A 144179-nucleotide genomic window follows, 5' to 3' on the forward strand; every position below is an offset into this window, starting at 1 on the left:
AATGCAGTTTTTAAGTGGAAAGCCCATGTTTCTCACTCTCCCAGCACTCAGAATGAGCATTTAAGAAAACTGACTCTGATCCTTTGCTAAAAGCACTTTTTTAATATGCACACAGCCAGTTTTACACATAATGCAGTTTTTAAGTGGAGAGCCCATGTTTCTCACTCTCCTAGCACTCAGAATGAGCATTTAAGAAAACTGACTCTGATCCTTTATTTAACACACTTTTTTAATATGCACACAGCCAGTTTGACACAACATGCAGTTTTCAGTTTAAAGCCCTTTTGTTTCTCACTCTCCCAGCACTCAGAATGAACATTCAAGAAAACTGACTCTGATCCTTTGCTAAAAGAGCTTTTTCATTATGCACACAGCCAGTTTTTCACAAAATGCAGTTTTCCGTTGAGAGCCCATCTTTCTCACTCTCCCACCACTCAGAATGAGCGTTTAAGAAAACTGACTCTGATCCTTTGCTAAAAGCAATTTTTCATTATAAACATTGCCAGTTTTACACAAAATGCAGTTTTCAGTTCAAAGCCCTTGTCTCTCACTCTCCCAGCACTCAGGATGAGTGTTTAAGAAAACTGTCTCTGATCCTTTGCTAAACACACTTTTTCATTATGTCCCCATCCTGTTTTAAGCAGAATGCAGTTTTTAAGTGGAGAGCCCATGTTTCTCACTCTCCCAGCACTCAGAATGAGCGTTTAAGAAAACAAACTCTGATCCATTGCTGAGCACACTTTTTCATTATGTACACAACCAGTTTTACACAAAATGCAGTTTTTAAGTGGAGAGCCCATATTTCTCACTCTCCCAGCACTCAGAATGAGCGTTTAAGAAAACTGACTCTGAACCTTTGCTAAACAAACTTTTTCATTATGTCCCCATCCTGTTTTAAGCAGAATGCAGTTTTTAAGTGGAGTGCCCATATTTCTCACTCTCCCAGCACTCAGAATGAGCGTTTAAGAAAACTGACTCTGATCCTTTTCTAAAAGCACTTTTTCATTAGGCACACAGCCAGTTTTACACAAAATGCAGTTTTTAAGTGGAAAGCCCATGTTTCTCACTCTCCCAGCACTCAGAATGAGCATATAAGAAAACTGACACTGATCCTTTGCTAAAAGCACTTTTTCATTATGCACACAGCCAGTTTTTCACAAAATGCAGTTTTCAGTTCAAAGCCCTTTTGTTTCTCACTCTCCCAGCACTCAGAATGAGCGTTTAAGAAAACTGACTCTTATCCTTTGCTAAAAGCACTTTTTCATTATGCACACAGCCAGTTTTACACAACATGCAGTTTTCAGTTCAAAGCCCTTGTTTCCCACTCTCCCAGCACTCAGAATGAGCGTTTAAAGAAACAAACTCTGATCCATTGCTGAGCACACTTTTTCTTTATGCACACAGCCAGTTTTACACAAAATGCAGTTTTTAAGTGGAGAGCCCATGTTTCTCACTCTCCCAGCACTCAGAATGAGCATTCAAGAAAACTGACTCTGATCCTTTGCTAAAATAACTTTTTCATTATGCACACAGCCAGTTTTTCACGAAATGCATTTTTAAGATTAGAGCCCATGTTTCTCACTCTCCCAGCACTTCGAATGAGCATTTAAGAAAACTGACTCTGATCCTTTGCTAAAAGCACTTTTTCATTATGCACACAGCCAGTTTTACACATAATGCAGTTTTTAAGTGGAGAGCCCATGTTTCTCTCTCTCCCAGCACTCAGAATGAGCATTTAAGAAAACTGACTCTGATCCTTTGCTAAAAGCACTTTTTCATTATGCACACAGCCAGTTTTACACATAATGCAGTTTTTAAGTGGAGAGCCCATGTTTCTCACTCTCCCAGCACTCAGAATGAGCATTTGAGAAAACTGACTCTGATCCTTTATTTAACACACTTTTTTAATATGCACACAGCCAGTTTGACACATCATGCAGTTTTCAGTTCAAAGCCCTTTTGTTTCTCATTCTCCCAGCACTCAGAATGAACATTCAAGAAAACTGACTCTAATCCTTTGCTAAAAGAGCTTTTTCATTATGCACACAGCCAGTTTTTCACAAAATGCGGTTTTCCGTTGAGAGCCCATCTTTGTCACTCTCCCACCACTCAGAATGAGCGTTGAAGAAAAGTGACTCTGATCCTTTATTTAACACACTTTTTTAATATGCACACAGCCAGTTTTACACAGAATGCAGTTTTCAGTTTAAAGCCCTTGTTTCTTACTCTCCCAGCACTCAGGATGAGCGTTTAAGAAAACTGTCTCTGATCCTTTGCCAAACACACTTTTTCATTATGTCCCCATCTTGTTTAAAGCAGAATGCAGTTTTTAAGTGGAGAGCCCCTGTTTCTCACTCTCCCAGCACTCAGAATGAGCGTTTAAGAAAACTGACTCTGATCCTTTGCTAAAAGCACTTTTTCATTATGCACACAGCCAGTTTAACACAAAATGCAGTTTTTAAGTGGAGAGCCCATATTTCTCACTCTCCCAGCACTCAGAATGAGCGTTTAAGAAAACTGACTCTGATCCTTTGCTAAAAGCACTTTTTCATTATAAACATTGCCAGTTTTACACAAAATGCAGTTTTCAGTTCAAAGCCCTTGTTTCTCACTCTACCAGCACTCAGAATGAGCATTTAAGAAAACTGACTCTGATCCTTTGCTAAAAGCACTTTTTTAATATGCACACAGCCAGTTTTACACAACATGCAGTTTTCAGTTCAAAGCCCTTTTGTTTCTCACTCTCCCAGCACTCAGAATGAACATTCAAGAAAACTGACTCTGATCCTTTGCTAAACACACTTTTTCAGTATGTCCCCATCCTGTTTTAAGCAGAATGCAGTTTTTAAGTGGAGAGCCCATATTTCTCACTCTCCCAGCACTCAGAATGAGCGTTTAAGAAAACTGACTCTGATCCTTTTCTAAAAGCACTTTTTCATTAGGCACACAGCAAGTTTTACAAAAAATGCAGTTTTTAAGTGGAAAGCCCATGTTGCTCACTCTCCCAGCACTCAGAATGAGCATTTAAGAAAACTGACTCTGATCCTTTGCTAAAAGCACTTTTTTAATATGCACACAGCCAGTTTTACACAACATGCAGTTTTCAGTTCAAAGCCCTTTTGTTTCTCACTCTCCCAGCACTCAGAATGAACATTCAAGAAAACTGACTCTGATCCTTTGCTAAAAGAGCTTTTTCATTATGCACACAGCCAGTTTTTCACAAAATGCAGTTTTCCGTTGAGAGCCCATCTTTCTCACTCTCCCACCACTCAGAATGAGCGTTTAAGAAAAGTGACTCTGATCCTTTTCTAAAAGCACATTTTCATTATGCACACAGCCAGTTTTACACATAATGCAGTTTTCAGTCCAAAGCCCTTGTTTCTCACTCTCCCAGCTCTCAGAATGAGCATTAAAGAAAACTGACTCTGATCCTTTGCTAAAAGCACTTTTTCATTATACACAGACAGTTTTACACATAATGCAGTTTTCAGTTCAAAGCCTTTGTTTCTCACTCTCCCAGCACTCACAATGAACATTTAAGAAAACTGACTCTGATCCTTTATTTAACGCACTTTTTTAATATGCACACAGCCAGTTTTACACAGAATGCAGTTTTCAGTTTAAAGCCCTTGTTTCTTACACTCCCAGCACTTAGGATGAGCGTTTAAGAAAACTGTCTCTGATCCTTTGCTAAACACACTTTTTCATTATGTCCCCATCCTGTTTTAAGCAGAATGCAGTTTTTAAGAGGAGAGCCCATGCTTCTCACTCTCCCAGCACTCAGAATGAGCGTTTAAGAAAACAAACTCTGATCCATTGCTGAGCACACTTTTTCATTATGCACACAGCCAGTTTAACACAAAATGCAGTTTTTAAGTGGAGAGCCCATATTTCTCACTCTCCCAGGACTCAGAATGAGCGTTTAAGAAAACTGACTCTGATCCTTTGCTAAAAGCACTTTTTCATTATAAACATTGCCAGTTTTACACAAAATGCAGTTTTCAGTTCAAAGCCCTTGTTTCTCACTCTACCAGCACTCAGAATGAGCATTTAGAAAAACTGGCTCTGATCCTTTGCTAAACACACTTTTTCATTATGTCCCCATCCTGTTTTAAGCAGAATGCAGTTTTTAAGTGGAGAGCCCATATTTCTCACTCTCCCAGCACTCAGAATGAGCGTTTAAGAAAACTGACTCTGATCCTTTTCTAAAAGCACTTTTTCATTAGGCACACGGCAAGTTTTACACAAAATGCAGTTTTTAAGTGGAAAGCCCATGTTTCTCACTCTCCCAGCACTCAGAATGAACATTCAAGAAAACTGACTCTGATCCTTTGCTAAAAGAGCTTTTTCATTATGCACACAGCCAGTTTTTCACAAAATGCAGTTTTCCGTTGAGAGCCCATCTTTCTCACTCTCCCACCACTCAGAATGAGCGTTTAAGAAAAGTGACTCTGATCCTTTGCTAAAAGCACTTTTTCATTATACACAGACAGTTTTACACATAATGCAGTTTTCAGTCCAAAGCCCTTGTTTCTCACTCTCCCAGCTCTCAGAATGAGCATTTAAGAAAACTGACTCTGATCCTTTGCTAAAAGCACTTTTTCATTATACACAGACAGTTTTACACATAATGCAGTTTTTAAGTGGAGAGCCCATGTTTCTCACTCTCCCAGCTCTCAGAATGAGCATTTAAGAAAACTGACTCTGATCCTTTGCTAAAAGCACTTTTTCATTATAAACATTGCCAGTTCAACACAAAATGCAGTTTTCAGTTCAAAGCCTTTGTTTCTCACTCTCCCAGCACTCACAATGAACATTTAAGAAAACTGACTCTGATCCTTTGCTAAACACACTTTTTCATTATGTCCCCATCCTGTTTTAAGCAGAATGCAGTTTTTAAGTGGAGAGCCCATATTTCTCACTCTCCCAGCACTCAGAATGAGCGTTTAAGAAAACTGACTCTGATCCTTTTCTAAAAGCACTTTTTCATTAGGCACACAGCAAGTTTTACACAAAATGCAGTTTTTAAGTGGAAAGCCCATGTTTCTCACTCTCCCAGCACTCAGAATGAGCATTTAAGAAAACTGACTCTGATCCTTTGCTAAAAGCACTTTTTCATTATGCACACAGACAGTTTTTCACAAAATGCAGTTTTATGTTGAGAGCCCATGTTCCTCACTCTCCCAGCACTCAGAATGAGCATTTAAGAAAACTGACTCTGATCCTTTGCTAAAAGCACTTTTTTAATATGCACACAGCCAGTTCTACACATAATGCAGTTTTTAAGTGGAGAGCCCATGTTTCTCACTCTCCTAGCACTCAGAATGAGCATTTAAGAAAACTGACTCTGATCCTTTATTTAACACACTTTTTTAATATGCACACAGCCAGTTTGACACAACATGCAGTTTTCAGTTCAAAGCCCTTTTGTTTCTCACTCTCCCAGCACTCAGAATGAACATTCAAGAAAACTGACTCTGATCCTTTGCTAAAAGAGCTTTTTCATTATGCACACAGCCAGTTTTTCACAAAATGCAGTTTTCCGTTGAGAGCCCATCTTTCTCACTCTCCCACCACTCAGAATGAGCGTTTAAGAAAAGTGACTCTGATCCTTTTCTAAAAGCACATTTTCATTATGCACACAGCCAGTTTTACACATAATGCAGTTTTCAGTCCAAAGCCCTTGTTTCTCACTCTCCCAGCTCTCAGAATGAGCATTTAAGAAAACTGACTCTGATCCTTTGCTAAAAGCACTTTTTCATTATACACAGACAGTTTTACACATAATGCAGTTTTTAAGTGGAGAGCCCATGTTTCTCACTCTCCCAGCTCTCAGAATGAGCATTTAAGAAAACTGACTCTGATCCTTTGCTAAAAGCACTTTTTCATTATAAACATTGCCAGTTCAACACAAAATGCAGTTTTCAGTTCAAAGCCTTTGTCTCTCACTCTCCCAGCACTCACAATGAACATTTAAGAAAACTGACTCTGATCCTTTATTTAACACACTTTTTTAATATGCACACAGCCAGTTTTACACAGAATGCAGTTTTCAGTTTAAAGCCCTTGTTTCTTACTCTCCCAGCACTTAGGATGAGCGTTTAAGAAAACTGTCTCTGATCCTTTGCTAAACACACTTTTTCATTATGTCCCCATCCTGTTTTAAGCAGAATGCAGTTTTTAAGTGGAGAGCCCATGTTTCTCACTCTCCCAGCACTCAGAATGAGCGTTTAAGAAAACAAACTCTTATCCATTGCTGAGCACACTTTTTCATTATGCACACAGGCCAGTTTTACACAAAATGCAGTTTTTCAGTGGAGAGCCCATATTTCTCACTCTCCCAGCACTCAGAATGAGCGTTTAAGAAAACTGACTCTGATTGATCCTTTTGCTAAAAGCAATTTTTCATTATAAACATTGCCAGTTTTACACAAAATGCAGTTTTCAGTTCAAAGCCCTTGTTTCTCACTCTACCAGCACTCAGAATGAGCATTTAGAAAAACTGGCTCTGATCCTTTGCTAAACACACTTTTTCATTATGTCCCCATCCTGTTTTAAGCAGAATGCAGTTTTTAAGTGGAGAGCCCATATTTCTCACTCTCCCAGCACTCAGAATGAGCGTTTAAGAAAACTGACTCTGATCCTTTTCTAAAAGCACTTTTTCATTAGGCACACAGCCAGTTTTACACAAAATGCAGTTTTTAAGTGGAAAGCCCATGTTTCTCACTCTCCCAGCACTCAGAATGAGCATTTAAGAAAACTGACTCTGATCCTTTGCTAAAAGCACTTTTTCATTATGCACACAGCCAGTTTTACACATAATGCAGTTTTTAAGTGGAGAGCCCATGTTTCTCACTCTCCTAGCACTCAGAATGAGCATTTAAGAAAACTGACTCTGATCCTTTATTTAACACACTTTTTTAATATGCACACAGCCAGTTTGACACAACATGCAGTTTTCAGTTCAAAGCCTTTTTGTTTCTCACTCTCCCAGCACTCAGAATGAGCGTTTAAAGAAACAAACTCTGATCCATTGCTGAGCACACTTTTTCATTATGTCCCCACACTGTAAGCCCGGATAAGTTGAGTTTACTCAAAAAAATGAAGGAAACCTGTTGCCCTAAAAAATTTGAGTAATGATTACTTAAAAACTTGAGTGAAGTCTACTTAAAATAGTCATTAGAACAGCTTATATGTTTAAGACAAATCTACTCAATGTTTTAATTTCTTCTAATTTCTCCGTTCAATTGTTCCACTTATCTTTTTAATTGCATTAAATTATATACAAAAGCAATCAAACAACAAAAATATGTTTCTTTTTCTTTTATTGAAAATTGCCCTCAAGTTTTAAACGTGTAACCTTGAGCCTTAATAAAATGCTTAAAATGTGTGTAAAATGTGTAGACTATTCCCTTAATAACACGAAAGCTTGGTCTAACATTTTCACTTAAGCACATGACATACAATATTTTCTATAGAAATATAACATATGTATAGCATGTTTTCTTGCCATTGTGTGGCTTAGTTATGTTATTACCATCAGGCAACTACACTGTTATGTTCTCAGCTTATGAGAAAGAACAATAGATCTATTGATCACAATAGAAATGAAAATTTGGATAACTAAACTTGGTAAGAACAATACCAGCATTAACATTAAACAGCATTGTTTACATTAAACAAAGAAAGTGAAAATTTTCCCTGAATAAAATCTAGTGTGCCGTGCAGTATTTAAATCGCTAGGTTTTGGGTCCTGCTTTTAGTCTCCACAAAAAAAATGCATGGCACCAAATATTTACTAGTAAAAAAAGATTTTATCTATTGAACAAAATCGGACCATGGCCTTTTTGCCAAAAGTACAGTAAGAAATAAGAGGGAAAAAATGCATAAAAAAAAGAATATAAATGTCATTCAGATGGTTTGTGGAGAAAAACCTTTTAACCGGTAAGCTGATTTTTCAGGGATTGAATTTTGGGTGCAAGCTCAACCTTGCCAAGGTTAAGAAATACCTGCTGGATGAAACAAAAAGTGTTTTTCATAGTCTTTGGATAGTCCAAGTGTAGGGCATAAATGAGTCCAAATAGAAGACCGAAGGCCTGAGGCAAGTTGTCCGGTTCCATCACTGAATTCCCTTCCAAGATGATACACACTCTGGAAGGGTTTAGCTGTGGACTTTCTGCATCAACGCAGAGGATTCCTACTGGAATTTGGTGGTACGAGTCCTCATCATTGATGTCCTAAAAAGATAGAAACAGATTCACAAGGTCATCCCAGTTAAATAATTTTCAGTACCAAGTCATGCATTAAAAAAAGGACAAATGTTCTCCTTAGCTGCCAAGCCATGTTTATGGCAGTTTTGCAACCAGTACTTGTAATGTATAAATACAATTTTGGTGTCACTGTCCTTCAAACTCAAACTACATATGCATTATTAAAGTAATGTACCTGCAACATTTAAAAACTTACAGAGCAGGTCTTAAAGAAAGCAGAAGGGTCATCCCCTAAAATGACTGGCAGTCCACGAAGGCAAAGGGACCGAACATCTGTTGGATCAGTAGTCTGGAAGATATGGCAGATCTTTTACACAACAGTTTGGCTATGATACAGACCAAAATATTAAATTAAGAGATTTAAGCATGGAGAAGAGAAAATTAAAAAAAGAAGTAAGGAGAAGGAGTGCACAGACAAGTTACCAATACAAAGAAGAAATGAGAAGAAACGGGTGAAATGACAACAGGAAAGAGAAGTGGTAGATTGATGTAGACAAATAAACCGTCTGCCAAATGACTAAATTTAAACCCACCTTTGTTTGACGTAGAAGCTCAGCCAAAAGCTGACTGGCAAGGCCTTTCTTCTTCCTGAAGATGTCCATTAGACTTGGACAGAAACGGTCAAGAGCATCAAAGAAGCTCTCTCTGAGATTTTTCCCAACAACTCTGTACAACCACAGCACACGTGTCTAATTCGAAGGGGTTAAACAGGACAGTGTCAGTCGCAAGCCAGTGACATACGTTTACCCACGAACTTACATCTGAAAAGACATAGATCTGTTTAAAGTATGTTTGCTACGCTCGCAAACAACCTCTCGATGAAACAGCTAGAAAATAGACGCACTAAAAAGCGTCGTCTCACGGGAGTTCAGACTTTCCGTGTCGAACTCGCAGGGTTAAACGAGACCGTAAAAATATTTGCATGTGAAAATATCACAACTTGTCTGACGCCTGTTTTCAGTGCTTTGAAAACGGCTCTTATCAAAATCAGAGAACAATAAACGTAGCACAAAATAAAGGCAACGGAAACGCCAAACATATCACGTTAAACACGTGTGATCGTGTCCACCCCACCGCACGAGAGGCAACGTTAATCTTGCAAGATGACAAGCGAATAACTCTTAATTTGTTAAAATAATGTGTTTTTATTTCTCAAAATCACCACTTTGATAAGATTTAAGAGGTAAATACAGATGAACAGACTATGCCTGTCATTTCATGTGTTCAAGCGGGACCGGTGCACGAGTAACGTGCTAAAAACGAGACATACTCAATATATGATGTTTTTAAACACGCATAACAACCTCTTGGTAGAAATATATATGAAAAAATGTATTTCTTACCAACAACTCGCATTTACTGCGACCACAAGAAAATGGCGCCGTCGAAACCTTTGCAACTGCTATCAGCGAGGGGGTGGGGTAGGGGGCGTCGTTAGTCGAAAACTTTTATTATTGAACCCATTACACTTAAAGTTTTCAACACATTCGACACTGTCTGCAGAGGTAGTAGAATATACTTACATTTTTACAGTACTACACTAAATCTTAAATAATTTAAGTGTGTTGCAATTAAACTGTTTAACTAGAAGTTATATCAGGGCTTACAGTGCAGCCTATTTAAGTATAATGCAGTTTTTCGTTGAGACCCCATCTTTCTCACTCTCCCAGCACTCAGAATGAGCATTTAAGAAAACTGACTCTGATCCTTTATTTAACGCACTTTTTTAATGTGCACACAGCCAGTTTTACACATAATGCAGTTTTCAGTCCAAAGCCCTTGTTTCTCACTCTCCCAGCTCTCAGAATGAGCATTTAAGAAAACTGACTCTGATCCTTTGCTAAAAGCACTTTTTCATTATGCACACAGCCAGTTGTACACATAATGCAGTTTTTAAGTGGAGAGCCCATGTTTCTCACTCTCCCAGCACTCAGAATGAGCATTTAAGAAAACTGACTCTGATCCTTTATTTAACGCACTTTTTTAATGTGCACATAGCCAGTTTTACACAAAATGCAGTTTTCAGTTCAAAGCCCTTGTTTCCCACTCTCCCAGCACTCAGAATGAGCGTTTAAAGAAACAAACTCTGATCCTTTGCTAAAAGCACTTTTTCATTATGCACACAGCCAGTTTTACACATAATGCAGTTTTTAAGTGGAGAGCCCATGTTTCTCACTCTCCCAGCACTCAGAATGAGCATTTAAGAAAACTGACTCTGATCCTTTATTTAACGCACTTTTTTAATGTGCACATAGCCAGTTTTACACAAAATGCAGTTTTCAGTTCAAAGCCCTTGTTTCCCACTCTCCCAGCACTCAGAATGAGCGTTTAAAGAAACAAACTCTGATCCATTGCAGAGCACACTTTTTCTTTATGCACACAGCCAGTTTTACACAAAATGTAGATTTTAAGTGGAGAGCCCATGTTTCTCACTCTCCCAGCACTCAGAATGAGCATTCAAGAAAACTGACTCTGATCCTTTGCTAAAATAACTTTTTCATTATGCACACAGCCAGTTTTTCACAAAATCCATTTTTAAGATTAGAGCCCATGTTTCTCACTCTCCCAGCACTTCGAATGAGCATTTAAGAAAACTGACTCTGATCCTGTGCTAAAAGCACTTTTTCATTATGCACACAGCCAGTTTTACACATAATGCAGTTTTTAAGTGGAGAGCCCATGTTTCTCACTCTCTCAGCACTCAGAATGAGCATTTAAGAAAACTGACTCTGATCCTTTGCTAAAAGCACTTTTTCATTATGCACACAGCCAGTTTTACACATAATGCAGTATTTAAGTGGAGAGCCCATGTTTCTCACTCTCCCAGCACTCAGACTGAGCATTTAAGAAAACTGACTCTGATCCTTTATTTAACACACTTTTTTAATATCCACACAGCCAGTTTGACACATCATGCAGTTTTCAGTTCAAAGCCCTTTTGTTTCTCACTCTCCCAGCACTCAGAAAGAACATTCAAGAAAACTGACTCTAATCCTTTGCTAAAAGAGCTTTTTCATTATGCACACAGCCAGTTTTTCACAAAATGCAGTTTTCCGTTGAGAGCCCATCTTTGTCACTCTCCCACCACTCAGAATGAGCGTTGAAGAAAAGTGACTCTGATCCTTTGCTAAAAGCACTTTTTCATTATAAACATTGCCAGTTTTACACAAAATGCAGTTTTCAGTTCAAAGCCCTTGTTTCTCACTCTCCCAGCACTCAGAATGAGCGTTTCAGAAAACTGACTCTTATCCTTTATTTAACACACTTTTTTAATATGCACACAGCCATTTTTACACAGAATGCAGTTTTCAGTTTAAAGCCCTTGTTTCTTACTCTCCCAGCACTCAGGATGAGCGTTTAAGAAAACTGTCTCTGATCCTTTGCTAAACACTTTTTCATTATGCACACAGCCAGTTTAACACAAAATGCAGTTTTTAAGTGGAGAGCCCATATTTCTCACTCTCCCAGGACTCAGAATGAGCGTTTAAGAAAACTGACTCTGATCCTTTGCTAAAAGCACTTTTTCATTATAAACATTGCCAGTTTTACACATAATGCAGTTTTCAGTCCAAAGCCCTTGTTTCTCACTCTCCCAGCTCTCAGAATGAGCATTTAAGAAAACTGACTCTGATCCTTTGCTAAAAGCACTTTTTCATTATACACAGACAGTTTTACACATAATGCAGTTTTTAAGTGGAGAGCCCATGTTTCTCACTCTCCCAGCACTCAGAATGAGCATTTCAGAAAACTCACTCTGATCCTTTATTTAACGCACTTTTTTAATATGCACACAGCCAGTTTGACACAACATGCAGTTTTCAGTTCAAAGCCCATGTTTCTCACCCTCCCAGCACTCAGAATGAGCATTTAAGAAAACTGACTCTGATCCTTTGCTAAAAGCACTTTTTCATTATAAACATTGCCAGTTTTACACAAAATGCAGTTTTCAGTTCAAAGCGCTTGTTTCCCACTCTCCCAGCACTCAGAATGAGCGCTTAAGAAAACTAACTCTGATCATTTGCTGAGCACACTTTTTCATTATGCACACAGCCAATTTTTCACAAAATGCAGTTTTCAGTTCAAAGCCCTATTGTTTCTCACTCTCCCAGCACTCACAATGAGCATTCAAGAAAACTGACTCTTATCCTTTATTTAACGCACATTTTTAATATGCACACAGCCAGTTTTTCACAAAATGCAGTTTTCCGTTGAGAGCCCATCTTTCTCACTCTCCCAGCTCTCAGAATGAGCATTTAAGAAAACTGAATCTGATCCTTTGCTAAAAGCACTTTTTCATTATGCACACAGCCAGTTTTACACATAATGCAGTTTTTAAGTGGAGAGCCCATGTTTCTCACTCTCCCAGCACTCAGAATGAGCATTTAAGAAAACTGACTCTGATCCTTTATTTAACGCACTTTTTTAATGTGCACATAGCCAGTTTTACACAAAATGCAGTTTTCAGTTCAAAGCCCTTGTTTCTCACTCTCCCAGCACTCAGAATGAGCGTTTAAGAAAAGTGACTCTGATCCATTGCTAAAAGCACATTTTCATTATTCACACAGCCAGTTTTACACATAATGCAGTTTTCAGTCCAAAGCCCTTGTTTCTCACTCTCCCAGCACTCAGAATGAACATTCAAGAAAACTGACTCTGATCCTTTACTAAAAGCACTTTTTCATTATAAACATTGCCAGTCTTACACAAAATGCAGTTTTCAGTTCAAAGCCCTTGTTTCTCACTCTCCCAGCACTCAGAATGAGCATTTAGAAAAACTGGCTCTGATCCTTTGCTAAACACACTTTTTCATTATGTCCCCATCCTGTTTTAAGCAGAATGCAGTTTTTAAGTGGAGAGCCCATATTTCTCACTCTCCCAGCACTCAGAATGAGCATTTAAGAAAACTGACTCTGATCCTTTTCTAAAAGCACTTTTTCATTAGGCACACAGCAAGTTTTACAGAAAATGCAGTTTTTAAGTGGAAAGCCCATGTTTCTCACTCTCCCAGCACTCAGAATGAGCATTTAAGAAAACTGACTCTGATCCTTTGCTAAAAGCACTTTTTTAATATGCACACAGCCAGTTTTACACATAATGCAGTTTTTAAGTGGAGAGCCCATGTTTCTCACTCTCCTAGCACTCAGAATGAGCATTTAAGAAAACTGACTCTGATCCTTTATTTAACACACTTTTTTAATATGCACACAGCCAGTTTGACACAACATGCAGTTTTCAGTTTAAAGCCCTTTTGTTTCTCACTCTCCCAGCACTCAGAATGAACATTCAAGAAAACTGACTCTGACCCTTTGCTAAAAGAGCTTTTTCACTATGCACACAGCCAGTTTTTCACAAAATGCAGTTTTCCGTTGAGAGCCCATCTTTCTCACTCTCCCACCACTCAGAATGAGCGTTTAAAAAAACTGACTCTGATCCTTTGCTAAACACACTTTTTCATTATGTCCCCATCCTGTTTTAAGCAGAATGCAGTTTTTAAGTGGAGAGCCCATGTTTCTCACTCTCCCAGCACTCAGAATGAGCGTTTAAGAAAACAAACTCTGATCCATTGCTGAGCACACTTTTTCATTATGCACACAACCAGTTTTACACAAAATGCAGTTTTTAAGTGGAGAGCCCATATTTCTCACTCTCCCAGCACTCAGAATGAGCGTTTAAGAAAACTGACTCTGAACCTTTGCTAAACAAACTTTTTCATTATGTCCCCATCCTGTTTTAAGCAGAATGCAGTTTTTAAGTGGAGTGCCCATATTTCTCACTCTCCCAGCACTCAGAATGAGCGTTTAAGAAAACTGACTCTGATCCTTTTCTAAAAGCACTTTTTCATTAGGCACACAGCCAGTTTTACACAAAATGCAGTTTTTAAGTGGAAAGCCCATGTTTCTCACTCTCCCAGCACTCAGAATGAGCGTTTAAGAAAACTGACTCTTATCCTTTGCTGAGCACACTTTTTCATTATGCACACAACCAGTTTTACACAAAATGCAGTTTTTAAGTGGAGAGCCCATATTTCTCACTCTCCCAGCACTCAGAATGAGCGTTTAAGAAAACTGACTCTGAACCTTTGCTAAACAAACTTTTTCATTATGTCCCCATCCTGTTTTAAGCAGAATGCAGTTTTTAAGTGGAGTGCCCATATTTCTCACTCTCCCAGCACTCAGAATGAGCGTTTAAGAAAACTGACTCTGATCCTTTTCTAAAAGCACTTTTTCATTAGGCACACAGCCAGTTTTACACAAAATGCAGTTTTTAAGTGGAAAGCCCATGTTTCTCACTCTCCCAGCACTCAGAATGAGCGTTTAAGAAAACTGACTCTTATCCTTTGCTAAAAGCACTTTTTCATTATGCACACAGCCAGTTTTACACAACATGCAGTTTTCAGTTCAAAGCCCTTGTTTCCCACTCTCCCAGCACTCAGAATGAGCGTTTAAAGAAACAAACTCTGATCCATTGCTGAGCACACTTTTTCTTTATGCACACAGCCAGTTTTACACAAAATGCAGTTTTTAAGTGGAGAGCCCATGTTTCTCACTCTCCCAGCACTCAGAATGAGCATTCAAGAAAACTGACTCTGATCCTTTGCTAAAATAACTTTTTCATTATGCACACAGCCAGTTTTTCACGAAATGCATTTTTAAGATTAGAGCCCATGTTTCTCACTCTCCCAGCACTTCGAATGAGCATTTAAGAAAACTGACTCTGATCCTTTGCTAAAAGCACTTTTTCATTATGCACACAGCCAGTTTTACACATAATGCAGTTTTTAAGTGGAGAGCCCATGTTTCTCACTCTCCCAGCACTCAGAATGAGCATTTAAGAAAACTGACTCTGATCCTTTGCTAAAAGCACTTTTTCATTATGCACACAGCCAGTTTTACACATAATGCAGTTTTTAAGTGGAGAGCCCATGTTTCTCACTCTCCCAGCACTCAGAATGAGCATTTAAGAAAACTGACTCTGATCCTTTATTTAACACACTTTTTTAATATGCACACAGCCAGTTTGACACATCATGCAGTTTTCAGTTCAAAGCCCTTTTGTTTCTCATTCTCCCAGCACTCAGAATGAACATTCAAGAAAACTGACTCTAATCCTTTGCTAAAAGAGCTTTTTCATTATGCACACAGCCAGTTTTTCACAAAATGCGGTTTTCCGTTGAGAGCCCATCTTTGTCACTCTCCCACCACTCAGAATGAGCGTTGAAGAAAAGTGACTCTGATCCTTTGCTAAAAGCACTTTTTCATTATAAACATTGCCAGTTTTACACAAAATGCAGTTTTCAGTTCAAAGCCCTTGTTTCTCACTCTCCCAGCACTCAGAATGAGCGTTTCAGAAAACTGACTCTTATCCTTTATTTAACACACTTTTTTAATATGCACACAGCCAGTTTTACACAGAATGCAGTTTTCAGTTTAAAGCCCTTGTTTCTTACTCTCCCAGCACTCAGGATGAGCGTTTAAGAAAACTGTCTCTGATCCTTTGCCAAACACACTTTTTCATTATGTCCCCATCTTGTTTTAAGCAGAATGCAGTTTTTAAGTGGAGAGCCCCTGTTTCTCACTCTCCCAGCACTCAGAATGAGCGTTTAAGAAAACTGACTCTGATCCTTTGCTAAAAGCACTTTTTCATTATGCACACAGCCAGTTTAACACAAAATGCAGTTTTCAGTTCAAAGCCCTTGTTTCTCACTCTACCAGCACTCAGAATGAGCATTTAAGAAAACTGACTCTGATCCTTTGCTAAAAGCACTTTTTTAATATGCACACAGCCAGTTTTACACAACATGCAGTTTTCAGTTCAAAGCCCTTTTGTTTCTCACTCTCCCAGCACTCAGAATGAACATTCAAGAAAACTGACTCTGATCCTTTGCTAAACACACTTTTTCATTATGTCCCCATCCTGTTTTAAGCAGAATGCAGTTTTTAAGTGGAGAGCCCATATTTCTCACTCTCCCAGCACTCAGAATGAGCGTTTAAGAAAACTGACTCTGATCCTTTTCTAAAAGCACTTTTTCATTAGGCACACAGCAAGTTTTACAAAAAATGCAGTTTTTAAGTGGAAAGCCCATGTTGCTCACTCTCCCAGCACTCAGAATGAGCATTTAAGAAAACTGACTCTGATCCTTTGCTAAAAGCACTTTTTTAATATGCACACAGCCAGTTTTACACAACATGCAGTTTTCAGTTCAAAGCCCTTTTGTTTCTCACTCTCCCAGCACTCAGAATGAACATTCAAGAAAACTGACTCTGATCCTTTGCTAAAAGAGCTTTTTCATTATGCACACAGCCAGTTTTTCACAAAATGCAGTTTTCCGTTGAGAGCCCATCTTTCTCACTCTCCCACCACTCAGAATGAGCGTTTAAGAAAAGTGACTCTGATCCTTTTCTAAAAGCACATTTTCATTATGCACACAGCCAGTTTTACACATAATGCAGTTTTCAGTCCAAAGCCCTTGTTTCTCACTCTCCCAGCTCTCAGAATGAGCATTTAAGAAAACTGACTCTGATCCTTTGCTAAAAGCACTTTTTCATTATACACAGACAGTTTTACACATAATGCAGTTTTCAGTTCAAAGCCTTTGTTTCTCACTCTCCCAGCACTCACAATGAACATTTAAGAAAACTGACTCTGATCCTTTATTTAACGCACTTTTTTAATATGCACACAGCCAGTTTTACACAGAATGCAGTTTTCAGTTTAAAGCCCTTGTTTCTTACACTCCCAGCACTTAGGATGAGCGTTTAAGAAAACTGTCTCTGATCCTTTGCTAAACACACTTTTTCATTATGTCCCCATCCTGTTTTAAGCAGAATGCAGTTTTTAAGAGGAGAGCCCATGCTTCTCACTCTCCCAGCACTCAGACTGAGCGTTTAAGAAAACAAACTCTGATCCATTGCTGAGCACACTTTTTCATTATGCACACAGCCAGTTTAACACAAAATGCAGTTTTTAAGTGGAGAGCCCATATTTCTCACTCTCCCAGGACTCAGAATGAGCGTTTAAGAAAACTGACTCTGATCCTTTGCTAAAAGCACTTTTTCATTATAAACATTGCCAGTTTTACACAAAATGCAGTTTTCAGTTCAAAGCCCTTGTTTCTCACTCTACCAGCACTCAGAATGAGCATTTAGAAAAACTGGCTCTGATCCTTTGCTAAACACACTTTTTCATTATGTCCCCATCCTGTTTTAAGCAGAATGCAGTTTTTAAGTGGAGAGACCATATTTCTCACTCTCCCAGCACTCAGAATGAGCGTTTAAGAAAACTGACTCTGATCCTTTTCTAAAAGCACTTTTTCATTAGGCACACAGCAAGTTTTACACAAAATGCAGTTTTTAAGTGGAAAGCCTTTGTTTCTCACTCTCCCAGCACTCACAATGAACATTTAAGAAAACTGACTCTGATCCTTTGCTAAACACACTTTTTCATTATGTCCCCATCCTGTTTTAAGCAGAATGCAGTTTTTAAGTGGAGAGCCCATATTTCTCACTCTCCCAGCACTCAGAATGAGCGTTTAAGAAAACTGACTCTGATCCTTTTCTAAAAGCACTTTTTCATTAGGCACACAGCAAGTTTTACACAAAATGCAGTTTTTAAGTGGAAAGCCCATGTTTCTCACTCTCCCAGCACTCAGAATGAGCATTTAAGAAAACTGACTCTGATCCTTTGCTAAAAGCACTTTTTCATTATGCACACAGACAGTTTTTCACAAAATGCAGTTTTATGTTGAGAGCCCATGTTCATCACTCTCCCAGCACTCAGAATGAGCATTTAAGAAAACTGACTCTGATCCTTTGCTAAAAGCACTTTTTTAATATGCACACAGCCAGTTCTACACATAATGCAGTTTTTAAGTGGAGAGCCCATGTTTCTCACTCTCCTAGCACTCAGAATGAGCATTTAAGAAAACTGACTCTGATCCTTTATTTAACACACTTTTTTAATATGCACACAGCCAGTTTGACACAACATGCAGTTTTCAGTTCAAAGCCCTTTTGTTTCTCACTCTCCCAGCACTCAGAATGAACATTCAAGAAAACTGACTCTGATCCTTTGCTAAAAGAGCTTTTTCATTATGCACACAGCCAGTTTTTCACAAAATGCAGTTTTCCGTTGAGAGCCCATCTTTCTCACTCTCCCAGCTCTCAGAATGAGCATTTAAGAAAACTGACTCTGATCCTTTGCTAAAAGCACTTTTTCATTATAAACATTGCCAGTTCAACACAAAATGCAGTTTTCAGTTCAAAGCCTTTGTCTCTCACTCTCCCAGCACTCACAATGAACATTTAAGAAAACTGACTCTGATCCTTTATTTAACGCACTTTTTTAATATGCACACAGCCAGTTTTACACAGAATGCAGTTTTCAGTTTAAAGCCCTTGTTTCTTACTCTCCCAGCACTTAGGATGAGCGTTTAAGAAAACTGTCTCTGATCCTTTGCTAAACACACTTTTTCATTATGTCCCCATCCTGTTTTAAGCAGAATGCAGTTTTTAAGTGGAGAGCCCATGTTTCTCACTCTCCCAGCACTCAGAATGAGCGTTTAAGAAAACAAACTCTTATCCATTGCTGAGCACACTTTTTCATTATGCACACAGGCCAGTTTTACACAAAATGCAGTTTTTCAGTGGAGAGCCCATATTTCTCACTCTCCCAGCACTCAGAATGAGCGTTTAAGAAAACTGACTCTGATTGATCCTTTTGCTAAAAGCAATTTTTCATTATAAACATTGCCAGTTTTACACAAAATGCAGTTTTCAGTTCAAAGCCCTTGTTTCTCACTCTACCAGCACTCAGAATGAGCATTTAGAAAAACTGGCTCTGATCCTTTGCTAAACACACTTTTTCATTATGTCCCCATCCTGTTTTAAGCAGAATGCAGTTTTTAAGTGGAGAGCCCATATTTCTCACTCTCCCAGCACTCAGAATGAGCGTTTAAGAAAACTGACTCTGATCCTTTTCTAAAAGCACTTTTTCATTAGGCACACAGCCAGTTTTACACAAAATGCAGTTTTTAAGTGGAAAGCCCATGTTTCTCACTCTCCCAGCACTCAGAATGAGCATTTAAGAAAACTGACTCTGATCCTTTGCTAAAAGCACTTTTTCATTATGCACACAGCCAGTTTTACACATAATGCAGTTTTTAAGTGGAGAGCCCATGTTTCTCACTCTCCTAGCACTCAGAATGAGCATTTAAGAAAACTGACTCTGATCCTTTATTTAACACACTTTTTTAATATGCACACAGCCAGTTTGACACAACATGCAGTTTTCAGTTCAAAGCCTTTTTGTTTCTCACTCTCCCAGCACTCTGAATGAACATTCAAGAAAACTGACTCTGATCCTTTGCTAAAAGAGCTTTTTCATTATGCACACAGCCAGTTTTTCACAAAATGCAGTTTTCCGTTGAGAGCCCATCTTTCTCACTCTCCCAGCTCTCAGAATGAGCATTTAAGAAAACTGACTCTGATCCTTTGCTAAAAGCACTTTTTCATTATAAACATTGCCAGTTCAACACAAAATGCAGTTTTCAGTTCAAAGCCTTTGTCTCTCACTCTCCCAGCACTCACAATGAACATTTAAGAAAACTGACTCTGATCCTTTATTTAACGCACTTTTTTAATATGCACACAGCCAGTTTTACACAGAATGCAGTTTTCAGTTTAAAGCCCTTGTTTCTTACTCTCCCAGCACTTAGGATGAGCGTTTAAGAAAACTGTCTCTGATCCTTTGCTAAACACACTTTTTCATTATGTCCCCATCCTGTTTTAAGCAGAATGCAGTTTTTAAGTGGAGAGCCCATGTTTCTCACTCTCCCAGCACTCAGAATGAGCGTTTAAGAAAACAAACTCTTATCCATTGCTGAGCACACTTTTTCATTATGCACACAGGCCAGTTTTACACAAAATGCAGTTTTTCAGTGGAGAGCCCATATTTCTCACTCTCCCAGCACTCAGAATGAGCGTTTAAGAAAACTGACTCTGATTGATCCTTTTGCTAAAAGCAATTTTTCATTATAAACATTGCCAGTTTTACACAAAATGCAGTTTTCAGTTCAAAGCCCTTGTTTCTCACTCTACCAGCACTCAGAATGAGCATTTAGAAAAACTGGCTCTGATCCTTTGCTAAACACACTTTTTCATTATGTCCCCATCCTGTTTTAAGCAGAATGCAGTTTTTAAGTGGAGAGCCCATATTTCTCACTCTCCCAGCACTCAGAATGAGCGTTTAAGAAAACTGACTCTGATCCTTTTCTAAAAGCACTTTTTCATTAGGCACACAGCCAGTTTTACACAAAATGCAGTTTTTAAGTGGAAAGCCCATGTTTCTCACTCTCCCAGCACTCAGAATGAGCATTTAAGAAAACTGACTCTGATCCTTTGCTAAAAGCACTTTTTCATTATGCACACAGCCAGTTTTACACATAATGCAGTTTTTAAGTGGAGAGCCCATGTTTCTCACTCTCCTAGCACTCAGAATGAGCATTTAAGAAAACTGACTCTGATCCTTTATTTAACACACTTTTTTAATATGCACACAGCCAGTTTGACACAACATGCAGTTTTCAGTTCAAAGCCTTTTTGTTTCTCACTCTCCCAGCACTCTGAATGAACATTCAAGAAAACTGACTCTGATCCTTTGCTAAAAGAGCTTTTTCATTATGCACACAGCCAGTTTTTCACAAAATGCAGTTTTCCGTTGAGAGCCCATCTTTGTCACTCTCCCACCACTCAGAATGAGCGTTTAAGAAAAGTGACTCTGATCCTTTGCTAAAAGCACATTTTCATTATGCACACAGCCAGTTTTACAAATAATGCAGTTTTCTGTCCAAAGCCCTTGTTTCTCACTCTCCCAGCTCTCAGAATGAGCGTTTAAGAAAACTGACTCTGATCCTTTGCTAAAAGCACTTTTTCATTATAAACATTGCCAGTTTTACACAAAATGCAGTTTTCAGTTCAAAGCCCTTGTTTCTCACTCTACCAGCACTCAGAATGAGCATTTAGAAAAACTGGCTCTGATCCTTTGCTAAACACACTTTTTCATTATGTCCCCATCCTGTTTTAAGCAGAATGCAGTTTTTAAGTGGAGAGCCCATATTTCTCACTCTCCCAGCACTCAGACTGAGCGTTTAAGAAAACAAACTCTGATCCATTGCTGAGCACACTTTTTCATTATGCACACAGCCAGTTTAACACAAAATGCAGTTTTTAAGTGGAGAGCCCATATTTCTCACTCTCCCAGGACTCAGAATGAGCGTTTAAGAAAACTGACTCTGATCCTTTGCTAAAAGCACTTTTTCATTATAAACATTGCCAGTTTTACACAAAATGCAGTTTTCAGTTCAAAGCCCTTGTTTCTCACTCTCCCAGCACTCAGAATGAACATTCAAGAAAACTGACTCTGATCCTTTGCTAAAAGAGCTTTTTCATTATGCACACAGCCAGTTTTTCACAAAATGCAGTTTTCCGTTGAGAGCCCATCTTTCTCACTCTCCCACCACTCAGAATGAGCGTTTAAGAAAAGTGACTCTGATCCTTTTCTAAAAGCACATTTTCATTATGCACACAGCCAGTTTTACACATAATGCAGTTTTCAGTCCAAAGCCCTTGTTTCTCACTCTCCCAGCTCTCAGAATGAGCTTTTAAGAAAACTGACTCTGATCCTTTGCTAAAAGCACTTTTTCATTATACACAGACAGTTTTACACATAATGCAGTTTTTAAGTGGAGAGCCCATGTTTCTCACTCTCCCAGCTCTCAGAATGAGCATTTAAGAAAACTGACTCTGATCCTTTGCTAAAAGCACTTTTTCATTATAAACATTGCCAGTTCAACACAAAATGCAGTTTTCAGTTCAAAGCCTTTGTTTCTCACTCTCCCAGCACTCACAATGAACATTTAAGAAAACTGACTCTGATCCTTTGCTAAACACACTTTTTCATTATGTCCCCATCCTGTTTTAAGCAGAATGCAGTTTTTAAGTGGAGAGCCCATATTTCTCACTCTCCCAGCACTCAGAATGAGCGTTTAAGAAAACTGACTCTGATCCTTTGCTAAAAGCACTTTTTCATTATAAACATTGCCAGTTCAACACAAAATGCAGTTTTCAGTTCAAAGCCTTTGTTTCTCACTCTCCCAGCACTCACAATGAACATTTAAGAAAACTGACTCTGATCCTTTGCTAAACACACTTTTTCATTATGTCCCCATCCTGTTTTAAGCAGAATGCAGTTTTTAAGTGGAGAGCCCATATTTCTCACTCTCCCAGCACTCAGAATGAGCGTTTAAGAAAACTGACTCTGATCCTTTTCTAAAAGCACTTTTTCATTAGGCACACAGCAAGTTTTACACAAAATGCAGTTTTTAAGTGGAAAGCCCATGTTTCTCACTCTCCCAGCACTCAGAATGAGCATTTAAGAAAACTGACTCTGATCCTTTGCTAAAAGCACTTTTTCATTATGCACACAGACAGTTTTTCACAAAATGCAGTTTTATGTTGAGAGCCCATGTTCATCACTCTCCCAGCACTCAGAATGAGCATTTAAGAAAACTGACTCTGATCCTTTGCTAAAAGCACTTTTTTAATATGCACACAGCCAGTTCTACACATAATGCAGTTTTTAAGTGGAGAGCCCATGTTTCTCACTCTCCTAGCACTCAGAATGAGCATTTAAGAAAACTGACTCTGATCCTTTATTTAACACACTTTTTTAATATGCACACAGCCAGTTTGACACAACATGCAGTTTTCAGTTCAAAGCCCTTTTGTTTCTCACTCTCCCAGCACTCAGAATGAACATTCAAGAAAACTGACTCTGATCCTTTGCTAAAAGAGCTTTTTCATTATGCACACAGCCAGTTTTTCACAAAATGCAGTTTTCCGTTGAGAGCCCATCTTTCTCACTCTCCCAGCTCTCAGAATGAGCATTTAAGAAAACTGACTCTGATCCTTTGCTAAAAGCACTTTTTCATTATAAACATTGCCAGTTCAACACAAAATGCAGTTTTCAGTTCAAAGCCTTTGTCTCTCACTCTCCCAGCACTCACAATGAACATTTAAGAAAACTGACTCTGATCCTTTATTTAACGCACTTTTTTAATATGCACACAGCCAGTTTTACACAGAATGCAGTTTTCAGTTTAAAGCCCTTGTTTCTTACTCTCCCAGCACTTAGGATGAGCGTTTAAGAAAACTGTCTCTGATCCTTTGCTAAACACACTTTTTCATTATGTCCCCATCCTGTTTTAAGCAGAATGCAGTTTTTAAGTGGAGAGCCCATGTTTCTCACTCTCCCAGCACTCAGAATGAGCGTTTAAGAAAACAAACTCTTATCCATTGCTGAGCACACTTTTTCATTATGCACACAGGCCAGTTTTACACAAAATGCAGTTTTTCAGTGGAGAGCCCATATTTCTCACTCTCCCAGCACTCAGAATGAGCGTTTAAGAAAACTGACTCTGATTGATCCTTTTGCTAAAAGCAATTTTTCATTATAAACATTGCCAGTTTTACACAAAATGCAGTTTTCAGTTCAAAGCCCTTGTTTCTCACTCTACCAGCACTCAGAATGAGCATTTAGAAAAACTGGCTCTGATCCTTTGCTAAACACACTTTTTCATTATGTCCCCATCCTGTTTTAAGCAGAATGCAGTTTTTAAGTGGAGAGCCCATATTTCTCACTCTCCCAGCACTCAGAATGAGCGTTTAAGAAAACTGACTCTGATCCTTTTCTAAAAGCACTTTTTCATTAGGCACACAGCCAGTTTTACACAAAATGCAGTTTTTAAGTGGAAAGCCCATGTTTCTCACTCTCCCAGCACTCAGAATGAGCATTTAAGAAAACTGACTCTGATCCTTTGCTAAAAGCACTTTTTCATTATGCACACAGCCAGTTTTACACATAATGCAGTTTTTAAGTGGAGAGCCCATGTTTCTCACTCTCCTAGCACTCAGAATGAGCATTTAAGAAAACTGACTCTGATCCTTTATTTAACACACTTTTTTAATATGCACACAGCCAGTTTGACACAACATGCAGTTTTCAGTTCAAAGCCTTTTTGTTTCTCACTCTCCCAGCACTCTGAATGAACATTCAAGAAAACTGACTCTGATCCTTTGCTAAAAGAGCTTTTTCATTATGCACACAGCCAGTTTTTCACAAAATGCAGTTTTCCGTTGAGAGCCCATCTTTGTCACTCTCCCACCACTCAGAATGAGCGTTTAAGAAAAGTGACTCTGATCCTTTGCTAAAAGCACATTTTCATTATGCACACAGCCAGTTTTACAAATAATGCAGTTTTCTGTCCAAAGCCCTTGTTTCTCACTCTCCCAGCTCTCAGAATGAGCGTTTAAGAAAACTGACTCTGATCCTTTGCTAAAAGCACTTTTTCATTATAAACATTGCCAGTTTTACACAAAATGCAGTTTTCAGTTCAAAGCCCTTGTTTCTCACTCTACCAGCACTCAGAATGAGCATTTAGAAAAACTGGCTCTGATCCTTTGCTAAACACACTTTTTCATTATGTCCCCATCCTGTTTTAAGCAGAATGCAGTTTTTAAGTGGAGAGCCCATATTTCTCACTCTCCCAGCACTCAGACTGAGCGTTTAAGAAAACAAACTCTGATCCATTGCTGAGCACACTTTTTCATTATGCACACAGCCAGTTTAACACAAAATGCAGTTTTTAAGTGGAGAGCCCATATTTCTCACTCTCCCAGGACTCAGAATGAGCGTTTAAGAAAACTGACTCTGATCCTTTGCTAAAAGCACTTTTTCATTATAAACATTGCCAGTTTTACACAAAATGCAGTTTTCAGTTCAAAGCCCTTGTTTCTCACTCTACCAGCACTCAGAATGAGCATTTAGAAAAACTGGCTCTGATCCTTTGCTAAACACACTTTTTCATTATGTCCCCATCCTGTTTTAAGCAGAATGCAGTTTTTAAGTGGAGAGACCATATTTCTCACTCTCCCAGCACTCAGAATGAGCGTTTAAGAAAACTGACTCTGATCCTTTTCTAAAAGCACTTTTTCATTAGGCACACAGCAAGTTTTACACAAAATGCAGTTTTTAAGTGGAAAGCCCATGTTTCTCACTCTCCCAGCACTCAGAATGAGCATTTAAGAAAACTGACTCTGATCCTTTGCTAAAAGCACTTTTTCATTATGCACACAGACAGTTTTCACAAAATGCAGTTTTATGTTGAGAGCCCATGTTCCTCACTCTCCCAGCACTCAGAATGAGCATTTAAGAAAACTGACTCTGATCCTTTGCTAAAAGCACTTTTTTAATATGCACACAGCCAGTTCTACACATAATGCAGTTTTTAAGTGGAGAGCCCATGTTTCTCACTCTCCTAGCACTCAGAATGAGCATTTAAGAAAACTGACTCTGATCCTTTATTTAACACACTTTTTTAATATGCACACAGCCAGTTTGACACAACATGCAGTTTTCAGTTCAAAGCCCTTTTGTTTCTCACTCTCCCAGCACTCAGAATGAACATTCAAGAAAACTGACTCTGATCCTTTGCTAAAAGAGCTTTTTCATTATGCACACAGCCAGTTTTTCACAAAATGCAGTTTTCCGTTGAGAGCCCATCTTTCTCACTCTCCCACCACTCAGAATGAGCGTTTAAGAAAAGTGACTCTGATCCTTTTCTAAAAGCACATTTTCATTATGCACACAGCCAGTTTTACACATAATGCAGTTTTCAGTCCAAAGCCCTTGTTTCTCACTCTCCCAGCTCTCAGAATGAGCTTTTAAGAAAACTGACTCTGATCCTTTGCTAAAAGCACTTTTTCATTATACACAGACAGTTTTACACATAATGCAGTTTTTAAGTGGAGAGCCCATGTTTCTCACTCTCCCAGCTCTCAGAATGAGCATTTAAGAAAACTGACTCTGATCCTTTGCTAAAAGCACTTTTTCATTATAAACATTGCCAGTTCAACACAAAATGCAGTTTTCAGTTCAAAGCCTTTGTTTCTCACTCTCCCAGCACTCACAATGAACATTTAAGAAAACTGACTCTGATCCTTTGCTAAACACACTTTTTCATTATGTCCCCATCCTGTTTTAAGCAGAATGCAGTTTTTAAGTGGAGAGCCCATATTTCTCACTCTCCCAGCACTCAGAATGAGCGTTTAAGAAAACTGACTCTGATCCTTTGCTAAAAGCACTTTTTCATTATAAACATTGCCAGTTCAACACAAAATGCAGTTTTCAGTTCAAAGCCTTTGTTTCTCACTCTCCCAGCACTCACAATGAACATTTAAGAAAACTGACTCTGATCCTTTGCTAAACACACTTTTTCATTATGTCCCCATCCTGTTTTAAGCAGAATGCAGTTTTTAAGTGGAGAGCCCATATTTCTCACTCTCCCAGCACTCAGAATGAGCGTTTAAGAAAACTGACTCTGATCCTTTTCTAAAAGCACTTTTTCATTAGGCACACAGCAAGTTTTACACAAAATGCAGTTTTTAAGTGGAAAGCCCATGTTTCTCACTCTCCCAGCACTCAGAATGAGCATTTAAGAAAACTGACTCTGATCCTTTGCTAAAAGCACTTTTTCATTATGCACACAGACAGTTTTTCACAAAATGCAGTTTTATGTTGAGAGCCCATGTTCATCACTCTCCCAGCACTCAGAATGAGCATTTAAGAAAACTGACTCTGATCCTTTGCTAAAAGCACTTTTTTAATATGCACACAGCCAGTTCTACACATAATGCAGTTTTTAAGTGGAGAGCCCATGTTTCTCACTCTCCTAGCACTCAGAATGAGCATTTAAGAAAACTGACTCTGATCCTTTATTTAACACACTTTTTTAATATGCACACAGCCAGTTTGACACAACATGCAGTTTTCAGTTCAAAGCCCTTTTGTTTCTCACTCTCCCAGCACTCAGAATGAACATTCAAGAAAACTGACTCTGATCCTTTGCTAAAAGAGCTTTTTCATTATGCACACAGCCAGTTTTTCACAAAATGCAGTTTTCCGTTGAGAGCCCATCTTTCTCACTCTCCCAGCTCTCAGAATGAGCATTTAAGAAAACTGACTCTGATCCTTTGCTAAAAGCACTTTTTCATTATAAACATTGCCAGTTCAACACAAAATGCAGTTTTCAGTTCAAAGCCTTTGTCTCTCACTCTCCCAGCACTCACAATGAACATTTAAGAAAACTGACTCTGATCCTTTATTTAACGCACTTTTTTAATATGCACACAGCCAGTTTTACACAGAATGCAGTTTTCAGTTTAAAGCCCTTGTTTCTTACTCTCCCAGCACTTAGGATGAGCGTTTAAGAAAACTGTCTCTGATCCTTTGCTAAACACACTTTTTCATTATGTCCCCATCCTGTTTTAAGCAGAATGCAGTTTTTAAGTGGAGAGCCCATGTTTCTCACTCTCCCAGCACTCAGAATGAGCGTTTAAGAAAACAAACTCTTATCCATTGCTGAGCACACTTTTTCATTATGCACACAGGCCAGTTTTACACAAAATGCAGTTTTTCAGTGGAGAGCCCATATTTCTCACTCTCCCAGCACTCAGAATGAGCGTTTAAGAAAACTGACTCTGATTGATCCTTTTGCTAAAAGCAATTTTTCATTATAAACATTGCCAGTTTTACACAAAATGCAGTTTTCAGTTCAAAGCCCTTGTTTCTCACTCTACCAGCACTCAGAATGAGCATTTAGAAAAACTGGCTCTGATCCTTTGCTAAACACACTTTTTCATTATGTCCCCATCCTGTTTTAAGCAGAATGCAGTTTTTAAGTGGAGAGCCCATATTTCTCACTCTCCCAGCACTCAGAATGAGCGTTTAAGAAAACTGACTCTGATCCTTTTCTAAAAGCACTTTTTCATTAGGCACACAGCCAGTTTTACACAAAATGCAGTTTTTAAGTGGAAAGCCCATGTTTCTCACTCTCCCATTACTCAGAATGAGCATTTAAGAAAACTGACTCTGATCCTTTGCTAAAAGCACTTTTTCATTATGCACACAGCCAGTTTTACACATAATGCAGTTTTTAAGTGGAGAGCCCATGTTTCTCACTCTCCTAGCACTCAGAATGAGCATTTAAGAAAACTGACTCTGATCCTTTATTTAACACACTTTTTTAATATGCACACAGCCAGTTTGACACAACATGCAGTTTTCAGTTCAAAGCCTTTTTGTTTCTCACTCTCCCAGCACTCTGAATGAACATTCAAGAAAACTGACTCTGATCCTTTGCTAAAAGAGCTTTTTCATTATGCACACAGCCAGTTTTTCACAAAATGCAGTTTTCCGTTGAGAGCCCATCTTTGTCACTCTCCCACCACTCAGAATGAGCGTTTAAGAAAAGTGACTCTGATCCTTTGCTAAAAGCACATTTTCATTATGCACACAGCCAGTTTTACAAATAATGCAGTTTTCTGTCCAAAGCCCTTGTTTCTCACTCTCCCAGCTCTCAGAATGAGCGTTTAAGAAAACTGACTCTGATCCTTTGCTAAAAGCACTTTTTCATTATAAACATTGCCAGTTTTACACAAAATGCAGTTTTCAGTTCAAAGCCCTTGTTTCTCACTCTACCAGCACTCAGAATGAGCATTTAGAAAAACTGGCTCTGATCCTTTGCTAAACACACTTTTTCATTATGTCCCCATCCTGTTTTAAGCAGAATGCAGTTTTTAAGTGGAGAGCCCATATTTCTCACTCTCCCAGCACTCAGAATGAGCGTTTAAGAAAACTGACTCTGATCCTTTTCTAAAAGCACTTTTTCATTAGGCACACAGCAAGTTTTACAGAAAATGCAGTTTTTAAGTGGAAAGCCCATGTTTCTCACTCTCCCAGCACTCAGAATGAGCATTTAAGAAAACTGACTCTGATCCTTTGCTAAAAGCACTTTTTTAATATGCACACAGCCAGTTTTACACATAATGCAGTTTTTAAGTGGAGAGCCCATGTTTCTCACTCTCCTAGCACTCAGAATGAGCATTTAAGAAAACTGACTCTGATCCTTTATTTAACACACTTTTTTAATATGCACACAGCCAGTTTGACACAACAAGCAGTTTTCAGTTTAAAGCCCTTTTGTTTCTCACTCTCCCAGCACTCAGAATGAACATTCAAGAAAACTGACTCTGATCCTTTGCTAAAAGAGCTTTTTCATTATGCACACAGCCAGTTTTTCACAAAATGCAGTTTTCCGTTGAGAGCCCATCTTTCTCACTCTCCCACCACTCAGAATGAGCGTTTAAGAAAACTGACTCTGATCCTTTGCTAAAAGCAATTTTTCATTATAAACATTGCCAGTTTTACACAAAATGCAGTTTTCAGTTCAAAGCCCTTGTCTCTCACTCTCCCAGCACTCAGGATGAGCGTTTAAGAAAACTGTCTCTGATCCTTTGCTAAACACACTTTTTCATTATGTCCCCATCCTGTTTTAAGCAGAATGCAGTTTTTAAGTGGAGAGCCCATGTTTCTCACTCTCCCAGCACTCAGAATGAGCGTTTAAGAAAACAAACTCTGATCCATTGCTGAGCACACTTTTTCATTATGCACACAACCAGTTTTACACAAAATGCAGTTTTTAAGTGGAGAGCCCATATTTCTCACTCTCCCAGCACTCAGAATGAGCGTTTAAGAAAACTGAATCTGAACCTTTGCTAAACAAACTTTTTCATTATGTCCCCATCCTGTTTTAAGCAGAATGCAGTTTTTAAGTGGAGTGCCCATATTTCTCACTCTCCCAGCACTCAGAATGAGCGTTTAAGAAAACTGACTCTGATCCTTTTCTAAAAGCACTTTTTCATTAGGCACACAGCCAGTTTTACACAAAATGCAGTTTTTAAGTGGAAAGCCCATGTTTCTCACTCTCCCAGCACTCAGAATGAGCGTTTAAGAAAACTGACTCTTATCCTTTGCTGAGCACACTTTTTCATTATGCACACAACCAGTTTTACACAAAATGCAGTTTTTAAGTGGAGAGCCCATATTTCTCACTCTCCCAGCACTCAGAATGAGCGTTTAAGAAAACTGACTCTGAACCTTTGCTAAACAAACTTTTTCATTATGTCCCCATCCTGTTTTAAGCAGAATGCAGTTTTTAAGTGGAGTGCCCATATTTCTCACTCTCCCAGCACTCAGAATGAGCGTTTAAGAAAACTGACTCTGATCCTTTTCTAAAAGCACTTTTTCATTAGGCACACAGCCAGTTTTACACAAAATGCAGTTTTTAAGTGGAAAGCCCATGTTTCTCACTCTCCCAGCACTCAGAATGAGCGTTTAAGAAAACTGACTCTTATCCTTTGCTAAAAGCACTTTTTCATTATGCACACAGCCAGTTTTACACAACATGCAGTTTTCAGTTCAAAGCCCTTGTTTCCCACTCTCCCAGCACTCAGAATGAGCGTTTAAAGAAACAAACTCTGATCCATTGCTGAGCACACTTTTTCTTTATGCACACAGCCAGTTTTACACAAAATGCAGTTTTTAAGTGGAGAGCCCATGTTTCTCACTCTCCCAGCACTCAGAATGAGCATTCAAGAAAACTGACTCTGATCCTTTGCTAAAATAACTTTTTCATTATGCACACAGCCAGTTTTTCACGAAATGCATTTTTAAGATTAGAGCCCATGTTTCTCACTCTCCCAGCACTTCGAATGAGCATTTAAGAAAACTGACTCTGATCCTTTGCTAAAAGCACTTTTTCATTATGCACACAGCCAGTTTTACACATAATGCAGTTTTTAAGTGGAGAGCCCATGTTTCTCACTCTCCCAGCACTCAGAATGAGCATTTAAGAAAACTGACTCTGATCCTTTGCTAAAAGCACTTTTTCATTATGCACACAGCCAGTTTTACACATAATGCAGTTTTTAAGTGGAGAGCCCATGTTTCTCACTCTCCCAGCACTCAGAATGAGCATTTAAGAAAACTGACTCTGATCCTTTATTTAACACACTTTTTTAATATGCACACAGCCAGTTTGACACATCATGCAGTTTTCAGTTCAAAGCCCTTTTGTTTCTCATTCTCCCAGCACTCAGAATGAACATTCAAGAAAACTGACTCTAATCCTTTGCTAAAAGAGCTTTTTCATTATGCACACAGCCAGTTTTTCACAAAATGCGGTTTTCCGTTGAGAGCCCATCTTTGTCACTCTCCCACCACTCAGAATGAGCGTTGAAGAAAAGTGACTCTGATCCTTTGCTAAAAGCACTTTTTCATTATAAACATTGCCAGTTTTACACAAAATGCAGTTTTCAGTTCAAAGCCCTTGTTTCTCACTCTCCCAGCACTCAGGATGAGCGTTTCAGAAAACTGACTCTTATCCTTTATTTAACACACTTTTTTAATATGCACACAGCCAGTTTTACACAGAATGCAGTTTTCAGTTTAAAGCCCTTGTTTCTTACTCTCCCAGCACTCAGGATGAGCGTTTAAGAAAACTGTCTCTGATCCTTTGCCAAACACACTTTTTCATTATGTCCCCATCTTGTTTTAAGCAGAATGCAGTTTTTAAGTGGAGAGCCCCTGTTTCTCACTCTCCCAGCACTCAGAATGAGCGTTTAAGAAAACTGACTCTGATCCTTTGCTAAAAGCACTTTTTCATTATGCACACAGCCAGTTTAACACAAAATGCAGTTTTCAGTTCAAAGCCCTTGTTTCTCACTCTACCAGCACTCAGAATGAGCATTTAAGAAAACTGACTCTGATCCTTTGCTAAAAGCACTTTTTTAATATGCACACAGCCAGTTTTACACAACATGCAGTTTTCAGTTCAAAGCCCTTTTGTTTCTCACTCTCCCAGCACTCAGAATGAACATTCAAGAAAACTGACTCTGATCCTTTGCTAAACACACTTTTTCATTATGTCCCCATCCTGTTTTAAGCAGAATGCAGTTTTTAAGTGGAGAGCCCATATTTCTCACTCTCCCAGCACTCAGAATGAGCGTTTAAGAAAACTGACTCTGATCCTTTTCTAAAAGCACTTTTTCATTAGGCACACAGCAAGTTTTACAAAAAATGCAGTTTTTAAGTGGAAAGCCCATGTTGCTCACTCTCCCAGCACTCAGAATGAGCATTTAAGAAAACTGACTCTGATCCTTTGCTAAAAGCACTTTTTTAATATGCACACAGCCAGTTTTACACAACATGCAGTTTTCAGTTCAAAGCCCTTTTGTTTCTCACTCTCCCAGCACTCAGAATGAACATTCAAGAAAACTGACTCTGATCCTTTGCTAAAAGAGCTTTTTCATTATGCACACAGCCAGTTTTTCACAAAATGCAGTTTTCCGTTGAGAGCCCATCTTTCTCACTCTCCCACCACTCAGAATGAGCGTTTAAGAAAAGTGACTCTGATCCTTTTCTAAAAGCACATTTTCATTATGCACACAGCCAGTTTTACACATAATGCAGTTTTCAGTCCAAAGCCCTTGTTTCTCACTCTCCCAGCTCTCAGAATGAGCATTTAAGAAAACTGACTCTGATCCTTTGCTAAAAGCACTTTTTCATTATACACAGACAGTTTTACACATAATGCAGTTTTCAGTTCAAAGCCTTTGTTTCTCACTCTCCCAGCACTCACAATGAACATTTAAGAAAACTGACTCTGATCCTTTATTTAACGCACTTTTTTAATATGCACACAGCCAGTTTTACACAGAATGCAGTTTTCAGTTTAAAGCCCTTGTTTCTTACACTCCCAGCACTTAGGATGAGCGTTTAAGAAAACTGTCTCTGATCCTTTGCTAAACACACTTTTTCATTATGTCCCCATCCTGTTTTAAGCAGAATGCAGTTTTTAAGAGGAGAGCCCATGCTTCTCACTCTCCCAGCACTCAGACTGAGCGTTTAAGAAAACAAACTCTGATCCATTGCTGAGCACACTTTTTCATTATGCACACAGCCAGTTTAACACAAAATGCAGTTTTTAAGTGGAGAGCCCATATTTCTCACTCTCCCAGGACTCAGAATGAGCGTTTAAGAAAACTGACTCTGATCCTTTGCTAAAAGCACTTTTTCATTATAAACATTGCCAGTTTTACACAAAATGCAGTTTTCAGTTCAAAGCCCTTGTTTCTCACTCTACCAGCACTCAGAATGAGCATTTAGAAAAACTGGCTCTGATCCTTTGCTAAACACACTTTTTCATTATGTCCCCATCCTGTTTTAAGCAGAATGCAGTTTTTAAGTGGAGAGACCATATTTCTCACTCTCCCAGCACTCAGAATGAGCGTTTAAGAAAACTGACTCTGATCCTTTTCTAAAAGCACTTTTTCATTAGGCACACAGCAAGTTTTACACAAAATGCAGTTTTTAAGTGGAAAGCCCATGTTTCTCACTCTCCCAGCACTCAGAATGAGCATTTAAGAAAACTGACTCTGATCCTTTGCTAAAAGCACTTTTTCATTATGCACACAGACAGTTTTTCACAAAATGCAGTTTTATGTTGAGAGCCCATGTTCCTCACTCTCCCAGCACTCAGAATGAGCATTTAAGAAAACTGACTCTGATCCTTTGCTAAAAGCACTTTTTTAATATGCACACAGCCAGTTCTACACATAATGCAGTTTTTAAGTGGAGAGCCCATGTTTCTCACTCTCCTAGCACTCAGAATGAGCATTTAAGAAAACTGACTCTGATCCTTTATTTAACACACTTTTTTAATATGCACACAGCCAGTTTGACACAACATGCAGTTTTCAGTTCAAAGCCCTTTTGTTTCTCACTCTCCCAGCACTCAGAATGAACATTCAAGAAAACTGACTCTGATCCTTTGCTAAAAGAGCTTTTTCATTATGCACACAGCCAGTTTTTCACAAAATGCAGTTTTCCGTTGAGAGCCCATCTTTCTCACTCTCCCACCACTCAGAATGAGCGTTTAAGAAAAGTGACTCTGATCCTTTTCTAAAAGCACATTTTCATTATGCACACAGCCAGTTTTACACATAATGCAGTTTTCAGTCCAAAGCCCTTGTTTCTCACTCTCCCAGCTCTCAGAATGAGCTTTTAAGAAAACTGACTCTGATCCTTTGCTAAAAGCACTTTTTCATTATACACAGACAGTTTTACACATAATGCAGTTTTTAAGTGGAGAGCCCATGTTTCTCACTCTCCCAGCTCTCAGAATGAGCATTTAAGAAAACTGACTCTGATCCTTTGCTAAAAGCACTTTTTCATTATAAACATTGCCAGTTCAACACAAAATGCAGTTTTCAGTTCAAAGCCTTTGTTTCTCACTCTCCCAGCACTCACAATGAACATTTAAGAAAACTGACTCTGATCCTTTGCTAAACACACTTTTTCATTATGTCCCCATCCTGTTTTAAGCAGAATGCAGTTTTTAAGTGGAGAGCCCATATTTCTCACTCTCCCAGCACTCAGAATGAGCGTTTAAGAAAACTGACTCTGATCCTTTGCTAAAAGCACTTTTTCATTATAAACATTGCCAGTTCAACACAAAATGCAGTTTTCAGTTCAAAGCCTTTGTTTCTCACTCTCCCAGCACTCACAATGAACATTTAAGAAAACTGACTCTGATCCTTTGCTAAACACACTTTTTCATTATGTCCCCATCCTGTTTTAAGCAGAATGCAGTTTTTAAGTGGAGAGCCCATATTTCTCACTCTCCCAGCACTCAGAATGAGCGTTTAAGAAAACTGACTCTGATCCTTTTCTAAAAGCACTTTTTCATTAGGCACACAGCAAGTTTTACACAAAATGCAGTTTTTAAGTGGAAAGCCCATGTTTCTCACTCTCCCAGCACTCAGAATGAGCATTTAAGAAAACTGACTCTGATCCTTTGCTAAAAGCACTTTTTCATTATGCACACAGACAGTTTTTCACAAAATGCAGTTTTATGTTGAGAGCCCATGTTCCTCACTCTCCCAGCACTCAGAATGAGCATTTAAGAAAACTGACTCTGATCCTTTGCTAAAAGCACTTTTTTAATATGCACACAGCCAGTTCTACACATAATGCAGTTTTTAAGTGGAGAGCCCATGTTTCTCACTCTCCTAGCACTCAGAATGAGCATTTAAGAAAACTGACTCTGATCCTTTATTTAACACACTTTTTTAATATGCACACAGCCAGTTTGACACAACATGCAGTTTTCAGTTCAAAGCCCTTTTGTTTCTCACTCTCCCAGCACTCAGAATGAACATTCAAGAAAACTGACTCTGATCCTTTGCTAAAAGAGCTTTTTCATTATGCACACAGCCAGTTTTTCACAAAATGCAGTTTTCCGTTGAGAGCCCATCTTTCTCACTCTCCCAGCTCTCAGAATGAGCATTTAAGAAAACTGACTCTGATCCTTTGCTAAAAGCACTTTTTCATTATAAACATTGCCAGTTCAACACAAAATGCAGTTTTCAGTTCAAAGCCTTTGTCTCTCACTCTCCCAGCACTCACAATGAACATTTAAGAAAACTGACTCTGATCCTTTATTTAACGCACTTTTTTAATATGCACACAGCCAGTTTTACACAGAATGCAGTTTTCAGTTTAAAGCCCTTGTTTCTTACTCTCCCAGCACTTAGGATGAGCGTTTAAGAAAACTGTCTCTGATCCTTTGCTAAACACACTTTTTCATTATGTCCCCATCCTGTTTTAAGCAGAATGCAGTTTTTAAGTGGAGAGCCCATGTTTCTCACTCTCCCAGCACTCAGAATGAGCGTTTAAGAAAACAAACTCTTATCCATTGCTGAGCACACTTTTTCATTATGCACACAGGCCAGTTTTACACAAAATGCAGTTTTTCAGTGGAGAGCCCATATTTCTCACTCTCCCAGCACTCAGAATGAGCGTTTAAGAAAACTGACTCTGATTGATCCTTTTGCTAAAAGCAATTTTTCATTATAAACATTGCCAGTTTTACACAAAATGCAGTTTTCAGTTCAAAGCCCTTGTTTCTCACTCTACCAGCACTCAGAATGAGCATTTAGAAAAACTGGCTCTGATCCTTTGCTAAACACACTTTTTCATTATGTCCCCATCCTGTTTTAAGCAGAATGCAGTTTTTAAGTGGAGAGCCCATATTTCTCACTCTCCCAGCACTCAGAATGAGCGTTTAAGAAAACTGACTCTGATCCTTTTCTAAAAGCACTTTTTCATTAGGCACACAGCCAGTTTTACACAAAATGCAGTTTTTAAGTGGAAAGCCCATGTTTCTCACTCTCCCAGCACTCAGAATGAGCATTTAAGAAAACTGACTCTGATCCTTTGCTAAAAGCACTTTTTCATTATGCACACAGCCAGTTTTACACATAATGCAGTTTTTAAGTGGAGAGCCCATGTTTCTCACTCTCCTAGCACTCAGAATGAGCATTTAAGAAAACTGACTCTGATCCTTTATTTAACACACTTTTTTAATATGCACACAGCCAGTTTGACACAACATGCAGTTTTCAGTTCAAAGCCTTTTTGTTTCTCACTCTCCCAGCACTCTGAATGAACATTCAAGAAAACTGACTCTGATCCTTTGCTAAAAGAGCTTTTTCATTATGCACACAGCCAGTTTTTCACAAAATGCAGTTTTCCGTTGAGAGCCCATCTTTGTCACTCTCCCACCACTCAGAATGAGCGTTTAAGAAAAGTGACTCTGATCCTTTGCTAAAAGCACATTTTCATTATGCACACAGCCAGTTTTACAAATAATGCAGTTTTCTGTCCAAAGCCCTTGTTTCTCACTCTCCCAGCTCTCAGAATGAGCGTTTAAGAAAACTGACTCTGATCCTTTGCTAAAAGCACTTTTTCATTATAAACATTGCCAGTTTTACACAAAATGCAGTTTTCAGTTCAAAGCCCTTGTTTCTCACTCTACCAGCACTCAGAATGAGCATTTAGAAAAACTGGCTCTGATCCTTTGCTAAACACACTTTTTCATTATGTCCCCATCCTGTTTTAAGCAGAATGCAGTTTTTAAGTGGAGAGCCCATATTTCTCACTCTCCCAGCACTCAGAATGAGCGTTTAAGAAAACTGACTCTGATCCTTTTCTAAAAGCACTTTTTCATTAGGCACACAGCAAGTTTTACAGAAAATGCAGTTTTTAAGTGGAAAGCCCATGTTTCTCACTCTCCCAGCACTCAGAATGAGCATTTAAGAAAACTGACTCTGATCCTTTGCTAAAAGCACTTTTTTAATATGCACACAGCCAGTTTTACACATAATGCAGTTTTTAAGTGGAGAGCCCATGTTTCTCACTCTCCTAGCACTCAGAATGAGCATTTAAGAAAACTGACTCTGATCCTTTATTTAACACACTTTTTTAATATGCACACAGCCAGTTTGACACAACAAGCAGTTTTCAGTTTAAAGCCCTTTTGTTTCTCACTCTCCCAGCACTCAGAATGAACATTCAAGAAAACTGACTCTGATCCTTTGCTAAAAGAGCTTTTTCATTATGCACACAGCCAGTTTTTCACAAAATGCAGTTTTCCGTTGAGAGCCCATCTTTCTCACTCTCCCACCACTCAGAATGAGCGTTTAAGAAAACTGACTCTGATCCTTTGCTAAAAGCAATTTTTCATTATAAACATTGCCAGTTTTACACAAAATGCAGTTTTCAGTTCAAAGCCCTTGTCTCTCACTCTCCCAGCACTCAGGATGAGCGTTTAAGAAAACTGTCTCTGATCCTTTGCTAAACACACTTTTTCATTATGTCCCCATCCTGTTTTAAGCAGAATGCAGTTTTTAAGTGGAGAGCCCATGTTTCTCACTCTCCCAGCACTCAGAATGAGCGTTTAAGAAAACAAACTCTGATCCATTGCTGAGCACACTTTTTCATTATGCACACAACCAGTTTTACACAAAATGCAGTTTTTAAGTGGAGAGCCCATATTTCTCACTCTCCCAGCACTCAGAATGAGCGTTTAAGAAAACTGACTCTGAACCTTTGCTAAACAAACTTTTTCATTATGTCCCCATCCGTTTTTAAGCAGAATGCAGTTTTTAAGTGGAGTGCCCATATTTCTCACTCTCCCAGCACTCAGAATGAGCGTTTAAGAAAACTGACTCTGATCCTTTTCTAAAAGCACTTTTTCATTAGGCACACAGCCAGTTTTACACAAAATGCAGTTTTTAAGTGGAAAGCCCATGTTTCTCACTCTCCCAGCACTCAGAATGAGCATATAAGAAAACTGACACTGATCCTTTGCTAAAAGCACTTTTTCATTATGCACACAGCCAGTTTTTCACAAAATGCAGTTTTCAGTTCAAAGCCCTTTTGTTTCTCACTCTCCCAGCACTCAGAATGAGCGTTTAAGAAAACTGACTCTTATCCTTTGCTAAAAGCACTTTTTCATTATGCACACAGCCAGTTTTACACAACATGCAGTTTTCAGTTCAAAGCCCTTGTTTCCCACTCTCCCAGCACTCAGAATGAGCGTTTAAAGAAACAAACTCTGATCCATTGCTGAGCACACTTTTTCTTTATGCACACAGCCAGTTTTACACAAAATGCAGTTTTTAAGTGGAGAGCCCATGTTTCTCACTCTCCCAGCACTCAGAATGAGCATTCAAGAAAACTGACTCTGATCCTTTGCTAAAATAACTTTTTCATTATGCACACAGCCAGTTTTTCACGAAATGCATTTTTAAGATTAGAGCCCATGTTTCTCACTCTCCCAGCACTTCGAATGAGCATTTAAGAAAACTGACTCTGATCCTTTGCTAAAAGCACTTTTTCATTATGCACACAGCCAGTTTTACACATAATGCAGTTTTTAAGTGGAGAGCCCATGTGTAATAAGATTCAAGTATGGAAGGAAGGAGTCGGGAACCGGAAGACATCTAAACAAACATTTAATAAAGTAATAATAGCCGGCGGCCCCTCACGGACGACCGCCGGCGCAAAAACATTAACATAAACATAAATACAAATACAAACACAAGTTCGGGCCCGGTCCTCTCTCTTCGACGGTCCGGTCGCCATTGTTTCTTTATACGCTCCCAATCTCCTACGTGGTGCGAGGCCGGTGCGCGCACCACTGGCGCTAATCACTTACCGGCCTCGAACCACGGTCTCGCCCCGCCTACTCTACTACATACCCCCATCACCCCTCACAGGCCGGGGGGTACCCCCGCGACTGTGCAAGCTCCCTCCCTCGGGGGGGGGGGGGGGGGTGGGGGGTATGCAGCGACGAGACGAGACAACGGGGACGGGAGCTCTCGGAGCGACCGGAAAGAGAGAGGGGAGAGAGGTAAAAAAAAAATTATAGTCCGGTTCCCTGACATGCTGCCGCTCGTTCCTCAACCAGCCGAGAGGCTCTTCCTCGCGGTGCTATGCGGTGGTGCTGGACGTTCGATGGACGGCCCGATCCTCCTCCGCCTCCTGGCGGTTGGCGATTGCTCCTCCGTGTTAGGGCACCGGGGCAGCGAGTCAGTCCGCCGTTTCCTGCTCCTCACCATCATGGCTGTTGGCAGCAGGATTCCGGCTCACGGCCAACGGCGCTGACTCCTCCCCTCCCTTTTGGACGGCCGCCATCCCACCTCGGCCCAGGAGCACGGCAGCGAGCACTCTGTCCCATCCGAATCTTCGCTCCAGAACCACCGCCTCGGGCAGCCACTGGCGGATCGCTCGTCCGCGCTGCCCGAACTCCTCAGCACCGCGATGCCCCTCAGCAGCGAGGGCTCTCCGACAGCATGTCTCTCCTTCCTCCCGGGTTTCGGCACCAATGTAATACGATTCAAGTATGGAAGGAAGGAGTCGGGAACCGGAAGACATTTAAACAAACATTTAATAAAGTAATAATAGCCGGCGGCCCCTCACGGACGACCGCCGGCGCAATAACACAAACACAAACACAAACACAAACACAAACACAACACAACACAAACACAAACACAAACACAAACACAACACAAACACAAACACAAACACAAACACAAACACAAACACAAACACAAGTTCGGGCCCGGTCCTCTCTCTTCGACGGTCCGGTCGCCATTGTTTCTTTATACGCTCCCAATCTCCTACGTGGTGCGAGGCCGGTGCGCGCACCACTGGCGCTAATTAACAATCACTTACCGGCCTCGAACCACGGTCTCGCCCCGCCTACTCTACTACACCATGTTTCTCACTCTCCCAGCACTCAGAATGAGCATTTAAGAAAACTGACTCTGATCCTTTGCTAAAAGCACTTTTTCATTATGCACACAGCCAGTTTTACACATAATGCAGTTTTTAAGTGGAGAGCCCATGTTTCTCACTCTCCCAGCACTCAGAATGAGCATTTAAGAAAACTGACTCTGATCCTTTATTTAACACACTTTTTTAATATGCACACAGCCAGTTTGACACATCATGCAGTTTTCAGTTCAAAGCCCTTTTGTTTCTCACTCTCCCAGCACTCAGAATGAACATTCAAGAAAACTGACTCTAATCCTTTGCTAAAAGAGCTTTTTCATTATGCACACAGCCAGTTTTTCACAAAATGCAGTTTTCCGTTGAGAGCCCATCTTTGTCACTCTCCCACCACTCAGAATGAGCGTTGAAGAAAAGTGACTCGGATCCTTTGCTAAAAGCACTTTTTCATTAAAAACATTGCCAGTTTTACACAAAATGCAGTTTTCAGTTCAAAGCCCTTGTTTCTCACTCTCCCAGCACTCAGAATGAGCGTTTCAGAAAACTGACTCTTATCCTTTATTTAACACACTTTTTTAATATGCACACAGCCAGTTTTACACAGAATGCAGTTTTCAGTTTAAAGCCCTTGTTTCTTACTCTCCCAGCACTCAGGATGAGCGTTTAAGAAAACTGTCTCTGATCCTTTGCTAAACACACTTTTTCATTATGTCCCCATCTTGTTTTAAGCAGAATGCAGTTTTTAAGTGGAGAGCCCCTGTTTCTCACTCTCCCAGCACTCAGAATGAGCGTTTAAGAAAACAAACTCTGATCCATTGCTGAGCACACTTTTTCATTATGCACACAGCCAGTTTAACACAAAATGCAGTTTTTAAGTGGAGAGCCCATATTTCTCACTCTCCCAGCACTCAGAATGAGCGTTTAAGAAAACTGACTCTGATCCTTTGCTAAACACACTTTTTCATTATGTCCCCATCCTGTTTTAAGCAGAATGCAGTTTTTAAGTGGAGAGCCAATGTTTCTCACTCTCCCAGCACTCAGAATGAGCGTTTAAAGAAACGAACTCTGATCCATTGCTGAGCACACTTTTTCTTTATGCACACAGCCAGTTTTACACAAAATGCAGTTTTCAGTTCAAAGCCCTTGTTTCCCACTCTCCCAGCACTCAGAATGAGCGTTTAAAGAAACAAACTCTGATCCATTGCTGAGCACACTTTTTCTTTATGCACACAGCCAGTTTGACACATCATGCAGTTTTCAGTTCAAAGCCCCTTTGTTTCTCACTCTCCGAGCACTCAGAATGAACATTCAAGAAAACTGACTCTGATCCTTTGCTAAAAGAGCTTTTTCATTATGCACACAGCCAGTTTTTCACAAAATGCATTTTTCCGTTGAGAGCCCATCTTTGTCACTCTCCCACCACTCAGAATGAGCGTTGAAGAAAAGTGACTCTGATCCTTTGCTAAAAGCACTTTTTCATTATAAACATTGCCAGTTTTACACAAAATGCAGTTTTCAGTTCAAAGCCCTTGTTTCTCACTCTCCCAGCACTCAGAATGAGCGTTTCAGAAAACTGACTCTTATCCTTTATTTAACGCACTTTTTTAATATGCACACAGCCAGTTTTACACAGAATGCAGTTTTCAGTTTAAAGCCCTTGTTTCTCACTCTCCCAGCACTCACAATGCACATTTAAGAAAACTGACTCTGATCCTTTATTTAACGCACTTTTTTAATATGCACACAGCCAGTTTTACATAGAATGCAGTTTTCAGTTTAAAGCCCTTGTTTCTCACTCTCCCAGCACTCAGAATGAGCGTTTAAGAAAACTGACTCTGATCCTTTTCTAAAAGCACTTTTTCATTAGGCACACAGCCAGTTTTACACAAAATGCAGTTTTTAAGTGGAAAGCCCATGTTTCTCACTCTCCCAGCACTCAGAATGAGCATTTAAGAAAACTGACTCTGATCCTTTGCTAAAAGCACTTTTTCATTATGCACACAGCCAGTTTTTCACAAAATGCAGTTTTCAGTTCAAAGCCCTTTTGTTTCTCACTCTCCCAGCACTCAGAATGAGCGTTGAAGAAAACTGTCTCTGATCCTTTGCTAAAAGCACCTTTTCATTTGGCACAAAGCCAGTTTTAGACAAAATGCAGTTTTTAAGTGGAGAGCCCATGTTTCTCACTCTCCCAGCACTCAGAATGAGCGTTTAAGAAAACAAACTCTGATCCATTGCTGAGCACACTTTTTCATTATGCACACAGCCAGTTTTACACAAAATGCAGTTTTTAAGTGGAGAGCCCATATTTCTCACTCTCCCAGCACTCAGAATGAGCGTTTAAGAAGACTGACTCTGATCCTTTGCTAAAAGCAATTTTTCATTATAAACATTGCCAGTTTTACACAAAATGCAGTTTTCAGTTCAAAGCCCTTGTTTCTCACTCTCCCAGCACTCAAAAAGAGCATTTGAAAAACTGGCTCTTATCCTTTGCTAAACACACTTTTTCATTATGTTCCCATCCTGTTTTAAGCAGAATGCAGTTTTTAAGTGGAGAGCCCATATTTCTCACTCTCCCAGCACTCAGAATGAGCGTTTAAGAAAACTGACTCTGATCCTTTTCTAAAAGCACTTTTTCATTAGGCACACAGCCAGTTTTACACAAAGTGCAGTTTTTAAGTGGAAAGCCCATGTTTCTCACTCTCCCAGTATTCAGAACGAGCATTTAAGAAAACTGACTCTGATCCTTTATTTAACACACTTTTTTAATATGAACACAGCCAGTTTGACACAAAATGCAGCTTTCAGTTGAAAGCCCTTTTGTTTCTCACTCTCCCAGCACTCAGAATGAGCGTTGAAGAAAACTGTCTCTGATCCTTTGCTAAAAGCACCTTTTCATTTGGCACAAAGCCAGTTTTAGACAAAATGCAGTTTTTAAGTGGAAAGCCCATGTTTCTCACTCTCCCAGCACTCAGAATGAGCATTTAAGAAAACTGACTCTGATCCTTTGCTAAAAGCACTTTTTTATTATGCACACAGCCAGTTTTACACATAATGCAGTTTTTAAGTGGAGAGCCCATGTTTCTCACTCTCCTAGCACTCAGAATGAGCATTTAAGAAAACTGACTCTGATCCTTTATTTAACACACTTTTTTAATATGCACACAGCAAGTTTGACACAACATGCAGTTTTCAGTTCAAAGCCCTTTTGTTTCTCACTCTCCCAGCACTCAGAATGAACATTCAAGAAAACTGACTCTGATCCTTTGCTAAAAGAGCTTTTTCATTATGCACACAGCCAGTTTTTCACAAAATGCAGTTTTCCGTTGAGAGCCCATCTTTCTCACTCTCCCACCACTCAGAATGAGCGTTTAAGAAAACTGACTCTGATCCTTTGCTAAAAGCACTTTTTTATTATGCACACAGCCAGTTTTACACATAATGCAGTTTTTAAGTGGAGAGCCCATGTTTCTCACTCTCCTAGCACTCAGAATGAGCATTTAAGAAAACTGACTCTGATCCTTTATTTAACACACTTTTTTAATATGCACACAGCCAATTTGACACAACATGCAGTTTTCAGTTCAAAGCCCTTTTGTTTCTCACTCTCCCAGCACTCAGAATGAACATTCAAGAAAACTGACTATGATCCTTTGCTAAAAGAGCTTTTTCATTATGCACAGAGCCAGTTTTTCACAAAATGCAGTTTTCCGTTGAGAGCCCATCTTTCTCACTCTCCCACCACTCAGAATGAGCGTTTAAGAAAAGTGACTCTGATCCATTGATAAAAGCACATTTTCATTATGCACACAGCCAGTTTTACACATAATGCAGTTTTCAGTCCAAAGCCCTTGTTTCTCACTCTCCCAGCACTCACAATGCACATTTAAGAAAACTGACTCTGATCCTTTATTTAACGCACTTTTTTAATATGCACACAGCCAGTTTTACATAGAATGCAGTTTTCAGTTTAAAGCCCTTGTTTCTTACTCTCCCAGCACTCAGGCTGAGCGTTTAAGAAAACTGTCTCTGATCCTTTGCTAAACACACTTTTTCATTATGTCCCCATCCTGTTTTAAGCAGAATGCAGTTTTTAAGTGGAGAGCCCATGTTTCTCACTCTCCCAGCACTCAGAATGAGCGTTTAAGAAAACAAGCTCTGATCCATTGCTGAGCACACTTTTTCATTATGCACACAGCCAGTTTTACACAAAATGCAGTTTTTAAGTGGAGAGCCCATATTTCTCACTCTCCCAGCACTCAGAATGAGCGTTTAAGAAAACTGACTCTGATCCTTTGCTAAAAGCAATTTTTCATTAGGCACACAGCCAGTTTTACACAAAATGCAGTTTTTAAGTGGAAAGCCCATGTTTCTCACTCTCCCAGCACTCAGAATGAGCGTTTAAGAAAACAAACTCTGATCCATTGCTGAGCACACTTTTTCATTATGCACACAGCCAGTTTTACACAAAATGCAGTTTTTAAGTGGAGAGCCCATATTTCTCACTCTCCCAGCACTCAGAATGAGCGTTTAAGAAAACTGACTCTGATCCTTTTCTAAAAGCACTTTTTCATTAGGCACACAGCCAGTTTTACACAAAGTGCAGTTTTTAAGTGGAAAGCCCATGTTTCTCACTCTCCCAGTATTCAGAACGAGCATTTAAGAAAACTGACTCTGATCCTTTATTTAACACACTTTTTTAATATGAACACAGCCAGTTTGACACAAAATGCAGCTTTCAGTTGAAAGCCCTTTTGTTTCTCACTCTCCCAGCACTCAGAATGAGCGTTGAAGAAAACTGTCTCTGATCCTTTGCTAAAAGCACCTTTTCATTTGGCACAAAGCCAGTTTTAGACAAAATGCAGTTTTTAAGTGGAAAGCCCATGTTTCTCACTCTCCCAGCACTCAGAATGAGCATTTAAGAAAACTGACTCTGATCCTTTGCTAAAAGCACTTTTTTATTATGCACACAGCCAGTTTTACACATAATGCAGTTTTTAAGTGGAGAGCCCATGTTTCTCACTCTCCTAGCACTCAGAATGAGCATTTAAGAAAACTGACTCTGATCCTTTATTTAACACACTTTTTTAATATGCACACAGCAAGTTTGACACAACATGCAGTTTTCAGTTCAAAGCCCTTTTGTTTCTCACTCTCCCAGCACTCAGAATGAACATTCAAGAAAACTGACTCTGATCCTTTGCTAAAAGAGCTTTTTCATTATGCACACAGCCAGTTTTTCACAAAATGCAGTTTTCCGTTGAGAGCCCATCTTTCTCACTCTCCCACCACTCAGAATGAGCGTTTAAGAAAACTGACTCTGATCCTTTGCTAAAAGCACTTTTTTATTATGCACACAGCCAGTTTTACACATAATGCAGTTTTTAAGTGGAGAGCCCATGTTTCTCACTCTCCTAGCACTCAGAATGAGCATTTAAGAAAACTGACTCTGATCCTTTATTTAACACACTTTTTTAATATGCACACAGCCAATTTGACACAACATGCAGTTTTCAGTTCAAAGCCCTTTTGTTTCTCACTCTCCCAGCACTCAGAATGAACATTCAAGAAAACTGACTATGATCCTTTGCTAAAAGAGCTTTTTCATTATGCACAGAGCCAGTTTTTCACAAAATGCAGTTTTCCGTTGAGAGCCCATCTTTCTCACTCTCCCACCACTCAGAATGAGCGTTTAAGAAAAGTGACTCTGATCCATTGATAAAAGCACATTTTCATTATGCACACAGCCAGTTTTACACATAATGCAGTTTTCAGTCCAAAGCCCTTGTTTCTCACTCTCCCAGCACTCACAATGCACATTTAAGAAAACTGACTCTGATCCTTTATTTAACGCACTTTTTTAATATGCACACAGCCAGTTTTACATAGAATGCAGTTTTCAGTTTAAAGCCCTTGTTTCTTACTCTCCCAGCACTCAGGCTGAGCGTTTAAGAAAACTGTCTCTGATCCTTTGCTAAACACACTTTTTCATTATGTCCCCATCCTGTTTTAAGCAGAATGCAGTTTTTAAGTGGAGAGCCCATGTTTCTCACTCTCCCAGCACTCAGAATGAGCGTTTAAGAAAACAAGCTCTGATCCATTGCTGAGCACACTTTTTCATTATGCACACAGCCAGTTTTACACAAAATGCAGTTTTTAAGTGGAGAGCCCATATTTCTCACTCTCCCAGCACTCAGAATGAGCGTTTAAGAAAACTGACTCTGATCCTTTGCTAAAAGCAATTTTTCATTAGGCACACAGCCAGTTTTACACAAAATGCAGTTTTTAAGTGGAAAGCCCATGTTTCTCACTCTCCCAGCACTCAGAATGAGCGTTTAAGAAAACAAACTCTGATCCATTGCTGAGCACACTTTTTCATTATGCACACAGCCAGTTTTACACAAAATGCAGTTTTTAAGTGGAGAGCCCATATTTCTCACTCTCCCAGCACTCAGAATGAGCGTTTAAGAAAACTGACTCTGATCCTTTGCTAAAAGCAATTTTTTCATTTGGCACAAAGCCAGTTTTAGACAAAATGCAGTTTTTAAGTGGAAAGCCCATGTTTCTCACTCTCCCAGCACTCAGAATGAGCATTTAAGAAAACTGACTCTGATCCTTTGCTAAAAGCACTTTTTTATTATGCACACAGCCAGTTTTACACATAATGCAGTTTTTAAGTGGAGAGCCCATGTTTCTCACTCTCCTAGCACTCAGAATGAGCGTTTAAGAAAACTGACTCTGATCCTTTGCTAAAAGCAATTTTTCATTATAAACATTGCCAGTTTTACACAAAATGCAGTTTTCAGTTCAAAGCCCTTGTCTCTCACTCTACCAGCACTCAGAATGAGCATTTAGAAAAACTGGCTCTGATCCTTTGCAAAACACACTTTTTCATTAGGCACACAGCCAGTTTTACACAAAGTGCAGTTTTTAAGTGGAAATCCCATGTTTCTCACTCTCCCAGCATTCAGAACGAGCATTTAAGAAAACTGACTCTGATCCTTTGCTAAAAGCACTTCTTCATTATGTACACAGCCAGTTTTTCACAAAATGCAGTTTTTAAATGGAGAGCCCATGTTTCTCACTCTCCTAGCACTCAGAATGAGCATTTAAGAAAACTGACTATGATCCTTTATTTAACACACTTTTATAATATGCACACAGCCAGTTTTACATAGAATGCAGTTTTCAGTTTAAAGCCCTTGTTTCTTACTCTCCCAGCACTCAGGATGAGCGTTTAAGAAAACTGTCTCTGATCCTTTGCTAAAAGCACTTTTTCATTATGTCCCCATCCTGTTTTACACAAAATGCAGTTTTCAGTTCAAAGCCCTTGTTTCTCACTCTCCCAGCACTCAGAATGAGCATTTAAGAAAACTGGCTCTGATCCTTTATTCAACACACTTTTTTAATATGCACACAGCCAGTTTGACACAACATGCAGTTTTCAGTTCAAAGCCCTTTTGTTTCTCACTCTCCCAGCACTCAGAATGAACATTCAAGAAAACTGACTCTGATCCTTTGCTAAAAGAGCTTTTTCATTATGCACACAGCCAGTTTTTCACAAAATGCAGTTTTCCGTTGAGAGCCCATCTTTCTCACTCTTCCACCACTCAGAATGAGCGTTTAAGAAAACTGACTCTGATCCTTTGCTAAAAGCACTTTTTTATTATGCACACAGCCAGTTTTACACATAATGCAGTTTTTAAGTGGAGAGCCCATGTTTCTCACTCTCCTAGCACTCAGAATGAGCATTTAAGAAAACTGACTCTGATCCTTTATTTAACACACTTTTTTAATATGCACAAAGCCAATTTGACACAACATGCAGTTTTCAGTTCAAAGCCCTTTTGTTTCTCACTCTCCCAGCACTCAGAATGAACATTCAAGAAAACTGACTATGATCCCTTGCTAAAAGAGCTTTTTCATTATGCACACAGCCAGTTTTTCACAAAATGCAGTTTTCCGTTGAGAGCCCATCTTTCTCACTCTCCCACCACTCAGAATGAGCGTTTAAGAAAATTGACTCTGATCCATTGCTAAAAGCACATTTTCATTATGCACACAGCCAGTTTTACACATAATGCAGTTTTCAGTCCAAAGCCCTTGTTTCTCACTCTCCCAGCACTCACAATGCACATTTAAGAAAACTGACTCTGATCCTTTATTTAACGCACTTTTTTAATATGCACACAGCCAGTTTTACATAGAATGCAGTTTTCAGTTTAAAGCCCTTGTTTCCCACTCTCCCAGCACTCAGAATGAGCGTTTAAAGAAACAAACTCTGATCCATTGCTGAGCACACTTTTTTAATATGCACACAGCCAGTTTGACACATCATGCAGTTTTCAGTTCAAAGCCCTTTTGTTTCTCACTCTCCCAGCACTCAGAATGAACATTCAAGAAAACTGACTCTAATCCTTTGCTAAAAGAGCTTTTTCATTATGCACACAGCCAGTTTTTCACAAAATGCAGTTTTCCGTTGAGAGCCCATCTTTGTCACTCTCCCACCACTCAGAATGAGCGTTGAAGAAAAGTGACTCTGATCCTTTGCTAAAAGCACTTTTTCATTAAAAACATTGCCAGTTTTACACAAAATGCAGTTTTCAGTTCAAAGCCCTTGTTTCTCACTCTCCCAGCACTCAGAATGAGCGTTTCAGAAAACTGACTCTTATCCTTTATTTAACACACTTTTTTAATATGCACACAGCCAGTTTTACACAGAATGCAGTTTTCAGTTTAAAGCCCTTGTTTCTTACTCTCCCAGCACTCAGGATGAGCGTTTAAGAAAACTGTCTCTGATCCTTTGCTAAACACACTTTTTCATTATGTCCCCATCTTGTTTTAAGCAGAATGCAGTTTTTAAGTGGAGAGCCCCTGTTTCTCACTCTCCCAGCACTCAGAATGAGCGTTTAAGAAAACAAACTCTGATCCATTGCTGAGCACACTTTTTCATTATGCACACAGCCAGTTTAACACAAAATGCAGTTTTTAAGTGGAGAGCCCATATTTCTCACTCTCCCAGCACTCAGAATGAGCGTTTAAGAAAACTGACTCTGATCCTTTGCTAAACACACTTTTTCATTATGTCCCCATCCTGTTTTAAGCAGAATGCAGTTTTTAAGTGGAGAGCCAATGTTTCTCACTCTCCCAGCACTCAGAATGAGCGTTTAAAGAAACGAACTCTGATCCATTGCTGAGCACACTTTTTCTTTATGCACACAGCCAGTTTTACACAAAATGCAGTTTTCAGTTCAAAGCCCTTGTTTCCCACTCTCCCAGCACTCAGAATGAGCGTTTAAAGAAACAAACTCTGATCCATTGCTGAGCACACTTTTTCTTTATGCACACAGCCAGTTTGACACATCATGCAGTTTTCAGTTCAAAGCCCCTTTGTTTCTCACTCTCCGAGCACTCAGAATGAACATTCAAGAAAACTGACTCTGATCCTTTGCTAAAAGAGCTTTTTCATTATGCACACAGCCAGTTTTTCACAAAATGCAGTTTTCCGTTGAGAGCCCATCTTTGTCACTCTCCCACCACTCAGAATGAGCGTTGAAGAAAAGTGACTCTGATCCTTTGCTAAAAGCACTTTTTCATTATAAACATTGCCAGTTTTACACAAAATGCAGTTTTCAGTTCAAAGCCCTTGTTTCTCACTCTCCCAGCACTCAGAATGAGCGTTTCAGAAAACTGACTCTTATCCTTTATTTAACGCACTTTTTTAATATGCACACAGCCAGTTTTACACAGAATGCAGTTTTCAGTTTAAAGCCCTTGTTTCTCACTCTCCCAGCACTCACAATGCACATTTAAGAAAACTGACTCTGATCCTTTATTTATCGCACTTTTTTAATATGCACACAGCCAGTTTTACATAGAATGCAGTTTTCAGTTTAAAGCCCTTGTTTCTCACTCTCCCAGCACTCAGAATGAGCGTTTAAGAAAACTGACTCTGATCCTTTTCTAAAAGCACTTTTTCATTAGGCACACAGCCAGTTTTACACAAAATGCAGTTTTTAAGTGGAAAGCCCATGTTTCTCACTCTCCCAGCACTCAGAATGAGCATTTAAGAAAACTGACTCTGATCCTTTGCTAAAAGCACTTTTTCATTATGCACACAGCCAGTTTTTCACAAAATGCAGTTTTCAGTTCAAAGCCCTTTTTTTTCTCACTCTCCCAGCACTCAGAATGAGCGTTGAAGAAAACTGTCTCTGATCCTTTGCTAAAAGCACCTTTTCATTTGGCACAAAGCCAGTTTTAGACAAAATGCAGTTTTTAAGTGGAGAGCCCATGTTTCTCACTCTCCCAGCACTCAGAATGAGCGTTTAAGAAAACAAACTCTGATCCATTGCTGAGCACACTTTTTCATTATGCACACAGCCAGTTTTACACAAAATGCAGTTTTTAAGTGGAGAGCCCATATTTCTCACTCTCCCAGAACTCAGAATGAGCGTTTAAGAAGACTGACTCTGATCCTTTGCTAAAAGCAATTTTTCATTATAAACATTGCCAGTTTTACACAAAATGCAGTTTTCAGTTCAAAGCCCTTGTTTCTCACTCTCCCAGCACTCAAAAAGAGCATTTGAAAAACTGGCTCTTATCCTTTGCTAAACACACTTTTTCATTATGTTCCCATCCTGTTTTAAGCAGAATGCAGTTTTTAAGTGGAGAGCCCATATTTCTCACTCTCCCAGCACTCAGAATGAGCGTTTAAGAAAACTGACTCTGATCCTTTTCTAAAAGCACTTTTTCATTAGGCACACAGCCAGTTTTACACAAAGTGCAGTTTTTAAGTGGAAAGCCCATGTTTCTCACTCTCCCAGTATTCAGAACGAGCATTTAAGAAAACTGACTCTGATCCTTTATTTAACACACTTTTTTAATATGAACACAGCCAGTTTGACACAAAATGCAGCTTTCAGTTGAAAGCCCTTTTGTTTCTCACTCTCCCAGCACTCAGAATGAGCGTTGAAGAAAACTGTCTCTGATCCTTTGCTAAAAGCACCTTTTCATTTGGCACAAAGCCAGTTTTAGACAAAATGCAGTTTTTAAGTGGAAAGCCCATGTTTCTCACTCTCCCGGCACTCAGAATGAGCATTTAAGAAAACTGACTCTGATCCTTTGCTAAAAGCACTTTTTTATTATGCACACAGCCAGTTTTACACATAATGCAGTTTTTAAGTGGAGAGCCCATGTTTCTCACTCTCCTAGCACTCAGAATGAGCATTTAAGAAAACTGACTCTGATCCTTTATTTAACACACTTTTTTAATATGCACACAGCCAGTTTGACACAACATGCAGTTTTCAGTTCAAAGCCCTTTTGTTTCTCACTCTCCCAGCACTCAGAATGAACATTCAAGAAAACTGACTCTGATCCTTTGCTAAAAGAGCTTTTTCATTATGCACACAGCCAGTTTTTCACAAAATGCAGTTTTCCGTTGAGAGCCCATCTTTCTCACTCTCCCACCACTCAGAATGAGCGTTTAAGAAAACTGACTCTGATCCTTTGCTAAAAGCACTTTTTTATTATGCACACAGCCAGTTTTACACATAATGCAGTTTTTAAGTGGAGAGCCCATGTTTCTCACTCTCCTAGCACTCAGAATGAGCATTTAAGAAAACTGACTCTGATCCTTTATTTAACACACTTTTTTAATATGCACACAGCCAATTTGACACAACATGCAGTTTTCAGTTCAAAGCCCTTTTGTTTCTCACTCTCCCAGCACTCAGAATGAACATTCAAGAAAACTGACTATGATCCTTTGCTAAAAGAGCTTTTTCATTATGCACAGAGCCAGTTTTTCACAAAATGCAGTTTTCCGTTGAGAGCCCATCTTTCTCACTCTCCCACCACTCAGAATGAGCGTTTAAGAAAAGTGACTCTGATCCATTGATAAAAGCACATTTTCATTATGCACACAGCCAGTTTTACACATAATGCAGTTTTCAGTCCAAAGCCCTTGTTTCTCACTCTCCCAGCACTCACAATGCACATTTAAGAAAACTGACTCTGATCCTTTATTTAACGCACTTTTTTAATATGCACACAGCCAGTTTTACATAGAATGCAGTTTTCAGTTTAAAGCCCTTGTTTCTTACTCTCCCAGCACTCAGGCTGAGCGTTTAAGAAAACTGTCTCTGATCCTTTGCTAAACACACTTTTTCATTATGTCCCCATCCTGTTTTAAGCAGAATGCAGTTTTTAAGTGGAGAGCCCATGTTTCTCACTCTCCCAGCACTCAGAATGAGCGTTTAAGAAAACAAGCTCTGATCCATTGCTGAGCACACTTTTTCATTATGCACACAGCCAGTTTTACACAAAATGCAGTTTTTAAGTGGAGAGCCCATATTTCTCACTCTCCCAGCACTCAGAATGAGCGTTTAAGAAAACTGACTCTGATCCTTTGCTAAAAGCAATTTTTCATTAGGCACACAGCCAGTTTTACACAAAATGCAGTTTTTAAGTGGAAAGCCCATGTTTCTCACTCTCCCAGCACTCAGAATGAGCGTTTAAGAAAACAAACTCTGATCCATTGCTGAGCACACTTTTTCATTATGCACACAGCCAGTTTTACACAAAATGCAGTTTTTAAGTGGAGAGCCCATATTTCTCACTCTCCCAGCACTCAGAATGAGCGTTTAAGAAAACTGACTCTGATCCTTTGCTAAAAGCAATTTTTCATTTGGCACAAAGCCAGTTTTAGACAAAATGCAGTTTTTAAGTGGAAAGCCCATGTTTCTCACTCTCCCAGCACTCAGAATGAGCATTTAAGAAAACTGACTCTGATCCTTTGCTAAAAGCACTTTTTTATTATGCACACAGCCAGTTTTACACATAATGCAGTTTTTAAGTGGAGAGCCCATGTTTCTCACTCTCCTAGCACTCAGAATGAGCGTTTAAGAAAACTGACTCTGATCCTTTGCTAAAAGCAATTTTTCATTATAAACATTGCCAGTTTTACACAAAATGCAGTTTTCAGTTCAAAGCCCTTGTCTCTCACTCTACCAGCACTCAGAATGAGCATTTAGAAAAACTGGCTCTGATCCTTTGCAAAACACACTTTTTCATTAGGCACACAGCCAGTTTTACACAAAGTGCAGTTTTTAAGTGGAAATCCAATGTTTCTCACTCTCCCAGCATTCAGAACGAGCATTTAAGAAAACTGACTCTGATCCTTTGCTAAAAGCACTTCTTCATTATGTACACAGCCAGTTTTTCACAAAATGCAGTTTTTAAATGGAGAGCCCATGTTTCTCACTCTCCTAGCACTCAGAATGAGCATTTAAGAAAACTGACTATGATCCTTTATTTAACACACTTTTATAATATGCACACAGCCAGTTTTACATAGAATGCAGTTTTCAGTTTAAAGCCCTTGTTTCTTACTCTCCCAGCACTCAGGATGAGCGTTTAAGAAAACTGTCTCTGATCCTTTGCTAAAAGCACTTTTTCATTATGTCCCCATCCTGTTTTACACAAAATGCAGTTTTCAGTTCAAAGCCCTTGTTTCTCACTCTCCCAGCACTCAGAATGAGCATTTAAGAAAACTGGCTCTGATCCTTTATTCAACACACTTTTTTAATATGCACACAGCCAGTTTGACACAACATGCAGTTTTCAGTTCAAAGCCCTTTTGTTTCTCACTCTCCCAGCACTCAGAATGAACATTCAAGAAAACTGACTCTGATCCTTTGCTAAAAGAGCTTTTTCATTATGCACACAGCCAGTTTTTCACAAAATGCAGTTTTCCGTTGAGAGCCCATCTTTCTCACTCTCCCACCACTCAGAATGAGCGTTTAAGAAAACTGACTCTGATCCTTTGCTAAAAGCACTTTTTTATTATGCACACAGCCAGTTTTACACATAATGCAGTTTTTAAGTGGAGAGCCCATGTTTCTCACTCTCCTAGCACTCAGAATGAGCATTTAAGAAAACTGACTCTGATCCTTTATTTAACACACTTTTTTAATATGCACAAAGCCAATTTGACACAACATGCAGTTTTCAGTTCAAAGCCCTTTTGTTTCTCACTCTCCCAGCACTCAGAATGAACATTCAAGAAAACTGACTATGATCCTTTGCTAAAAGAGCTTTTTCATTATGCACACAGCCAGTTTTTCACAAAATGCAGTTTTCCGTTGAGAGCCCATCTTTCTCACTCTCCCACCACTCAGAATGAGCGTTTAAGAAAATTGACTCTGATCCATTGCTAAAAGCACATTTTCATTATGCACACAGCCAGTTTTACACATAATGCAGTTTTCAGTCCAAAGCCCTTGTTTCTCACTCTCCCAGCACTCACAATGCACATTTAAGAAAACTGACTCTGATCCTTTATTTAACGCACTTTTTTAATATGCACACAGCCAGTTTTACATAGAATGCAGTTTTCAGTTTAAAGCCCTTGTTTCTTACTCTCCCAGCACTCAGGATGAGCGTTTAAGAAAACTGTCTCTGATCCTTTGCTAAACATACTTTTTCATTATGTCCCCATCCTGTTTTAAGCAGAATGCAGTTTTTAAGTGGAGAGCCCATGTTTCTCACTCTCCCAGCACTCAGAATGAGCGTTTAAGAAAACAACTCTGATCCATTGCTAAAAGCAATTTTTCATTATGCACACAGCCAGTTTTACACAAAGTGCAGTTTTTAAGTGGAAAGCCCATGTTTCTCACTCTCCCAGTATTCAGAACGAGCATTTAAGAAAACTGACTCTGATCCTTTATTTAACACACTTTTTTAATATGAACACAGCCAGTTTGACACAAAATGCAGCTTTCAGTTGAAAGCCCTTTTGTTTCTCACTCTCCCAGCATTCAGAACGAGCATTTAAGAAAACTGACTGTGATCCTTTGCTAAAAGCACATTTTCATTATGCACACAGCCAGTTTTACACATAATGCAGTTTTCAGTCCAAAGCCCTTGTTTCTCACTCTCCCAGCACTCACAATGCACATTTAAGAAAACTGACTCTGATCCTTTATTTAACGCACTTTTTTAATATGCACACAGCCAGTTTTACATAGAATGCAGTTTTCAGTTTAAAGCCCTTGTTTCTCACTCTCCCAGCACTCAGAATGAGCATTTAGAAAAACTTGCTCTGATCCTTTGCTAAACACACTTTTTCATTATGTCCCCATCTTGTTTTAAGCAGAATGCAGTTTTTAAGTGGAGAGCCCATATTTCTCACTCTCCCAGCACTCAGAATGAGCGTTTAAGAAAACTGACTCTGATCCTTTTCTAAAAGCACTTTTTCATTAGGCACACAGCCATTTTTTTCACAAAATGCAGTTTTTAAGTGGAAAGCCCATGTTTCTCACTCTCCCAGCACTCAGAATGAGCGTTTAAGAAAACTGACTCTGATCCTTTGCTAAAAGCACTTTTTCATTATGCACACAGACAGTTTTTCACAAAATGCAGTTTTATGTTGAGAGCCCTTTTGTTTCTCACTCTCCCAGCACTCAGAATGAGCGTTGAAGAAAACTGTCTCTGATCCTTTGCTAAAAGCACCTTTTCATTTGGCACAAAGCCAGTTTTAGACAAAATGCAGTTTTTAAGTGGAGAGCCCATATTTCTCACTCTCCCAGCACTCAGAATGAGCATTTAAGAAAACTGACTCTGATCCTTTGCTAAAAGCACTTTTTTAATATGCACACAGCCAGTTCTACACATAATGCAGTTTTTAAGTGGAGAGCCCATGTTTCTCACTCTCCCTGCACTCAGAATGAGCGTTTAAGAAAACTGACTCTGATCCTTTTCTAAAAGCACTTTTTCATTAGGCACACAGCCAGTTTTACACAAAATGCAGTTTTTAAGTGGAAAGCCCATGTTTCTCACTCTCCCAGCACTCAGAATGAGCATTTAAGAAAACTGACTCTGATCCTTTGCTAAAAGCACTTTTTCATTATGCACACAGCCAGTTTTTCACAAAATGCAGTTTTCAGTTCAAAGCCCTTTTGTTTCTCACTCTCCCAGCACTCAGAATGAGCGTTGAAGAAAACTGTCTCTGATCCTTTGCTAAAAGCACCTTTTCATTTGGCACAAAGCCAGTTTTAGACAAAATGCAGTTTTTAAGTGGAGAGCCCATGTTTCTCACTCTCCCAGCACTCAGAATGAGCGTTTAAGAAAACAAACTCTGATCCATTGCTGAGCACACTTTTTCATTATGCACACAGCCAGTTTTACACAAAATGCAGTTTTTAAGTGGAGAGCCCATATTTCTCACTCTCCCAGCTCTCAGAATGAGCGTTTAAGAAGACTGACTCTGATCCTTTGCTAAAAGCAATTTTTCATTATAAACATTGCCAGTTTTACACAAAATGCAGTTTTCAGTTCAAAGCCCTTGTTTCTCACTCTCCCAGCACTCAAAAAGAGCATTTGAAAAACTGGCTCTTATCCTTTGCTAAACACACTTTTTCATTATGTTCCCATCCTGTTTTAAGCAGAATGCAGTTTTTAAGTGGAGAGCCCATATTTCTCACTCTCCCAGCACTCAGAATGAGCGTTTAAGAAAACTGACTCTGATCCTTTTCTAAAAGCACTTTTTCATTAGGCACACAGCCAGTTTTACACAAAGTGCAGTTTTTAAGTGGAAAGCCCATGTTTCTCACTCTCCCAGTATTCAGAACGAGCATTTAAGAAAACTGACTCTGATCCTTTATTTAACACACTTTTTTAATATGAACACAGCCAGTTTGACACAAAATGCAGCTTTCAGTTGAAAGCCCTTTTGCTTCTCACTCTCCCAGCACTCAGAATGAGCGTTGAAGAAAACTGTCTCTGATCCTTTGCTAAAAGCACCTTTTCATTTGGCACAAAGCCAGTTTTAGACAAAATGCAGTTTTTAAGTGGAAAGCCCATGTTTCTCACTCTCCCAGCACTCAGAATGAGCATTTAAGAAAACTGACTCTGATCCTTTGCTAAAAGCACTTTTTTATTATGCACACAGCCAGTTTTACACATAATGCAGTTTTTAAGTGGAGAGCCCATGTTTCTCACTCTCCTAGCACTCAGAATGAGCATTTAAGAAAACTGACTCTGATCCTTTATTTAACACACTTTTTTAATATGCACACAGCCAGTTTGACACAACATGCAGTTTTCAGTTCAAAGCCCTTTTGTTTCTCACTCTCCCAGCACTCAGAATGAACATTCAAGAAAACTGACTCTGATCCTTTGCTAAAAGAGCTTTTTCATTATGCACACAGCCAGTTTTTCACAAAATGCAGTTTTCCGTTGAGAGCCCATCTTTCTCACTCTCCCACCACTCAGAATGAGCGTTTAAGAAAAGTGACTCTGATCCATTGCTAAAAGCACATTTTCATTATGCACACAGCCAGTTTTACACATAATGCAGTTTTCAGTCCAAAGCCCTTTTTTCTCACTCTCCCAGCACTCACAATGCACATTTAAGAAAACTGACTCTGATCCTTTATTTAACGCACTTTTTTAATATGCACACAGCCAGTTTTACATAGAATGCAGTTTTCAGTTTAAAGCCCTTGTTTCTTACTCTCCCAGCACTCAGGCTGAGCGTTTAAGAAAACTGTCTCTGATCCATTGCTGAGCACACTTTTTCATTATGTCCCCATCCTGTTTTAAGCAGAATGCAGTTTTTAAGTGGAGAGCCCATGTTTCTCACTCTCCCAGCACTCAGAATGAGCGTTTAAGAAAACAAGCTCTGATCCATTGCTGAGCACACTTTTTCATTATGCACACAGCCAGTTTTACACAAAATGCAGTTTTTAAGTGGAGAGCCCATATTTCTCACTCTCCCAGCACTCAGAATGAGCGTTTAAGAAAACTGACTCTGATCCTTTGCTAAAAGCAATTTTTCATTAGGCACACAGCCAGTTTTACACAAAATGCAGTTTTTAAGTGGAAAGCCCATGTTTCTCACTCTCCCAGCACTCAGAATGAGCAATTAAGAAAACTGACTCTGATCCTTTGCTAAAAGCACTTTTTCATTATGCACACAGCCAGTTTTTCACAAAATGCAGTTTTCAGTTCAAAGCCCTTTTGTTTCTCAATCTCCCAGCACTCAGAATGAGCGTTGAAGAAAACTGTCTCTGATCCTTTGCTAAAAGCACCTTTTCATTTGGCACAAAGCCAGTTTTAGACAAGATGCAGTTTTTAAGTGGAGAGCCCATATTTCTCACTCTCCCAGCACTCAGAATGAGCGTTTAAGAAAACTGACTCTGATCCTTTATTTAACGCACTTTTTTAATATGCACACAGCCAGTTTTACATAGAATGCAGTTTTCAGTTTAAAGCCCTTGTTTCTCACTCTCCCAGCACTCAGAATGAGCGTTTAAGAAAACTGACTCTGATCCTTTTCTAAAAGCACTTTTTCATTAGGCACACAGCCAGTTTTACACAAAATGCAGTTTTTAAGTGGAAAGCCCATGTTTCTCACTCTCCCAGCACTCAGAATGAGCATTTAAGAAAACTGACTCTGATCCTTTATTTAACACACTTTTTTAATATGCACACAGCCAGTTTTACATAGAATGCAGTTTTCAGTTTAAAGCCCTTGTTTCTTACTCTCCCAGCACTCAGGATGAGCGTTTAAGAAAACTGTCTCTGATCCTTTGCTAAACATACTTTTTCATTATGTCCCCATCCTGTTTTAAGCAGAATGCAGTTTTTAAGTGGAGAGCCCATGTTTCTCACTCTCCCAGCACTCAGAATGAGCGTTTAAGAAAACAACTCTGATCCATTGCTTAAAGCAATTTTTCATTATGCACACAGCCAGTTTTACACAAAGTGCAGTTTTTAAGTGGAAAGCCCATGTTTCTCACTCTCCCAGTATTCAGAACGAGCATTTAAGAAAACTGACTCTGATCCTTTATTTAACACACTTTTTTTATATGAACACAGCCAGTTTGACACAAAATGCAGCTTTCAGTTGAAAGCCCTTTTGTTTCTCACTCTCCCAGCATTCAGAACGAGCATTTAAGAAAACTGACTGTGATCCTTTGCTAAAAGCACTTTTTCATTATGCACACAGCCAGTTTTTCACAAAATGCAGTTTTCAGTTCAAAGCCCTTTTGTTTCTCACTCTCCCAGCACTCAGAATGAGCATTTAGAAAAACTTGCTCTGATCCTTTGCTAAACACACTTTTTCATTATGTCCCCATCTTGTTTTAAGCAGAATGCAGTTTTTAAGTGGAGAGCCCATATTTCTCACTCTCCCAGCACTCAGAATGAGCGTTTAAGAAAACTGACTCTGATCCTCTTCTAAAAGCACCTTTTCATTTGGCACAAAGCCAGTTTTAGACAAAATGCAGTTTTTAAGTGGAAAGCCCATGTTTCTCACTCTCCCAGCACTCAGAATGAGCATTTAAGAAAACTGACTCTGATCCTTTGCTAAAAGCACTTTTTCATTATGCACACAGCCAGTTTTACACATAATGCAGTTTTTAAGTGGAGAGCCCATGTTTCTCACTCTCCTAGCACTCAGAATGAGCGTTTAAGAAAACTGACTCTGATCCTTTGCTAAAAGCAATTTTTCATTATAAACATTGCCAGTTTTACACAAAATGCAGTTTTCAGTTCAAAGCCCTTGTCTCTCACTCTACCAGCACTCAGAATGAGCATTTAGAAAAACTGGCTCTGATCCTTTGCTAAACACACTTTTTCATTATGTCCCCATCCTGTTTTAAGGAGAATGCAGTTTTTAAGTGGAGAGCCCATATTTCTCACTCTCCCTGCACTCAGAATGAGCGTTTAAGAAAACTGACACTGATCCTTTTCTAAAAGCACTTTTTCATTAGGCACACAGCCAGTTTTACACAAAATGCAGTTTTTAAGTGGAAAGCCCATGTTTCTCACTCTCCCAGCACTCAGAATGAGCATTTAAGAAAACTGACTCTGATCCTTTGCTAAAAGCACTTTTTCATTATGCACACAGCCAGTTTTTCACAAAATGCAGTTTTATGTTGAGAGCCCATGTTTCTCACTCTCCTAGCACTCAGAATGAGCATTTAAGAAAACGGACTCTGATCCTTTATTTAACACACTTTTTTAATATGCACACAGCCAGTTTTACATAGAATGCAGTTTTCAGTTTAAAGCCCTTGTTTCTTACTCTCCCAGCACTCAGGATGAGCGTTTAAGAAAACTGTCTCTGATCCTTTGCTAAACACACTTTTTCATTATGTCCCCATCCTGTTTTAAGCAGAATGCAGTTTTTAAGTGGAGAGCCCATGTTTCTCACTCTCCCAGCACTCAGAATGAGCGTTTAAGAAAACAAACTCTGATCCATTGCTGAGCACACTTTTTCATTATGCACACAGCCAGTTTTTCACAAAATGCAGTTTTCAGTTCAAAGCCCTTTTGTTTCTCACTCTGCCAGCACTCAGAATGAGCGTTGAAGAAAACTGTCTCTGATCCTTTGCTAAAAGCACCTTTTCATTTGGCACAAAGCCAGTTTTAGACAAGATGCAGTTTTTAAGTGGAGAGCCCATGTTTCTCACTCTCCCAGCACTCAGAATGAGCGTTTAAGAAAACAAACTCTGATCCATTGCTGAGCACACTTTTTCATTATGCACACAGCCAGTTTTACACAAAATGCAGTTTTTAAGTGGAGAGCCCATATTTCTCACTCTCCCAGCACTCAGAATGAGCGTTTAAGAAAACTGACTCTGATCCTTTGCTAAAAGCAATTTTTCATTATAAACATTGCCAGTTTTACAAAAAATGCAGTTTTCAGTTCAAAGCCCTTGTTTCTCACTCTCCCAGCACTCAAAATGAGCATTTTGAAAAAAACTGTCTCTGATCCTTTGCTAAACACACTTTTTCATTATGTCCCCATCCTGTTTTAAGCAGAATGCAGTTTTTAAGTGGAGAGCCCATATTTCTCACTCTCCCAGCACTCAGAATGAGCGTTTAAGAAAACTGACTCTGATCCTTTTCTAAAAGCACTTTTTCATTAGGCACACAGCCAGTTTTACACAAAGTGCAGTTTTTAAGTGGAAAGCCCATGTTTCTCACTCTCCCAGCATTCAGAACGAGCATTTAAGAAAACTGACTCTGATCCTTTGCTAAAAGCACTTTTTCATTATGCACACAGCCAGTTTTTCACAAAATGCAGTTTTCAGTTCAAAGTCCTTTTGTTTCTCACTCTCCCAGCACTCAGAATGAGCATTTAGAAAAACTGGCTCTGATCCTTTGCTAAACACACTTTTTCATTAGGCACACAGCCAGTTTTACAAAAAGTGCAGTTTTTAAGTGGAAATCCCATGTTTCTCACTCTCCCAGCATTCAGAACGAGCATTTAAGAAAACTGACTCTGATCCTTTGCTAAAAACACTTCTTCATTATGTACACAGCCAGTTTTTCACAAAATGCAGTTTTTAAATGGAGAGCCCATGTTTCTCACTCTCCTAGCACTCAGAATGAGCATTTAAGAAAACTGACTATGATCCTTTATTTAACACACTTTTTTAATATGCACACAGCCAGTTTTACATAGAATGCAGTTTTCAGTTTAAAGCCCTTGTTTCTTACTCTCCCAGCACTCAGGATGAGCGTTTAAGAAAACTGTCTCTGATCCTTTGCTAAAAGCACTTTTTCATTATGTCCCCATCCTGTTTTACACAAAATGCAGTTTTCAGTTCAAAGCCCTTGTTTCTCACTCTCCCAGCACTCAGAATGAGCATTTAAGAAAACTGGCTCTGATCCTTTATTCAACACACTTTTTTAATATGCACACAGCCAGTTTGACACAACATGCAGTTTTCAGTTCAAAGCCCTTTTGTTTCTCACTCTCCCAGCACTCAGAATGAACATTCAAGAAAACTGACTCTGATCCTTTGCTAAAAGAGCTTTTTCATTATGCACACAGCCAGTTTTTCACAAAATGCAGTTTTCCGTTGAGAGCGCATCTTTCTCACTCTCCCACCACTCAGAATGAGCGTTTAAGAAAACTGACTCTGATCCTTTGCTAAAAGCACTTTTTTATTATGCACACAGCCAGTTTTACACATAATGCAGTTTTTAAGTGGAGAGCCCATGTTTCTCACTCTCCTAGCACTCAGAATGAGCATTTAAGAAAACTGACTCTGATCCTTTATTTAACACACTTTTTTAATATGCACACAGCCAATTTGACACAACATGCAGTTTTCAGTTCAAAGCCCTTTTGTTTCTCACTCTCCCAGCACTCAGAATGAACATTCAAGAAAACTGACTATGATCCTTTGCTAAAAGAGCTTTTTCATTATGCACACAGCCAGTTTTTCACAAAATGCAGTTTTCCGTTGAGAGCCCATCTTTCTCACTCTCCCACCACTCAGAATGAGCGTTTAAGAAAATTGACTCTGATCCATTGCTAAAAGCACATTTTCATTATGCACACAGCCAGTTTTACACATAATGCAGTTTTCAGTCCAAAGCCCTTGTTTCTCACTCTCCCAGCACTCACAATGCACATTTAAGAAAACTGACTCTGATCCTTTATTCAACGCACTTTTTTAATATGCACACAGCCAGTTTTACATAGAATGCAGTTTTCAGTTTAAAGCCCTTGTTTCTCACTCTCCCAGCACTCAGAATGAGCGTTTAAGAAAACTGACTCTGATCCTTTTCTAAAAGCACTTTTTCATTAGGCACACAGCCAGTTTTACACAAAATGCAGTTTTTAAGTGGAAAGCCCATGTTTCTCACTCTCCCAGCACTCAGAATGAGCATTTAAGAAAACTGACTCTGATCCTTTGCTAAAAGCACTTTTTCATTATGCACACAGCCAGTTTTTCACAAAATGCAGTTTTATGTTGAGAGCCCATGTTCCTCACTCTCCCAGCACTCAGAATGAGCATTTAAGAAAACTGACTCTGATCCTTTATTTAACACACTTTTTTAATATGCACACAGCCAGTTTTACATAGAATGCAGTTTTCAGTTTAAAGCCCTTGTTTCTTACTCTCCCAGCACTCAGGATGAGCGTTTAAGAAAACTGTCTCTGATCCTTTGCTAAACATACTTTTTCATTATGTCCCCATCCTGTTTTAAGCAGAATGCAGTTTTTAAGTGGAGAGCCCATGTTTCTCACTCTCCCAGCACTCAGAATGAGCGTTTAAGAAAACAACTCTGATCCATTGCTAAAAGCAATTTTTCATTATGCACACAGCCAGTTTTACACAAAGTGCAGTTTTTAAGTGGAAAGCCCATGTTTCTCACTCTCCCAGTATTCAGAACGAGCATTTAAGAAAACTGACTCTGATCCTTTATTTAACACACTTTTTTAATATGAACACAGCCAGTTTGACACAAAATGCAGCTTTCAGTTGAAAGCCCTTTTGTTTCTCACTCTCCCAGCATTCAGAACGAGCATTTAAGAAAACTGACTGTGATCCTTTGCTAAAAGCACTTTTTCATTATGCACACAGCCAGTTTTTCACAAAATGCAGTTTTCAGTTCAAAGCCCTTTTGTTTCTCACTCTCCCAGCACTCAGAATGAGCATTTAGAAAAACTTGCTCTGATCCTTTGCTAAACACACTTTTTCATTATGTCCCCATCTTGTTTTAAGCAGAATGCAGTTTTTAAGTGGAGAGCCCATATTTCTCACTCTCCCAGCACTCAGAATGAGCGTTTAAGAAAACTGACTCTGATCCTTTTCTAAAAGCACTTTTCCATTAGGCACACAGCCATTTTTTTCACAAAATGCAGTTTTTAAGTGGAAAGCCCATGTTTCTCACTCTCCCAGCACTCAGAATGAGCGTTTAAGAAAACTGACTCTGATCCTTTGCTAAAAGCACTTTTTCATCATGCACACAGCCAGTTTTACACAAAATGCAGTTTTCAGTTCAAAGCCCTTGTGTCTCACTCTACCAGCACTCAGAATGAGCATTTAGAAAAACTGGCTCTGATCCTTTGCTAAACACACTTTTTCATTATGTCCCCATCCTGTTTTAAGCAGAATGCAGTTTTTAAGTGGAGAGCCCATATTTCTCACTCTCCCTGCACTCAGAATGAGCGTTTAAGAAAACTGACTCTGATCCTTTTCTAAAAGCACTTTATCATTAGGCACACAGCCAGTTTTACACAAAATGCAGTTTTTAAGTGGAAAGCCCATGTTTCTCACTCTCCCAGCACTCAGAATGAGCATTTAAGAAAACTTACTCTGATCCTTTGCTAAAAGCACTTTTTCATTATGCACACAGCCAGTTTTTCACAAAATGCAGTTTTCAGTTCAAAGCCCTTTTGTTTCTCACTCTCCCAGCACTCAGAATGAGCGTTGAAGAAAACTGTCTCTGATCCTTTGCTAAAAGCACCTTTTCATTTGGCACAAAGCCAGTTTTAGACAAAATGCAGTTTTTAAGTGGAGAGCCCATGTTTCTCACTCTCCCAGCACTCAGAATGAGCGTTTAAGAAAACAAACTCTGATCCATTGCTGAGCACACTTTTTCATTATGCACACAGCCAGTTTTACACAAAATGCAGTTTTTAAGTGGAGAGCCCATATTTCTCACTCTCCCAGCACTCAGAATGAGCGTTTAAGAAGACTGACTCTGATCCTTTGCTAAAAGCAATTTTTCATTATAAACATTGCCAGTTTTACACAAAATGCAGTTTTCAGTTCAAAGCCCTTGTTTCTCACTCTCCCAGCACTCAAAAAGAGCATTTGAAAAACTGGCTCTTATCCTTTGCTAAACACACTTTTTCATTATGTTCCCATCCTGTTTTAAGCAGAATGCAGTTTTTAAGTGGAGAGCCCATATTTCTCACTCTCCCAGCACTCAGAATGAGCGTTTAAGAAAACTGACTCTGATCCTTTTCTAAAAGCACTTTTTCATTAGGCACACAGCCAGTTTTACACAAAGTGCAGTTTTTAAGTGGAAAGCCCATGTTTCTCACTCTCCCAGTATTCAGAACGAGCATTTAAGAAAACTGACTCTGATCCTTTATTTAACACACTTTTTTAATATGAACACAGCCAGTTTGACACAAAATGCAGCTTTCAGTTGAAAGCCCTTTTGTTTCTCACTCTCCCAGCACTCAGAATGAGCGTTGAAGAAAACAAACTCTGATCCATTGCTGAGCACACTTTTTCATTATGCACACAGCCAGTTTTACACAAAATGCAGTTTTTAAGTGGAGAGCCCATATTTCTCACTCTCCCAGCACTCAGAATGAGCGTTTAAGAAGACTGACTCTGATCCTTTGCTAAAAGCAATTTTTCATTATAAACATTGCCAGTTTTACACAAAATGCAGTTTTCAGTTCAAAGCCCTTGTTTCTCACTCTCCCGGCACTCAAAAAGAGCATTTGAAAAACTGGCTCTTATCCTTTGCTAAACACACTTTTTCATTATGTTCCCATCCTGTTTTAAGCAGAATGCAGTTTTTAAGTGGAGAGCCCATGTTTCTCACTCTCCCAGCACTCAGAATGAGCGTTTAAGAAAACAAACTCTGATCCATTGCTGAGCACACTTTTTCATTATGCACACAGCCAGTTTTACACAAAATGCAGTTTTTAAGTGGAGAGCCCATATTTCTCACTCTCCCAGCACTCAGAATGAGCGTTTAAGAAAACTGACTCTGATCCTTTGCTAAAAGCAATTTTTCATTTGGCACAAAGCCAGTTTTAGACAAAATGCAGTTTTTAAGTGGAAAGCCCATGTTTCTCACTCTCCCAGCACTCAGAATGAGTGTTTAAGAAAACTGACTCTGATCCTTTGCTAAAAGCAATTTTTCATTATAAACATTGCCAGTTTTACAAAAAATGCAGTTTTCAGTTCAAAGCCCTTGTTTCTCACTCTCCCAGCACTCAAAATGAGCATTTAGAAAAACTGTCTCTGATCCTTTGCTAAACACACTTTTTCATTATGTCCCCATCCTGTTTTAAGCAGAATGCAGTTTTTAAGTGGAGAGCCCATATTTCTCACTCTCCCAGCACTCAGAATGAGCGTTTAAGAAAACTGACTCTGATCCTTTTCTAAAAGCACTTTTTCATTAGGCACACAGCCAGTTTTACACAAAGTGCAGTTTTTAAGTGGAAAGCCCATGTTTCTCACTCTCCCAGCATTCAGAACGAGCATTTAAGAAAACTGACTCTGATCCTTTGCTAAAAGCACTTTTTCATTATGCACACAGCCAGTTTTTCACAAAATGCAGTTTTCAGTTCAAAGTCCTTTTGTTTCTCACTCTCCCAGCACTCAGAATGAGCATTTAGAAAAACTGGCTCTGATCCTTTGCTAAACACACTTTTTCATTAGGCACACAGCCAGTTTTACACAAAGTGCAGTTTTTAAGTGGAAATCCCATGTTTCTCACTCTCCCAGCATTCAGAACGAGCATTTAAGAAAACTGACTCTGATCCTTTGCTAAAAGCACTTCTTCATTATGTACACAGCCAGTTTTTCACAAAATGCAGTTTTTAAATGGAGAGCCCATGTTTCTCACTCTCCTAGCACTCAGAATGAGCATTTAAGAAAACTGACTATGATCCTTTATTTAACACACTTTTTTAATATGCACACAGCCAGTTTTACATAGAATGCAGTTTTCAGTTTAAAGCCCTTGTTTCTTACTCTCCCAGCACTCAGGATGAGCGTTTAAGAAAACTGTCTCTGATCCTTTGCTAAAAGCACTTTTTCATTATGTCCCCTTCCTGTTTTACACAAAATGCAGTTTTCAGTTCAAAGCCCTTGTTTCTCACTCTCCCAGCACTCAGAATGAGCATTTAAGAAAACTGGCTCTGATCCTTTATTTAACACACTTTTTTAATATGCACACAGCCAGTTTGACACAACATGCAGTTTTCAGTTCAAAGCCCTTTTGTTTCTCACTCTCCCAGCACTCAGAATGAACATTCAAGAAAACTGACTCTGATCCTTTGCTAAAAGAGCTTTTTCATTATGCACACAGCCAGTTTTTCACAAAATGCAGTTTTCCGTTGAGAGCCCATCTTTCTCACTCTCCCACCACTCAGAATGAGCGTTTAAGAAAACTGACTCTGATCCTTTGCTAAAAGCACATTTTTATTATGCACACAGCCAGTTTTACACATAATGCAGTTTTAAGTGGAGAGCCCATGTTTCTCACTCTCCTAGCACTCAGAATGAGCATTTAAGAAAACTGACTCTGATCCTTTATTTATCACACTTTTTTAATATGCACACAGCCAGTTTGACACAACATGCAGTTTTCAGTTCAAAGCCCTTTTGTTTCTCACTCTCCCAGCACTCAGAATGAACATTCAAGAAAACTGAGTCTGATCCTTTGCTAAAAGAGCTTTTTCATTATGCACACAGCCAGTTTTTCACAAAATGCAGTTTTCCGTTGAGAGCCCATCTTTCTCACTCTCCCACCACTCAGAATGAGCGTTTAAGAAAAGTGACTCTGATCCAATGCTAAAAGCACTTTTTCATTATGCACACAGCCAGTTTTTCACAAAATGCAGTTTTCAGTTCAAAGCCCTTTTGTTTCTCACTCTCCCAGCACTCAGAATGAGCATTTAGAAAAACTTGCTCTGATCCTTTGCTAAACACACTTTTTCATTATGTCCCCATCTTGTTTTAAGCAGAATGCAGTTTTTAAGTGGAGAGCCCATATTTCTCACTCTCCCAGCACTCAGAATGAGCGTTTAAGAAAACTGACTCTGATCCTTTTCTAAAAGCACTTTTTCATTAGGCACACAGCCAGTTTTTTCACAAAATGCAGTTTTTAAGTGGAAAGCCCATGTTTCTCACTCTCCCAGCACTCAGAATGAGCGTTTAAGAAAACTGACTCTTATCCTTTGCTAAAAGCACTTTTTCATCATGCACACAGCCAGTTTTACACAAAATGCAGTTTTCAGTTCAAAGCCCTTGTGTCTCACTCTACCAGCACTCAGAATGAGCATTTAGAAAAACTGGCTCTGATCCTTTGCTAAACACACTTTTTCATTATGTCCCCATCCTGTTTTAAGCAGAATGCAGTTTTTAAGTGGAGAGCCCATATTTCTCACTCTCCCTGCACTCAGAATGAGCGTTTAAGAAAACTGACTCTGATCCTTTTCTAAAAGCACTTTTTCATTAGGCACACAGCCAGTTTTACACAAAATGCAGTTTTTAAGTGGAAAGCCCATGTTTCTCACTCTCCCAGCACTCAGAATGAGCATTTAAGAAAACTGACTCTGATCCTTTGCTAAAAGCACTTTTTCATCATGCACACAGCCAGTTTTACACAAAATGCAGTTTTCAGTTCAAAGCCCTTGTTTCTCACTCTCCCAGCACTCAAAAAGAGCATTTGAAAAACTGGCTCTTATCCTTTGCTAAACACACTTTTTCATTATGTTCCCATCCTGTTTTAAGCAGAATGCAGTTTTTAAGTGGAGAGCCCATATTTCTTACTCTCCCAGCACTCAGAATGAGCGTTTAAGAAAACTGACTCTGATCCTTTTCTAAAAGCACTTTTTCATTAGGCACACAGCCAGTTTTACACAAAGTGCAGTTTTTAAGTGGAAAGCCCATGTTTCTCACTCTCCCAGTATTCAGAACGAGCATTTAAGAAAACTGACTCTGATCCTTTATTTAACACACTTTTTTAATATGAACACAGCCAGTTTGACACAAAATGCAGCTTTCAGTTGAAAGCCCTTTTGTTTCTCACTCTCCCAGCACTCAGAATGAGCATTTAAGAAAACTGACTCTGATCCTTTGCTAAAAGCACTTTTTCATTATGCACACAGCCAGTTTTTCACAAAATGCAGTTTTCAGATCAAAGCCCTTTTGTTTCTCACTCTCCCAGCACTCAGAATGAGCGTTTAAGAAGACTGACTCTGATCCTTTGCTAAAAGCAATTTTTCATTATAAACATTGCCAGTTTTACACAAAATGCAGTTTTCAGTTCAAAGCCCTTGTTTCTCACTCTCCCGGCACTCAAAAAGAGCATTTGAAAAACTGGCTCTTATCCTTTGCTAAACACACTTTTTCATTATGTTCCCATCCTGTTTTAAGCAGAATGCAGTTTTCAGTTTAAAGCCATTGTTTCTCACTCTCCCAGCACTCAGAATGAGCGTTTAAGAAAACTGACTCTGATCCTTTTCTAAAAGCACTTTTTCATTAGGCACACAGCCAGTTTTACACAAAATGCAGTTTTTAAGTGGAAAGCCCATGTTTCTCACTCTCCCAGCACTCAGAATGAGCATTTAAGAAAACTGACTCTGATCCTTTGCTAAAAGCACTTTTTCATAATGCACACAGCCAGTTTTTCACAAAATGAAGTTTTATGTTGAGAGCCCATGTTCCTCACTCTCCCAGCACTCAGAATGAGCATTTAAGAAAACTGACTCTGATCCTTTATTTAACACACTTTTTTAATATGCACACAGCCAGTTTTACATAGAATGCAGTTTTCAGTTTAAAGCCCTTGTTCCCTATCAAAAGCTACACTCGATGCTGCGTTTCAAACGCTATGGGAGAACAGTCTTTGTTCGACCGGTTGTGAAGCACGTGTGTCAAACACGCCAAAAATTATTTTGGCTTTAAATAACCTCGGCAGGTGACGTGGCTAATTACACCCGCACCTGCCGGTTATAAATACGCGTGAATGCGGACGCGTCATCAGGTTCTTTTGTCTTCAAGGACCGCTTTGTGTGTGTGTGTGTGTGTGTGTGTGTGTGTGTGTGTGTGTGTGTGTGTGTGTGTGTGTGTGTGTGTGTGTGTGTGTGTGTGTGTGTGTGCGCGCGCGCGCGCGTGCGTGCGTGCGTGCGTGAGAGGGAGAAGTCTCCTTCTTTGTTGTGAACGAACGCAAACAAACAAATAAATTAACAAGATATTTCCTACATTCTTAGACTAGTGACCAAGCACTCTCTGAGTTTCTTAGCCTAGTTTAAGAATAAAGAAATATAAAACAAACCATGACTGACTCGGATCGGAGATGTGTTCCTCCCTGTGAGAGGATCCTCTCCGATTTCGATAAGCATGAGTTTTGCTTTGAATGCTTGGGGGCTGACCATGCCGCCCAGGGACTTGAGGGAGAGTGTGAACTCTGTGATGTTTTTGAATTCAGAGTTCTGCGTGCTCGGCTCGCGTTTTTTAAGCGAGACCGAGCCACCTCTTCCTCATCCTGGGGCTCGCGGTTTGAGCTTGCTGAGGCACGAGAGACGGATCCGTCCGCTTCTCCCGTGCATTCGCCAAACCGCGACGTCCTCGCGTCCGCTTCTGGAGCGTGCCTCGGCACTTCTTCTGAGCCGGCGGAGGACGGGGCTTCCCTTGTTTCTGCGGGGTTAGATAGCACCGCCTCCGATCGTTCCTCTCGCGATTCTAAAGCGATTGAGGATCTAATCGGGGCGGTAACCAAGGCAGTCGACAGGCTCCACCTCGACTGGCCGCAGGAACAAGAGGCCCCCAAGGGTTCAAGGCTGGACGACAGATATCTGTCAGGTGGCCGGAGGGAGGAGCCCCAGAGTAGGGCTCTCCCTTTCTTTGAGGATCTCCACAGCGAGCTATCTCGCTCATGGCAGAAACCTCACTCCTCCCGTGTTTTTGTGCCATCGACGTCGATTTATTCGACCATCGTTGGTGCAAAGACACGGGGATACATGGCGATGCCAAGGGTGGAAGAGACGCTGGCTGGCTATCTCTCCCCTACGACATCGTCATCCTTGAAAAAGCCCTCTCTTCCCACCAAGCCTTGCAGAGTCACATCTGCGCTGGTGGGAAAGGCTTTTCAGGCAGCAGGTCAGGCTGGTGCTGCTCTGCACACCATGGCGGTTCTGCAGGCGTACCAGGCTGACTTGCTGGATGATGTCAGCACCGGCGGGGTTATTGACGAAGCAGCGTTTTCAGACCTACGCTGCGCCACAGATTTGTCTCTCCGTGCAACCAAGCAGACGGCCCGTGCCATCGGCCGTTCCATGGCTGCTTTGGTTACTGCGGAGAGGCACCTGTGGTTGAACCTCACGGGCATCAAGGACAGGGACAGAGCCTTCCTCCTTGATGCCCCGATCTCGCCTTCTGGACTCTTTGGGGATTCGGTTAATACCGTTGTCACCAGGTTCCGGGAGGCGAGACGACATGAGGAGGCATTCGTCAAATACCTACCCCGCCGTGCACAAGCATCTGGAGTGTCGGCCACCCACTCCGGATCAGTTCCCCAGTCCCGGCCAGGCACACAGTCTCGGGTGGGTATGGTCTACCTGAGACGTGAGGTCCTCAGGGAAAGTGTGGCGAGTCGCGCCCCCCCTCGCAGAGGCAGGGGGGCGGCCCACCGTGCCCCTCAGGCCGCATCGGGAGGTCCGGACCTGAGGCGTTTTATTTCTTCCAAGAAGAAACCCTGAGACATGTGTGGCCGGGACTGTGGGGGTGTGCCCCCCCGGGGAGGGGTGCCCACAATTCCAAGAGAAACTAGAGGCTCCTCTTCGGTACCCTCACAGGGCCGCTTTGCAATCCCCGCAGCCACAAACCTTTCGGGGATTAGCGGGCTCAAAAATGCTAGATACTCGGTTTTCTCCTGCCATATTGCAGGGCACCGGATGTCTGACATCCCCCCAACAGGACGAAGTGTTGACATTGATACCCCTTTCAGAGAATCTGGCAGCGTGGAAACTACTGCCAGGTATCTCTCCATGGGTAGAAAGGACTGTAACCAAAGGCTACAGAATTCAATTTGCACGTCGCCCTCCGCGTTTCAACGGCGTGGTCTCCACTTCCGTGCAACCGGAGCGAGTGCATCTGTTGACACAAGAATTACAAGCTCTGCTGGACAAAGGGGCCATAGAACATGTTCCCCTATTAGACAGAGAGTCAGGCTATTACAGCCGGTTTTTCCTAGTCCCCAAGAAGGATGGGGGGTTGCGTCCAATTCTAGATCTTCGCGGACTGAACCGCTACTTGAAGACACTCAAGTTCAAAATGTTGACAATCAAGATGATTGTGTCTCAAATTCAATGTCACGACTGGTTCGTGACGATCGATCTCAAAGACGCATACTTTCACATAGAGATCTTGCCACAACACAGAAGATTCCTGAGGTTCGCTTTCGGGGGCGAAGCTTACCAGTATCGGGTTCTTCCATTCGGCCTAGCCTTGTCACCCCGCACGTACACAAAATGCATGGATGCAGCTCTGGCTCCTCTGCGACTCCAGGGCATCCGCATTTTGAATTACATAGACGACTGGCTGATTTTAGCACAGTCTCGAGAGCTAGCGCTTCGACATCGGGATGTCGTCCTAGCTCATCTCAAAGCTCTAGGGTTGAGACTCAACGTCAAAAAGAGCGTTCTGTCCCCTACGCAAAATACAACGTATCTCGGGGTCATCTGGGACTCGATCGAAATGCAGGCACAACTGTCTCCGGCACGTGTCGAGTCCGTACAAAACACCCTGAGGAGCATCAGGTTAGGCCAGAAAGTGACAAATCAGTACTTTCAGAGAGTTCTAGGTCTCATGGCGGCGGCTTCCACAGTGATACCTCTGGGGCTCCTGCATATGAGACCGTTTCAGTTGTGGCTCAGAGCCAGGGGGTTTCATCCAAGGGCCAACCCCCAGAGGCATATAAGGGTGACGCGCCAGGGGCTTCGCACCCTTTCTATGTGGTTCAGACCTCGGCTTCTGACTTTAGGTCCCACTCTCGGTCCGTGTTGTCGTCGCAAGATGCTAACGACAGACGCATCCCTCACGGGTTGGGGTGCGGTCTTAAATGGCCGTCCAGCCCAAGGGATCTGGAGAGGTCATCTTCTCGATTGGCACATCAATTGCCTCGAAATGATGGCTGTATTTCAGGCCCTGAAATACTTCCTCCGGCAGTTGCGAGGCTACCATGTCCTAGTGCGGGTGGACAACACTTCAGTAGTCTCGTACATAAATCACCAGGGCGGACTGCGGTCACGCCACCTGAACAAATTGGCCCAGCAGATTCTGCCCTGGGCAGAGGGCAAATTTCTGTCCCTCAGAGCAATTCACATCCCGGGGCATATGAATGTGGGAGCAGACTTGCTGTCCAGACAAGCTCTGACAAACGGGGAATGGAAACTCCACCCCGAAGTAGTCAAACAAATCTGGGAAAGATTTTACGAAGCAGAAGTGGACCTCTTTGCTACACAGGAGACAGCACAATGTCCCCTCTACTTCTCTCTGACTCATCCAGCTCCCCTGGGTCTGGACGCGATGGCCCATACGTGGCCCAGACTGCGTCTTTACGCATTTCCTCCGACAGCTCTGCTCCCAGGAGTCCTGGCGAAGGTCCGTCAACAGGGGTCTCGCCTCTTATTGATAGCTCCCCATTGGCCAACCAGAATCTGGTTCTCGGACCTAGTATCCCTCCTAGACGGCTCTCCTTGGGCGATCCCAGTCAGGAGAGATCTTTTATCTCAGGCACAGGGGACAGTGTTTCATCCTCGTCCCGAGCTCTGGAACCTCCATGTCTGGCCCCTGAAGGGCACCAGCTGAGAGGCACTGGGCTCCCGCCTGATGTAGTGGAGACTATTCTAAGTGCTAGGGCTCCCTCCACTAGAAGGTGCTACGCCCTTAGATGGAGCGTTTTTGAGAGATGGTGCCTTGCGCACCATGCAGACCCAATTCACTGTCAGATAGTTTCAGTGTTGGAATTTCTGCAAGAGAAACTGTCCTCAGGGATAAGCCCTGGTACTCTCAGGGTTTACGTGGCCGCCATTTCGGCCTGCCACACCCTGATTGAAGGGGTTACTGTGGGAAAGCACCCTTTAGTTGTCCGCTTTATTCGAGGAGCGAGGCGACTGATGCCTCCTTCTAGAAGGACAGTCCCTCCATGGGACTTAGCGACAGTGCTCGAGGGTCTAGTTAGCGCCCCCTTCGAACCTATGGAATCAGCGCCTGTCAGGCTTCTGAGCTTTAAAATGGTTTTTCTAATGGCAATCACCTCTCTTAAGAGAATCGGAGATTTGCAGGCGCTCTCGACCTCGCCGTCCTGTTTAAATTTTGCCCCTGGGATGGTCAAAGCTATTCTGCATCCTCACCCGAGTTATCTTCCTAAAGTTCCGTTCTCCACCGTGCATCCGGTTATTCTTGAGGCCTTTTGCCCTCCTCCGTTCACGACGTCGGAGCAGGAAAGATTACACCTACTGTGTCCAGTACGTGCTCTTCAGACTTACGTCCACCGCACAAGCCAGTGGCGTAAATCAGAGCAACTTTTTATATGCTATGGGGGCCGCAACAAAGGGGCGGCTGCTACCAAGCAAACAATGTCACATTGGGTGAGGGATGCTATTGCTCTGGCCTATGAGGCGCGCGGTCAAGCTTCACCTCTAGGAGTCAGAGCTCATTCCACAAGGGGGCTTTCTTCTTCTATTGCCTTAGCAAGAGGAGTCCCCTTGCAGCAAGTGTGTGATGCGGCGGGCTGGTCCTCTCCGCACACATTTGTTAGATTTTATAGTCTGGATGTCCATGCCACTCCCGGCTCACGTGTCCTGGAGTCTACATCCCAGAGTCGTGCCTGAGTCCTCCTCTCGGATTGTGCACACACGTCACACAACCTTGGGGGGTCCAGACACTTCCAGTGCGGCGGCGTTGGTATTCTCGTTCCCATAGCGTTTGAAACGCAGCATCGAGTGTAGCTTTTGATAGGGAACTTCTCGGGTTACTTGGCTGTAACCCTGTTCCCTGAAAAAGCGGGAACGAGATGCTGCGCCTCAATGCCGCACTGTAGGCGTGCCCGGACGTCCTTTCAGACAAAGTTGGAACCTGATGACGTGTCCGCATTCACGCGAATTTATAACCGGCAGGTGCGGGTGTAATTAGCCACGTCACCTGCCGAGGTTATTTAAAGCCAAAATAATTTTTGGCGTGTTTGACACACGTACTTCACAACCGGTCGAACAAAGACTGTTCTCCCATAGCGTTTGAAACGCAGCATCTCGTTCCCGCTTTTTCAGGGAACAGGGTTACAGCCAAGTAACCCGAGAAGTTTCTTACTCTCCCAGCACTTAGGATGAGCGTTTAAGAAAACTGTCTCTGATCCTTTGCTAAACATACTTTTTCATTATGTCCCCATCCTGTTTTAAGCAGAATGCAGTTTTTAAGTGGAGAGCCCATGTTTCTCACTCTCCCAGCACTCAGAATGAGCGTTTAAGAAAACAACTCTGATCCATTGCTAAAAGCAATTTTTCATTATGCACACAGCCAGTTTTACACAAAATGCAGTTTTCAGTTCAAAGCCCTTGTTTCTCACTCTCCCAGCACTCAGAATGAGCATTTAGAAAAACTGGCTCTGATCCTTTGCTAAACACACTTTTTCATTAGGCACACAACCAGTTTTACACAAAGTGCAGTTTTTAAGTGGAAAGCCCATGTTTCTCACTCTCCCAGCATTCAGAACGAGCATTTAAGAAAACTGACTGTGATCCTTTGCTAAAAGCACTTTTTCATTATGCACACAGCCAGTTTTTCACAAAATGCAGTTTTCAGTTCAAAGCCCTTTTGTTTCTCACTCTCCCAGCACTCAGAATGAGCATTTAGAAAAACTTGCTCTGATCCTTTGCTAAACACACTTTTTCATTATGTCCCCATCTTGTTTTAAGCAGAATGCAGTTTTTAAGTGGAGAGCCCATATTTCTCACTCTCCCAGCACTCAGAATGAGCGTTTAAGAAAACTGACTCTGATCCTTTTCTAAAAGCACTTTTTCATTAGGCACACAGCCAGTTTTTTCACAAAATGCAGTTTTTAAGTGGAAAGCCCATGTTTCTCACTCTCCCAGCACTCAGAATGAGCGTTTAAGAAAACTGACTCTGATCCTTTGCTAAAAGCACTTTTTCATCATGCACATAGCCAGTTTTACACAAAATGCAGTTTTCAGTTCAAAGCCCTTGTGTCTCACTCTACCAGCACTCAGAATGAGCATTTAGAAAAACTGGCTCTGATCCTTTGCTAAACACACTTTTTCATTATGTCCCCATCCTGTTTTAAGCAGAATGCAGTTTTTAAGTGGAGAGCCCATATTTCTCACTCTCCCTGCACTCAGAATGAGCGTTTAAGAAAACTGACTCTGATCCTTTTCTAAAAGCACTTTTTCATTAGGCACACAGCCAGTTTTACACAAAATGCAGTTTTTAAGTGGAAAGCCCATGTTTCTCACTCTCCCAGCACTCAGAATGAGCATTTAAGAAAACTGACTCTGATCCTTTGCTAAAAGCACTTTTTCATTATGCACACAGTCAGTTTTTCACAAAATGCAGTTTTCAGTTCAAAGCCCTTTTGTTTCTCACTCTCCCAGCACTCAGAATGAGCGTTGAAGAAAACTGTCTCTGATCCTTTGCTAAAAGCACCGTTTCATTTGGCACAAAGCCAGTTTTAGACAAAATGCAGTTTTTAAGTGGAGAGCCCATGTTTCTCACTCTCCCAGCACTCAGAATGAGCGTTTAAGAAAACAACTCTGATCCATTGCTAAAAGCAATTTTTCATTATGCACACAGCCAGTTTTACACAAAATGCAGTTTTCAGTTCAAAGCCCTTTTGTTTCTCACTCTCCCAGCACTCAGAATGAGCATTTAGAAAAACTTGCTCTGATCCTTTGCTAAACACACTATTTCATTATGTCCCCATCTTGTTTTAAGCAGAATGCAGTTTTTAAGTGGAGAGCCGATATTTCTCACTCTCCCAGCACTCAGAATGAGTGTTTAAGAAAACAAACTCTGATCCATTGCTGAGCACACTTTTTCATTATGCACACAGCCAGTTTTACACAAAATGCAGATTTTAAGTGGAGAGCCCATATTTCTCACTCTCCCAGCACTCAGAATGAGCGTTTAAGAAAACTGACTCTGATCCTTTGCTAAAAGCAATTTTTCATTATAAACATTGCCAGTTTTACACAAAATGCAGTTTTCAGTTCAAAGCCCTTGTTTCTCACTCTCCCAGCACTCAAAAAGAGCATTTAGAAAAACTGGCTCTTATCCTTTGCTAAACACACTTTTTCATTATGTTCCCATCCTGTTTTAAGCAGAATGCAGTTTTTAAGTGGAGAGCCCATATTTCTCACTCTCCCAGCACTCAGAATGAGCGTTTAAGAAAACTGACTCTGATCCTTTTCTAAAAGCACTTTTTCATTAGGCACACAGCCAGTTTTACAAAGTGCAGTTTTTAAGTGGAAAGCCCATGTTTCTCACTCTCACAGCATTCAGAACGAGCGTTTAAGAAAACTGACTCTGATCCTTTGCTAAAAGTAATTTTTCATTATAAACATTGCCAGTTTTACACAAAATGCAGTTTTCAGTTCAAAGCCCTTGTTTCTCACTCTCCCAGCACTCAGAATGAGCGTTTAAGAAAACTGACTCTGATCCTTTTCTAAAAGCACTTTTTCATTAGGCACACAGCCAGTTTTACACAAAATGCAGTTTTTAAGTGGAAAGCCCATGTTTCTCACTCTCCCAGCACTCAGAATGAGCATTTAAGAAAACTGACTCTGATCCTTTGCTAAAGGCACTTTTTCATTATGCACACTGCCAGTTTTTCACAAAATGCAGTTTTATGTTGAGAGCCCATGTTCCTCACTCTCCCAGCACTCAGAATGAGCATTTAAGAAAACTGACTCTGATCCTTTATTTAACACACTTTTTTAATATGCACACAGCCAGTTTTACATAGAATGCAGTTTTCAGTTTAAAGCCCTTGTTTCTTACTCTCCCAGCACTCAGGATGAGCGTTTAAGAAAACTGTCTCTGATCCTTTGCTAAACATACTTTTTCATTATGTCCCCATCCTGTTTTAAGCAGAATGCAGTTTTTTAGTGGAGAGCCCATGTTTCTCACTCTCCCAGCACTCAGAATGAGCATTTAAGAAAACAACTCTGATCCATTGCTAAAAGCAATTTTTCATTATGCACTCAGCCAGTTTTACACAAAATGCAGTTTTCAGTTCAAAGCCCTTGTTTCTCACTCTCCCAGCACTTAGAATGAGCATTTAGAAAAACTGGCTCTTATCCTTTGCTAAACACACTTTTTCATTATGTCCCCATCCTGTTTTAAGCAGAATGCAGTTTTTAAGTGGAGAGCCCATATTTCTCACTCTCCCTGCACTCAGAATGAGCGTTTAAGAAAACTGACTCTGATCCTTTATTTAACACACTTTTTTAATATGCACACAGCCAGTTTTACACATAATGCAGTTTTTAAGTGGAGAGCCCATGTTTCTCACTCTCCTAGCACTCAGAATGAGCATTTAAGAAAACTGACTCTGATCCTTTATTTAACACACTTTTTTAATATGCACACAGCCAGTTTTACATAGAATGCAGTTTTCAGTTTAAAGCCCTTGTTTCTTACTCTCCCAGCACTCAGGATGAGCGTTTAAGAAAACTGTCTCTGATCCTTTGCTAAACACACTTTTTCATTATGTCCCCATCCTGTTTTAAGCAGAATGCAGTTTTTAAGTGGAGAGCCCATGTTTCTCACTCTCCCAGCACTCAGAATGAGCGTTTAAGAAAACAAACTCTGATCCATTGCTGAGCACACTTTTTCATTATGCACACAGCCAGTTTTACACAAAATGCAGTTTTTAAGTGGAGAGCCCATATTTCTCACTCTCCCAGCACTCAGAATGAGCGTTTAAGAAAACTGACTCTGATCCTTTCTAAAAGCAATTTTTCATTATAAACATTGCCAGTTTTACACAAAATGCAGTTTTCAGTTCAAAGCCCTTGTCTCTCACTCTACCAGCACTCAGAATGAGCATTTAGAAAAACTGGCTCTGATCCTTTGCTAAACACACTTTTTCATTATGTCCCCATCCTGTTTTTAGCAGAATGCAGTTTTTAAGTGGAGAGCCCATATTTCTCACTCTCCCTGCACTCAGAATGAGCGTTTAAGAAAATTGACTCTGATCCTTTTCTAAAAGCACTTTTTCATTAGGCACACAGCCAGTTTTACACAAAATGCAGTTTTTAAGTGGAAAGCCCATGTTTCTCACTCTCCCAGCACTCAGAATGAGCATTTAAGAAAACTGACTCTGATCCTTTGCTAAAAGCTCTTTTTCATTATGCACACAGCCAGTTTTTCACAAAATGCAGTTTTCAGTTCAAAGCCCTTTTGTTTCTCACTCTCCCAGCACTCAGAATGAGCGTTGAAGAAAACTGTCTCTGATCCTTTGCTAAAAGCACCTTTTCATTTGGCACAAAGCCAGTTTTAGACAAAATGCAGTTTTTAAGTGGAGAGCCCATGTTTCTCACTCTCCCAGCACTCAGAATGAGCGTTTAAGAAAACTGACTCTGATCCATTGCTAAAAGCACATTTTCATTATGCGCACAGCCAGTTTTACACATAATGCAGTTTTCAGTCCAAAGCCCTTTTGTTTCTCACTCTCCCAGCACTCAGAATGAGCGTTGAAGAAAACTGTCTCTGATCCTTTGCTAAAAGCACCTTTTCATTTGGCACAAAGCCAGTTTTAGACAAAATGCAGTTTTTAAGTGGAGAGCCCATGTTTCTCACTCTCCCAGCACTCAGAATGAGCGTTTAAGAAAACTGACTCTGATCCATTGCTAAAAGCACATTTTCATTATGCGCACAGCCAGTTTTACACATAATGCAGTTTTCAGTCCAAAGCCCTTGTTTCTCACGCTCCCAGCACTCACAATGCACATTTAAGAAAACTGACTCTGATCCTTTATTTAACGCACTTTTTTAATATGCACACAGCCAGTTTTACATAGAATGCAGTTTTCAGTTTAAAGCCCATGTTTCTCACTCTCCCAGCACTCAGAATGAGCGTTTAAGAAAACTGACTCTGATCCATTGCTAAAAGCACATTTTCATTATGCGCACAGCCAGTTTTACACATAATGCAGTTTTCAGTCCAAAGCCCTTGTTTCTCACGCTCCCAGCACTCACAATGCACATTTAAGAAAACTGACTCTGATCCTTTATTTAACGCACTTTTTTAATATGCACACAGCCAGTTTTACATAGAATGCAGTTTTCAGTTTAAAGCCCTTGTTTCTTACTCTCCCAGCACTCAGGATGAGCGTTTAAGAAAACTGTCTCTGATCCTTTGCTAAACACACTTTTTCATTATGTCCCCATCCTGTTTTAAGCAGAATGCAGTTTTTAAGTGGAGAGCCCATGTTTCTCACTCTCCCAGCACTCAGAATGAGCGTTTAAGAAAACAAACTCTGATCCATTGCTGAGCACACTTTTTCATTATGCACACAGCCAGTTTTACACAAAATGCAGTTTTTAAGTGGAGAGCCCATATTTCTCACTCTCCCAGCACTCAGAATGAGCGTTTAAGAAAACTGACTCTGATCCTTTTCTAAAAGCACTTTTTCATTTGGCACACAGCCAGTTTTACACAAAATGCAGTTTTTAAGTGGAAAGCCCATGTTTCTCACTCTCCCAGCACTCAGAATGAGCATTTAAGAAAACTGACTCTGATCCTTTGCTAAAAGCACTTTTTCATTATGCACACAGCCAGTTTTTCACAAAATGCAGTTTTATGTTGAGAGCCCATGTTCCTCACTCTCCCAGCACTCAGAATGAGCATTTAAGAAAACTGACTCTGATCCTTTGCTAAAAGACCTTTTTTATTATGCACACAGCCAGTTTTACACATAATGCAGTTTTTAAGTGGAGAGCCCATGTTTCTCACTCTCCTAGCACTCAGAATGAGCATTTAAGAAAACTGACTCTGATTCTTTATTTAACACACTTTTTTAATATGCACACAGCCAGTTTTACATAGAATGCAGTTTTCAGTTTAAAGCCCTTGTTTCTTACTCTCCCAGCACTCAGGATGAGCGTTTAAGAAAACTGTCTCTGATCCTTTGCTAAACACACTTTTTCATTATGTCCCCATCCTGTTTTAACCAGAATGCAGTTTTTAAGTGGAGAGCCCATGTTTCTCACTCTCCCAGCACTCAGAATGAGCGTTTAAGAAAACAAACTCTGATCCATTGCTGAGCACACTTTTTCATTATGCACACAGCCAGTTTTACACAAAATGCAGTTTTTAAGTGGAGAGCCCATATTTCTCACTCTCCCAGCACTCAGAATGAGCGTTTAAGAAAACTGACTCTGATCCTTTGCTAAAAGCAATTTTTCATTATAAACATTGCCAGTTTTACACAAAATGCAGTTTTCAGTTCAAAGCCCTTGTTTCTCACTCTCCCAGCACTCAAAATGAGCATTTAAGAAAACAAACTCTTATCCATTGCTAAAAGCAATTTTTCATTATAAACATTGCCAGTTTTACACAAAATGCAGTTTTCAGTTCAAAGCCCTTGTTTCTCACTCTCCCAGCACTCAGAATGAGCATTTAGAAAAACTGGCTCTTATCCTTTGCTAAACACACTTTTTCATTAGGCACACAGCCAGTTTTACACAAAGTGCAGTTTTTAAGTGGAAAGCCCATGTTTCTCACTCTCCCAGCATTATAACGAGCATTTAAGAAAACGGACTCTGATCCTTTGCTAAAAGCACTTTTTCATTATGCACACAGCCAGTTTTTCACAAAATGCAGTTTTCAGTTCAAAGCCCTTTTGTTTCTCACTCTCCCAGCACTCAGAATGAGCGTTTAAGAAAACTGACTCTGATCCTTTGCTAAAAGCAATTTTTCATTATAAACATTGCCAGTTTTACACAAAATGCAGTTTTCAGTTCAAAGCCCTTGTTTCTCACTCTCCCAGCACTCAAAAAGAGCATTTGAAAAACTGGCTCTTATCCTTTGCTAAACACACTTTTTCATTATGTTCCCATCCTGTTTTAAGCAGAATGCAGTTTTTAAGTGGAGAGCCCATATTTCTCACTCTCCCTGCACTCAGAATGAGCGTTTAAGAAAACTGACTCTGATCCTTTTCTAAAAGCACTTTTTCATTAGGCACACAGCCAGTTTTACACAAAATGCAGTTTTTAAGTGGAGAGCCCATATTTCTCACTCTCCCAGCACTCAGAATGAGCGTTTAAGAAAACTGACTCTGATCCTTTGCTAAAAGCAATTTTTCATTATAAACATTGCCAGTTTTACACAAAATGCAGTTTTCAGTTCAAAGCCCTTGTTTCTCACTCTCCCAGCACTCAAAATGAGCATTTAAGAAAACAAACTCTTATCCATTGCTAAAAGCAATTTTTCATTATAAACATTGCCAGTTTTACACAAAATGCAGTTTTCAGTTCAAAGCCCTTGTTTCTCACTCTCCCAGCACTCAGAATGAGCATTTAGAAAAACTGGCTCTTATCCTTTGCTAAACACACTTTTTCATTAGGCACACAGCCAGTTTTACACAAAGTGCAGTTTTTAAGTGGAAAGCCCATGTTTCTCACTCTCCCAGCATTATAACGAGCATTTAAGAAAACGGACTCTGATCCTTTGCTAAAAGCACTTTTTCATTATGCACACAGCCAGTTTTTCACAAAATGCAGTTTTCAGTTCAAAGCCCTTGTTTCTCACTCTCCCAGCACTCAAAAAGAGCATTTGAAAAACTGGCTCTTATCCTTTGCTAAATACACTTTTCCATTATGTTCCCATCCTGTTTTATGCAGAATGCAGTTTTTAAGTGGAGAGCCCATATTTCTCACTCTCCCAGCACTCAGAATGAGCGTTTAAGAAAACTGACTCTGATCCTTTTCTAAAAGCACTTTTTCATTAGGCACACAGCCAGTTTTACACAAAGTGCAGTTTTTAATTGGAAAGCCCATGTTTCTCACTCTCCCAGTATTCAAAATGAGCATTTAAGAAAACAAACTCTTATCCTTTATTTAACACACTTTTTTAATATGCACACAGCCAGTTTGACACAACATGCAGTTCTCAGTTCAAAGCCCTTTTGTTTCTCACTCTCCCAGCACTCAGAATGAACATTCAAGAAAACTGACTCTGATCCTTTGCTAAAAGAGCTTTTTCATTATGCACACAGCCAGTTTTTCACAAAATGCAGTTTTCCGTTGAGAGCCCATGTTCCTCACTCTCCCAGCACTCAGAATGAGCATTTAAGAAAACTGACTCTGATCCTTTGCTAAAAGACCTTTTTTATTATGCACACAGCCAGTTTTACACATAATGCAGTTTTTAAGTGGAGAGCCCATGTTTCTCACTCTCCTAGCACTCAGAATGAGCATTTAAGAAAACTGACTCTGATTCTTTATTTAACACACTTTTTTAATATGCACACAGCCAGTTTTACATAGAATGCAGTTTTCAGTTTAAAGCCCTTGTTTCTTACTCTCCCAGCACTCAGGATGAGCGTTTAAGAAAACTGTCTCTGATCCTTTGCTAAACACACTTTTTCATTATGTCCCCATCCTGTTTTAACCAGAATGCAGTTTTTAAGTGGAGAGCCCATGTTTCTCACTCTCCCAGCACTCAGAATGAGCGTTTAAGAAAACAAACTCTGATCCATTGCTGAGCACACTTTTTCATTATGCACACAGCCAGTTTTACACAAAATGCATTTTTTAAGTGGAGAGCCCATATTTCTCACTCTCCCAGCACTCAGAATGAGCGTTTAAGAAAACTGACTCTGATCCTTTGCTAAAAGCAATTTTTCATTATAAATATTGCCAGTTTTACACAAAATGCAGTTTTCAGTTCAAAGCCCTTGTTTCTCACTCTCCCAGCACTCAAAATGAGCATTTAAGAAAACAAACTCTTATCCATTGCTAAAAGCAATTTTTCATTATAAACATTGCCAGTTTTACACAAAATGCAGTTTTCAGTTCAAAGCCCTTGTTTCTCACTCTCCCAGCACTCAGAATGAGCATTTAGAAAAACTGGCTCTTATCCTTTGCTAAACACACTTTTTCATTAGGCACACAGCCAGTTTTACACAAAGTGCAGTTTTTAAGTGGAAAGCCCATGTTTCTCACTCTCCCAGCATTATAACGAGCATTTAAGAAAACGGACTCTGATCCTTTGCTAAAAGCACTTTTTCATTATGCACACAGCCAGTTTTTCACAAAATGCAGTTTTCAGTTCAAAGCCCTTTTGTTTCTCACTCTCCCAGCACTCAGAATGAGCGTTTAAGAAAACTGACTCTGATCCTTTGCTAAAAGCAATTTTTCATTATAAACATTGCCAGTTTTACACAAAATGCAGTTTTCAGTTCAAAGCCCTTGTTTCTCACTCTCCCAGCACTCAAAAAGAGCATTTGAAAAACTGGCTCTTATCCTTTGCTAAACACACTTTTTCATTATGTTCCCATCCTGTTTTAAGCAGAATGCAGTTTTTAAGTGGAGAGCCCATATTTCTCACTCTCCCTGCACTCAGAATGAGCGTTTAAGAAAACTGACTCTGATCCTTTTCTAAAAGCACTTTTTCATTAGGCACACAGCCAGTTTTACACAAAATGCAGTTTTTAAGTGGAGAGCCCATATTTCTCACTCTCCCAGCACTCAGAATGAGCGTTTAAGAAAACTGACTCTGATCCTTTGCTAAAAGCAATTTTTCATTATAAACATTGCCAGTTTTACACAAAATGCAGTTTTCAGTTCAAAGCCCTTGTTTCTCACTCTCCCAGCACTCAAAATGAGCATTTAAGAAAACAAACTCTTATCCATTGCTAAAAGCAATTTTTCATTATAAACATTGCCAGTTTTACACAAAATGCAGTTTTCAGTTCAAAGCCCTTGTTTCTCACTCTCCCAGCACTCAGAATGAGCATTTAGAAAAACTGGCTCTTATCCTTTGCTAAACACACTTTTTCATTAGGCACACAGCCAGTTTTACACAAAGTGCAGTTTTTAAGTGGAAAGCCCATGTTTCTCACTCTCCCAGCATTATAACGAGCATTTAAGAAAACGGACTCTGATCCTTTGCTAAAAGCACTTTTTCATTATGCACACAGCCAGTTTTTCACAAAATGCAGTTTTCAGTTCAAAGCCCTTGTTTCTCACTCTCCCAGCACTCAAAAAGAGCATTTGAAAAACTGGCTCTTATCCTTTGCTAAATACACTTTTCCATTATGTTCCCATCCTGTTTTATGCAGAATGCAGTTTTTAAGTGGAGAGCCCATATTTCTCACTCTCCCAGCACTCAGAATGAGCGTTTAAGAAAACTGACTCTGATCCTTTTCTAAAAGCACTTTTTCATTAGGCACACAGCCAGTTTTACACAAAGTGCAGTTTTTAATTGGAAAGCCCATGTTTCTCACTCTCCCAGTATTCAAAATGAGCATTTAAGAAAACAAACTCTTATCCTTTATTTAACACACTTTTTTAATATGCACACAGCCAGTTTGACACAACATGCAGTTCTCAGTTCAAAGCCCTTTTGTTTCTCACTCTCCCAGCACTCAGAATGAACATTCAAGAAAACTGACTCTGATCCTTTGCTAAAAGAGCTTTTTCATTATGCACACAGCCAGTTTTTCACAAAATGCAGTTTTCCGTTGAGAGCCCATCTTTCTCACTCTCCCACCACTCAGAATGAGCGTTTAAGAAAAGTGACTCTGATCCTTTGCTAAAAGCACTTTTTTATTATGCACACAGCCAGTTTTACACATAATGCAGTTTTTAAGTGGAGAGCCCATGTTTCTCACTCTCCTAGCACTCAGAATGAGCATTTAAGAAAACTGACTCTGATCCTTTATTTAACACACTTTTTTAATATGCACACAGCCAGTTTTACATAGAATGCAGTTTTCAGTTTAAAGCCCTTGTTTCTTACTCTCCCAGCACTCAGGATGAGCGTTTAAGAAAACTGTCTCTGATCCTTTGCTAAACACACTTTTTCATTATGTCCCCATCCTGTTTTAAGCAGAATGCAGTTTTTAAGTGGAGAGCCCATGTTTCTCACTCTCCCAGCACTCAGAATGAGCATTTAAGAAAACAACTCTGATCCATTGCTAAAAGCAATTTTTCATTATGCACTCAGCCAGTTTTACACAAAATGCAGTTTTCAGTTCAAAGCCCTTGTTTCTCACTCTCCCAGCACTTAGAATGAGCATTTAGAAAAACTGGCTCTTATCCTTTGCTAAACACACTTTTTCATTATGTCCCCATCCTGTTTTAAGCAGAATGCAGTTTTTAAGTGGAGAGCCCATATTTCTCACTCTCCCTGCACTCAGAATGAGCGTTTAAGAAAACTGACTCTGATCCTTTATTTAACACACTTTTTTAATATGCACACAGCCAGTTTTACACATAATGCAGTTTTTAAGTGGAGAGCCCATGTTTCTCACTCTCCTAGCACTCAGAATGAGCATTTAAGAAAACTGACTCTGATCCTTTATTTAACACACTTTTTTAATATGCACACAGCCAGTTTTACATAGAATGCAGTTTTCAGTTTAAAGCCCTTGTTTCTTACTCTCCCAGCACTCAGGATGAGCGTTTAAGAAAACTGTCTCTGATCCTTTGCTAAACACACTTTTTCATTATGTCCCCATCCTGTTTTAAGCAGAATGCAGTTTTTAAGTGGAGAGCCCATGTTTCTCACTCTCCCAGCACTCAGAATGAGCGTTTAAGAAAACAAACTCTGATCCATTGCTGAGCACACTTTTTCATTATGCACACAGCCAGTTTTACACAAAATGCAGTTTTTAAGTGGAGAGCCCATATTTCTCACTCTCCCAGCACTCAGAATGAGCGTTTAAGAAAACTGACTCTGATCCTTTCTAAAAGCAATTTTTCATTATAAACATTGCCAGTTTTACACAAAATGCAGTTTTCAGTTCAAAGCCCTTGTCTCTCACTCTACCAGCACTCAGAATGAGCATTTAGAAAAACTGGCTCTGATCCTTTGCTAAACACACTTTTTCATTATGTCCCCATCCTGTTTTTAGCAGAATGCAGTTTTTAAGTGGAGAGCCCATATTTCTCACTCTCCCTGCACTCAGAATGAGCGTTTAAGAAAATTGACTCTGATCCTTTTCTAAAAGCACTTTTTCATTAGGCACACAGCCAGTTTTACACAAAATGCAGTTTTTAAGTGGAAAGCCCATGTTTCTCACTCTCCCAGCACTCAGAATGAGCATTTAAGAAAACTGACTCTGATCCTTTGCTAAAAGCTCTTTTTCATTATGCACACAGCCAGTTTTTCACAAAATGCAGTTTTCAGTTCAAAGCCCTTTTGTTTCTCACTCTCCCAGCACTCAGAATGAGCGTTGAAGAAAACTGTCTCTGATCCTTTGCTAAAAGCACCTTTTCATTTGGCACAAAGCCAGTTTTAGACAAAATGCAGTTTTTAAGTGGAGAGCCCATGTTTCTCACTCTCCCAGCACTCAGAATGAGCGTTTAAGAAAACTGACTCTGATCCATTGCTAAAAGCACATTTTCATTATGCGCACAGCCAGTTTTACACATAATGCAGTTTTCAGTCCAAAGCCCTTTTGTTTCTCACTCTCCCAGCACTCAGAATGAGCGTTGAAGAAAACTGTCTCTGATCCTTTGCTAAAAGCACCTTTTCATTTGGCACAAAGCCAGTTTTAGACAAAATGCAGTTTTTAAGTGGAGAGCCCATGTTTCTCACTCTCCCAGCACTCAGAATGAGCGTTTAAGAAAACTGACTCTGATCCATTGCTAAAAGCACATTTTCATTATGCGCACAGCCAGTTTTACACATAATGCAGTTTTCAGTCCAAAGCCCTTGTTTCTCACGCTCCCAGCACTCACAATGCACATTTAAGAAAACTGACTCTGATCCTTTATTTAACGCACTTTTTTAATATGCACACAGCCAGTTTTACATAGAATGCAGTTTTCAGTTTAAAGCCCATGTTTCTCACTCTCCCAGCACTCAGAATGAGCGTTTAAGAAAACTGACTCTGATCCATTGCTAAAAGCACATTTTCATTATGCGCACAGCCAGTTTTACACATAATGCAGTTTTCAGTCCAAAGCCCTTGTTTCTCACGCTCCCAGCACTCACAATGCACATTTAAGAAAACTGACTCTGATCCTTTATTTAACGCACTTTTTTAATATGCACACAGCCAGTTTTACATAGAATGCAGTTTTCAGTTTAAAGCCCTTGTTTCTTACTCTCCCAGCACTCAGGATGAGCGTTTAAGAAAACTGTCTCTGATCCTTTGCTAAACACACTTTTTCATTATGTCCCCATCCTGTTTTAAGCAGAATGCAGTTTTTAAGTGGAGAGCCCATGTTTCTCACTCTCCCAGCACTCAGAATGAGCGTTTAAGAAAACAAACTCTGATCCATTGCTGAGCACACTTTTTCATTATGCACACAGCCAGTTTTACACAAAATGCAGTTTTTAAGTGGAGAGCCCATATTTCTCACTCTCCCAGCACTCAGAATGAGCGTTTAAGAAAACTGACTCTGATCCTTTTCTAAAAGCACTTTTTCATTTGGCACACAGCCAGTTTTACACAAAATGCAGTTTTTAAGTGGAAAGCCCATGTTTCTCACTCTCCCAGCACTCAGAATGAGCATTTAAGAAAACTGACTCTGATCCTTTGCTAAAAGCACTTTTTCATTATGCACACAGCCAGTTTTTCACAAAATGCAGTTTTATGTTGAGAGCCCATGTTCCTCACTCTCCCAGCACTCAGAATGAGCATTTAAGAAAACTGACTCTGATCCTTTGCTAAAAGACCTTTTTTATTATGCACACAGCCAGTTTTACACATAATGCAGTTTTTAAGTGGAGAGCCCATGTTTCTCACTCTCCTAGCACTCAGAATGAGCATTTAAGAAAACTGACTCTGATTCTTTATTTAACACACTTTTTTAATATGCACACAGCCAGTTTTACATAGAATGCAGTTTTCAGTTTAAAGCCCTTGTTTCTTACTCTCCCAGCACTCAGGATGAGCGTTTAAGAAAACTGTCTCTGATCCTTTGCTAAACACACTTTTTCATTATGTCCCCATCCTGTTTTAACCAGAATGCAGTTTTTAAGTGGAGAGCCCATGTTTCTCACTCTCCCAGCACTCAGAATGAGCGTTTAAGAAAACAAACTCTGATCCATTGCTGAGCACACTTTTTCATTATGCACACAGCCAGTTTTACACAAAATGCAGTTTTTAAGTGGAGAGCCCATATTTCTCACTCTCCCAGCACTCAGAATGAGCGTTTAAGAAAACTGACTCTGATCCTTTGCTAAAAGCAATTTTTCATTATAAACATTGCCAGTTTTACACAAAATGCAGTTTTCAGTTCAAAGCCCTTGTTTCTCACTCTCCCAGCACTCAAAATGAGCATTTAAGAAAACAAACTCTTATCCATTGCTAAAAGCAATTTTTCATTATAAACATTGCCAGTTTTACACAAAATGCAGTTTTCAGTTCAAAGCCCTTGTTTCTCACTCTCCCAGCACTCAGAATGAGCATTTAGAAAAACTGGCTCTTATCCTTTGCTAAACACACTTTTTCATTAGGCACACAGCCAGTTTTACACAAAGTGCAGTTTTTAAGTGGAAAGCCCATGTTTCTCACTCTCCCAGCATTATAACGAGCATTTAAGAAAACGGACTCTGATCCTTTGCTAAAAGCACTTTTTCATTATGCACACAGCCAGTTTTTCACAAAATGCAGTTTTCAGTTCAAAGCCCTTTTGTTTCTCACTCTCCCAGCACTCAGAATGAGCGTTTAAGAAAACTGACTCTGATCCTTTGCTAAAAGCAATTTTTCATTATAAACATTGCCAGTTTTACACAAAATGCAGTTTTCAGTTCAAAGCCCTTGTTTCTCACTCTCCCAGCACTCAAAAAGAGCATTTGAAAAACTGGCTCTTATCCTTTGCTAAACACACTTTTTCATTATGTTCCCATCCTGTTTTAAGCAGAATGCAGTTTTTAAGTGGAGAGCCCATATTTCTCACTCTCCCTGCACTCAGAATGAGCGTTTAAGAAAACTGACTCTGATCCTTTTCTAAAAGCACTTTTTCATTAGGCACACAGCCAGTTTTACACAAAATGCAGTTTTTAAGTGGAGAGCCCATATTTCTCACTCTCCCAGCACTCAGAATGAGCGTTTAAGAAAACTGACTCTGATCCTTTGCTAAAAGCAATTTTTCATTATAAACATTGCCAGTTTTACACAAAATGCAGTTTTCAGTTCAAAGCCCTTGTTTCTCACTCTCCCAGCACTCAAAATGAGCATTTAAGAAAACAAACTCTTATCCATTGCTAAAAGCAATTTTTCATTATAAACATTGCCAGTTTTACACAAAATGCAGTTTTCAGTTCAAAGCCCTTGTTTCTCACTCTCCCAGCACTCAGAATGAGCATTTAGAAAAACTGGCTCTTATCCTTTGCTAAACACACTTTTTCATTAGGCACACAGCCAGTTTTACACAAAGTGCAGTTTTTAAGTGGAAAGCCCATGTTTCTCACTCTCCCAGCATTATAACGAGCATTTAAGAAAACGGACTCTGATCCTTTGCTAAAAGCACTTTTTCATTATGCACACAGCCAGTTTTTCACAAAATGCAGTTTTCAGTTCAAAGCCCTTGTTTCTCACTCTCCCAGCACTCAAAAAGAGCATTTGAAAAACTGGCTCTTATCCTTTGCTAAATACACTTTTCCATTATGTTCCCATCCTGTTTTATGCAGAATGCAGTTTTTAAGTGGAGAGCCCATATTTCTCACTCTCCCAGCACTCAGAATGAGCGTTTAAGAAAACTGACTCTGATCCTTTTCTAAAAGCACTTTTTCATTAGGCACACAGCCAGTTTTACACAAAGTGCAGTTTTTAATTGGAAAGCCCATGTTTCTCACTCTCCCAGTATTCAAAATGAGCATTTAAGAAAACAAACTCTTATCCTTTATTTAACACACTTTTTTAATATGCACACAGCCAGTTTGACACAACATGCAGTTCTCAGTTCAAAGCCCTTTTGTTTCTCACTCTCCCAGCACTCAGAATGAACATTCAAGAAAACTGACTCTGATCCTTTGCTAAAAGAGCTTTTTCATTATGCACACAGCCAGTTTTTCACAAAATGCAGTTTTCCGTTGAGAGCCCATGTTCCTCACTCTCCCAGCACTCAGAATGAGCATTTAAGAAAACTGACTCTGATCCTTTGCTAAAAGACCTTTTTTATTATGCACACAGCCAGTTTTACACATAATGCAGTTTTTAAGTGGAGAGCCCATGTTTCTCACTCTCCTAGCACTCAGAATGAGCATTTAAGAAAACTGACTCTGATTCTTTATTTAACACACTTTTTTAATATGCACACAGCCAGTTTTACATAGAATGCAGTTTTCAGTTTAAAGCCCTTGTTTCTTACTCTCCCAGCACTCAGGATGAGCGTTTAAGAAAACTGTCTCTGATCCTTTGCTAAACACACTTTTTCATTATGTCCCCATCCTGTTTTAACCAGAATGCAGTTTTTAAGTGGAGAGCCCATGTTTCTCACTCTCCCAGCACTCAGAATGAGCGTTTAAGAAAACAAACTCTGATCCATTGCTGAGCACACTTTTTCATTATGCACACAGCCAGTTTTACACAAAATGCATTTTTTAAGTGGAGAGCCCATATTTCTCACTCTCCCAGCACTCAGAATGAGCGTTTAAGAAAACTGACTCTGATCCTTTGCTAAAAGCAATTTTTCATTATAAATATTGCCAGTTTTACACAAAATGCAGTTTTCAGTTCAAAGCCCTTGTTTCTCACTCTCCCAGCACTCAAAATGAGCATTTAAGAAAACAAACTCTTATCCATTGCTAAAAGCAATTTTTCATTATAAACATTGCCAGTTTTACACAAAATGCAGTTTTCAGTTCAAAGCCCTTGTTTCTCACTCTCCCAGCACTCAGAATGAGCATTTAGAAAAACTGGCTCTTATCCTTTGCTAAACACACTTTTTCATTAGGCACACAGCCAGTTTTACACAAAGTGCAGTTTTTAAGTGGAAAGCCCATGTTTCTCACTCTCCCAGCATTATAACGAGCATTTAAGAAAACGGACTCTGATCCTTTGCTAAAAGCACTTTTTCATTATGCACACAGCCAGTTTTTCACAAAATGCAGTTTTCAGTTCAAAGCCCTTTTGTTTCTCACTCTCCCAGCACTCAGAATGAGCGTTTAAGAAAACTGACTCTGATCCTTTGCTAAAAGCAATTTTTCATTATAAACATTGCCAGTTTTACACAAAATGCAGTTTTCAGTTCAAAGCCCTTGTTTCTCACTCTCCCAGCACTCAAAAAGAGCATTTGAAAAACTGGCTCTTATCCTTTGCTAAACACACTTTTTCATTATGTTCCCATCCTGTTTTAAGCAGAATGCAGTTTTTAAGTGGAGAGCCCATATTTCTCACTCTCCCTGCACTCAGAATGAGCGTTTAAGAAAACTGACTCTGATCCTTTTCTAAAAGCACTTTTTCATTAGGCACACAGCCAGTTTTACACAAAATGCAGTTTTTAAGTGGAGAGCCCATATTTCTCACTCTCCCAGCACTCAGAATGAGCGTTTAAGAAAACTGACTCTGATCCTTTGCTAAAAGCAATTTTTCATTATAAACATTGCCAGTTTTACACAAAATGCAGTTTTCAGTTCAAAGCCCTTGTTTCTCACTCTCCCAGCACTCAAAATGAGCATTTAAGAAAACAAACTCTTATCCATTGCTAAAAGCAATTTTTCATTATAAACATTGCCAGTTTTACACAAAATGCAGTTTTCAGTTCAAAGCCCTTGTTTCTCACTCTCCCAGCACTCAGAATGAGCATTTAGAAAAACTGGCTCTTATCCTTTGCTAAACACACTTTTTCATTAGGCACACAGCCAGTTTTACACAAAGTGCAGTTTTTAAGTGGAAAGCCCATGTTTCTCACTCTCCCAGCATTATAACGAGCATTTAAGAAAACGGACTCTGATCCTTTGCTAAAAGCACTTTTTCATTATGCACACAGCCAGTTTTTCACAAAATGCAGTTTTCAGTTCAAAGCCCTTGTTTCTCACTCTCCCAGCACTCAAAAAGAGCATTTGAAAAACTGGCTCTTATCCTTTGCTAAATACACTTTTCCATTATGTTCCCATCCTGTTTTATGCAGAATGCAGTTTTTAAGTGGAGAGCCCATATTTCTCACTCTCCCAGCACTCAGAATGAGCGTTTAAGAAAACTGACTCTGATCCTTTTCTAAAAGCACTTTTTCATTAGGCACACAGCCAGTTTTACACAAAGTGCAGTTTTTAATTGGAAAGCCCATGTTTCTCACTCTCCCAGTATTCAAAATGAGCATTTAAGAAAACAAACTCTTATCCTTTATTTAACACACTTTTTTAATATGCACACAGCCAGTTTGACACAACATGCAGTTCTCAGTTCAAAGCCCTTTTGTTTCTCACTCTCCCAGCACTCAGAATGAACATTCAAGAAAACTGACTCTGATCCTTTGCTAAAAGAGCTTTTTCATTATGCACACAGCCAGTTTTTCACAAAATGCAGTTTTCCGTTGAGAGCCCATCTTTCTCACTCTCCCACCACTCAGAATGAGCGTTTAAGAAAAGTGACTCTGATCCTTTGCTAAAAGCACTTTTTTATTATGCACACAGCCAGTTTTACACATAATGCAGTTTTTAAGTGGAGAGCCCATGTTTCTCACTCTCCTAGCACTCAGAATGAGCATTTAAGAAAACTGACTCTGATCCTTTATTTAACACACTTTTTTAATATGCACACAGCCAGTTTTACATAGAATGCAGTTTTCAGTTTAAAGCCCTTGTTTCTTACTCTCCCAGCACTCAGGATGAGCGTTTAAGAAAACTGTCTCTGATCCTTTGCTAAACACACTTTTTCATTATGTCCCCATCCTGTTTTAAGCAGAATGCAGTTTTTAAGTGGAGAGCCCATGTTTCTCACTCTCCCAGCACTCAGAATGAGCGTTTAAGAAAACAAACTCTGATCCATTGCTGAGCACACTTTTTCATTATGCACACAGCCAGTTTTACACAAAATGCAGTTTTTAAGTGGAGAGCCCATATTTCTCACTCTCCCAGCACTCAGAATGAGCGTTTAAGAAAACTGACTCTGATCCTTTGCTAAAAGCAATTTTTCATTATAAACATTGCCAGTTTTACACAAAATGCAGTTTTCAGTTCAAAGCCCTTGTCTCTCACTCTACCAGCACTCAGAATGAGCATTTAGAAAAACTGGCTCTGATCCTTTGCTAAACACACTTTTTCATTATGTCCCCATCCTGTTTTAAGCAGAATGCAGTTTTTAAGTGGAGAGCCCATGTTTCTCACTCTCCCAGCACTCAGAATGAGCGTTTAAGAAAACAAACTCTGATCCATTGCTGAGCACACTTTTTCATTATGCACACAGCCAGTTTTACACAAAATGCAGTTTTTAAGTGGAGAGCCCATATTTCTCACTCTCCCAGCACTCAGAATGAGCGTTTAAGAAAACTGACTCTGATCCTTTGCTAAAAGCAATTTTTCATTATAAACATTGCCAGTTTTACACAAAATGCAGTTTTCAGTTCAAAGCCCTTGTTTCTCACTCTCCCAGCACTCAAAATGAGCATTTAAGAAAACAAACTCTTATCCATTGCTAAAAGCAATTTTTCATTATAAACATTGCCAGTTTTACACAAAATGCAGTTTTCAGTTCAAAGCCCTTGTTTCTCACTCTCCCAGCACTCAGAATGAGCATTTAGAAAAACTGGCTCTTATCCTTTGCTAAACACACTTTTTCATTAGGCACACAGCCAGTTTTACACAAAGTGCAGTTTTTAAGTGGAAAGCCCATGTTTCTCACTCTCCCAGCATTATAACGAGCATTTAAGAAAACGGACTCTGATCCTTTGCTAAAAGCACTTTTTCATTATGCACACAGCCAGTTTTTCACAAAATGCAGTTTTCAGTTCAAAGCCCTTTTGTTTCTCACTCTCCCAGCACTCAGAATGAGCGTTTAAGAAAACTGACTCTGATCCTTTGCTAAAAGCAATTTTTCATTATAAACATTGCCAGTTTTACACAAAATGCAGTTTTCAGTTCAAAGCCCTTGTTTCTCACTCTCCCAGCACTCAAAAAGAGCATTTGAAAAACTGGCTCTTATCCTTTGCTAAACACACTTTTTCATTATGTTCCCATCCTGTTTTAAGCAGAATGCAGTTTTTAAGTGGAGAGCCCATATTTCTCACTCTCCCTGCACTCAGAATGAGCGTTTAAGAAAACTGACTCTGATCCTTTTCTAAAAGCACTTTTTCATTAGGCACACAGCCAGTTTTACACAAAATGCAGTTTTTAAGTGGAGAGCCCATATTTCTCACTCTCCCAGCACTCAGAATGAGCGTTTAAGAAAACTGACTCTGATCCTTTGCTAAAAGCAATTTTTCATTATAAACATTGCCAGTTTTACACAAAATGCAGTTTTCAGTTCAAAGCCCTTGTTTCTCACTCTCCCAGCACTCAAAATGAGCATTTAAGAAAACAAACTCTTATCCATTGCTAAAAGCAATTTTTCATTATAAACATTGCCAGTTTTACACAAAATGCAGTTTTCAGTTCAAAGCCCTTGTTTCTCACTCTCCCAGCACTCAGAATGAGCATTTAGAAAAACTGGCTCTTATCCTTTGCTAAACACACTTTTTCATTAGGCACACAGCCAGTTTTACACAAAGTGCAGTTTTTAAGTGGAAAGCCCATGTTTCTCACTCTCCCAGCATTATAACGAGCATTTAAGAAAACGGACTCTGATCCTTTGCTAAAAGCACTTTTTCATTATGCACACAGCCAGTTTTTCACAAAATGCAGTTTTCAGTTCAAAGCCCTTGTTTCTCACTCTCCCAGCACTCAAAAAGAGCATTTGAAAAACTGGCTCTTATCCTTTGCTAAATACACTTTTCCATTATGTTCCCATCCTGTTTTATGCAGAATGCAGTTTTTAAGTGGAGAGCCCATATTTCTCACTCTCCCAGCACTCAGAATGAGCGTTTAAGAAAACTGACTCTGATCCTTTTCTAAAAGCACTTTTTCATTAGGCACACAGCCAGTTTTACACAAAGTGCAGTTTTTAATTGGAAAGCCCATGTTTCTCACTCTCCCAGTATTCAAAATGAGCATTTAAGAAAACAAACTCTTATCCTTTATTTAACACACTTTTTTAATATGCACACAGCCAGTTTGACACAACATGCAGTTCTCAGTTCAAAGCCCTTTTGTTTCTCACTCTCCCAGCACTCAGAATGAACATTCAAGAAAACTGACTCTGATCCTTTGCTAAAAGAGCTTTTTCATTATGCACACAGCCAGTTTTTCACAAAATGCAGTTTTCCGTTGAGAGCCCATCTTTCTCACTCTCCCACCACTCAGAATGAGCGTTTAAGAAAAGTGACTCTGATCCTTTGCTAAAAGCACTTTTTTATTATGCACACAGCCAGTTTTACACATAATGCAGTTTTTAAGTGGAGAGCCCATGTTTCTCACTCTCCTAGCACTCAGAATGAGCATTTAAGAAAACTGACTCTGATCCTTTATTTAACACACTTTTTTAATATGCACACAGCCAGTTTTACATAGAATGCAGTTTTCAGTTTAAAGCCCTTGTTTCTTACTCTCCCAGCACTCAGGATGAGCGTTTAAGAAAACTGTCTCTGATCCTTTGCTAAACACACTTTTTCATTATGTCCCCATCCTGTTTTAAGCAGAATGCAGTTTTTAAGTGGAGAGCCCATGTTTCTCACTCTCCCAGCACTCAGAATGAGCGTTTAAGAAAACAAACTCTGATCCATTGCTGAGCACACTTTTTCATTATGCACACAGCCAGTTTTACACAAAATGCAGTTTTTAAGTGGAGAGCCCATATTTCTCACTCTCCTAGCACTCAGAATGAGCATTTAAGAAAACTGACTCTGATCCTTTGCTAAAAGCAATTTTTCATTATAAACATTGCCAGTTTTACACAAAATGCAGTTTTCAGTTCAAAGCCCTTGTCTCTCACTCTACCAGCACTCAGAATGAGCATTTAGAAAAACTGGCTCTGATCCTTTGCTAAACACACTTTTTCATTATGTCCCCATCCTGTTTTAAGCAGAATGCAGTTTTTAAGTGGAGAGCCCATATTTCTCACTCTCCCTGCACTCAGAATGAGCGTTTAAGAAAACTGACTCTGATCCTTTTCTAATAGCACTTTTTCATTAGGCACACAGCCAGTTTTACACAAAATGCAGTTTTTAAGTGGAAAGCCCATGTTTCTCACTCTCCCAGCACTCAGAATGAGCATTTAAGAAAACTGACTCTGATCCTTTGCTAAAAGCACTTTTTCATTATGCACACAGCCAGTTTTTCACTAAATGCAGTTTTCAGTTCAAAGCCCTTTTGTTTCTCACTCTCCCAGCACTCAGAATGAGCGTTTAAGAAAACTGACTCTGGTCCTTTTCTATAAGCACTTTTTCATTAGGCACAAAGCCAGTTTTACACAAAATGCAGTTTTTAAGTGGAGAGCCCATATTTCTCACTCTCCCAGCACTCAGAATGAGCGTTTAAGAAAACTGACTCTGATCCTTTGCTAAAAGCAATTTTTCATTATAAACATTGCCAGTTTTACACAAAATGCAGTTTTCAGTTCAAAGCCCTTGTTTCTCACTCTCCCAGCACTCAAAATGAGCATTTAAAAAACTGGCTCTTATCCTTTGCTAAACACACTTTTTCATTATGTTCCCATCCTGTTTTAAGCAGAATGCAGTTTTTAAGTGGAGAGCCCATATTTCTCACTCTCCCTGCACTCAGAATGAGCGTTTAAGAAAACTGACTCTGATCCTTTTCTAAAAGCACTTTTTCATTAGGCACACAGCCAGTTTTACACAAAATGCAGTTTTTAAGTGGAGAGCCCATATTTCTCACTCTCCCAGCACTCAGAATGAGCGTTTAAGAAAACTGACTCTGATCCTTTGCTAAAAGCAATTTTTCATTATAAACATTGCCAGTTTTACACAAAATGCAGTTTTCAGTTCAAAGCCCTTGTTTCTCACTCTCCCAGCACTCAAAATGAGCATTTAAGAAAACAAACTCTTATCCATTGCTAAAAGCAATTTTTCATTATAAACATTGCCAGTTTTACACAAAATGCAGTTTTCAGTTCAAAGCCCTTGTTTCTCACTCTCCCAGCACTCAGAATGAGCATTTAGAAAAACTGGCTCTTATCCTTTGCTAAACACACTTTTTCATTAGGCACACAGCCAGTTTTACACAAAGTGCAGTTTTTAAGTGGAAAGCCCATGTTTCTCACTCTCCCAGCATTATAACGAGCATTTAAGAAAACGGACTCTGATCCTTTGCTAAAAGCACTTTTTCATTATGCACACAGCCAGTTTTTCACAAAATGCAGTTTTCAGTTCAAAGCCCTTGTTTCTCACTCTCCCAGCACTCAAAAAGAGCATTTGAAAAACTGGCTCTTATCCTTTGCTAAATACACTTTTCCATTATGTTCCCATCCTGTTTTAAGCAGAATGCAGTTTTTAAGTGGAGAGCCCATATTTCTCACTCTCCCAGCACTCAGAATGAGCGTTTAAGAAAACTGACTCTGATCCTTTTCTAAAAGCACTTTTTCATTAGGCACACAGCCAGTTTTACACAAAGTGCAGTTTTTAATTGGAAAGCCCATGTTTCTCACTCTCCCAGTATTCAAAATGAGCATTTAAGAAAACAAACTCTTATCCATTGCTAAAAGCAATTTTTCATTATAAACATTGCCAGTTTTACACAAAATGCAGTTTTCAGTTCAAAGCCCTTGTTTCTCACTCTCCCAGCACTCAGAATGAGCATTTAAGAAAACTGACTCTGATCCTTTATTTAACACACTTTTTTAATATGCACACAGCCAGTTTGACACAACATGCAGTTCTCAGTTCAAAGCCCTTTTGTTTCTCACTCTCCCAGCACTCAGAATGAACATTCAAGAAAACTGACTCTGATCCTTTGCTAAAAGAGCTTTTTCATTATGCACACAGCCAGTTTTTCACAAAATGCAGTTTTCCGTTGAGAGCCCATCTTTCTCACTCTCCCACCACTCAGAATGAGCGTTTAAGAAAAGTGACTCTGATCCTTTGCTAAAAGCACTTTTTTATTATGCACACAGCCAGTTTTACACATAATGCAGTTTTTAAGTGGAGAGCCCATGTTTCTCACTCTCCTAGCACTCAGAATGAGCATTTAAGAAAACTGACTCTGATCCTTTATTTAACACACTTTTTTAATATGCACACAGCCAGTTTTACATAGAATGCAGTTTTCAGTTTAAAGCCCTTGTTTCTTACTCTCCCAGCACTCAGGATGAGCGTTTAAGAAAACTGTCTCTGATCCTTTGCTAAACACACTTTTTCATTATGTCCCCATCCTGTTTTAAGCAGAATGCAGTTTTTAAGTGGAGAGCCCATGTTTCTCACTCTCCCAGCACTCAGAATGAGCGTTTAAGAAAACAAACTCTGATCCATTGCTGAGCACACTTTTTCATTATGCACACAGCCAGTTTTACACAAAATGCAGTTTTTAAGTGGAGAGCCCATATTTCTCACTCTCCCAGCACTCAGAATGAGCGTTTAAGAAAACTGACTCTGATCCTTTGCTAAAAGCAATTTTTCATTATAAACATTGCCAGTTTTACACAAAATGCAGTTTTCAGTTCAAAGCCCTTGTCTCTCACTCTACCAGCACTCAGAATGAGCATTTAGAAAAACTGGCTCTGATCCTTTGCTAAACACACTTTTTCATTATGTCCCCATCCTGTTTTAAGCAGAATGCAGTTTTTAAGTGGAGAGCCCATATTTCTCACTCTCCCTGCACTCAGAATGAGCGTTTAAGAAAACTGACTCTGATCCTTTTCTAAAAGCACTTTTTCATTAGGCACACAGCCAGTTTTACACAAAATGCAGTTTTTAAGTGGAAAGCCCATGTTTCTCACTCTCCCAGCACTCAGAATGAGCATTTAAGAAAACTGACTCTGATCCTTTGCTAAAAGCACTTTTTCATTATGCACACAGCCAGTTTTTCACTAAATGCAGTTTTCAGTTCAAAGCCCTTTTGTTTCTCACTCTCCCAGCACTCAGAATGAGCGTTTAAGAAAAATGACTCTGGTCCTTTTCTATAAGCACTTTTTCATTAGGCACAAAGCCAGTTTTACACAAAATGCAGTTTTTAAGTGGAGAGCCCATATTTCTCACTCTCCCAGCACTCAGAATGAGCGTTTAAGAAAACTGACTCTGATCCTTTGCTAAAAGCAATTTTTCATTATAAACATTGCCAGTTTTACACAAAATGCAGTTTTCAGTTCAAAGCCCTTGTTTCTCACTCTCCCAGCACTCAAAATGAGCATTTAAGAAAACAAACTCTTATCCATTGCTAAAAGCAATTTTTCATTATAAACATTGCCAGTTTTACACAAAATGCAGTTTTCAGATCAAAGCCCTTGTTTCTCACTCTCCCAGCACTCAGAATGAGCATTTAGATAAACTGGCTCTTATCCTTTGCTAAACACACTTTTTCATTAGGCACACAGCCAGTTTTACACAAAGTGCAGTTTTTAAGTGGAAAGCCCATGTTTCTCACTCTCCCAGCATTATAACGAGCATTTAAGAAAACGGACTCTGATCCTTTGCTAAAAGCACTTTTTCATTATGCACACAGCCAGTTTTTCACAAAATGCAGTTTTCAGTTCAAAGCCCTTTTGTTTCTCACTCTCCCAGCACTCAGAATGAGCATTTAGAAAAACTTGCTCTGATCCTTTGCTAAACACACTTTTTCGTTATGTCCCCATCTTGTATTAAGCAGAATGCAGTTTTTAAGTGGAGAGCCCATATTTCTCACTCTCCCAGCACTCAGAATGAGCGTTTAATAAAACTGACTCTGATCCTTTATTTAACACACATTTTTAATATGCACACAGCCAGTTTGACACAACATGCAGTTTTCAGTTCAAAGCCCTTTTGTTTCTCACTCTCCCAGCACTCAGAATGAACATTCAAGAAAACTGACTCTGATCCTTTGCTAAAAGAGCTTTTTCATTATGCACACAGCCAGTTTTTCACAAAATGCAGTTTTCCGTTGAGAGCCCATCTTTCTCACTCTCCCACCACTCAGAATGAGCATTTAAGAAAACTGACTCTGATCCTTTGCTAAAAGCACTTTTTCATTATAAACATTGCCAGTTCAACACAAAATGCAGTTTTCAGCTCAAAGCCTTTGTTTCTCACTCTCCCAGCACTCACAATGCACATTTAAGAAAACTGACTCTGATCCTTTATTTAACGCCATTTTTTAATATGCACACAGCCAGTTTTACATAGAATGCAGTTTTCAGTTTAAAGCCCTTGTTTCTTACTCTCCCAGCACTCAGGATGAGCGTTTAAGAAAACTGTCTCTGATCCTTTGCTAAACACACTTTTTCATTATGTCCCCATCCTGTTTTAAGCAGAATGCAGTTTTTAAGTGGAGAGCCCATATTTCTCACTCTCCCAGCACTCAGAATGAGCGTTTAAGAAAACTGACTCTGATCCTTTTCTAAAAGCACTTTTTCATTAGGCACACAGCCAGTTTTACACAAAGTGCAGTTTTCAGTTCAAAGCCCTTGTTTCTCACTCTCCCAGCACTCAAAATGAGCATTTAGAAAAACTGGCTCTGATCCTTTGCTAAACACACTTTTTCATTATGTCCCCATCCTGTTTTAAGCAGAATGCAGTTTTTAAGTGGAGAGCCCATATTTCTCACTGTCCCAGCACTCAGGATGAGCGTTTAAGAAAAGTGACTCTGATCCATTGCTAAAAGCACATTTTCATTATGCGCACAGCCAGTTTTACACATAATGCAGTTTTCAGTCCAAAGCCCTTGTTTCTCACTCTCCCAGCACTCACAATGCACATTTAAGAAAACTGACTCTGATCCTTTATTTAACGCACTTTTTTAATATGCACACAGCCAGTTTTACATAGAATGCAGTTTTCAGTTTAAAGACCTTGTTTCTTACTCTCCCAGCACTCAGGATGAGCGTTTAAGAAAACTGTCTCTGATCCTTTGCTAAACACACTTTTTCATTATGTCCCCATCCTGTTTTAAGCAGAATGCAGTTTTTAAGTGGAGAGCCCATGTTTCTCACTCTCCCAGCACTCAGAATGAGCGTTTAAGAAAACAAACTCTGATCCATTGCTGAGCACACTTTTTCATTATGCACACAGCCAGTTTTACACAAAATGCAGTTTTTAAGTGGAGAGCCCATATTTCTCACTCTCCCAGCACTCAGAATGAGCGTTTAAGAAAACTGACTCTGATCCTTTGCTAAAAGCAATTTTTCATTATAAACATTGCCAGTTTTACACAAAATGCAGTTTTCAGTTCAAAGCCCTTGTGTCTCACTCTACCAGCACTCAGAATGAGCATTTTCGAAAAACTGGCTCTGATCCTTTGCTAAACACACTTTTTCATTATGTCCCCATCCTGTTTTAAGCAGAATGCAGTTTTTAAGTGGAGAGCCCATATTTCTCACTCTCCCTGCACTCAGAATGAGCGTTTAAGAAAACTGACTCTGATCCTTTTCTAAAAGCACTTTTTCATTAGGCACACAGCCAGTTTTACACAAAATGCAGTTTTTAAGTGGAAAGCCCATGTTTCTCACTCACCCAGCACTCAGAATGAGCATTTAAGAAAACTGACTCTGATCCTTTGCTAAAAGCACTTTTTCATTATGCACACAGCCAGTTTTTCACTAAATGCAGTTTTCAGTTCAAAGCCCTTTTGTTTCTCACTCTCCCAGCACTCAGAATGAGCGTTTAAGAAAACTGACTCTGGTCCTTTTCTATAAGCACTTTTTCATTAGGCACAAAGCCAGTTTTACACAAAATGCAGTTTTTAAGTGGAGAGCCCATATTTCTCACTCTCCCAGCACTCAGAATGAGCGTTTAAGAAAACTGACTCTGATCCTTTGCTAAAAGCAATTTTTCATTATAAACATTGCCAGTTTTACACAAAATGCAGTTTTCAGTTCAAAGCCCTTGTTTCTCACTCTCCCAGCACTCAAAATGAGCATTTAAGAAAACAAACTCTTATCCATTGCTAAAAGCAATTTTTCATTATAAACATTGCCAGTTTTACACAAAATGCAGTTTTCAGTTCAAAGCCCTTGTTTCTCACTCTCCCAGCACTCAGAATGAGCATTTAGATAAACTGGCTCTTATCCTTTGCTAAACACACTTTTTCATTAGGCACACAGCCAGTTTTACACAAAGTGCAGTTTTTAAGTGGAAAGCCCATGTTTCTCACTCTCCCAGCATTATAACGAGCATTTAAGAAAACGGACTCTGATCCTTTGCTAAAAGCACTTTTTCATTATGCACACAGCCAGTTTTTCACAAAATGCAGTTTTCAGTTCAAAGCCCTTTTGTTTCTCACTCTCCCAGCACTCAGAATGAGCATTTAGAAAAACTTGCTCTGATCCTTTGCTAAACACACTTTTTCGTTATGTCCCCATCTTGTATTAAGCAGAATGCAGTTTTTAAGTGGAGAGCCCATATTTCTCACTCTCCCAGCACTCAGAATGAGCGTTTAATAAAACTGACTCTGATCCTTTATTTAACACACTTTTTTAATATGCACACAGCCAGTTTGACACAACATGCAGTTTTCAGTTCAAAGCCCTTTTGTTTCTCACTCTCCCAGCACTCAGAATGAACATTCAAGAAAACTGACTCTGATCCTTTGCTAAAAGAGCTTTTTCATTATGCACACAGCCAGTTTTTCACAAAATGCAGTTTTCCGTTGAGAGCCCATCTTTCTCACTCTCCCACCACTCAGAATGAGCATTTAAGAAAACTGACTCTGATCCTTTGCTAAAAGCACTTTTTCATTATGCACACAGCCAGTTTTTCACAAAATGCAGTTTTCAGTTCAAAGCCCTTTTGTTTCTCACTCTCCCAGCACTCAGAATGAGCATTTAGAAAAACTTGCTCTGATCCTTTGCTAAACACACTTTTTCGTTATGTCCCCATCTTGTATTAAGCAGAATGCAGTTTTTAAGTGGAGAGCCCATATTTCTCACTCTCCCAGCACTCAGAATGAGCGTTTAATAAAACTGACTCTGATCCTTTATTTAACACACTTTTTTAATATGCACACAGCCAGTTTGACACAACATGCAGTTTTCAGTTCAAAGCCCTTTTGTTTCTCACTCTCCCAGCACTCAGAATGAACATTCAAGAAAACTGACTCTGATCCTTTGCTAAAAGAGCTTTTTCATTATGCACACAGCCAGTTTTTCACAAAATGCAGTTTTCCGTTGAGAGCCCATCTTTCTCACTCTCCCACCACTCAGAATGAGCATTTAAGAAAACTGACTCTGATCCTTTGCTAAAAGCACTTTTTCATTATAAACATTGCCAGTTCAACACAAAATGCAGTTTTCAGCTCAAAGCCTTTGTTTCTCACTCTCCCAGCACTCACAATGCACATTTAAGAAAACTGACTCTGATCCTTTATTTAACGCCATTTTTTAATATGCACACAGCCAGTTTTACATAGAATGCAGTTTTCAGTTTAAAGCCCTTGTTTCTTACTCTCCCAGCACTCAGGATGAGCGTTTAAGAAAACTGTCTCTGATCCTTTGCTAAACACACTTTTTCATTATGTCCCCATCCTGTTTTAAGCAGAATGCAGTTTTTAAGTGGAGAGCCCATATTTCTCACTCTCCCAGCACTCAGAATGAGCGTTTAAGAAAACTGACTCTGATCCTTTTCTAAAAGCACTTTTTCATTAGGCACACAGCCAGTTTTACACAAAGTGCAGTTTTCAGTTCAAAGCCCTTGTTTCTCACTCTCCCAGCACTCAAAATGAGCATTTAGAAAAACTGGCTCTGATCCTTTGCTAAACACACTTTTTCATTATGTCCCCATCCTGTTTTAAGCAGAATGCAGTTTTTAAGTGGAGAGCCCATATTTCTCACTGTCCCAGCACTCAGGATGAGCGTTTAAGAAAAGTGACTCTGATCCATTGCTAAAAGCACATTTTCATTATGCGCACAGCCAGTTTTACACATAATGCAGTTTTCAGTCCAAAGCCCTTGTTTCTCACTCTCCCAGCACTCACAATGCACATTTAAGAAAAAACTGACTCTGATCCTTTGCTAAAAGCACATTTGGCACAAAGCCAGTTTTATACAAAATGCAGTTTTTAAGTGGAGAGCCCATGTTTCTCACTCTCCCAGCACTCAGAATGAGCGATTAAGAAAACAAACTCTGATCCATTGCTGAGCACACTTTTTCATTATGCACACAGCCAGTTTTACACAAAATGCAGTTTTTAAGTGGAGAGCCCATATTTCTCACTCTCCCAGCACTCAGAATGAGCGTTTAAGAAAACTGACTCTGATCCTTTGCTAAAAGCAATTTTTCATTATAAACATTGCCAGTTTTACACAAAATGCAGTTTTCAGTTCAAAGCCCTTGTTTCTCACTCTCCCAGCACTCAAAATGAGCATTTAGAAAAACTGGCTCTGATCCTTTGCTAAACACACTTTTTCATTATGTCCCCATCCTGTTTTAAGCAGAATGCAGTTTTTAAGTGGAGAGCCCATATTTCTCACTCTCCCAGCACTCAGAATGAGCGTTTAAGAAAACTGTCTCTGATCCTTTGCTAAAAGCACCTTTTCATTTGGCACACAGCCAGTTTTATACAAAATGCAGTTTTTAAGTCGAGAGCCCATGTTTCTCACTCTCCCAGCACTCAGAATGAGCGTTTAAGAAAACTGACTCTGATCCTTTGCTAAAAGTAATTTTTCATTATAAACATTGCCAGTTTTACACAAAATGCAGTTTTCAGTTCAAAGCCCTTGTTTCTCACTCTCCCAGCACTCAGAATGAGCGTTTAAGAAAACTGACTCTGATCCTTTTCTAAAAGCACTTTTTCATTAGGCACACAGCCAGTTTTACACAAAATGCAGTTTTTAAGTGGAAAGCCCATGTTTCTCACTCTCCCAGCACTCAGAATGAGCATTTAAGAAAACTGACTCTGATCCTTTGCTAAAAGCACTTTTTCATTATGCACACAGCCAGTTTTTCACAAAATGCAGTTTTATGTTGAGAGCCCATGTTTCTCACTCTCCCAGCACTCAGAATGAGCGTTTAAGAAAACTGACTCTGATCCTTTGCTAAAAGTAATTTTTCATTATAAACATTGCCAGTTTTACACAAAATGCAGTTTTCAGTTCAAAGCCCTTGTTTCTCACTCTCCCAGCACTCAGAATGAGCGTTTAAGAAAACTGACTCTGATCCTTTTCTAAAAGCACTTTTTCATTAGGCAGACAGCCAGTTTTACACAAAATGCAGTTTTTAAGTGGAAAGCCCATGTTTCTCACTCTCCCAGCACTCAGAATGAGCATTTAAGAAAACTGACTCTGATCCTTTGCTAAAAGCACTTTTTCATTATGCACACTGCCAGTTTTTCACAAAATGCAGTTTTATGTTGAGAGCCCATGTTCCTCACTCTCCCAGCACTCAGAATGAGCATTTAAGAAAACTGACTCTGATCCTTTATTTAACACACTTTTTTAATATGCACACAGCCAGTTTTACATAGAATGCAGTTTTCAGTTTAAAGCCCTTGTTTCTTACTCTCCCAGCACTCAGGATGAGCGTTTAAGAAAACTGTCTCTGATCCTTTGCTAAACATACTTTTTCATTATGTCCCCATCCTGTTTTAAGCAGAATGCAGTTTTTAAGTGGAGAGCCCATGTTTCTCACTCTCCCAGCACTCAGAATGAGCGTTTAAGAAAACAACTCTGATCCATTGCTAAAAGCAATTTTTCATTATGCACTCAGCCAGTTTTACACAAAATGCAGTTTTCAGTTCAAAGCCCTTGTTTCTCACTCTCCCTGCACTCAGAATGAGCGTTTAAGAAAACTGACTCTGATCCTTTTCTAAAAGAACTTTTTCATTAGGCACACAGCCAGTTTTACACAAAATGCAGTTTTTAAGTGGAAAGCCCATGTTTCTCACTCTCCCAGCACTCAGAATGAGCATTTAAGAAAACTGAGTCTGATCTTTTGCTAAAAGCACTTTTTCATTATGCACACAGCCAGTTTTTCACAAAATGCAATTTTATGTTGAGAGCCCATGTTCCTCACTCTCCCAGCACTCAGAATGAGCATTTAAGAAAACTGACTCTGATCCTTTATTTAACACACTTTTTTAATATGCACACAGCCAGTTTTACATAGAATGCAGTTTTCAGTTTAAAGCCCTTGTTTCTTACTCTCCCAGCACTCAGGATGAGCGTTTAAGAAAACTGTCTCTGATCCTTTGCTAAACATACTTTTTCATTATGTCCCCATCCTGTTTTAAGCAGAATGCAGTTTTTAAGTGGAGAGCCCATGTTTCTCACTCTCCCAGCACTCAGAATGAGCGTTTAAGAAAACAACTCTGATCCATTGCTAAAGCAATTTTTCATTATGCACACAGCCAATTTTACACAAAATGCAGTTTTCAGTTCAAAGCCCTTGTTTCTCACTCTCCCAGCACTCAGAATGAGCATTTAGAAAAACTGGCTCTGATCCTTTGCTAAACACACTTTTTCATTAGGCACACAACCAGTTTTACACAAAGTGCAGTTTTTAAGTGGAAAGCCCATGTTTCTCACTCTCCCAGCATTCAGAACGAGCATTTAAGAAAACTGACTGTGATCCTTTGCTAAAAGCACTTTTTCATTATGCACACAGCCAGTTTTTCACAAAATGCAGTTTTCAGTTCAAAGCCCTTTTGTTTCTCACTCTCCCAGCACTCAGAATGAGCATTTAGAAAAACTTGCTCTGATCCTTTGCTAACACACTTTTTCATTATGTCCCCATCTTGTTTTAAGCAGAATGCAGTTTTTAAGTGGAGAGCCCATATTTCTCACTCTCCCAGCACTCAGAATGAGCGTTTAAGAAAACTGACTCTGATCCTTTTCTAAAAGCACTTTTTCATAAGGCACACAGCCAGTTTTTTCACAAAATGCAGTTTTTAAGTGGAAAGCCCATGTTTCTCACTCTCCCAGCACTCAGAATGAGCATTTAAGAAAACTGACTCTGATCCTTTGCTAAAAGCACTTTTTCATTATGCACACAGCCAGTTTTTCACAAAATGCAGTTTTCAGTTCAAAGCCCTTTTGTTTCTCACTCTCCCAGCACTCAGAATGAGCGTTGAAGAAAACTGTCTCTGATCCTTTGCTAAAAGCACCTTTTCATTTGGCACAAAGCCAGTTTTAGACAAAATGCAGTTTTTAAGTGGAGAGCCCATGTTTCTCACACTCCCAGCACTCAGAATGAGCGTTTAAGAAAACAAACTCTGATCCATTGCTGAGCACACTTTTTCATTATGCACACAGCCAGTTTTACACAAAATGCAGTTTTTAAGTGGAGAGCCCATATTTCTCACTCTCCCAGCACTCAGAATGAGCGTTTAAGAAAACTGACTCTGATCCTTTGCTAAAAGCACTTTTTCATCATGCACACAGCCAGTTTTACACAAAATGCAGTTTTCAGTTCAAAGCCCTTGTGTCTCACTCTACCAGCACTCAGAATGAGCATTTAGAAAAACTGGCTCTGATCCTTTGCTAAACACACTTTTTCATTATGTCCCCATCCTGTTTTAAGCAGAATGCAGTTTTTAAGTGGAGAGCCCATATTTCTCACTCTCCCTGCACTCAGAATGAGCGTTTAAGAAAACTGACTCTGATCCTTTTCTAAAAGCACTTTTTCATTAGGCACACAGCCAGTTTTACACAAAATGCAGTTTTTAAGTGGAAAGCCCATGTTTCTCACTCTCCCAGCACTCAGAATGAGCATTTAAGAAAACTGACTCTGATCCTTTGCTAAAAGCACTTTTTCATTATGCACACAGCCAGTTTTTCACAAAATGCAGTTTTCAGTTCAAAGCCCTTTTGTTTCTCACTCTCCCAGCACTCAGAATGAGCGTTGAAGAAAACTGTCTCTGATCCTTTGCTAAAAGCACCTTTTCATTTGGCACAAAGCCAGTTTTAGACAAAATGCAGTTTTTAAGTGGAGAGCCCATGTTTCTCACTCTCCCAGCACTCAGAATGAGCGTTTAAGAAAACAAACTCTGATCCATTGCTGAGCACACTTTTTCATTATGCACACAGCCAGTTTTACACAAAATGCAGTTTTTAAGTGGAGAGCCCATATTTCTCACTCTCCCAGCACTCAGAATGAGCGTTTAAGAAAACTGACTCTGATCCTTTGCTAAAAGCAATTTTTCATTATAAACATTGCCAGTTTTACACAAAATGCAGTTTTCAGTTCAAAGCCCTTGTTTCTCACTCTCCCAGCACTCAGAATGAGCGTTTAAGAAAACAAACTCTGATCCATTGCTGAGCACACTTTTTCATTATGCACACAGCCAGTTTTACACAAAATGCAGTTTTTAAGTGGAGAGCCCATATTTCTCACTCTCCCAGCACTCAGAATGAGCGTTTAAGAAGACTGACTCTGATCCTTTGCTAAAAGCAATTTTTCATTATAAACATTGCCAGTTTTACACAAAATGCAGTTTTCAGTTCAAAGCCCTTGTTTCTCACTCTCCCAGCACTCAAAAAGAGCATTTGAAAAACTGGCTCTTATCCTTTGCTAAACACACTTTTTCATTATGTTCCCATCCTGTTTTAAGCAGAATGCAGTTTTTAAGTGGAGAGCCCATATTTCTCACTCTCCCAGCACTCAGAATGAGCGTTTAAGAAAACTGACTCTGATCCTTTTCTAAAAGCACTTTTTCATTAGGCACACAGCCAGTTTTACACAAAGTGCAGTTTTTAAGTGGAAAGCCCATGTTTCTCACTCTCCCAGTATTCAGAACGAGCATTTAAGAAAACTGACTCTGATCCTTTATTTAACACACTTTTTTAATATGAACACAGCCAGTTTGACACAAAATGCAGCTTTCAGTTGAAAGCCCTTTTGTTTCTCACTCTCCCAGCACTCAGAATGAGCGTTGAAGAAAACTGTCTCTGATCCTTTGCTAAAAGCACCTTTTCATTTGGCACAAAGCCAGTTTTAGACAAAATACAGTTTTTAAATGGAAAGCCCATGTTTCTCACTCTCCCAGCACTCAGAATGAGCATTTAAGAAAACTGACTCTGATCCTTTGCTAAAAGCACTTTTTCATCATGCACACAGCCAGTTTTACACAAAATGCAGTTTTCAGTTCAAAGCCCTTGTGTCTCACTCTACCAGCACTCAGAATGAGCATTTAGAAAAACTGGCTCTGATCCTTTGCTAAACACACTTTTTCATTATGTCCCCATCCTGTTTTAAGCAGAATGCAGTTTTTAAGTGGAGAGCCCATATTTCTCACTCTCCCTGCACTCAGAATGAGCGTTTAAGAAAACTGACTCTGATCCTTTTCTAAAAGCACTTTTTCATTAGGCACACAGCCAGTTTTACACAAAATGCAGTTTTTAAGTGGAAAGCCCATGTTTCTCACTCTCCCAGCACTCAGAATGAGCATTTAAGAAAACTGACTCTGATCCTTTGCTAAAAGCACTTTTTCATTATGCACACAGCCAGTTTTTCACAAAATGCAGTTTTCAGTTCAAAGCCCTTTTGTTTCTCACTCTCCCAGCACTCAGAATGAGCGTTGAAGAAAACTGTCTCTGATCCTTTGCTAAAAGCACCTTTTCATTTGGCACAAAGCCAGTTTTAGACAAAATGCAGTTTTTAAGTGGAGAGCCCATGTTTCTCACTCTCCCAGCACTCAGAATGAGCGTTTAAGAAAACAATCTCTGATCCATTGCTGAGCACACTTTTTCATTATGCACACAGCCAGTTTTACACAAAATGCAGTTTTTAAGTGGAGAGCCCATATTTCTCACTCTCCCAGCACTCAGAATGAGCGTTTAAGAAAACTGACTCTGATCCTTTGCTAAAAGCAATTTTTCATTATAAACATTGCCAGTTTTACACAAAATGCAGTTTTCAGTTCAAAGCCCTTGTTTCTCAGTCTCCCAGCACTCAGAATGAGCGTTTAAGAAAACAAACTCTGATCCATTGCTGAGCACACTTTTTCATTATGCACACAGCCAGTTTTACACAAAATGCAGTTTTTAAGTGGAGAGCCCATATTTCTCACTCTCCCAGCACTCAGAATGAGCGTTTAAGAAGACTGACTCTGATCCTTTGCTAAAAGCAATTTTTCATTATAAACATTGCCAGTTTTACACAAAATGCAGTTTTCAGTTCAAAGCCCTTGTTTCTCACTCTCCCAGCACTCAAAAAGAGCATTTGAAAAACTGGCTCTTATCCTTTGCTAAACACACTTTCTCATTATGTTCCCATCCTGTTTTAAGCAGAATGCAGTTTTTAAGTGGAGAGCCCATATTTCTCACTCTCCCAGCACTCAGAATGAGCGTTTAAGAAAACTGACTCTGATCCTTTTCTAAAAGCACTTTTTCATTAGGCACACAGCCAGTTTTACACAAAGTGCAGTTTTTAAGTGGAAAGCCCATGTTTCTCACTCTCCCAGTATTCAGAACGAGCATTTAAGAAAACTGACTCTGATCCTTTATTTAACACACTTTTTTAATATGAACACAGCCAGTTTGACACAAAATGCAGCTTTCAGTTGAAAGCCCTTTTGTTTCTCACTCTCCCAGCACTCAGAATGAGCGTTGAAGAAAACTGTCTCTGATCCTTTGCTAAAAGCACCTTTTCATTTGGCACAAAGCCAGTTTTAGACAAAATTCAGTTTTTAAATGGAAAGCCCATGTTTCTCACTCTCCCAGCACTCAGAATGAGCATTTAAGAAAACTGACTCTGATCCATTGCTAAAAGCACTTTTTTATTATGCACACAGCCAGTTTTACACATAATGCAGTTTTTAAGTGGAGAGCCCATGTTTCTCACTCTCCTAGCACTCAGAATGAGCATTTAAGAAAACTGACTCTGATCCTTTATTTAACACACTTTTTTAATATGCACACAGCCAATTTGACACAACATGCAGTTTTCAGTTCAAAGCCCTTTTGTTTCTCACTCTCCCAGCACTCAGAATGAACATTCAAGAAAACTGACTCTGATCCTTTGCTAAAAGAGCTTTTTCATTATGCACACAGCCAGTTTTTCACAAAATGCAGTTTTCCGTTGAGAGCCCATCTTTCTCACTCTCCCACCACTCAGAATGAGCGTTTAAGAAAAGTGACTCTGATCCATTGCTAAAAGCACATTTTCATTATGCACACAGCCAGTTTTACACATAATGCAGTTTTCAGTCCAAAGCCCTTGTTTCTCACTCTCCCAGCACTCACAATGCACATTTAAGAAAACTGACTCTGATCCTTTATTTAACACACTTTTTTAATATGCACACAACAAGTTTTACACAAAGTGCAGTTTTTAAGTGGAAAGCCCATGTTTCTCACTCTCCCAGCACTCAGAATGAGCATTTAAGAAAACTGACTCTGATCCTTTGCTAAAAGCACTTTTTCATTATGCACACAGCCAGTTTTTCACAAAATGCAGTTTTCAGTTTAAAGCCCTTTTGTTTCTCACTCTCCCAGCACTCAGAATGAGCGTTGAAGAAAACTGTCTCTGATCCTTTGCTAAAAGCACTTTTTCATTAGGCACACAGCCAGTTTTACACAAAGTGCAGTTTTTAAGTGGAAAGCCCATGTTTCTCACTCTCCCAGTATTCAGAACGAGCATTTAAGAAAACTGACTCTGATCCTTTATTTAACACACTTTTTTAATATGAACACAGCCAGTTTGACACAAAATGCAGCTTTCAGTTGAAAGCCCTTTTGTTTCTCACTCTCCCAGCACTCAGAATGAGCGTTGAAGAAAACTGTCTCTGATCCTTTGCTAAAAGCACCTTTTCATTTGGCACAAAGCCAGTTTTAGACAAAATACAGTTTTTAAATGGAAAGCCCATGTTTCTCACTCTCCCAGCACTCAGAATGAGCATTTAAGAAAACTGACTCTGATCCTTTGCTAAAAGCACTTTTTCATCATGCACACAGCCAGTTTTACACAAAATGCAGTTTTCAGTTCAAAGCCCTTGTGTCTCACTCTACCAGCACTCAGAATGAGCATTTAGAAAAACTGGCTCTGATCCTTTGCTAAACACACTTTTTCATTATGTCCCCATCCTGTTTTAAGCAGAATGCAGTTTTTAAGTGGAGAGCCCATATTTCTCACTCTCCCTGCACTCAGAATGAGCGTTTAAGAAAACTGACTCTGATCCTTTTCTAAAAGCACTTTTTCATTAGGCACACAGCCAGTTTTACACAAAATGCAGTTTTTAAGTGGAAAGCCCATGTTTCTCACTCTCCCAGCACTCAGAATGAGCATTTAAGAAAACTGACTCTGATCCTTTGCTAAAAGCACTTTTTCATTATGCACACAGCCAGTTTTTCACAAAATGCAGTTTTCAGTTCAAAGCCCTTTTGTTTCTCACTCTCCCAGCACTCAGAATGAGCGTTGAAGAAAACTGTCTCTGATCCTTTGCTAAAAGCACCTTTTCATTTGGCACAAAGCCAGTTTTAGACAAAATGCAGTTTTTAAGTGGAGAGCCCATGTTTCTCACTCTCCCAGCACTCAGAATGAGCGTTTAAGAAAACAATCTCTGATCCATTGCTGAGCACACTTTTTCATTATGCACACAGCCAGTTTTACACAAAATGCAGTTTTTAAGTGGAGAGCCCATATTTCTCACTCTCCCAGCACTCAGAATGAGCGTTTAAGAAAACTGACTCTGATCCTTTGCTAAAAGCAATTTTTCATTATAAACATTGCCAGTTTTACACAAAATGCAGTTTTCAGTTCAAAGCCCTTGTTTCTCAGTCTCCCAGCACTCAGAATGAGCGTTTAAGAAAACAAACTCTGATCCATTGCTGAGCACACTTTTTCATTATGCACACAGCCAGTTTTACACAAAATGCAGTTTTTAAGTGGAGAGCCCATATTTCTCACTCTCCCAGCACTCAGAATGAGCGTTTAAGAAGACTGACTCTGATCCTTTGCTAAAAGCAATTTTTCATTATAAACATTGCCAGTTTTACACAAAATGCAGTTTTCAGTTCAAAGCCCTTGTTTCTCACTCTCCCAGCACTCAAAAAGAGCATTTGAAAAACTGGCTCTTATCCTTTGCTAAACACACTTTCTCATTATGTTCCCATCCTGTTTTAAGCAGAATGCAGTTTTTAAGTGGAGAGCCCATATTTCTCACTCTCCCAGCACTCAGAATGAGCGTTTAAGAAAACTGACTCTGATCCTTTTCTAAAAGCACTTTTTCATTAGGCACACAGCCAGTTTTACACAAAGTGCAGTTTTTAAGTGGAAAGCCCATGTTTCTCACTCTCCCAGTATTCAGAACGAGCATTTAAGAAAACTGACTCTGATCCTTTATTTAACACACTTTTTTAATATGAACACAGCCAGTTTGACACAAAATGCAGCTTTCAGTTGAAAGCCCTTTTGTTTCTCACTCTCCCAGCACTCAGAATGAGCGTTGAAGAAAACTGTCTCTGATCCTTTGCTAAAAGCACCTTTTCATTTGGCACAAAGCCAGTTTTAGACAAAATGCAGTTTTTAAATGGAAAGCCCATGTTTCTCACTCTCCCAGCACTCAGAATGAGCATTTAAGAAAACTGACTCTGATCCATTGCTAAAAGCACTTTTTTATTATGCACACAGCCAGTTTTACACATAATGCAGTTTTTAAGTGGAGAGCCCATGTTTCTCACTCTCCTAGCACTCAGAATGAGCATTTAAGAAAACTGACTCTGATCCTTTATTTAACACACTTTTTTAATATGCACACAGCCAATTTGACACAACATGCAGTTTTCAGTTCAAAGCCCTTTTGTTTCTCACTCTCCCAGCACTCAGAATGAACATTCAAGAAAACTGACTCTGATCCTTTGCTAAAAGAGCTTTTTCATTATGCACACAGCCAGTTTTTCACAAAATGCAGTTTTCCGTTGAGAGCCCATCTTTCTCACTCTCCCACCACTCAGAATGAGCGTTTAAGAAAAGTGACTCTGATCCATTGCTAAAAGCACATTTTCATTATGCACACAGCCAGTTTTACACATAATGCAGTTTTCAGTCCAAAGCCCTTGTTTCTCACTCTCCCAGCACTCACAATGCACATTTAAGAAAACTGACTCTGATCCTTTATTTAACGCACTTTTTTAATATGCACACAGCCAGTTTTACATAGAATGCAGTTTTCAGTTTAAAGCCCTTGTTTCTCACTCTCCCAGCACTCAGAATGAGCATTTAAGAAAACTGACTCTGATCCTTTGCTAAAAGCACTTTTTCATTATGTCCCCATCCTGTTTTAAGCAGAATGCAGTTTTTAAGTGGAGAGCCCATGTTTCTCACTCTCCCAGCACTCAGAATGAGCGTTTAAGAAAACAACTCTGATCCATTGCTAAAAGCAATTTTTCATTATGCACACAGCCAGTTTTACACAAAATGCAGTTTTCAGTTCAAAGCCCTTGTTTCTCACTCTCCCAGCACTCAGAATGAGCATTTAGAAAAACTGGCTCTGATCCTTTGCTAAACACACTTTTTCATTAGGCACACAACCAGTTTTACACAAAGTGCAGTTTTTAAGTGGAAAGCCCATGTTTCTCACTCTCCCAGCACTCAGAATGAGCATTTAAGAAAACTGACTCTGATCCTTTGCTAAAAGCACTTTTTCATTATGCACACAGCCAGTTTTTCACAAAATGCAGTTTTCAGTTCAAAGCCCTTTTGTTTCTCACTCTCCCAGCACTCAGAATGAGCGTTGAAGAAAACTGTCTCTGATCCTTTGCTAAAAGCACCTTTTCATTTGGCACAAAGCCAGTTTTAGACAAAATGCAGTTTTTAAGTGGAGAGCCCATGTTTCTCACTCTCCCAGCACTCAGAATGAGCGTTTAAGAAAACAAACTCTGATCCATTGCTGAGCACACTTTTTCATTATGCACACAGCCAGTTTTACACAAAATGCAGTTTTTAAGTGGAGAGCCCATATTTCTCACTCTCCCAGCACTCAGAATGAGCGTTTAAGAAGACTGACTCTGATCCTTTGCTAAAAGCAATTTTTCATTATAAACATTGCCAGTTTTACACAAAATGCAGTTTTCAGTTCAAAGCCCTTGTTTCTCACTCTCCCGGCACTCAAAAAGAGCATTTGAAAAACTGGCTCTTATCCTTTGCTAAACACACTTTTTCATTATGTTCCCATCCTGTTTTAAGCAGAATGCAGTTTTTAAGTGGAGAGCCCATATTTCTCACTCTCCCAGCACTCAGAATGAGCGTTTAAGAAAACTGACTCTGATCCTTTTCTAAAAGCACTTTTTCATTAGGCACACAGCCAGTTTTACACAAAGTGCAGTTTTTAAGTGGAAAGCCCATGTTTCTCACTCTCCCGGTATTCAGAACGAGCATTTAAGAAAACTGACTCTGATCCTTTATTTAACACACTTTTTTAATATGAACACAGCCAGTTTGACACAAAATGCAGCTTTCAGTTGAAAGCCCTTTTGTTTCTCACTCTCCCAGCACTCAGAATGAGCGTTGAAGAAAACTGTCTCTGATCCTTTGCTAAAAGCACCTTTTCATTTGGCACAAAGCCAGTTTTAGACAAAATGCAGTTTTTAAGTGGAAAGCCCATGTTTCTCACTCTCCCAGCACTCAGAATGAGCATTTAAGAAAACTGACTCTGATCCTTTGCTAAAAGCACTTTTTTATTATGCACACAGCCAGTTTTACACATAATGCAGTTTTTAAGTGGAGAGCCCATGTTTCTCACTCTCCTAGCACTCAGAATGAGCATTTAAGAAAACTGACTCTGATCCTTTATTTAACACACTTTTTTAATATGCACACAGCCAATTTGACACAACATGCAGTTTTCAGTTCAAAGCCCTTTTGTTTCTCACTCTCCCAGCACTCAGAATGAACATTAAAGAAAACTGACTCTGATCCTTTGCTAAAAGAGCTTTTTCATTATGCACACAGCCAGTTTTTCACAAAATGCAGTTTTCCGTTGAGAGCCCATCTTTCTCACTCTCCCACCATTCAGAATGAGCGTTTAAGAAAAGTGACTCTGATCCATTGCTAAAAGCACATTTTCATTATTCACACAGCCAGTTTTACACATAATGCAGTTTTCAGTCCAAAGCCCTTGTTTCTAATAATACTAAGAAATACTTCTTAGTATTATTAACTCATCTCTGATATTAGGACATGTGCCTAAAGCATTTAAGGTGGCTGTTATAAGGCCTCTTTTAAAAAAAAACAAACTCGACCCCAAAGAACTAGGGAATTACAGGCCTATATCGAATTTACCTTTTATATCTAAAGTTCTGGAAAAAGTAGTTTCAACTCAATTATGCTCCTTCCTCCAAAGGAATGACATTAATGATGAATTCCAGTCTGGATTTCGAGCATGTCACAGTACAGAGACTGCTTTGATCAGAGTTACAAATGATCTGCTTTTAGCGTCTGACCGTGGCTGTATTTCGTTATTGGTGCTGCTAGACCTCAGTGCTGCATTTGACACCATTGACCACAGCATACTTCTACATAGACTCGAAAATTACGTCGGCATTAACGGAATAGCATTGAAATGGTTTAAGTCTTATTTATCCGACCGTTTTCAATTTGTAGCAATAAACAATGAGGTGTCCCGCAAATCACAAGTCCAGTACGGTGTACCACAGGGCTCAGTCTTGGGACCCCTGCTCTTCGCATTATACATGCTACCTCTAGGAGATATAATAAAGCGACACGGAATTAGCTTTCACTGTTATGCTGATGATACTCAACTTTATATTTCCTCGATGCCTCATGAAACCCAGCAGTTTCATCGAATAAAGGATTGCATAGTTGACTTAAAAATGTGGATGAGTAACAATTTTTTACTACTAAACTCGGACAAAACAGAAGTGTTACTTACTGGACCGAAAACTGCTATGCGTAACAACCAAGAATACTGCTTAACGATTGACGGTTGCTCCATAAAATCCTCGTCATCAGCTAAGAATCTTGGCGTTGTATTTGACAGTACTCTCTCATTTGAAAGCCATGTCGCAAACACCTGTAAAATTGCATTTTTCCATCTTAAGAATATATCTAAATTACGTCATATGCTGTCACTGTCAGATGCAGAGAAATTAATTCATGCATTCATGACATCAAGACTAGATTACTGTAATGCACTTCTAGGTGGTTGCCCTGCGGGCCTATTACAAAAACTGCAACTGGTTCAAAACGCGGCAGCTCGAGTTCTTACACGTACAAAAAAGTATGAGCATATAACCCCGGTTCTGTCAACCTTGCACTGGTTACCTATAAAGCATCGCATTAACTTTAAGATCTTGCTTATTACCTATAAAGCCCTACATGGTCTAGCGCCGCAGTATTTGAATGAACTTCTATTGTATTACAGACCACCACGTACATTACGCTCTAAGGGGTCCTGTCAGTTGGTAATACCTAGAATTTCAAAATCAAGTGCAGGTGGTAGATCCTTTTCTTATCTAGCGCCTAAACTTTGGAATATTCTTCCCTGCACGGTCCGGGAGGCAGACACACTCTGTCAGTTTAAATCTAGACTAAAGACTCATCTTTTTAATCTTGCATACACTACACCTCCATAATATTAATCCTCAGAGGATTTAGGCTGCATTATTTAGATCAACCGGAACCAGGAACACATCCAACAACAAATGATGTACTTGTTGCATCAAAGAGTGCAGAACAGTACTCTACTCTCAGCCAGTCTTGTCTCTTTGTTCCAAGGTTACCGCAGGATGCAGTTCATGCCCAGACCTGATGGCAGAGCTGAGAATGGGAAGCGGTGACCTGACAAGTGCTGAGAGGATAGAGCTGGATAAAGGACGCGACAACTTTGTTTTTTTCTACAACATTTCAAATGCTATTAGATTGTTAATGATAATCTTTAATTTTTATATTTTTATTAAGCCCTGTTGTGCAAGCACTGATGAGCTTGTGCAGAGGCAGCAGCTTTTGCCAGAGGGGAACTGGAATCCCCTGGTTGGGCCTGGGTTCCCCTGAGGTTTTTTTTCTCGATGGGAGTTTTGGGTTCCTCACCACCGTTTGCATATTGTTTTGCACTATCTGCCTGGCCGGGGGGGCTGCTTTAGAATTCATACTTGTATTAAATGTGTCTCATGTACAGCTGCTTTGTAACAATGAAAATTGTAAAAAGCGCTATATAAATAAAGTTGAGTTGAGTTGAGTTGAGTTTCTCACTCTCCCAGCACTCACAATGCACATTTAAGAAAACTGACTCTGATCCTTTATTTAACGCACTTTTTTAATATGCACACAGCCAGTTTTACATAGAATGCAGTTTTCAGTTTAAAGCCCTTGTTTCTCACTCTCCCAGCACTCAGAATGAGCGTTTAAGAAAACTGACTCTGATCCTTTTCTAAAAGCACTTTTTCATTAGGCACACAGCCAGTTTTACACAAAATGCAGTTTTTAAGTGGAAAGCCCATGTTTCTCACTCTCCCAGCACTCAGAATGAGCATTTAAGAAAACTGACTCTGATCCTTTGCTAAAAGCACTTTTTCATTATGCACACAGCCAGTTTTTCACAAAATGCAGTTTTATGTTGAGAGCCCATGTTCCTCACTCTCCCAGCACTCAGAATGAGCATTTAAGAAAATTGACTCTGATCCTTTATTTAACACACTTTTTTAATATGCACACAGCCAGTTTTACATAGAATGCAGTTTTCAGTTTAAAGCCCTTGTTTCTTACTCTCCCAGCACTCAGGATGAGCGTTTAAGAAAACTGTCTCTGATCCTTTGCTAAACATACTTTTTCATTATGTCCCCATCCTGTTTTAAGCAGAATGCAGTTTTTAAGTGGAGAGCCCATGTTTCTCACTCTCCCAGCACTCAGAATGAGCATTTAAGAAAACTGACTCTGATCCTTTGCTAAAAGCACTTTTTCATTATGCACACAGCCAGTTTTTCACAAAATGCAGTTTTATGTTGAGAGCCCATGTTCCTCACTCTCCCAGCACTCAGAATGAGCATTTAAGAAAACTGACTCTGATCCTTTATTTAACACACTTTTTTAATATGCACACAACAAGTTTTACACAAAGTGCAGTTTTTAAGTGGAAAGCCCATGTTTCTCACTCTCCCAGCACTCAGAATGAGCATTTAAGAAAACTGACTCTGATCCTTTGCTAAAAGCACTTTTTCATTATGCACACAGCCAGTTTTTCACAAAATGCAGTTTTCAGTTTAAAGCCCTTTTGTTTCTCACTCTCCCAGCACTCAGAATGAGCGTTGAAGAAAACTGTCTCTGATCCTTTGCTAAAAGCACTTTTTCATTAGGCACACAGCCAGTTTTACACAAAGTGCAGTTTTTAAGTGGAAAGCCCATGTTTCTCACTCTCCCAGTATTCAGAACGAGCATTTAAGAAAACTGACTCTGATCCTTTATTTAACACACTTTTTTAATATGAACACAGCCAGTTTGACACAAAATGCAGCTTTCAGTTGAAAGCCCTTTTGTTTCTCACTCTCCCAGCACTCAGAATGAGCGTTGAAGAAAACTGTCTCTGATCCTTTGCTAAAAGCACCTTTTCATTTGGCACAAAGCCAGTTTTAGACAAAATACAGTTTTTAAATGGAAAGCCCATGTTTCTCACTCTCCCAGCACTCAGAATGAGCATTTAAGAAAACTGACTCTGATCCTTTGCTAAAAGCACTTTTTCATCATGCACACAGCCAGTTTTACACAAAATGCAGTTTTCAGTTCAAAGCCCTTGTGTCTCACTCTACCAGCACTCAGAATGAGCATTTAGAAAAACTGGCTCTGATCCTTTGCTAAACACACTTTTTCATTATGTCCCCATCCTGTTTTAAGCAGAATGCAGTTTTTAAGTGGAGAGCCCATATTTCTCACTCTCCCTGCACTCAGAATGAGCGTTTAAGAAAACTGACTCTGATCCTTTTCTAAAAGCACTTTTTCATTAGGCACACAGCCAGTTTTACACAAAATGCAGTTTTTAAGTGGAAAGCCCATGTTTCTCACTCTCCCAGCACTCAGAATGAGCATTTAAGAAAACTGACTCTGATCCTTTGCTAAAAGCACTTTTTCATTATGCACACAGCCAGTTTTTCACAAAATGCAGTTTTCAGTTCAAAGCCCTTTTGTTTCTCACTCTCCCAGCACTCAGAATGAGCGTTGAAGAAAACTGTCTCTGATCCTTTGCTAAAAGCACCTTTTCATTTGGCACAAAGCCAGTTTTAGACAAAATGCAGTTTTTAAGTGGAGAGCCCATGTTTCTCACTCTCCCAGCACTCAGAATGAGCGTTTAAGAAAACAATCTCTGATCCATTGCTGAGCACACTTTTTCATTATGCACACAGCCAGTTTTACACAAAATGCAGTTTTTAAGTGGAGAGCCCATATTTCTCACTCTCCCAGCACTCAGAATGAGCGTTTAAGAAAACTGACTCTGATCCTTTGCTAAAAGCAATTTTTCATTATAAACATTGCCAGTTTTACACAAAATGCAGTTTTCAGTTCAAAGCCCTTGTTTCTCAGTCTCCCAGCACTCAGAATGAGCGTTTAAGAAAACAAACTCTGATCCATTGCTGAGCACACTTTTTCATTATGCACACAGCCAGTTTTACACAAAATGCAGTTTTTAAGTGGAGAGCCCATATTTCTCACTCTCCCAGCACTCAGAATGAGCGTTTAAGAAGACTGACTCTGATCCTTTGCTAAAAGCAATTTTTCATTATAAACATTGCCAGTTTTACACAAAATGCAGTTTTCAGTTCAAAGCCCTTGTTTCTCACTCTCCCAGCACTCAAAAAGAGCATTTGAAAAACTGGCTCTTATCCTTTGCTAAACACACTTTCTCATTATGTTCCCATCCTGTTTTAAGCAGAATGCAGTTTTTAAGTGGAGAGCCCATATTTCTCACTCTCCCAGCACTCAGAATGAGCATTTAAGAAAACTGACTCTGATCCATTGCTAAAAGCACTTTTTTATTATGCACACAGCCAGTTTTACACATAATGCAGTTTTCAGTTGAAAGCCCTTTTGTTTCTCACTCTCCCAGCACTCAGAATGAGCGTTGAAGAAAACTGTCTCTGATCCTTTGCTAAAAGCACCTTTTCATTTGGCACAAAGCCAGTTTTAGACAAAATGCAGTTTTTAAATGGAAAGCCCATGTTTCTCACTCTCCCAGCACTCAGAATGAGCATTTAAGAAAACTGACTCTGATCCATTGCTAAAAGCACTTTTTTATTATGCACACAGCCAGTTTTACACATAATGCAGTTTTTAAGTGGAGAGCCCATGTTTCTCACTCTCCTAGCACTCAGAATGAGCATTTAAGAAAACTGACTCTGATCCTTTATTTAACACACTTTTTTAATATGCACACAGCCAATTTGACACAACATGCAGTTTTCAGTTCAAAGCCCTTTTGTTTCTCACTCTCCCAGCACTCAGAATGAACATTCAAGAAAACTGACTCTGATCCTTTGCTAAAAGAGCTTTTTCATTATGCACACAGCCAGTTTTTCACAAAATGCAGTTTTCCGTTGAGAGCCCATCTTTCTCACTCTCCCACCACTCAGAATGAGCGTTTAAGAAAAGTGACTCTGATCCATTGCTAAAAGCACATTTTCATTATGCACACAGCCAGTTTTACACATAATGCAGTTTTCAGTCCAAAGCCCTTGTTTCTCACTCTCCCAGCACTCACAATGCACATTTAAGAAAACTGACTCTGATCCTTTATTTAACGCACTTTTTTAATATGCACACAGCCAGTTTTACATAGAATGCAGTTTTCAGTTTAAAGCCCTTGTTTCTCACTCTCCCAGCACTCAGAATGAGCATTTAAGAAAACTGACTCTGATCCTTTGCTAAAAGCACTTTTTCATTATGTCCCCATCCTGTTTTAAGCAGAATGCAGTTTTTAAGTGGAGAGCCCATGTTTCTCACTCTCCCAGCACTCAGAATGAGCGTTTAAGAAAACAACTCTGATCCATTGCTAAAAGCAATTTTTCATTATGCACACAGCCAGTTTTACACAAAATGCAGTTTTCAGTTCAAAGCCCTTGTTTCTCACTCTCCCAGCACTCAGAATGAGCATTTAGAAAAACTGGCTCTGATCCTTTGCTAAACACACTTTTTCATTAGGCACACAACCAGTTTTACACAAAGTGCAGTTTTTAAGTGGAAAGCCCATGTTTCTCACTCTCCCAGCACTCAGAATGAGCATTTAAGAAAACTGACTCTGATCCTTTGCTAAAAGCACTTTTTCATTATGCACACAGCCAGTTTTTCACAAAATGCAGTTTTCAGTTCAAAGCCCTTTTGTTTCTCACTCTCCCAGCACTCAGAATGAGCGTTGAAGAAAACTGTCTCTGATCCTTTGCTAAAAGCACCTTTTCATTTGGCACAAAGCCAGTTTTAGACAAAATGCAGTTTTTAAGTGGAGAGCCCATGTTTCTCACTCTCCCAGCACTCAGAATGAGCGTTTAAGAAAACAAACTCTGATCCATTGCTGAGCACACTTTTTCATTATGCACACAGCCAGTTTTACACAAAATGCAGTTTTTAAGTGGAGAGCCCATATTTCTCACTCTCCCAGCACTCAGAATGAGCGTTTAAGAAGACTGACTCTGATCCTTTGCTAAAAGCAATTTTTCATTATAAACATTGCCAGTTTTACACAAAATGCAGTTTTCAGTTCAAAGCCCTTGTTTCTCACTCTCCCGGCACTCAAAAAGAGCATTTGAAAAACTGGCTCTTATCCTTTGCTAAACACACTTTTTCATTATGTTCCCATCCTGTTTTAAGCAGAATGCAGTTTTTAAGTGGAGAGCCCATATTTCTCACTCTCCCAGCACTCAGAATGAGCGTTTAAGAAAACTGACTCTGATCCTTTTCTAAAAGCACTTTTTCATTAGGCACACAGCCAGTTTTACACAAAGTGCAGTTTTTAAGTGGAAAGCCCATGTTTCTCACTCTCCCGGTATTCAGAACGAGCATTTAAGAAAACTGACTCTGATCCTTTATTTAACACACTTTTTTAATATGAACACAGCCAGTTTGACACAAAATGCAGCTTTCAGTTGAAAGCCCTTTTGTTTCTCACTCTCCCAGCACTCAGAATGAGCGTTGAAGAAAACTGTCTCTGATCCTTTGCTAAAAGCACCTTTTCATTTGGCACAAAGCCAGTTTTAGACAAAATGCAGTTTTTAAGTGGAAAGCCCATGTTTCTCACTCTCCCAGCACTCAGAATGAGCATTTAAGAAAACTGACTCTGATCCTTTGCTAAAAGCACTTTTTTATTATGCACACAGCCAGTTTTACACATAATGCAGTTTTTAAGTGGAGAGCCCATGTTTCTCACTCTCCTAGCACTCAGAATGAGCATTTAAGAAAACTGACTCTGATCCTTTATTTAACACACTTTTTTAATATGCACACAGCCAATTTGACACAACATGCAGTTTTCAGTTCAAAGCCCTTTTGTTTCTCACTCTCCCAGCACTCAGAATGAACATTAAAGAAAACTGACTCTGATCCTTTGCTAAAAGAGCTTTTTCATTATGCACACAGCCAGTTTTTCACAAAATGCAGTTTTCCGTTGAGAGCCCATCTTTCTCACTCTCCCACCACTCAGAATGAGCGTTTAAGAAAAGTGACTCTGATCCATTGCTAAAAGCACATTTTCATTATTCACACAGCCAGTTTTACACATAATGCAGTTTTCAGTCCAAAGCCCTTGTTTCTCACTCTCCCAGCACTCACAATGCACATTTAAGAAAACTGACTCTGATCCTTTATTTAACGCACTTTTTTAATATGCACACAGCCAGTTTTACATAGAATGCAGTTTTCAGTTTAAAGCCCTTGTTTCTCACTCTCCCAGCACTCAGAATGAGCGTTTAAGAAAACTGACTCTGATCCTTTTCTAAAAGCACTTTTTCATTAGGCACACAGCCAGTTTTACACAAAATGCAGTTTTTAAGTGGAAAGCCCATGTTTCTCACTCTCCCAGCACTCGGAATGAGCGTTTAAGAAAACAAACTCTGATCCATTGCTGAGCACACTTTTTCATTATGCACACAGCCAGTTTTACACAAAATGCAGTTTTTAAGTGGAGAGCCCATATTTCTCACTCTCCCAGCACTCAGAATGAGCGTTTAAGAAGACTGACTCTGATCCTTTGCTAAAAGCAATTTTTCATTATAAACATTGCCAGTTTTACACAAAATGCAGTTTTCAGTTCAAAGCCCTTGTTTCTCACTCTCCCGGCACTCAAAAAGAGCATTTGAAAAACTGGCTCTTATCCTTTGCTAAACACACTTTTTCATTATGTTCCCATCCTGTTTTAAGCAGAATGCAGTTTTTAAGTGGAGAGCCCATATTTCTCACTCTCCCAGCACTCAGAATGAGCGTTTAAGAAAACTGACTCTGATCCTTTTCTAAAAGCACTTTTTCATTAGGCACACAGCCAGTTTTACACAAAGTGCAGTTTTTAAGTGGAAAGCCCATGTTTCTCACTCTCCCGGTATTCAGAACGAGCATTTAAGAAAACTGACTCTGATCCTTTATTTAACACACTTTTTTAATATGAACACAGCCAGTTTGACACAAAATGCAGCTTTCAGTTGAAAGCCCTTTTGTTTCTCACTCTCCCAGCACTCAGAATGAGCGTTGAAGAAAACTGTCTCTGATCCTTTGCTAAAAGCACCTTTTCATTTGGCACAAAGCCAGTTTTAGACAAAATGCAGTTTTTAAGTGGAAAGCCCATGTTTCTCACTCTCCCAGCACTCAGAATGAGCATTTAAGAAAACTGACTCTGATCCTTTGCTAAAAGCACTTTTTTATTATGCACACAGCCAGTTTTACACATAATGCAGTTTTTAAGTGGAGAGCCCATGTTTCTCACTCTCCTAGCACTCAGAATGAGCATTTAAGAAAACTGACTCTGATCCTTTATTTAACACACTTTTTTAATATGCACACAGCCAATTTGACACAACATGCAGTTTTCAGTTCAAAGCCCTTTTGTTTCTCACTCTCCCAGCACTCAGAATGAACATTAAAGAAAACTGACTCTGATCCTTTGCTAAAAGAGCTTTTTCATTATGCACACAGCCAGTTTTTCACAAAATGCAGTTTTCCGTTGAGAGCCCATCTTTCTCACTCTCCCACCACTCAGAATGAGCGTTTAAGAAAAGTGACTCTGATCCATTGCTAAAAGCACATTTTCATTATTCACACAGCCAGTTTTACACATAATGCAGTTTTCAGTCCAAAGCCCTTGTTTCTCACTCTCCCAGCACTCACAATGCACATTTAAGAAAACTGACTCTGATCCTTTATTTAACGCACTTTTTTAATATGCACACAGCCAGTTTTACATAGAATGCAGTTTTCAGTTTAAAGCCCTTGTTTCTCACTCTCCCAGCACTCAGAATGAGCGTTTAAGAAAACTGACTCTGATCCTTTTCTAAAAGCACTTTTTCATTAGGCACACAGCCAGTTTTACACAAAATGCAGTTTTTAAGTGGAAAGCCCATGTTTCTCACTCTCCCAGCACTCAGAATGAGCATTTAAGAAAACTGACTCTGATCCTTTGCTAAAAGCACTTTTTCATTATGCACACAGCCAGTTTTTCACAAAATGCAGTTTTATGTTGAGAGCCCATGTTCCTCACTCTCCCAGCACTCAGAATGAGCATTTAAGAAAACTGACTCTGATCCTTTATTTAACACACTTTTTTAATATGCACACAGCCAGTTTTACATAGAATGCAGTTTTCAGTTTAAAGCCCTTGTTTCTTACTCTCCCAGCACTCAGGATGAGCGTTTAAGAAAACTGTCTCTGATCCTTTGCTAAACATACTTTTTCATTATGTCCCCATCCTGTTTTAAGCAGAATGCAGTTTTTAAGTGGAGAGCCCATGTTTCTCACTCTCCCAGCACTCAGAATGAGCATTTAAGAAAACTGACTCTGATCCTTTGCTAAAAGCACTTTTTCATTATGCACACAGCCAGTTTTTCACAAAATGCAGTTTTATGTTGAGAGCCCATGTTCCTCACTCTCCCAGCACTCAGAATGAGCATTTAAGAAAACTGACTCTGATCCTTTATTTAACACACTTTTTTAATATGCACACAACAAGTTTTACACAAAGTGCAGTTTTTAAGTGGAAAGCCCATGTTTCTCACTCTCCCAGCACTCAGAATGAGCATTTAAGAAAACTGACTCTGATCCTTTGCTAAAAGCACTTTTTCATTATGCACACAGCCAGTTTTTCACAAAATGCAGTTTTCAGTTTAAAGCCCTTTTGTTTCTCACTCTCCCAGCACTCAGAATGAGCGTTGAAGAAAACTGTCTCTGATCCTTTGCTAAAAGCACCTTTTCATTTGGCACAAAGCCAGTTTTAGACAAAATGCAGTTTTTAAGTGGAGAGCCCATGTTTCTCACTCTCCCAGCACTCAGAATGAGCGTTTAAGAAAACAAACTCTGATCCATTGCTGAGCACACTTTTTCATTATGCACACAGCCAGTTTTACACAAAATGCAGTTTTTAAGTGGAGAGCCCATATTTCTCACTCTCCCAGCACTCAGAATGAGCGTTTAAGAAAACTGACTCTGATCCTTTGCTAAAAGCAATTTTTCATTATAAACATTGCCAGTTTTACACAAAATGCAGTTTTCAGTTCAAAGCCCTTGTTTCTCACTCTCCCAGCACTCAGAATGAGCGTTTAAGAAAACTGACTCTGATCCTTTTCTAAAAGCACTTTTTCATTAGGCACACAGCCAGTTTTACACAAAATGCAGTTTTTAAGTGGAAAGCCCATGTTTCTCACTCTCCCAGCACTCAGAATGAGCATTTAAGAAAACTGACTCTGATCCTTTATTTAACACACTTTTTTAATATGCACACAGCCAGTTTTACATAGAATGCAGTTTTCAGTTTAAAGCCCTTGTTTCTTACTCTCCCAGCACTCAGGATGAGCGTTTAAGAAAACTGTCTCTGATCCTTTGCTAAACATACTTTTTCATTATGTCCCCATCCTGTTTTAAGCAGAATGCAGTTTTTAAGTGGAGAGCCCATGTTTCTCACTCTCCCAGCACTCAGAATGAGCGTTTAAGAAAACAACTCTGATCCATTGCTAAAGCAATTTTTCATTATGCACACAGCCAGTTTTACACAAAATGCAGTTTTCAGTTCAAAGCCCTTGTTTCTCACTCTCCCAGCACTCAGAATGAGCATTTAGAAAAACTGTTTCTGATCCTTTGCTAAACACACTTTTTCATTAGGCACACAACCAGTTTTACACAAAGTGCAGTTTTTAAGTGGAAAGCCCATGTTTCTCACTCTCCCAGCATTCAGAACGAGCATTTAAGAAAACTGACTGTGATCCTTTGCTAAAAGCACTTTTTCATTATGCACACAGCCAGTTTTTCACAAAATGCAGTTTTCAGTTCAAAGCCCTTTTGTTTCTCACTCTCCCAGCACTCAGAATGAGCATTTAGAAAAACTTGCTCTGATCCTTTGCTTAACATACTTTTTCATTATGTCCCCATCCTGTTTTAAGCAGAATGCAGTTTTTAAGTGGAGAGCCCATATTTCTCACTCTCCCTGCACTCAGAATGAGCGTTTAAGAAAACTGACTCTGATCCTTTTCTAAAAGCACTTTTTCATTAGGCACACAGCCAGTTTTTTCACAAAATGCAGTTTTTAAGTGGAAAGCCCATGTTTCTCACTCTCCCAGCACTCAGAATGAGCGTTTAAGAAAACTGACTCTGATCCTTTGCTAAAAGCACTTTTTCATCATGCACACAGCCAGTTTTACACAAAATGCAGTTTTCAGTTCAAAGCCCTTGTGTCTCACTCTACCAGCACTCAGAATGAGCATTTAGAAAAACTGGCTCTGATCCTTTGCTAAACACACTTTTTCATTATGTCCCCATCCTGTTTTAAGCAGAATGCAGTTTTTAAGTGGAGAGCCCATATTTCTCACTCTCCCTGCACTCAGAATGAGCGTTTAAGAAAACTGACTCTGATCCTTTTCTAAAAGCACTTTTTCATTAGGCACACAGCCAGTTTTACACAAAATGCAGTTTTTAAGTGGAAAGCCCATGTTTCTCACTCTCCCAGCACTCAGAATGAGCATTTAAGAAAACTGACTCTGATCCTTTGCTAAAAGCACTTTTTCATTATGCACACAGCCAGTTTTTCACAAAATGCAGTTTTCAGTTCAAAGCCCTTTTGTTTCTCACTCTCCCAGCACTCAGAATGAGCGTTGAAGAAAACTGTCTCTGATCCTTTGCTAAAAGCACCTTTTCATTTGGCACAAAGCCAGTTTTAGACAAAATGCAGTTTTTAAGTGGAGAGCCCATGTTTCTCACTCTCCCAGCACTCAGAATGAGCGTTTAAGAAAACAAACTCTGATCCATTGCTGAGCACACTTTTTCATTATGCACACAGCCAGTTTTACACAAAATGCAGTTTTTAAGTGGAGAGCCCATATTTCTCACTCTCCCAGCACTCAGAATGAGCGTTTAAGAAGACTGACTCTGATCCTTTGCTAAAAGCAATTTTTCATTATAAACATTGCCAGTTTTACACAAAATGCAGTTTTCAGTTCAAAGCCCTTGTTTCTCACTCTCCCAGCACTCAAAAAGAGCATTTGAAAAACTGGCTCTTATCCTTTGCTAAACACACTTTTTCATTATGTTCCCATCCTGTTTTAAGCAGAATGCAGTTTTTAAGTGGAGAGCCCATATTTCTCACTCTCCCAGCACTCAGAATGAGCGTTTAAGAAAACTGACTCTGATCCTTTTCTAAAAGCACTTTTTCATCATGCACACAGCCAGTTTTACACAAAATGCAGTTTTCAGTTCAAAGCCCTTGTGTCTCACTCTACCAGCACTCAGAATGAGCATTTAGAAAAACTGGCTCTGATCCTTTGCTAAACACACTTTTTCATTATGTCCCCATCCTGTTTTAAGCAGAATGCAGTTTTTAAGTGGAGAGCCCATATTTCTCACTCTCCCTGCACTCAGAATGAGCGTTTAAGAAAACTGACTCTGATCCTTTTCTAAAAGCACTTTTTCATTAGGCACACAGCCAGTTTTACACAAAATGCAGTTTTTAAGTGGAAAGCCCATGTTTCTCACTCTCCCAGCACTCAGAATGAGCATTTAAGAAAACTGACTCTGATCCTTTGCTAAAAGCACATTTTCATTATGCACACAGCCAGTTTTTCACAAAATGCAGTTTTCAGTTCAAAGCCCTTTTGTTTCTCACTCTCCCAGCACTCAGAATGAGCGTTGAAGAAAACTGTCTCTTATCCTTTGCTAAAAGCACCTTTTCATTTGGCACAAAGCCAGTTTTAGACAAAATGCAGTTTTTAAGTGGAGAGCCCATGTTTCTCACTCTCCCAGCACTCAGAATGAGCGTTTAAGAAAACAAACTCTGATCCATTGCTGAGCACACTTTTTCATTATGCACACAGCCAGTTTTACACAAAATGCAGTTTTTAAGTGGAGAGCCCATATTTCTCACTCTCCCAGCACTCAGAATGAGCGTTTAAGAAGACTGACTCTGATCCTTTGCTAAAAGCAATTTTTCATTATAAACATTGCCAGTTTTACACAAAATGCAGTTTTCAGTTCAAAGCCCTTGTTTCTCACTCTCCCAGCACTCAGAATGAGCATTTAAGAAAACTGACTCTGATCCTTTGCTAAAAGCACTTTTTCATTATGCACACAGCCAGTTTTTCACAAAATGCAGTTTTCAGTTCAAAGCCCTTTTGTTTCTCACTCTCCCAGCACTCAGAATGAGCGTTGAAGAAAACTGTCTCTGATCCTTTGCTAAAAGCACCTTTTCATTTGGCACAAAGCCAGTTTTAGACAAAATGCAGTTTTTAAGTGGAGAGCCCATGTTTCTCACTCTCCCAGCACTCAGAATGAGCGTTTAAGAAAACAAACTCTGATCCATTGCTGAGCACACTTTTTCATTATGCACACAGCCAGTTTTACACAAAATGCAGTTTTTAAGTGGAGAGCCCATATTTCTCACTCTCCCAGCACTCAGAATGAGCGTTTAAGAAGACTGACTCTGATCCTTTGCTAAAAGCAATTTTTCATTATAAACATTGCCAGTTTTACACAAAATGCAGTTTTCAGTTCAAAGCCCTTGTTTCTCACTCTCCCAGCACTCAAAAAGAGCATTTGAAAAACTGGCTCTTATCCTTTGCTAAACACACTTTTTCATTATGTTCCCATCCTGTTTTAAGCAGAATGCAGTTTTTAAGTGGAGAGCCCATATTTCTCACTCTCCCAGCACTCAGAATGAGCGTTTAAGAAAACTGACTCTGATCCTTTTCTAAAAGCACTTTTTCATTAGGCACACAGCCAGTTTTACACATAATGCAGTTTTTAAGTGGAGAGCCCATGTTTCTCACTCTCCTAGCACTCAGAATGAGCATTTAAGAAAACTGACTCTGATCCTTTATTTAACACACTTTTTTAATATGCACACAGCCAATTTGACACAACATGCAGTTTTCAGTTCAAAGCCCTTTTGTTTCTCACTCTCCCAGCACTCAGAATGAACATTAAAGAAAACTGACTCTGATCCTTTGCTAAAAGAGCTTTTTCATTATGCACACAGCCAGTTTTTCACAAAATGCAGTTTTCCGTTGAGAGCCCATCTTTCTCACTCTCCCACCACTCAGAATGAGCGTTTAAGAAAAGTGACTCTGATCCATTGCTAAAAGCACATTTTCATTATGCACACAGCCAGTTTTACACATAATGCAGTTTTCAGTCCAAAGCCCTTGTTTCTCACTCTCCCAGCACTCACAATGCACATTTAAGAAAACTGACTCTGATCCTTTATTTAACGCACTTTTTTAATATGCACACAGCCAGTTTTACATAGAATGCAGTTTTCAGTTTAAAGCCCTTGTTTCTCACTCTCCCAGCACTCAGAATGAGCGTTTAAGAAAACTGACTCTGATCCTTTGCTAAAAGCACTTTTTCATTATGCACACAGCCAGTTTTTCACAAAATGCAGTTTTATGTTGAGAGCCCATGTTCCTCACTCTCCCAGCACTCAGAATGAGCATTTAAGAAAACTGACTCTGATCTTTTATTTAACACACTTTTTTAATATGCACACAGCCAGTTTTACATAGAATGCAGTTTTCAGTTTAAAGCCCTTGTTTCTTACTCTCCCAGCACTCAGGATGAGCGTTTAAGAAAACTGTCTCTGATCCTTTGCTAAACATACTTTTTCATTATGTCCCCATCCTGTTTTAAGCAGAATGCAGTTTTTAAGTGGAGAGCCCATGTTTCTCACTCTCCCAGCACTCAGAATGAGCATTTAAGAAAACTGACTCTGATCCTTTGCTAAAAGCACTTTTTCATTATGCACACAGCCAGTTTTTCACAAAATGCAGTTTTATGTTGAGAGCCCATGTTCCTCACTCTCCCAGCACTCAGAATGAGCATTTAAGAAAACTGACTCTGATCCTTTATTTAACACACTTTTTTAATATGCACACAACAAGTTTTACACAAAGTGCAGTTTTTAAGTGGAAAGCCCATGTTTCTCACTCTCCCAGCACTCAGAATGAGCATTTAAGAAAACTGACTCTGATCCTTTGCTAAAAGCACTTTTTCATTATGCACACAGCCAGTTTTTCACAAAATGCAGTTTTCAGTTCAAAGCCCTTTTGTTTCTCACTCTCCCAGCACTCAGAATGAGCGTTGAAGAAAACTGTCTCTGATCCTTTGCTAAAAGCACCTTTTCATTTGGCACAAAGCCAGTTTTAGACAAAATGCAGTTTTTAAGTGGAGAGCCCATGTTTCTCACTCTCCCAGCACTCAGAATGAGCGTTTAAGAAAACAAACTCTGATCCATTGCTGAGCACACTTTTTCATTATGCACACAGCCAGTTTTACACAAAATGCAGTTTTTAAGTGGAGAGCCCATATTTCTCACTCTCCCAGCACTCAGAATGAGCGTTTAAGAAAACTGACTCTGATCCTTTGCTAAAAGCAATTTTTCATTATAAACATTGCCAGTTTTACACAAAATGCAGTTTTCAGTTCAAAGCCCTTGTTTCTCACTCTCCCAGCACTCAGAATGAGCGTTTAAGAAAACTGACTCTGATCCTTTTCTAAAAGCACTTTTTCATTAGGCACACAGCCAGTTTTACACAAAATGCAGTTTTTAAGTGGAAAGCCCATGTTTCTCACTCTCCCAGCACTCAGAATGAGCATTTAAGAAAACTGAGTCTGATCCTTTGCTAAAAGCACTTTTTCATTATGCACACAGCCAGTTTTTCACAAAATGCAGTTTTATGTTGAGAGCCCATGTTCCTCACTCTCCCAGCACTCAGAATGAGCATTTAAGAAAACTGACTCTGATCCTTTATTTAACACACTTTTTTAATATGCACACAGCCAGTTTTACATAGAATGCAGTTTTCAGTTTAAAGCCCTTGTTTCTTACTCTCCCAGCACTCAGGATGAGCGTTTAAGAAAACTGTCTCTGATCCTTTGCTAAACATACTTTTTCATTATGTCCCCATCCTGTTTTAAGCAGAATGCAGTTTTTAAGTGGAGAGCCCATGTTTCTCACTCTCCCAGCACTCAGAATGAGCGTTTAAGAAAACAACTCTGATCCATTGCTAAAGCAATTTTTCATTATGCACACAGCCAGTTTTACACAAAATGCAGTTTTCAGTTCAAAGCCCTTATTTCTCACTCTCCCAGCACTCAGAATGAGCATTTAGAAAAACTGTTTCTGATCCTTTGCTAAACACACTTTTTCATTAGGCACACAACCAGTTTTACACAAAGTGCAGTTTTTAAGTGGAAAGCCCATGTTTCTCACTCTCCCAGCATTCAGAACGAGCATTTAAGAAAACTGACTGTGATCCTTTGCTAAAAGCACTTTTTCATTATGCACACAGCCAGTTTTTCACAAAATGCAGTTTTCAGTTCAAAGCCCTTTTGTTTCTCACTCTCCCAGCACTCAGAATGAGCATTTAGAAAAACTTGCTCTGATCCTTTGCTTAACACACTTTTTCATTATGTCCCCATCTTGTTTTAAGCAGAATGCAGTTTTTAAGTGGAGAGCCCATATTTCTCACTCTCCCAGCAATCAGAATGAGCGTTTAAGAAAACTGACTCTGATCCTTTTCTAAAAGCACTTTTTCATTAGGCACACAGCCAGTTTTTTCACAAAATGCAGTTTTTAAGTGGAAAGCCCATGTTTCTCACTCTCCCAGCACTCAGAATGAGCGTTTAAGAAAACTGACTCTGATCCTTTGCTAAAAGCACTTTTTCATCATGCACACAGCCAGTTTTACACAAAATGCAGTTTTCAGTTCAAAGCCCTTGTGTCTCACTCTACCAGCACTCAGAATGAGCATTTAGAAAAACTGGCTCTGATCCTTTGCTAAACACACTTTTTCATTATGTCCCCATCCTGTTTTAAGCAGAATGCAGTTTTTAAGTGGAGAGCCCATATTTCTCACTCTCCCTGCACTCAGAATGAGCGTTTAAGAAAACTGACTCTGATCCTTTTCTAAAAGCACTTTTTCATTATGCACACAGCCAGTTTTACACAAAATGCAGTTTTTAAGTGGAGAGCCCATATTTCTCACTCTCCCAGCACTCAGAATTGGCGTTTAAGAAAACTGACTCTGATCCTTTGCTAAAAGCAATTTTTCATTATAAACATTGCCAGTTTTACACAAAATGCAGTTTTCAGTTCAAAGCCCTTGTCTCTCACTCTACCAGCACTCAGAATGAGCATTTAGAAAAACTGGCTCTGATCCTTTGCTAAACACACTTTTTCATTATGTCCCCATCCTGTTTTAAGCAGAATGCAGTTTTTAAGAGGAGAGCCCATATTTCTCACTCTCCCTGCACTCAGAATGAGCGTTTAAGAAAACTGACTCTGATCCTTTTCTAAAAGCACTTTTTCATTAGGCACACAGCCAGTTTTACACAAAATGCAGTTTTTAAGTGGAAAGCCCATGTTTCTCACTCTCCCAGCACTCACAATGCACATTTAAGAAAACTGACTCTGATCCTTTATTTAACGCACTTTTTTAATATGCACACAGCCAGTTTTACATAGAATGCAGTTTTCAGTTTAAAGCCCTTGTTTCTTACTCTCCCAGCACTCAGGATGAGCGTTTAAGAAAACTGTCTCTGATCCTTTGCTAAACACACTTTTTCATTATGTCCTCATCCTGTTTTAAGCAGAATGCAGTTTTTAAGTGGAGAGCCCATGTTTCTCACTCTCCCAGCACTCAGAATGAGCGTTTAAGAAAACAAACTCTGATCCATTGCTGAGCAGACTTTTTCATTATGCACACAGCCAGTTTTACACAAAATGCAGTTTTTAAGTGGAGAGCCCATATTTCTCACTCTCCCAGCACTCAGAATGAGCGTTTAAGAAAACTGACTCTGATCCTTTGCTAAAAGCAATTTTTCATTATAAACATTGCCAGTTTTACACAAAATGCAGATTTCAGTTCAAAGCCCTTGTTTCTCACTCTCCCAGCACTCAGAATGAGCATTTAGAAAAACTGGCTCTGATCCATTGCTAAACACACTTTTTCATTATGTCCCCATCCTGTTTTAAGCAGAATGCAGTTTTTAAGTGGAGAGCCCATGTTTCTCACTCTCCCAGCACTCAGAATGAGCGTTTAAGAAAACAAACTCTGATCCTTTGCTAAAAGCAATTTTTCATTAGGCACACAGCCAGTTTTACACAAAATGCAGTTTTTAAGTGGAGAGCCCATATTTCTCACTCTCCCAGCACTCAGAATGAGCGTTTAAGAAAACTGACTCTGATCCTTTGCTAAAAGCAATTTTTCATTTGGCACAAAGCCAGTTTTAGACAAAATGCAGTTTTTAAGTGGAAAGCCCATGTTTCTCACTCTCCCAGCACTCAGAATGAGCATTTAAGAAAACTGACTCTGATCCTTTGCTAAAAGCACTTTTTTATTATGCACACAGCCAGTTTTACACATAATGCAGTTTTTAAGTGGAGAGCCCATGTTTCTCACTCTCCTAGCACTCAGAATGAGCATTTAAGAAAACTGACTCTGATCCTTTATTTAACACACTTTTTTAATATGCACACAGCCAGTTTGACACAACATGCAGTTTTCAGTTCAAAGCCCTTTTGTTTCTCACTCTCCCACCACTCAGAATGAGCGTTTAAGAAAAGTGACTCTGATCCATTGCTAAAAGCACTTTTTCATTATGCACACAGCCAGTTTTTCACAAAATGCAGTTTTCAGTTCAAAGCCCTTTTGTTTCTCACTCTCCCAGCACTCAGAATGAGCGTTGAAGAAAACTGTCTCTGATCCTTTGCTAAAAGCACCTTTTCATTTGGCACAAAGCCAGTTTTAGACAAAATGCAGTTTTTAAGTGGAGAGCCCATGGTTCTCACTCTCCCAGCCCTCAGAATGAGCGTTTAAGAAAACAAACTCTGATCAATTGCTGAGCACACTTTTTCATTATGCACACAGCCAGTTTTACACAAAATGCAGTTTTTAAGTGGAGAGCCCATATTTCTCACTCTCCCAGCACTCAGAATGAGCGTTTAAGAAAACTGACTCTGATCCTTTGCTAAAAGCAATTTTTCATTATAAACATTGCCAGTTTTACACAAAATGCAGTTTTCAGTTCAAAGCCCTTGTTTCTCACTCTCCCAGCACTCAAAATGAGCATTTAGAAAAACTGGCTCTGATCCTTTGCTAAACACACTTTTTCATTATGTCCCCATCCTGTTTTAAGCAGAATGCAGTTTTTAAGTGGAGAGCCCATGTTTCTCACTCTCCCAGCACTCAGAATGAGCGTTTAAGAAAACAAACTCTGATCCATTGCTGAGCACACTTTTTCATTATGCACACAGCCAGTTTTACACAAAATGCAGTTTTTAAGTGGAGAGCCCATATTTCTCACTCTCCCAGCACTCAGAATGAGCGTTTAAGAAAACTGACTCTGATCCTTTGCTAAAAGCAATTTTTCATTATAAACATTGCCAGTTTTACACAAAATGCAGTTTTCAGTTCAAAGCCCTTGTCTCTCACTCTATCAGCACTCAGAATGAGCATTTAGAAAAACTGGCTCTGATCCTTTGCTAAACACACTTTTTCATTATGTCCCCATCCTGTTTTAAGCAGAATGCAGTTTTTAAGAGGAGAGCCCATATTTCTCACTCTCCCTGCACTCAGAATGAGCGTTTAAGAAAACTGACTCTGATCCTTTTCTAAAAGCACTTTTTCATTAGGCACACAGCCAGTTTTACACAAAATGCAGTTTTTAAGTGGAAAGCCCATGTTTCTCACTCTCCCAGCACTCACAATGCACATTTAAGAAAACTGACTCTGATCCTTTATTTAACACACTTTTTTAATATGCACACAGCCAGTTTGACACAACATGCAGTTTTCAGTTCAAAGCCCTTTTGTTTCTCACTCTCCCAGCACTCAGAATGAACATTCAAGAAAACTGACTCTGATCCTTTGCTAAAAGAGCTTTTTCATTATGCACACAGCCAGTTTTTCACAAAATGCAGTTTTCCGTTGAGAGCCCATCTTTCTCACTCTCCCACCACTCAGAATGAGCGTTTAAGAAAAGTGACTCTGATCCATTGCTAAAAGCACATTTTCATTATGCACACAGCCAGTTTTACACATAATGCAGTTTTCAGTCCAAAGCCCTTGTTTCTCACTCTCCCAGCACTCACAATGCACATTTAAGAAAACTGACTCTGATCCTTTATTTAACGCACTTTTTTAATATGCACACAGCCAGTTTTACATAGAATGCAGTTTTCAGTTTAAAGCCCTTGTTTCTTACTCTCCCAGCACTCAGGCTGAGCGTTTAAGAAAACTGTCTCTGATCCTTTGCTAAACACACTTTTTCATTATGTCCCCATCCTGTTTTAAGCAGAATGCAGTTTTTAAGTGGAGAGCCCATGTTTCTCACTCTCCCAGCACTCAGAATGAGCGTTTAAGAAAACAAACTCTGATCCATTGCTGAGCACACTTTTTCATTATGCACACAGCCAGTTTTACACAAAATGCAGTTTTTAAGTGGAGAGCCCATATTTCTCACTCTCCCAGCACTCAGAATGAGCGTTTAAGAAAACTGACTCTGATCCTTTGCTAAAAGCAATTTTTCATTTGGCACAAAGCCAGTTTTAGACAAAATGCAGTTTTTAAGTGGAAAGCCCATGTTTCTCACTCTCCCAGCACTCAGAATGAGCATTTAAGAAAACTGACTCTGATCCTTTGCTAAAAGCACTTTTTTATTATGCACACAGCCAGTTTTACACATAATGCAGTTTTTAAGTGGAGAGCCCATGTTTCTCACTCTCCTAGCACTTTGAATGAGTATTTAAGAAAACTGACTCTGATCCTTTATTTAACACACTTTTTTAATATGCACACAGCCAGTTTGACACAACATGCAGTTTTCAGTTCAAAGCCCTTTTGTTTCTCACTCTCCCAGCACTCAGAATGAACATTCAAGAAAACTGACTCTGATCCTTTGCTAAAAGAGCTTTTTCATTATGCACACAGCCAGTTTTTCACAAAATGCAGTTTTCCGTTGAGAGCCCATCTTTCTCACTCTCCCACCACTCAGAATGAGCGTTTAAGAAAAGTGACTCTGATCCATTGCTAAAAGCACTTTTTCATCATGCACACAGCCAGTTTTTCACAAAATGCAGTTTTCAGTTCAAAGCCCTTTTGTTTCTCACTCTCCCAGCACTCAGAATGAGCGTTGAAGAAAACTGTCTCTGATCCTTTGCTAAAAGCACCTTTTCATTTGGCACAAAGCCAGTTTTAGACAAAATGCAGTTTTTAAGTGGAGAGCCCATGGTTCTCACTCTCCCAGCACTCAGAATGAGCGTTTAAGAAAACAAACTCTGATCAATTGCTGAGCACACTTTTTCATTATGCACACAGCCAGTTTTACACAAAATGCAGTTTTTAAGTGGAGAGCCCATATTTCTCACTCTCCCAGCACTCAGAATGAGCGTTTAAGAAAACTGACTCTGATCCTTTGCTAAAAGCAATTTTTCATTATAAACATTGCCAGTTTTACACAAAATGCAGTTTTCAGTTCAAAGCCCTTGTTTCTCACTCTCCCAGCACTCAAAATGAGCATTTAGAAAAACTGGCTCTGATCCTTTGCTAAACACACTTTTTCATTATGTCCCCATCCTGTTTTAAGCAGAATGCAGTTTTTAAGTGGAGAGCCCATGTTTCTCACTCTCCCAGCACTCAGAATGAGCGTTTAAGAAAACAAACTCTGATCCATTGCTGAGCACACTTTTTCATTATGCACACAGCCAGTTTTACACAAAATGCAGTTTTTAAGTGGAGAGCCCATATTTCTCACTCTCCCAGCACTCAGAATGAGCGTTTAAGAAAACTGACTCTGATCCTTTGCTAAAAGCAACTTTTCATTATAAACATTGCCAGTTTTACACAAAATGCAGTTTTCAGTTCAAAGCCCTTGTCTCTCACTCTACCAGCACTCAGAATGAGCATTTAGAAAAACTGGCTCTGATCCTTTGCTAAACACACTTTTTCATTATGTCCCCATCCTGTTTTAAGCAGAATGCAGTTTTTAAGTGGAGAGCCCATATTTCTCACTCTCCCTGCACTCAGAATGAGCGTTTAAGAAAACTGACTCTGATCCTTTTCTAAAAGCACTTTTTCATTAGGCACACAGCCAGTTTTTCACAAAATGCAGTTTTCCGTTGAGAGCCCATCTTTCTCACTCTCCCACCACTCAGAATGAGCGTTTAAGAAAAGTGACTCTGATCCATTGCTAAAAGCACTTTTTCATTATGCACACAGCCAGTTTTTCACAAAATGCAGTTTTCAGTTCAAAGCCCTTTTGTTTCTCACTCTCCCAGCACTCAGAATGAGCGTTGAAGAAAACTGTCTCTGATCCTTTGCTAAAAGCACCTTTTCATTTGGCACAAAGCCAGTTTTAGACAAAATGCAGTTTTTAAGTGGAGAGCCCATGTTTCTCACTCTCCCAGCACTCAGAATGAGCGTTTAAGAAAACAAACTCTGATCCATTGCTGAGCACACTTTTTCATTATGCACACAGCCAGTTTTACACAAAATGCAGTTTTCCGTTGAGAGCCCATATTTCTCACTCTCCCAGCTCTCAGAATGAGCGTTTAAGAAAACTGACTCTGATCCTTTTCTAAAAGCACTTTTTCATTAGGCACACAGCCAGTTTTACACAAAGTGCAGTTTTTAAGTGGAAAGCCCATGTTTCTCACTCTCCCAGCATTCAGAACGAGCATTTAAGAAAACTGTCTCTGATCCTTTGCTAAACACACTTTTTCATTATGTCCCCATCCTGTTTTAAGCAGAATGCAGTATTTAAGTGGAGAGCCCATGTCTCTCACTCTCCCAGCACTCAGAATGAGAGTTTAAGACAACAAACTCTGATCCTTTTCTAAAAGCACTTTTTCATTAGGCACACAGCCAGTTTTACACAAAATGCAGTTTTTAAGTGGAAAGCCCATGTTTCTCACTCTCCCAGCACTCAGAATACACATTTAAGAAAACTGACTCTGATCCTTTATTTAACGCACTTTTATTTAGAGCCCATCTTTCTCACTCTCCCACCACTCAGAATGAGCGTTTAAGAAAAGTGACTCTGATCCATTGCTAAAAGCACATTTTCATTATGCACACAGCCAGTTTTACACATAATGCAGTTTTCAGTCCAAAGCCCTTGTTTCTCACTCTCCCAGCACTCACAATGCACATTTAAGAAAACTGACTCTGATCCTTTATTTAACGCACTTTTTTAATATGCACACAGCCAGTTTTACATAGAATGCAGTTTTCAGTTTAAAGCCCTTGTTTCTTACTCTCCCAGCACTCAGGCTGAGCGTTTAAGAAAACTGTCTCTGATCCTTTGCTAAACACACTTTTTCATTATGTCCCCATCCTGTTTTAAGCAGAATGCAGTTTTTAAGTGGAGAGCCCATGTTTCTCACTCTCCCAGCACTCAGAATGAGCGTTTAAGAAAACAAACTCTGATCCATTGCTGAGCACACTTTTTCATTATGCACACAGCCAGTTTTACACAAAATGCAGTTTTTAAGTGGAGAGCCCATATTTCTCACTCTCCCAGCACTCAGAATGAGCGTTTAAGAAAACTGACTCGGATCCTTTGCTAAAAGCAATTTTTCATTATAAACATTGCCAGTTTTACACAAAATGCAGTTTTCAGTTCAAAGCCCTTGTCTCTCACTCTACCAGCACTCAGAATGAGCATTTAGAAAAACTGGCTCTGATCCTTTGCTAAACACACTTTTTCATTATGTCCCCATCCTGTTTTAAGCAGAATGCAGTTTTTAAGTGGAGAGCCCATATTTCTCACTCTCCCTGCACTCAGAATGAGCGTTTAAGAAAACTGACTCTGATCCTTTTCTAAAAGCACTTTTTCATTAGGCACACAGCCAGTTTTACACAAAGTGCAGTTTTTAAGTGGAAAGCCCATGTTTCTCACTCTCCCAGCATTCAGAACGAGCATTTAAGAAAACTGACTCTGATCCTTTGCTAAAAGCACTTTTTCATTATGCACACAGCCAGTTTTTCACAAAATGCAGTTTTCAGTTCAAAGCCCTTTTGTTTCTCACTCTCCCAGCACTCAGAATGAGCGTTGAAGAAATCTGTCTCTGATCCTTTGCTTAAAGCACCTTTTCATTTGGCACAAAGCCAGTTTTAGACAAAATGCAGTTTTTAAGTGGAGAGCCCATGTTTCTCACTCTCCCAGCACTCAGAATGAGCGTTTAAGAAAACTGACTCTGATCCATTGCTAAAAGCACATTTTCATTATGCACACAGCCAGTTTTACACATAATGCAGTTTTCAGTCCAAAGCCCTTGTTTCTCACTCTCCCAGCACTCACAATGCACATTTAAGAAAACTGACTCTGATCCTTTATTTAACGCACTTTTTTAATATGCACACAGCCAGTTTTACATAGAATGCAGTTTTCAGTTTAAAGCCCTTGTTTCTTACTCTCCCAGCACTCAGGATGAGCGTTTAAGAAAACTGACTCTGATCCTTTGCTAAAAGCACTTTTTCATTATGCACACAGCCAGTTTTTCACAAAATGCAGTTTTCAGTTCAAAGCCCTTTTGTTTCTCACTCTCCCAGCACTCAGGATGAGCGTTGAAGAAAACAGTCTCTGATCCTTTGCTTAAAGCACCTTTTCATTTGGCACAAAGCCAGTTTTAGACAAAATGCAGTTTTTAAGTGGAGAGCCCATATTTCTCACTCTCCCAGCACTCAGAATGAGCGTTTAAGAAAACTGACTCTGATCCTTTGCTAAAAGCAATTTTTCATTATAAACATTGCCAGTTTTACACAAAATGCAGTTTTCAGTTCAAAGCCCTTGTCTCTCCCTCTACCAGCACTCAGAATGAGCATTTAGATAAACTGGCTCCGATCCTTTGCTAAACACACTTTTTCATTATGTCCCCATCCTGTTTTAAGCAGAATGCAGTTTTTAAGTGGAGAGCCCATATTTCTCACTCTCCCTGCACTCAGAATGAGCGTTTAAGAAAACTGACTCTGATCCTTTTCTAAAAGCACTTTTTCATTAGGCACACAGCCAGTTTTACACAAAATGCAGTTTTTAAGTGGAAAGCCCATGTTTCTCACTCTCCCAGAACTCAGAATGAGCATTTAAGAAAACTGACTCTGATCCTTTGCTAAAAGCACTTTTTCATTATGCACACAGCCAGTTTTTCACAAAATGCAGTTTTCAGATCAAAGCCCTTTTGTTTCTCACTCTCCCAGCACTCAGAATGAGCGTTGAAGAAAACTGTCTCTGATCCTTTGCTAAAAGCACCTTTTCATTTGGCACAAAGCCAGTTTTAGACAAAATGCAGTTTTTAATTGGAGAGCCCATGGTTCTCACTCTCCCAGCACTCAGAATGAGCGTTTAAGAAAACTGACTCTGATCCTTTGCTAAAAGCAATTTTTCATTATAAACATTGCCAGTTTTACACAAAATGCAGTTTTCAGTTCAAAGCCCTTGTTTCTCACTCTCCCAGCACTCAAAATGAGCATTTAGAAAAACTGGCTCTGATCCTTTGCTAAACACACTTTTTCATTATGTCCCCATCCTGTTTTAAGCAGAATGCAGTTTTTAAGTGGAGAGCCCATGTTTCTCACTCTCCCAGCACTCAGAATGAGCGTTTAAGAAAACAAACTCTGATCCATTGCTGAGCAGACTTTTTCATTATGCACACAGCCAGTTTTACACAAAATGCAGTTTTTAAGTGGAGAGCCCATATTTCTCACTCTCCCAGCACTCAGAATGAGCGTTTAAGAAAACTGACTCTGATCCTTTGCTAAAAGCAATTTTTCATTATAAACATTGCCAGTTTTACACAAAATGCAGATTTCAGTTCAAAGCCCTTGTTTCTCACTCTCCCAGCACTCAGAATGAGCATTTAGAAAAACTGGCTCTGATCCTTTGCTAAACACACTTTTTCATTATGTCCCCATCCTGTTTTAAGCAGAATGCAGTTTTTAAGTGGAGAGCCCATGTTTCTCACTCTCCCAGCACTCAGAATGAGCGTTTAAGAAAACAAACTCTGATCCATTGCTGAGCACACTTTTTGATTATGCACACAGCCAGTTTTACACAAAATGCAGTTTTTAAGTGGAGAGCCCATATTTCTCACTCTCCCAGCACTCAGAATGAGCGTTTAAGAAAACTGACTCTGATCCTTTGCTAAAAGCAATTTTTCATTAGGCACACAGCCAGTTTTACACAAAATGCAGTTTTTAAGTGGAGAGCCCATATTTCTCACTCTCCCAGCACTCAGAATGAGCGTTTAAGAAAACTGACTCTGATCCTTTGCTAAAAGCAATTTTTCATTTGGCACAAAGCCAGTTTTAGACAAAATGCAGTTTTTAAGTGG

The sequence above is a fragment of the Triplophysa dalaica genome, chromosome 12 (genome assembly GCF_015846415.1).
Source record: "Triplophysa dalaica isolate WHDGS20190420 chromosome 12, ASM1584641v1, whole genome shotgun sequence".
Lineage (NCBI taxonomy): Eukaryota > Metazoa > Chordata > Actinopteri > Cypriniformes > Nemacheilidae > Triplophysa > Triplophysa dalaica.